The sequence below is a fragment of the Muntiacus reevesi genome, chromosome 6, assembly GCF_963930625.1.
Source record: "Muntiacus reevesi chromosome 6, mMunRee1.1, whole genome shotgun sequence".
NCBI classification, from domain to species: Eukaryota; Metazoa; Chordata; class Mammalia; order Artiodactyla; family Cervidae; genus Muntiacus; species Muntiacus reevesi.
The window spans coordinates 5,196,328-5,340,506 of record NC_089254.1 but is presented as its reverse complement, the minus strand read 5'-3'; the positions used below and the strand labels follow the sequence as shown (position 1 = coordinate 5,340,506).

The following is a 144,179-nucleotide window of genomic DNA, read 5'->3' as shown; positions in this document are numbered from 1 at the left end:
TGAACTCTCTGCCTCTAGGGGGCAATCATGCATGTATGCTCAGTCACTTCAGTCGTGTCTGACACTGTGATCTTATGGACTGTGTAAGATGTGATCCTATGGACCAGGCATGGGATTCTTCGGTCAAGAATACTAGAGTGGGCTGCCATTTCCTCCTCCAGGGAATCTTCCAGACTCAGGGGTCGAACCGGCGTTTCTTATGTCTCCTGCACGGGCAGGTGCATTCTTTACCAGCAGCACCACCGGGGCAACCCCTAGAGTACAGTATTTGAGGTTAAAAGGAAATGCAGGCATCTTATGGTTCAGATCTTAAATGCGATAAAAGGAGAAATGAAAGCCCAGACAGATTAACCAAGGGTGTTGAAGATGCTTCATCCATTTTTTAAATTATGCATTTATATGTTTGTGTTTGGCTGTGCCGAGTCCCCGTCGCTGTGTGGGTTTTGCTCTCGCTGCAGCACTCGGGCTCCTCGCGCAGTGGCTTCCCCTGCTGTGCAGCATCGGCTCCGGGGCGCGGCAGGCTCTGCAGTGCGGTGCGAGGACTCGGGGTTACGGCTCCCAGGCCCTGAGCACAGGCTCGGAAGCTGGGGCACGTGGGTTTGCCTGCCCCTTTCATGTGGGATTTTCCTGGACCAGGGATCAAACCCGTGTCTCCTGCGTTGGCAGGCAGGTTCTTTACCACTGTACCACCAGGGAAGCCCATGTCACCCATTATTATCAGTCTTAATTCCAAATCTATCACTACTTCAGTCCGTCATATGTTCACAGCAGAGAGGCCTTGGAGACTCAGCGATGTTCCAAACATGGCCACTGTCTGCAAGCAGAAAATACACATGAAATTCATGAGACAGGCAAACATTTGTGGTAGGAATTTTGTCTTACTCTTTTCATCCTGAATTTGGCCTTACTCTTTTCATCCTGAATTTGGCATTGCAAAAAATATGCTTTGAGTGACTGTATACTGGTAGCACAGAAGGGCACAAGGAAGGGTTATGTGTGCTGGTGACTCCAAAATGACGTCAGAAATGCTTCACAGGAGTTGTTTTAGCAAAACAGTGGGCTTCCCTGGTGCCTCAGATGGTAAACGATCTGCCTGCAATGTGGGAGACCCAGGTTCAATCCCTGGGACAGGAAGATCTGGAGAAGGGAATGGCAACCCACTCCAGTATTCTTGCCTGGAGAATTCCATGGACTACAGAGGAGCCTGGTGGACCACAGTCCATGGGATCACAGAGTCAGATATGACTGAGAGGCTAACACTTTCACTTTCTTTTCAAAAGAGGAGAGAAAGCTTCCAGATAGACAAGGCAGGGAATGGTGTGTCAGAAAGAAGAGTTAATATGTGCATAAAACTAAAAGAATTGTCAAGGTGCCTCACAGAAGAGGGGTGTTAGGTATAGGAGTCTAGAAGATGTTGGAAGAAACACCAAGATCAGATCATGAAGGATTTGGGGTAAAGGCTTTGGACTTTATCATGTAGCACCGGGCTTCTTGAACCATCTATGGTGAAGAGGCAGTTGCTGGTTTTAATTTCCCGATATGTCACAGGCCAAAAGGAGGATGGGGTTTGTGATACAGACGACTCATCATGTGGGTTCAGCAGCACCCTGTATTTACTCTTCACTGACACAAGCTCACTCATCATGTGCTCAGGTATCACGGCAATGTCAAATGTTCATAAAGTGTCCAAATGCCCGCTCTCCAGTTCTGCGCTTACCTTATCATGGACAGGCTGGCTGCCCCGGCCTCTGGACCGCAGTTTGAACGGCACAGTTGAGGATGAGAAACCACCAGGAATGATGTCAGCAGGGAAATGCTTCAATCACATGTGTGTCCTGGGAATGTCACACTGGGAGCAGGGTGGAGAAAGACTTACTGAGTCAGGAGATGATGCAGATAAGAGATGGTAAGGATCCGAGCTGGGGTCATGCCTATCCTAAGAGGGAACAGATCGTTTGCTTAAGAACCATTTCCGAGACAAAAATGCCGGGACTTGATGTTGGAAATATGTGAGGAGGCAGAGGGAGGTTTAGAGATTTCTGAAAAATCTCAGGGTGTTGAGATCCAGTTAAGAGTTTTGAGCTTTAAACGTTGAAAGGGGATCCTGAAGACTGTCCCAGTGAAGAGGATGTGTGCCTTCAGTGGTGTGTGACTCTTGGACAACCCATGGACTGGAGCCCGCCAGGCTCCTGTCCGTGGGATTTTCCAAGTGAGAATATTCCAAGTGAGAGTGGGTTGCCATTTCCTCCTCCAGGGGTTCTTCCTGACCCAGGGATCAAACTCATGACTCCTTTATTGCAGTATGATTTTTTTACCACTAAGCCTCCTGGGAAGAAGACAGCATCACTAAACAAGGGAACAGGGTTTTTCTTAGGCTAAAACAAAGATAACACTCAAACTTTAAGAATAAGAACCAGCACTAAGCAGTCAAATTGGCCTAAACATACATACACACACACACACACACACACACACACACACACACACACACACACACAATCACACACACACATATAAAATTTTAGACTTTGTTGCAGCAATGCTGCTTCTCAGCAGAACATTCCTCTGCTCTAAAGTCATGAACAAAATTACAGATTTCTCAGTGTAACCAGATCCCAACTTCCTGTTTGCAAGCTTCCTATCTTTCCACAGACTCAAAAACAAGCTCCAGCTGGCCTGATAAAATTAAAATTGCTCTTTAGGTGCAAAGAGTCACCGTTTCTGCTGTGCTGCTCAGATGTAGTTTTGCTGCTGTGATTCATTGGGCAGTTTCCTGGGAACATGGGGTTGGGGGGACTTGTAACCTGGGACACTCGCTTTGTGTCTCCTATTTGTTACCTCTTGATGGGGAGAAAGAATTCTGGTCTTGTCCAGAAGCCCAGTTGTCTGGGCTTCCCTGGTGGCTCAGACAGTGAAAAATCTGCCTGCAATACGAAAGACCTGGGTTTGATCTCTGGTTTGGGAAGATCCCCTGCAGAAGGAAATGGCAACCCCCTCCGGCACTCTTGCCTGGAAAATCTCTAGGACAGAGAAGCCGGTGGGCTACAGTCCATAGGATCACAAAGAGCTGGACACAACTGAGCGACTAACGCACACTTCCAGTTTGCTAGTACGTGCTCAAATCTCCCACCCATTTATACCTCTGTACTTCACACAACTCAGATGTTCTACCCACTTGCTACTTTCCAAATGCATGTGTGTTTCTTTCCTGTGATAACTCCCAGACTCCCAACCCTATTGCCAATATAAGGCCTGTTTTATTTTATTTTATTTTTTGTTGTTGTTGTTGTAACAAAATTCAACATTTAATTTTTCAAAACTTAACTATAGTAAAGAAAATAAATTATATTTAGACCACTTTCAATATTTGTACATCATCTTTATACAACTGTACCAGTACTTTGAAGGGACATTTTAGAGAACATTAATTTCACAATTAAAATGTGTTTTAAAAATGGGGGAACATGAAAGACATTAAATAGTCTGAAATATATCTCATAATGCTGAGAAGTATGCTCTTCTTTAACAAATTAACTCTATTTGTATTCAAAATAACACAGTCTTTAACTTATAGACCATTATTTCCTGTCCGTTTCAGTGATTTCCTGGATCCAAAACAAAATCTGTGTATTTATTTCTTTGAAAACATCATTTGTTGACCGTCCTTTCACTGCCATGGAATGATTTGCCTTCTCAATCCAGTGGATTTTATGAGGAGCTTGCATTTTCTGTGCCACTTTCTCCAACAAGTTCTTTTCACACATTTCGTCTGCTGAGCCTGACACAAACAGTACAGGATCTTTTATACGAAAGAGATCTTCATCTCTAAGTTTATGCTGCTGTTTTGGATGGTGCAGTGGATAGGAAATACAAATGAGACCTCGAACAAAGTCATCAGCATCATCAGGCTCAATATGACACAGAACAGAAGCAGCTGCTCTTGAGCCCATTGAACGACCTCCAAGAAAAACACCTGCAAGTTTGTATTCTCCCGAGGTCTTTAAGTAATTCAAAACTGATTTATATGCCTTAATTCTATGTACAATATTAAGGCCTTTACAGGTAAATCTCAGACAAAAAAACCCATGAGAGGCAAGATGGGATGCCAGTGACGTCAAATGAGGGAGATTCATATCTCCTGATGCTCCATGTGTAAGAATGACTCCATATGTTAAGTTCTTGTTAGGTACCAAACAAACAGCATCTAGCAATTTATTTCCAAAAGGTACTTTTAATTTTACCTCTGTATGACTCATTTTCACTGTTGAATAACAAATTTAAAGTGCATTACATCTGAGAAGCAAAGGACATCTCCCTTCAGCCCCAAGAAAAGTACACTCCACGTATTTTTGCTTTTTCAGCCCGGGTTCCACAATGAAGATACATGGAGCAGATCTGAACTCAAAACTGAAGTCTGGAGTCCAGCCTAGTCCAATCAACATCTAAACCACTGAAGAACCATGAAATGTCTACCAGAGACGGGGAAGTGGCCGGCAGCACCTAACCGTCCTCACTCCCTTCAGGGAGCGAACTACCACACTCGAAGGGACCGCCTCGCCGCGCCCCTAAGGCCTGTTTTAGACAGAGTGAGTAGGGCTAGCTTGAACATCCAGTGCTATGATGAATAAGAATGGTGAGAATAGGTATCTTTGCCTTGTTCCTGATGTTAACGGTAAAAGTATTCAGTCTTTCACTTTTAAAATAATGATATTAGTGACAGGGTTTTTTGTGTATTTTCTTTATCAAATTAAAATAATTCTCCTCTATTCCTAATTTGCTGAGAATTTTTATCATAAATAAGTATTGGATTTTGTCAAATGATTTTTCTGCATCAATTGATAAGATCATATGATTTTCTTGTTTAGTCTATTGACATAGATTAGATTACATTAATTGATGTTTGAATATTGAACCAGGTCTTGCATACCCAGAATACATTGTAGTTGGTCGTGACATGTAATTCTTTTTATACATTGCTGGATTTGGTTTACCACATTTCACTAAAGATTTTTGTAGCTCAATTTATGAGAAATATTGGCATGCAGTTTTCCTTTTCTTGTACAGTCCTTTATCTGGTTTAATATTTATCATAGTAATACCAGATAAAAACACGTTGAGAAGGGTTTCTTTCTATTCTGTTTTTCTGGAAGGGATTATGTAAAGTTAGTATTAATTCTTCTTTAAATGTTTGGCAAATTTCTTTCCTGAAACTGTCTGGGCATGGAGATTTCTTTGGGGGGAGCCTTATATTACAAATTGGAGCTTCCCAGGTGGCGTGAGTGGTAAAGAACCTGCCTGCCAATGCAGGAGACTTAAGAGATATGGGTTCGATCCCTGTGTTGGGAATAACCCCTGGAGGAGGGCATGGCAACCCACGCCAGTATTCTTGCCTGGAGAATCCCATGGACAGAGGAGCCTGGCGGGCTACAGTCCCTAGAGTCTCAAAGAGTCAGACACAACTGAAGCGACTTAGCACACACATATTACAAATTAAAAATCTTTAGTGGTTATAGGAACCCTCAGCAGCCTATTAAATCTTGACTGAATGGTGGTAGTTTGTGGGTTTTAAGGAGATAGTCCATTTCTTCAATGTTGTCAAACTTATAAGCACAAAGTTGTATTATTCTCCTACTATCCTTTTAATGGCTGCAGGACCTGTAGTAACATCCTCTGTTTTATGCCTGAAGTTGGTGATTTATGTGTTCTCATCTTGTATCTTTGTCAGTCCTGATAAAGGTTTTATAGCTTTATTGAAGAAACCAGCTTTTTGTTTCACTGATTTTCCTGTATTGTCTTCCTGTTTTCAATTGTATTTATTTCTGCTCTTATCTTTGATACTTTATTTTTCCCTCTTGCTTTGTGTTTATATTACTCTTGTTTTTCTAGGTTTTTTTTTTTTTTTTGTAAGAATCAGATTATTGATATCTATTATTGTCTCTGATGTTTTAGGGGCCATAAATTATCCTTTCAGCATGGCTTAAGATATGCCTCACATATTTGGATATGTTGTGTTTTTATTCAGTTCTGTGTATTCTTAAAAGAATTTTCCTTTGAGACTTCCTTTTTAATCCATGCAGTATTTAAAAGAGTGTGTCTTAATTTCTAAGTGTTTTGAGATTTTCCTACTGTCATTTTCTGTTGCTGAGTTTCAGTTTGACTCCATAATGATTAAGTAATACACCCTGTATGATTTCAGTCTTTGACGTTTGTTGAGACTTGTTTCATGGCCCAATTGCCGTATATATACGTGTGTTGGTGCTAGGTCACTTCAGTCATGTCCCACTCTGTGACCCCATAGACTGTAGCATGTCAGGCTGCTCTGTCCATGGGATTCTCCAGCAAGAATACTGGAGTGGATGGCCATGCCCTCCTCCGGGGATCTTCCTGACCCAGGGACCAAACCCACGTCTCTCATGTCTCCTGCATGGGTTCTTTTACCGTTAGCGACACCTAGGATGCCTATATACATATACATATATATGTATATATATATCAATATTAATAAAATCAAAAGCAACCAGATAAACTATATATGATACTCTGTTTTCATTCACGATACTATTATTATCAATGTTTCAGTTGATAAATGTCAGCATAGCTGGGTGTTTTTTTTAAATGCTTTTGGTTGCAAGAGTTAACACACTGGGTGGACACTAACTAAGCGGCAAAGTCCGAGTCACCAAGTCTCCGTGACTGAGAAGGTTAAGAACGGACCTTCTACTCTGGGACACAGCCGAATTCAAAGGAGAGAAAAGTCATTCTCCCTTGCTCTTTCTCATTCGTCCCAACTCTGTTTTCTGTATTGACTTTATTCTCACTCATACTCTTTCCACACAGTGTCTAAGATTACTACCCACATTTCTTCACATGATGTTAGCTATTTCAGATAATCTAGATAGTCTCCCCCCTCCCCACCCACAATGGCTTCGGGAAAACATATGAGGGTGACTTTGATTTGTTGGGGCCTGTGTCATGCCATCTTACCTCAGTCAGTCACTGTGGCCGGGGAAATGAGATATTCTAATTGAGCAAACTGGACCATGGTCTGACTCTATGAGCCATATGATTGACCAGCTCAGAAAGAGTCGAGTGGTGGTGGTGGAAAAAACTGGTGGGTAAAGAGCAACCCAAATCTTCTACAGTATCCTGAAGTCAAATGATAGTGTCACCCAAAATATATCTCCCCTCCCCTTTTGTATACTTCAAGTAGAAATGATTTGAGTATGTGATGAGGCAATAACCATGCAAAACCAAAATGAATCCCCTTTTATACAGGCATCTTTAACAACCATATTTATTATCTTGTGCATTGTTAAGCAAGCAGAAATTAGTGGATGCAAAAATCCTTGCCCCATGTGTTGAAAGATAAGTGAAAAATGTTAGTTGCTCAGTTGTGTCTGACTCTTTGAGACCCACTGGACTGTAGCCTGCCAGACTCTTCTGCCATAGAATTCTCCAGGCAAAAATACTAGAGTGGGTTGCCATTTCCTTCTCCAGGGGATCTTCCTAACCCAGGGATTGAACCTGAGTCTCCTGCATTACAGGCAAAGTCTTTACCATCTGAGACACCAGGCAAGCCCAAACAAGCAGAAATTAGTGGATGCAAAAGTCCTTGTGCCATGTGTTGAAAGGTAAGGATTATTTAAAAATATTTATTTATTAATTTGGCTGCACTGGGTCCTAGTTGTGGCATGTGGAACCTTAGGTTGGGACTCTTGAACTCCTAGTTGTGGCCTATGGGGTCCAGTTCCCTGACCAGGGATCGAACCCAGGCCCCTTGCCTTGGGGGTGCAGAGTCTTAGCCACTGAATCACCAGGGAGGTCCCAAAAGATAAATTTTAAAACAGGGAGTATCAGGAAGATAGGACTTCAATGATGGGTGCATGAATATACTGAAAGTGCTGGAGAGAGCGTACCGCATGTCAGGAATGAAGTAGGTACACGTGTGAATAGGCAGGAAGCCTATCGTAAGATGGAGTAAATTGGAAATGGAATTGTTGAGAAGAAAAAAAAAAGTTGGAGAACATTCAGAAAAGGGACAGAATACCAATTAACATTTATATAAGAAGTGGTGAAGGACCACACAAGTACAAATGCACAAAAACTGTGGCAAGGAGACCTCTGTGCATCCGGGCAGCCTGATCTTGCTTTTTCCATTGCCACCACGAACCTCCCCTTCTTCTTTATTCTGCATATTCAGCCCTGATCTCACCTCTCCTCTCTCCAGCGTCTGTTCACAAACCTCCTCTGTAGCACATATGCCCCTATATCGAAATCACCTGTTTACGCGGCACTCTCCGCCTTGTTACTGTTGAATTCCTCGAGGTCAGTGACTGTACCTTATTTGTCTTGTGAATGTGGTATAAAAAGGCCTTTGGAGCTGATCAGTGCATCATGACAGTTGAGTTTCAGTCTCATTAATTGTAATAGTAGAGGCGGTCATTTCTCCTGGCCAGCTATTCCTTTTGATTAACAAATGTCTTCGTTTCAGAGGGAACTAAACTTTCCCTTTGAAGGATAGTTTCTTTTAATTGGCTGATGTATGCAAATATGATCATGAAATCCTAGAGACATGAAGCCCTCCAAATTCAGTGGGAAATATGTGAGCATTGGGGGCACTTTGACTATTGGGGAGATATGGGTGGTTGAGGGGACCTCTGTGCCTGTGGGCTGAATCGCTTCAGTGATGTCCGACTCTTTGTGACCCTGTGGACCATTGCCTACCAGGGTCCTCTGTCCATGGGATTCTCCAGGCAAGAACACTGGAGTGGGTTGCCATGCCTTCCTCCAGGGGATCTTCCTAACCCAGGGATCGAACCCATGTCTCTTATGTCTCCTGCATTGGCAGGCAGGTTCTTTACCACTAGCGCCACCTGGGAAGCCCACAAAGTGCTTATCTCTTTGCTTTGCTTTTGGAAAGAGGCTCTGTTTGTTGTGGGATATCGTGCCTGTGGTGCAGGCAGCCAGGATGAGAACTGCTAGCTTTGTTGGAATGGCATTCTCCCCCAGAACCCATGATTGACAGACTCAACAGCTGTACCACACTGCTGCCCGCATCTTTCAAGACTTTAATGACTGCTTCCAGGTTTCCCTGGCCCATGAATTGTCCCTCTCCTGTTACTCTTGTCTCATGAACGATACTGCCATTGTTTGAGTCCAGGCAATCCGGATCAGAAAGTGTTCCCGATCCCAGACTCCCCCTCGGCTGGTCTGCTGGGAATTGGAAATCTTCTCCTATCTCATTCCGCACAGGAAGTGATTTTCTCCCGGGAGCACTAGTCCTGGCCACCTTGGCTGCTGATAACAAGCCTCTCTGTCGTCCAGGGGGCAGGACCCCTTCTGCCTCCTTTCTCAGTTTTAGCAGCAGCAGCAGCTGTTCAAGTCACACAATTTCTCCTTGTTGTTCTTGATCTCTTTCTTTCTTCAAAAAATAACTTTTTTTTTAAATAGAGTCTTTACCTTCCTCAAACTGCTTTCCCAATGTGAGGTCACCAGATTAAATCGCCTCGGGGTAACTCACCCACCAGCTGTTGCTGCTGGCTTCCCGTGATTGTCAGTGACTTCATTGAAAACGTATGTGTGATCTTTCAACATGTCCACAAGTGGAGGGGGGGAAAAGTCGCTGCTGGAAAAAGGTTTCCTGGTATGTCACTAAGTGCCTGCACATGATGAAGTGGGATCTCAGGACAATCATTTCAAATGACTCCCTGGCCCCTCTGCCTTCTCCCTTCTTTTGACTTTAGCAGCCAGAGCCCAAAGCTTTGCCACACAGAGTTGGGTCATTTAGCTGTGCAAGTGTGGGGTGCTGGGGGCCGGCAGGAAGTGTGAGCAAGGCCTGGCCACCCCCTCAAGGCTCATGGCAGTGCTCGGCAGCTCAGTTACTGAGTTTCTAGCCACTCTGTGTCTAAGAGTAACCCCAGCCTCTTCAGGCATTCTTTTAGCAAGCAGATGGAGTCTTAGTTGCAGCACCGGGATCTTCGATGTGGCGCGTGGGCTCTCAAGTTAACACACAGGCTCAGCAGTAGTAGTGTGGGGGCTTAGTTGCCTGAGGCGTATGGGATCCCAATTCTTTGACAGGGATCGAGCCCACATTTCCTGCTTTGGAAGGCAGATTCTTAACCACTGGTGGGCAGTCAGCTAGTCATATCCAACTCCTTGTGACCCAATAGACTGTAGCCTGCCAGTCTCCACTGTCCATGGAGTTTTCCAGGCAAGAATACTGGAGTGGATTGCCATTTCATCCTCCACCTTAACCACTGGACTGCCAGGAAAATCCCCAGAAGTGCTCTTTGAGGAGAAGCTGACTCTGAAGTTCAATGGGGAGCACTCCTTTATTTACTCAGCATTATTAAGTTTTTACGAAGCAAGTCTCTATATTATGTCTTATGAATACAAAAGAAGTGTGACAAGGCACTTCCCTCCTCGCCTCTCAATGGGGTACAGATATGTAAATATTCGATTAAAATATATTTCACGTTCCTGTGTTAGAAATAAACCAGAGTCTGTGAACACACATGAAAAGAGGCAATTCCTGCAGTCTCCCCAGACCTCCCAAGGTGATATTAACTGTTCTTCTTAAGTGTGTTCATAGCCCCTGGTTTATCTCTACCACAGGACCGTGACAGTAATAACAGCTAACACTTACTGAGGCCTTGCACGTGTCAGAGAGAGTTCCATTTGCTTTCCGTGTTTTATCTCATTTAGTCATGGCAACCCCTCTACAATATAGCTGCTATTGTTAGCCTCCTTGAACAGGTGGTGAAATTGTGACCTTGAGAGATTAAATAATCCGTCCAGGTCATGATAGAGATAAAGGGTGGATGGTGCCATATTCTAATCCAGGTTCTAACTGTTCTGTTCAGTTGTCTTTCTGGAGTTAACCAGGAAAAGGAGAAGTGTTCCAGATACTGGGATCAGCCCAGCAGCAAAGGTGCAGGAGAGGGCATGGCCATTCCAGGAGCTACCGGAGTTTGGAGTTTCTGAAACCCATGGTGCTTCTTGGTATGTGGGAGAGAGTAAGGATGAGGAGTAGCCGCGTGATAGATTTTGATGAACCTCTTTTCCTGGAGTCTTATTCATGATCATGGCTGATCTTCTAAAAACAAAGTCGGGATAAAAAGAAATAAAAAAATTCCATGCATTAAGACAAAGCAAGAAAAGAGTGAAAAACAAAATTGCATGGATCAGACAAAAGGGAGTTTAGCATAATGTGGGGGATAAGCTCATGCAAAAATGGGAGTTCTATAATGGTTACATAATAATAATACTTGATGAGGATGAGATAGATAGCATCACTGACTCGATGGGCATGATTTTGAGCAAACTTTGGGAGATAGTGAAGGACACAGGAGTCTGGCATGCTGTAGTCCATAGAGTTGCAAAGGAGTCAGACACAACTTGGCTACTGAACAAAAGCAATAATGCAAAATTATTTTGTATTAGTTTGAAAACAAAATTATTGAATAATTTCCTATTATTATTACCATTTTGGCCTATTTTAATCACTGATGCCTAGAAAGGTGGAACAATGCCCAGATTATAGTGAGTACTCAAATATTTGATTGACTAGATGAATGAATGAGACTGATAGGGTGAGTTAGACCCAAATCACTGAGGTGTTTATGTTCTATCTTAGTAAAGATTTTAAATTTCTTTTTTTTTTTCTCTGAAGTTTGATTGGAATAATGATATATGTGAATTTAAGAAGAATCTATTTGGTTGCCATGGGCACTATGGATTATGGTCAATTTTGGCAAGATACCAGAAATGGACCATTATTTAAGGGGTCTTTGCAGAAGTGTCACAGAGTGCAATGGAAGTTGTGTATTCCTCTTGAGATGTTTTTGAGGAGCCATTTATATGGAGGTATCCAGTAACAGAAGGAAGAAGAGACAGCAGATTTCTGGGCGATGCTTTCATAGATGGTCAGAAGACCTGAATCCAGGGAAGAAGCTGTCAGAAATGCTTCAGAAAGTGCTCAGAATAAAATGATGAAGGGGCAGTGATATTTCAAGCAGGTGGGGAGTCACCAGGGCTAAATGCTTCAGAAAGGAAAGAGAAGTAACGTGAGAACTGAGGAAGGATCCTTGAACTTGTCATTGATGGTCACTAGCGACCTTGGAGGAGGCTATCCGTCTGAGGGGCTTATGTTCCTCTGAGTTCCAGGAGTGAGTGGGAGAGTGTTTGGGAAAGTGTTAGATATGTTTGGGATATTTAAAAAGAAGAGGGAAAAGAAGATTGAGAGAGAGCAAAAAATAAATAGTAATGCTTGTTTGCTTTTTGAATGCAAACTTTCAAAATGATTGAAGAGTAAAGGATTAGCCAAAGGGGAAAAGGAAGAAATGTGAAACTGGATATCAAAGGAAAATGATGCGACTGGAAAAGAATACAGATGAATGAACTAGACTTGCAAAGCAATGAAAAGCTTTTCTTTCTTAGACAGTGTATTGAGTTAGGGAGAAAATTTGGAGGAAGAAGAGAGAAATGTAATAAAGATCTGGGTGTTCTGATAAGATCATTTTGAATGAATGAATGAAGAGTTGAGCCTGACTTCCCTTAGTGGGAGTAGGCTCTTTGGAAACTGTTAATCTAGCTTGTGGTAGAGACTGAGTAAATATTTATTGATTGAGTAAATTAGGACTCATATGAAGAAAAGAATTCATTCATGCTGAGACAGCAGGGTTGGCATAACAGCTTTGTGTGTGAAAGTGGGAACCTTACTGTGGAAAGTGGGAACTAGATGTGAATAACAGAGGTACCTCTCAGCGTTTGAAATCCAGCTGGGGTGGGCAGTTTGTGGTTTTGCTGATTAGCACTATAAGCATTTTTCTCCTATCTACACTCAAAAACCTGGAAGTAGAGGGTGGAAATTGGGAAGGCAGATGATGACATGGAAGGTCAAGAAGAGGCAGGAGGGGACTTGCCTGAGTGTAGCTGAAACAGCTACCTTGTGGTCTCTAGCTAGTAGAGGACTCAAGAAAGATAGATCTGGGAGAGTGGGGAGGGACTTAGGGATAGAGTTGGAAACAGGGCAAAGAGAAATTTTAGTGGAGATGAAGAAGTGGAATGTGAAGAATAAAAGCTTGCTTGCCTTTTGAAAGCATAGCATTTACCCACTGTTTCCATCCCAGGATGTCTTGTATTTACTTCCTACTCTCATAAAGAGATAAATGACAAGAGCATCCCTAATACTGCAGATGAGGAAACTGAGGTTATAGAAGTCATTGTTCAATGCCACACAGCTTGTAAACTTCAGACTAGGAAACCTCAGCCACCCAATTCCTAAACTGGATTGAATTTTTGGCCTCAACATTGTAACGGCACCACAGGTTGTATTAATAATACATGCATTTCAGAATCTGATATATTAGAATTGGATTAGCTTTTGGTGCTGGTGTTATCTAAGAGACAGGTCTGTATGTTCAGTGACTGAAGGGCAGTGAAGGTGAAAGCTAAAGAGTTTATTCTAGATATTAGGTCAACAGTAGGAACATTATAATTTCCCTGGTCAATTGCTAGAAAAACCTTGGCATACAGAGTTCTCTGAGATAAGCTTCTTTCCCCTTGTAACCATGTGTGTGCATACACAGATTGGTTTAAATTTTCAGAAGCTGAATTAGCATCTGTGTTTGAGAAAGTTGCATAAGATGCTATGAAGTTCATTTTCCTTGCCTTCTGGGTTCTCAGTGGGTTCCCCAAAGAGGGGATCAGTTGTATTTCAATAGGATGAAAAGATTTAGTTTTACTCACTGAAACTGTTTCAGAAAAAAATAATAAGGACCAATGTAATTCTGTCTGATTTTTAAGTCAACTGCTTAATTGGGAGTTGACCGCTTACTGGCAATTAACCTGGAGTTGAATGGACCTTGTTTGTCCTTATCATTATCTCAGCCACACTTTGATAGATCTGTCTTCTCACTGAATGTGACATATCCTGGTGAGACACCTATTACCAAAAGATAGCCAGGTTTTGCAGATCATTGTGAAGACACTTAGAGTCTCAGAATTGGAAAAAATGTTCTCTGCACAATCGGCCTGTGTTGAATAGGTTTTAAAAAGAGATGAGATGGATGATACCTCAGTAATCTCATCTTCATTTTACAGTTGGAGAAACCAAGGCTCAGAGAGGCAGAAGTTTTTCTTCCCAAGCTTAGAAAACTTAAAAGTTTTTTTTTTTTTTTTTTGCTAACACATTATCAGCAATTATCTGTAGCAGAGTTCATAATCCAGTCTCCCTTTTCATTTAGCAACGGGTCCAAATATTTACATGAACGTATCACTGGCCAAATTTCCCACCTTTCCTTACAACAAGATGTGATCATGTGACTGAATTTTGACCAATGTTATATAAGCAGTAGTGGCATTGGCATCTTCCAGAAGTTTTCTTTAAAAGAGAAGAGGTATGTTCTTAACTGTTTAATTCCCTTTAGTTCCTAGAATACAAATTCCTAGAATTGCTAATTTCAGAAGGAAACTTGGATCATGAGGGTATTTTGGGAATTGAAGGACCAAATACAGAAGAGTCCTGGTTGCTGATAATGGGAAGCCAGTGTGAAGTGAATTCGCTCAGTCGTGTCTGACTCTTTGCGACCCCATGGACTGTAGCCTACCAGGCTCCTCCCTCCATGGGTTTCTGCAGGCAAGAGGACTAGAGTGGGTTGCCATTTCCTTCTCCAGGGGATCTTCCTGACTCAGGGATCGAACCCAGGTCTCCTGCATTGCAGGCAGACACTTTAACCTCTGAGCCACCAGGGAAGCCAGTGTATCAGCTGTGAAATGCTTACCTTAAGGCTTTCAAATTTGAGAATGAAATTAACTTTTTCTTTACTTAAGCAATAATTTTCTAGGTCTCTTTTACTCACAGCAGAACTTAGTCCAAATGAACGCAAATATGTATGATTTTTTTTTTTTTTAATCTTGGAAATGCTATTCCTGGGTGACTTGGACCTCTGGCATTTGAGTCAACACCAAAGAACTTAGTGTTGCCACCGACTTACTGATAGGTGTCAGTAACCTTGGGGCCCTGCAGAGTTGGTAGGTTGACATATTTCCTGCTCCTAAATCATTCATTGTGATGTTTGAGCCTCTCCTGCTTCTGAGGAATTAAAAAAAACCTGGATTCTTTGTGACCAGGTAGATACTGAAAACCAAGCTTCCTGTGATCTGGGGCCTCCTGTTCTATTCCAGGAATATTAACAATTAGCATTTCCCTGGGTCTCTGGGCATTTATGACTTGTCCAAGCTTCAGTGGTGCCTCCGGAAACCCCAAGACTTGTTGATGACCAAATTCAATCTAATCTTGACCAAAGGAGGCATTTTCCAGGAATGACACATCTTCGCATATGGCTCTAGGCTGGACTACTTGCAGTAAGGAGTGTGAGAAGGAATTTTGCCATGTTCTAGATTCTTAATCTGCACATATCCCAATAACCATAAATTATGTGAGAGGAGGGACTATGGCAGTGTTGTTCTGTCATGTTTGGCACTGGGGGCACCCTTTGACGAGTGAGTAAACGAGAGAGTGGGAAAAGAAAGAAAGAAGGAGTGAGGACGAAAGGAAGAATATATTAAAAAATAAAGAGAATTTTATGCATAGCATGAATGTCAAAATGACATGTACAGTGTGTGTGTGTGTGTGTGTGTGTGTTTAGGTTAGTTTTAGGTAAAATTCTTTGTACATGACTCTTGCGTTCCTCATCCAGTTTCTCTCAATCATTAGTGTGTTTTGCTAATAAGAATGTTCTCTTGGATATAAAAGTGTGAATGCCTTTCACTGAATCTCCCAACTAGGAGTTAACTCCGCTGCTAGTTTTAAGAGACCTCAGGCCATTGAGCAAACACAATCCCCAGAGTAATTAGCTTTAACCTCTCCAACCTTTTTTTTCTCATTTGCTGCCCTCACACGTTGAAGTTTTCTGCAGCTTCCTTGAACTCTGCTGTAGGGAGTCTTCTAGAGGAAATAGTTTTCATGAGGAGCCTTGGGAGATTTGTGAGTTTCTGTGAACACTTGGAGACTCCAAAGCAGCTGGTCCATGACATCAAGATTCCTCTCTTGTAAAATCTCTCATTGCAAAGATCTTTGTTGAAGATAGACAGGAAGGCTCTATCTAGGCCCCTGGGCTCCTGTGAAGTATTGAAGGTGATGAGCTCATGGAACTGAAAAGGAGGTGATGGGAGGTCACCAGCTGTTCCATGAGCAGGAAGGAACAAGGTAATTGTAGATTTACGTGTCTCCAACTCTTCACTTATGGCTCAGCTGGTAAAGAATCTGCCTGCAATGTGGGAGACCTGGGTTTGATCCCTGCGTTGGGGAGATCTCCTGGAGAAGGGAAAGGCTACCCACTCCAGTATTCTGGCCTGGAGAATTCCATGGACCGTATAGTACATGGGGTTGCACAGTGTCAGACAAGTGTTTCACTTTCAACTTAACTGCAACCTATAGGCAGTTAAGTATAAGCTACTCCTCTGAGCCTTCCAGCAACTATCCAAGTGGTAACATTATGTACCAGAAAAACCAATGAGCGCATGCGTGCATGCTCAGTTCCTTTAGTCATGTCTGGCTCTTTGCGACCCTATGGACTGGAGCCCTCTAGTTTCCTCTGTCCATGAGATTCTCCAGGCAATAATATTGGAGTGGGTTTGCCACGCCCTCCTCTAGGGGATTTTCCCAACCCAGGGATCAAACCTGTGTCCCCTGCATCTTCTGCATTACAGGCAGATTCTTTATCCACTGAGTCACCTCAAAAGCCCAAACCAATGAGATTACACTTTAAAAATCATGTTATTGAGATATAATTCCCACTAAATGATACACTAATAAATGATACACTAATAAGTGTATCATTCCATGTATTTTTGTATATCAGAACCAAATCATTCGAGGAACTGCTGATCAGAGTTAAAGATCTCATCCAGGTGAACCCTGATATTCAGAGGGCATGCCATTGCTCAAAACATGTTTGGACATTCCTCAGAACTGCCTTCAGGGCTTATAGCACATTCTTTTGAGAATGTTCTTTCTTCCCTATGGTGCTGAATCTTTATCCTCTGAGGGTGGAGTCGATTCTTTGGTAAAAGACAAGTGTCATGTAGAGCCAATTCTGTTGAATAAAGGTTCTGATCAAGCTGTGTAATAATGTTTGGGGTCAAAACCCAAAGGGGGATTTAAAGTCTTTATTTACTTTCTTGTGTGGCTTAGAAGCAGGTCCTAAATGGAGTGAAGAAAGTATTTGACTTTAATCTCTCTCACTAGCATTGTTGGATTAAGTAGCAAAATTTCGTTTCAAAGGGATAAATTAATTTCTTTCCCTTACAGTCACACCTGTGTGTGAAAATGGTACCTACACTAGAAAGATAGGGGTGAGCAGACACTGGACCAGGAAATAGAAGATGAGAGGAAAAATTCAGGTCCCATCGCATACACCCAAGTATGCCACTTAAGTTCACCAGGTTTCCATTTCTGCCCTGGAATTGAGGCTAATACCGTCTACCTTGTATATTCAGCAGTAAGTTTAAAACTGCTGTAATATGTGAAAGGGAGAGTATCTAGTCTAAAAATTCTCACTGTTGCAACTTCAAGAAAAAATACCTTCCAGAACTGAAGTCATGGGTATTAAGGATTGGGTGGAGATTTTGCTGGGAGGCATCAAGTTTGTAGCAGGGCCAGGCCTGGGAGAGAGTAAATCTGAGTCTCTTTTTGTGACTCAATGATCTTAATCAACTTGTCCTTAAGGAACCTTTAAAGTTTACTTAAGATAGATGTTTCTGTGTCTTTCTTTCTTCCCTACTTTCAACCTAGTCACCTGCTATTCAGCCTTCACATTTCAGTTTAAATATCACTTTCTCATGTATTTTTTCCTGATTCCTCTTCCTACAACTAGGTAATGTCCCTCTGACATCTGGTTCCATAAGCTATATGCTTTTTTTCTATGCAAAACTTTTTCTGTTTACAGTTATTTATCAGTATTTGCTAATCTCTCTCTTTGGGTCAGCTCTGTATTCCCATTACTTAGCATAGTACCTGGCATGAGTCAGGTGCATAGCAAATATTGACTGAGTGTTTACAACCAGATTCTTCTTTCCTTAAATCTTTAAGCTCAACAGGATATTTCACACAGGAGCTCATGCTGTATTTTTCTAAAAATCATCATGGACTAATAAATTTGTTTTGTTCAGTCACTCAGTCGTGGCCAACTCTTTGCGACCCCATGGACTGCAGCAGGCCAGGCTTCCCTGTCCTTCACCATCTCCTGGAGCTTGCTCAAACTCATGTCCATTGAGTTGGTGAGTGAATTTGTAGAGGAGATATTTTTTTAATGCCCATTTCCTGCTGAGGGGCAAACAAAGGCTTTAGAAAGGAAGTGGTTTATTGAATGTCAACAAGCTAAGTAGGGATAGAAGCTGGACCAGAGCTCATGCTCATTATTGCCACGAGTAAAGTTATACTTTACTCTGTCCAGTAACCATTTTCTAGCCCTGTGTTCATTTTCTGTGAGCACATTGTAATGAATAGCATTTCCAAAATTTCCAAGTGTCAATTCTATGTAAGTCAGGATTTGTTTTGACTTTGTGGGAAAGAAAACACCAAAATCTGGTTTTTGTTTTTCAAATTGAGGTTTATTTCTCTTTGAGGTGAAAGCCTTAAGGGACCCATATTAGGGACCACCTTCTTATCTTTAACCTTTTACACAAGTCTTCATTCCCAAGTTCATCTCAGTCATCAAGATGGTTATTTTTTCAGCTGGCACTTCTGAGGGAAGAGAAAAGGCAAGGACAGCTTCCTTTGGTTAAGGACGTTTCCAGTAAGTGGCCATCACCACTTCTGCTCACATTCTGTTGGGCAGAACTTATCACATGACCATAGCTAGTTGAAATGGAGGTGGGAAAATGTAGTGTTTGTCCCATGTAGGCACATGTCCAAACTGAAAAAACAGGGCTCTGTTACTGAGGAGGAAGGTGTGAATGGATAGTGGGGCTAACTCCCGCAAATGCTTAGATTTCAGAGGATGGTCTGTCTATCTGTCTATCTATAACCCCAGAGTAGAATTTGCCAGGGCTAGAAGAAAAATGAGGCTTCCATGGGTGGCTCAGATAGTAAAGAACCTATCTTCAATGCAGAAGACCCAGATTTGATCCCTGGACTGGGAAGATCCCCTGGAGAAGAAAATGGCAACCCACTCCAGTATTCTTGCCTGGAGAATCCCATGGACAGAGGAGTTTGGTGGGCTACAGTCCATGGGGTCACAGAGAGTTGAACATGACTAACACTTTCACTTTCAGAAGAAAAATGAGTTTACAAAATACTTTGAGCATTCTCTTGTGGTTATGCATGTAGAAATGTATGGGAATAAAATATTCTGGACTTTTCCCTTCAGATAGACCAATCTGGGGATTGGGTATATATGTGGAAATGGAAAATTCCCAGAGGTGGTCTTATGAAATAGTCCATGACTGTTTTTTTTTTCCCCCATTTGTACACTAATCCACTAACTCATCTATTGATTCACTGAACACTTATTGAAGGCCTGCTAGCCTTCAGGCACAAAGTCAATTCCCAAATGTTGTCATGACTAGGGTAAGGAAATCCTGACTCCTCAGCTTTGCAAGCATATTTAAACAGGACTGATGGAGTCATGCAGCTACCATCTGATATGTTCCAAAGATCTCAGTGATTTACCTCAAATCTTAAGAATAAGACAGTATTTCCCGAGAGGATCATTTTCTTTTCACGCTGCCCCTACAGAAATGCTGTCTTCCTCTCATGGACCTTGTTGCAGGACAGAGGGCTTTAGGGTGATGTGTATTTCACCTGGAGCTGACACAGAGCAGACTCACGTTCAAAACCAGCATGCTGTTTAATTTCTTCGCACACACGCCAGGCACTTAGGCATAGAGAATCACACTGAAGTGTCCCAGCGGCTCTGTGAATAATGACTGTGCTGTCGGGTAACTTGATGAAGCCTGAGTCCCACCGCCTCATATCACCTACACCCGCGCTCTCACTCTAGACGCCTCAAGTAGATAAACACTCTAAACACATGCCCTGCGCTCGTGCTTGCTAACTTCAGAATCACGGGTTCAAGGCAAGTCCCTCAGGCCATCTTCCAATCAGATCAATAATATAGTCATAAAATTTCTAGACTCACCACTGCTTTAAAGTGTACCATTATGACAAATTTACAGGCGAAGTAGAGAGGCTCAGAGAGGTCACCTGGCTTCCTCAAGGTCACACAGTGTGTGAGAAGCACAGCCAGGCTACAAGCCCTCTGCTACACATCCACTTCTGTTCATGGTAAGAGCCCCATGCAGACTGTCTGGATGAACAAATGCGCTGTCCGGAGAGAATGTGAACGTTCAGGTCCTACTGTGGGAACCCTCTTGAAGAGCTGTATCCTCATCCCTACAGAGCTAAGTGCTCTTGGGATGGATACAGGTTGCTAACACCTGGGCCCAGGCAAGTATCTCTGGAACCAGGCAGCTGACTCCTTGGAACTTTCCTATTTCTTTCTTTGGCTGCACTGGGGCTTACCGGCAGCACATGTGGTATCTTTAATTGTGGCGTGTGAGGTCTAGCTCCCTAACCAGGGATTGAACCTGGGCCCCCTGCATTGGGAGAGTCTTAGCCTCTGAGCCACCAAGGAGGTTCCCGCCTTAGAACTTCAGAGCAAGACCTTCTTTCAAGAATTTTCAGATCCAAGTCCTGAATCTAGCAGTTGAAGAAAAGGAGGTTCAGAAAGGTCTGATTTCCTATGGTCACACAGTGAATTAATGAGAGGAGTGAGATAAGAGTCCAGGTCCAATCCCCCGCTGCTACTGAAGACCTTGTTTATACCTCACTACCTGGGGAATGAGCAGAAGAGGAGGTGGAGGCAAAGGATGTGTAATCCTGGAGTAAGTATAATGATCTTCTGTTCATGGTACTTAGAGCTTAATGTTTGAGAGCTGCAGGAGGACTGAATTAAGACTAACTGGTAAATGATGGCGGGGGAGTTTGAGTTAGAGTGCCAGGCTTGAGATAAAAATAGTGTCTACTTTATAAGGTTGTTTGGATTCAATAAGAACATTTGTATATAGTTTAAGCACTGTGATTGGTGGTCCATGAAACCTGTTTTGTTGCTATTGATGATGATGCTATTCCCAGCAAGGATAATAGTAGGTACGGCATTACAGTTATGCTCTCCTGAGGTCCACCAATCAGAAGGAGAGTTTAGAAAGTGGTAAATCAATGTTACTCTTGGGCTTATTTAGTAGTTTTTCATTATTCATGCTCTTTATTCTGTAACTAGAAACCTGTCCCCCTGTGAACTTTGGACTAAGACTGTACATTACTTTGACTATTAGGATACTAGCAAGCATGCCACAAGTAGAAGCTTGAAGAGCCCTTGAGTGTCTCCTCTGCTCTTGCATGATTGAGTTTTCTTGAATATGGAATCCTACCAACTGCATGGGACCAAACCTGGATTGGCTAGCTGGAGAATGAGAAATCAGATACAGCTGAGTTGTCACAAAGTCATCTTGGACCCATCAACCCTCAAACATGTGACACAGAAGCTCAGCCAGAATTAGCTGAGCTGCCTACCCAACTCAGCTGACCACAAATGCTTGAGTGAGCCCAGTCAAGATCAACCAGATCAGCCCAGATCAGCAAAACTTCCCTATTCATCTATAAAGATGAATACACGGCTTTACATGAATACATGGGAAGAAAGAATACATGGCTTTCATTTTAAAGCTGCTAAATTATGGAGTGACTTGTTAGACGGCAATAATTAACTGGTAGAGAGAGTATAGAATATTTACTCATTACTAGTAAATGATTGGTTCATCAAAGAAGTGGAAGAATGAAATGTTCTGGGATCATCAGAGGCTTTCTTACTCTCTACAAATGGTGGTGGTCTGGAAGCCCAAAAATGAAAATCGTGCTCAAATTATCCCCAATTCCCTTTGTTAAAATACCAACCCAGGCTGTAGAAATGGTTAATAAATAAATAACATAATCGCTGAGGATGCATTCTGAAATATTTCCCACTGCTTGCAGAAAGGAAGTCTCCTGGAAAGATACACACCTAATTCAGGTTAAAAATAGCACAACTAAATTTCTGAGAAAGAGGACAGGAGTTTGGAGGGAAAAAAAATTATCAAAAAAGCATATTATTCTATAGACATAATGGTTTTCCTGAATTTCTATGTCAGCTTGTTCATGATAAGGGAGGCTGGTGAGAAACAAGAAGAGACAGAATTGGTTTATAAAGGGAGAACAGAAAAGCATAAAAGAGAAGATTGTGGGTAGAGGAATGCTACCAACCAACTCTGATGCAGTTCTTAGTGGATGATCTGGCTCTGGGTGATAGGGTTGAACAGTTCTGCAGCATCTTGGACAAATTTAAATGTCATCAGCATTGGAAGATCAAAGCAGTGAGGAAGAGCTACAAGTGTAGTGCAACTGTAGGCCTGCAGCAAAATTGTGAAGTTAGATTACCCAAGCTGGTAGGCAACTTGTGATAAGGAATCAGAGCTAATTATGGAAGCTATGAAAGTAAATGTCATTCAATCATTCATTCACTTATGCAATTCTGTTATAAGATATATTATAAGCCATGTGTGTGTATAAAGTTTTCATTCATCCATGCATTCACTGAAGATATTCGTTGAACCAGATAATAGGACAGACACTGGGGATACAAGAATGTAATAGAACGTCTTTTTCTTCAGGAATTTACAGGCTGAAGTGAAGAGACAGAGAAAGAGACTGGTATTGGCCATACGGAAAACCATCATGGAGGAGGTTTGAGGTACTTCTTGTTTTCTCTGTCAAGTTCTCAGTCAGTCGAGAGGCACAGGGGAGAAACACATGGGCAGCAGCATGTCGGCTCTATGAGTGATGAAAAGTGAATTAGAGACTGTGATCCCGCATCTGTCACCCAGAGGTCTCACTAATAACACTCCAGACCAAAATTGAACTTACCCCTCTAGCTTCTGGTATAATAGTCTAAGAGCCAAAGCTTCCCCATAGAGAGAGGTCATTACTACTGACAGGAGAGCAGACCAAAATGTATGCTAAGCTTCAGGGGACAGAGAAACAGGGAGAGAGAGAGAAGAGGAGGTCAGGATAAACTTGCTCCGTCCCTTCTCGGAAGTCCAGAAATCAGATACCTCATTCTTCCCTCAACAAGAAGAAGTGGGTGAGGAATGGAAACAGAGAAAATAACTATGTCTCTTTCCCAATGGTGTCTGTTTATGGAAGGAGGGGCCAGAGATAGAAGAGTTCTTCCCTAAAACTTTGAGATAGCACAGAAGGAATGCTCAAGCTAACCTGGTCTTAAGGATCAAAGAAAGTTTCTTCAAGGAGCTGGCTCCTTCGTACGGCTGAAGAGGAGTTGTATAGGTGAGGAAAGTGTAGTCCTGGGTTTCAGACACTGTTCAAGAAACTGTTGACAAAGCCGTAGTATCTAAAATGGTTGGTGAGTATACTGCAGACAGTGGAGTGACTTGTCAGGCTCATTCGAGACAGAAAAAATAAGACCTCAGCTGCTACACAGGGACAGGAAAGCCCATATTCAAGGAGAATGAGCTGCGGACCTAAGGAAGTCTGTAAAGGATGAATAGGAAGGCAGGAGATCAGATGCAAACTCTGTTTGGGGCCAAGTACTGGGTCATCTAAGATGCCAGAATACCAAGATGGAATTCTCTTTATACTCGATATACCCATTCTCTTTGTACTCCATCACAGTTACCTGATTTCATGCCCCAGTTAGAAGTAGTGAGGTCCTGTAGGAAGCCAGGCAGGGACAGAGAGACTAAGAGATGAGGATAAGGTTCCATGGAGACCAAGAAGACAGAATCTGTGGGAATCAACATGGCCAGGACTGGTGAGTAAAGACTCAAATATGTTTGAAGAAAGCATGATGTGAATAGAAATTAGAAAGTCAATGCCATGGGGACCATTCAGTTCTCTGAATGTCCAGTTTTGAAGAACTAGCTTTCTCCCAAGGCAGAAATACCCAAAAACAGTTGGGAAAATGGGTGAGATAAGGAGAAAATGTTGAGTCTAGATTGAAAGAGTCTGGCTAAATGCTGAAAGTAGATGAACTCACATAAAAAAAAGTAGTGAAGAGAAAAAAATAAGGCAATCAAGGAACTAAGTTTGGAAAGACACCTCTGTTTTAAGGATCAACAGCAAGAAGTTCAGTTCAGTTCAGTCACTCAGTCGTGTCGAAATCTTTGCAACCCCATGAACTGCAGCACTCCAGGCTTCCCTTGTCCATCACCAACTCCCAGAGCTTGCTCAAACTCATGTCTATCGAGTTGCTGATGCCACCCAACCATCTCATCCTCTGTCGTCCCCTTCTCCTCCTGCTTTCAATCTTTCCCAGCATTAGGGTCTTTTCCAGTGATTCAGTTCTTCGCATCAGGGGTCCAAAGTATTAGAGTTTCAGCTTTAGCATCAGTCCTTCAAATGAATATTCAGGACCGGTTTCCTTTAGGATGGGCTGGTTTTATCTCTTTGCAGCCAAAGGAACTCTCAAGAGTCTTCTCCAACACCACAGTTCAAAAGCATCAATTCTTCAACCCTCAGCTTTCTTTATAGTCCAACTCTCACATCCATACATGACTACTGGAAAAACCTTGGCTTTGACTAGGTGGACCTTTGCTAGTAAAGTAATGTCTCTGCTTTTTTAACATGCTGTCTAGGTTGGTCATAGCTTTTCTTCCAAGGAGCAAGTGTCTTTTAATTTCATGGCAGCAGTCACCATGTGCAGTGATTTGAGAGCCCCCAAAATAAAGTTTCTCACTGTTTCCATTGTTTCCCCATCTATTTGCCATGAAGTGTTGGAACCAGATGCCATGATCTTAGTTTTCTGAATGTTGACTTGCAAGTCAGTTTTTTCACTCACTTCTTTCACTTTCATCAAGAGGCTCTTTAGTTCTTTGCTTTCTGCCATAATGGTGGTGTCAATGATTCAATGGTAAGAAGAGCATCCCTCAAAGAGAAAAGCATGAGATACAATTATGCTGGAAAATTGCCAAAGTCTAGTGTTACTAGAGAGATGGATATTTATTGTGAGGTTAATTTTTTTTTTAATTTTATTTTATTAGTTGGAGGCCAATTACTTCACAACATTTCAGTGGGTTTTGTCATACATTGACACGAATCAGCCATTGAGTTACACGTATTCCCCATCCCGATCCCCCCTCCCACCTCCCTCTCCACCCGACTCCTCTGGGTCCTCCCAGTGCACCAGGCCTGAGCACTCGTCTCATGCATCCCACCTGGGCTAGTGATCTGATTCACCATAGATAATATACATGCTGTTCTTTTGAAACATCCCACCCTCACCTTCTCCCACGGAGTTCAAAAGTATGTTCTGTACTTCTGTATTTCTTTTTCTGTTTTGCATATAGGGTTATCGTTACCATCTTTCTAAATTCCGTATATATGTGTTAGTATGCTGTAATGTTCTTTATCTTTCTGGCTTACTTCACTCTGTATAATGGGCTCCAGTTTCGTCCATCTCATTAGAACTGATTCAAATGAATTCTTTTTAACGGCTGAGTAATATTCCATGGTGTATATGTACCACAGCTTCCTTATCCATTCATCTGCGGATGGGCATCTAGGTTGCTTCCATGTCCTGGCTATTATAAACAGTGCTGCGATGAACATTGGGGTGCACGTGTCTCTTTCAGATCTGGTTTCCTCGGTGTGTATGCCCAGAAGTGGTATTGCTGGGTCATATGGCAGTTCTATTTCCAGTTTTTTAAGAAATCTCCACACTGTTTTCCATAGTGGCTGTACTAGTTTGCATTCCCACCAACAGTGTAAGAGGGTTCCCTTTTCTCCACACCCTCTCCAGCATTTATTGCTTGTAGACTTTTTTTTTTTTTTTTTTGCTTGTAGACTTTGGATTAGCAGCCATCCTGACTGGCGTGTAATGGTATCTCATTGTGGTTTTGATTTGCATTTCTCTGATAATGAGTGATGTTGAGCATCTTTTCGTGTGTTTGTTAGCCATCTGTATGTCTTCTTTGGAGAAATGTCTGTTTAGTTCTTTGGCCCATTTTTTGATTGGGTCATTTATTTTTCTGGAATTGAGCTTCAGGAGTTGCTTGTATATTTTTGAGATTAATCCTTTGTCTGTTTCTTCATTTGCTATTATTTTCTCCCAATCTGAGGGCTGTCTTTTCACCTTACTTATAGTTTCCTTTGTAGTGCAAAAGCTTTTAAGTTTCATTAGGTCCCATTTGTTTAGTTTTGCTTTTATTTCCAATATTCTGGGAGGTGGGTCATAGAGGATCCTGCTGAGATTTATGTCAGAGAGTGTTTTGCCTATGTTCTCCTCTAGGAGTTTTATAGTTTCTGGTCTTACATTTAGATCTTTAATGCATTTTGAGTTTATTTTTGTGTATGGTGTTAGAAAGTGTTCTAGTTTCATTCTTTTACAAGTGGTTGACCAGTTTTCCCAGCACCACTTGTTAAAGAGGTTGTCTTTTTTCCATTGTATATCCTTGCCTCCTTTGTCAAAGATAAGGTGTCCATAGGTTCGTGGATTTATCTCTGGGCTTTCTATTCTGTTCCATTGATCTATATTTCTGTCTTTGTGCCAGTACCATACTGTCTTGATGACTGTGGCTTTGTAGTAGAGTCTGAAGTCAGGGAGGGTGATTCCTCCAGTTCCATTCTTCTTTCTCAAGATTACTTTGGCTATTCGTGGTTTTCTGTATTTCCATACAAATTGTGAAATTATTTGTTCTAGTTCTGTGAAAAATACCGTTGGTAGCTTGATAGGGATTGCATTGAATCTATAGATTGCTTTGGGTAGAATAGCCATTTTGACAATATTGATTCTTCCAATCCATGAACACGGTATGTTTCTCCATCTGTTTGTGTCCTCTTTGATTTCTTTCATCAGTGTTTTATAGTTTTCTATGTACAGGTCTTTTGTTTCTTTAGGTAGATATACTCCTAAGTATTTTATTCTTTTTGTTGCAATGGTGAATGGTATTGTTTCCTTAATTTCTCTTTCTGTTTTCTCATTGTTAGTGTATAGAAATGCAAGGGATTTCTGTGTATTAATTTTATATCCTGCAACTTTACTATATTCGTTGATTAGCTCTAGTAATTTTCTGGTAGAGTCTTTAGGGTTTGCTATGTAGAGGATCATGTCATTTGCAAACAGCGAGAGTTTCACTTCTTCTTTTCCTATCTGGATTCCTTTTACTTCTTTTTCTGCTCTGATTGTGAGGTTAATTTTATTTTGGACTTTCTTTATTTTAATCTTATTATCTATCAAATGAGAAGCAAAAATAATTGCTAATCTAAGCATTTGATGACTGAGACTCTGGATATTTAAGGATAAAAAGAATGTTACTTTAGGTATATATTAACTGACTTTAATATTTCTGCTTCCCCATGTCCTGCTTGCCGGTTACCACCCAGGGAATGGGGGGAAGATTGAATGCCCTTGGGATGCAAGGGAAAGTCTCTCTCTCCTTCTGAACCTAGAGAACGAAGAAGAAAGTCAGGAATGTGAGAGAATGGCAACCAGGGATGTAACCCTGCCTCCCGCTCTGGAAGGGAGAAAGACATGTGTTGTCTAGGTTGGGGATTATTTAGGGCAGAGGGCTCTGGTCCATCCTCTTGTTGAGGACTGAAGGAGGACACTGTAAAATGTAGGGCAGGCACAAGCCAATAAGAGAAGTCCCAGATGGTTTAAGAGGTTGGCCTGGTATAGACAGAGGATTTTGTTGTCAATCTTGAGATTTCCTTAATTTCGGTACAACAAAAAAGACACTCAGTTTAGAGCCCTTGATCTTGCAGTGGTGCCACCTAGAGTGGGGTTGAGGAGACCCTTCAGCAGAAGCCAAGGGATGACTTCCTGTGCCAGGACTGGAGAGAAGGGATAGCCCAGACTCAGGAAGCGCTGTAAGGTCAGTAAGAACTAAGAAGGTTCTTAGTGGGAACTTACAGGGTAGAGGCATCTGATTCAAGTAGGCATCTGAGAAAAGTTTATAGAAGAGTTCATTCTTCATTGATGTCAGCATTCAGGGATGAAGAAAATCAAAGGTACTTTGATGAAATGTGGCCCAGCATACGCTCTTATATCCAACCTTAGGAATGACATTCCACACATTTTCTTAGGGTCATGTCAGCCATCCTTTTACATGAGCAGGGGTGATGAGGACCAAGAAAAACAGTAGTTATTTCAAAGAGATGGCCTTAAACAGAAGTAAATGATTTCACTACTGACTCATTTCTTAACTTGTATGGACTAAATTTTTAAATATAATTTCCTTAAGTATTTAGTAAATTGCAGTTCATGTGAAGAGAAGTTAGAGGAATAAAAGAGTCATATGCCCTTCATATATCAAAATCTAATTCTGCTGTAAATCTTCAATCTCTCATGATTTATTGACTGTTTGCCTCGCCCACCACAATCTTGTGACTAGGGTGGTGAGCCCTGATGAAGGTGGGTGCATTTTGTATTAGACGCTGCTTGACTTGTCTTGGGAATAGTAGGGAATTGATAAACATGAAAAATGAATGTTTCCTTCTGTTGTTGCTGTTTAGTCACTAAGTTGTGTCCAACTCTTTTGAGACCCCACGGACTGCAGCCTGTCAGGCTCCTCTGTCCATGGGATTTCCCAGGCAAGAATACTGCAGTGGGCTGCCATTTCCTTCTTCAAGGGACCTTCCCAACCCAGGGATGGAACGCATGTTTCTTGCATCTCTTGCATTGGAAGGTGGATTCTCTACCACTGAGTCACCAAGGAAGTCCTTCGACTATTTAGTATATCCAGATTGTAATCGAGGGTCTTTACAGAATTGTGAAAGGGTTGATATTTGGGGTCATTACTTCACTCCCTCCATCTCCCTCTCTCAGAATGTATTTCTCAGTCTTCTCCAACTAACAAAGAAAGGATCAGAACCTCATTAAAGCACATGACCAATGACAATGAATTTAATGTGTTATATCTCTTTTCTAAATTAGTTAATTAATCTATTTAGCTTTGGCTGTGCTGGGTCTTTGCTGCTGTGCATGGTCTTTCTCTAGTTGTGGCAAGTGGGGCTACTCTTCTTGCAGTACATGGGCTTCTCATTGCAGTGGCTTCTCTTGTTGTGGAGCACAAGCTCTAGGGCTTGTGGGCTTCAGTAGTTGCGGTACATAGGCTTAGTTGCTAAGCATGTGGGATCTTCTGGGACCAAGGATCGAACCTGTGTCCTCTGCATTGACATGCAGATTCACAACCCCTGGACCACGGGGAAAGTTGTATGTCATATTTCATACAGACATTGTTTCATTAACTGATTCTGATCCTTGGCCTGGACTTCCCTGGAGCTTCAGTGGTTAAAAAAAAAAAACAAAAAAAAAACTGTCTGCTAAGACAGGAGACATGGGTTCCATCCCTGGGTTAGGATGATCCCCTTGAGTAGGAAATGGCAACCTGCTCCAGTATTCTTGCTTGGGAAATTCCACGGACAGAGGAGCCTGGCATTGCTACAGCTCATGGGGTGGCAAAGAGTTGGATGCAACTTAGTGACTAAACAACAGCAACAGCAATTCTTGGCCTTGGGATGGCATTTCCACAGTGGGGTGTGACTTATAGAAACAGTTGAAAGAGGTCTTAGGTTGAAAATCTCTTCACATTACAGTTTTGGGTTATTCTGCTTAAGTGAATGCCCCTGCTGCAAGAGGAAGCTTTGCCTGTAATAACTAAACAGTAAAGCAAAGGTTTTCATGGGGAACAGAGACAACGCTCTGTCTTACTCCCCAAAAGGGAAAGAAAATCTAGACTTGGAATTTTAAAAATCCACCCAAAATGAACTCTTAAAGGTTTTTTTTTTCCCCCTTCCTTTTTTTAAGTCCAATTTCATTGCTTCCTCCTTGTGAATGAAATATGAAACAGGCATGGGTATCTGAAGGTTATCTATAGCTTTGCCTAAATTGGTTATAATTGGAGAAATGAAATAGTGCTAACTGCAAAGCCTGAATAACATTATAACATTATGCAAAATGAAGGCACTTTAGAAGAATAAAGGAATGATGACAATGCAAATCAGAGCCAGTGAAGGTCAGACGTTTTTGCATAAAGTGCCTTGCAATCTAATTCATGTGAACTTAGCCGGAGGAGAGAAAAGTGACTTATTAAAACACAATACTTTTTCAAAGAGCATCACTGCAGAGCTCTGGATCTGCTTACAAGTCTCACAGGCTGTCGTAAGGATTCGGCGAGGAGTTGGGTATAGACATAGCCAAGCTGAAATTATAGAAGCTTTGTTCAGAAATAAAATATCTCAACCTTGTGATTACACTCAAGCTGGCTTTCTTAACCATTTGATGGCTGAACTGAAGGGGTGTTTCATAGACAACAGAACTAGATACTTGTTTTTATTTATTTATAGGCTATTATGTTTTTCAGAAAACTGAAAGGAAACAAGCATGGCTTCTCCACTTGCCTTCAAAATCACCGAGGATATGGTGACAACTGAAAGCAGTCATCTGTTTGTTGAAAAAAACTTTCCCTAAATATGCTCCCCAGAATATTAAGCTTTCCCATGTTCAAACAGGTTTAGGGTAAAACTGTTGAAAGGTATGTACAGGGCAAAATTTCTCAAACCTTAGTGTATCCATGAAAACCATAAATCTGTCCCAAGAACTGGAATATACTGCATTTTCCCAACGTGTTTGAGTACAGGGCTCTTTTATGGTCCTGTGTCTCCTGGGACTAGAGCTTTGGAGGCACTCAAGCTGCAACCTAAAGAATGTTCTTCCCTCTTCCTGGAGCTCTCCCCACATGCTCACTCCCAAGCCTGTCCAGTAACTACTTAGCCATCATGCCGCAGCTTAAATATTATTTTTCTCCAGAAAGTCTTTAACAGAACCGCTACTGTCACCTCCCTCCAAATGCCAGGAGATGGTTATTTATACTTGTTTGTTCTCTTAAACTTCATACTTCCTCTTTGACAGTATTTAACACGGAGAGTTAGTATTTTTGAGCCCTTTCACACTTAGAATGCATGGAGACCATTCTACACTATGGCCCCCAGTGTCCCTCAGCTACACAAGCACAAAATACATAAATAAAAGACAAACAGAAATACGTCCGCATGTCAGCTGTACTTACTCTTGAATGACAAGTACTTTCTAGAAATTTCCAAATGTTCTAAAATTAACATGTGTTATAATCAGAAAAGATAACATTATTTTCAAATTTCTACCCATAATAATAGCTCCTTTTTTTTTTTTTAACATCTTCTACATCCTCACATTTTTATGAACTAAGGATATTATCCTCATTTTTACAGAGGAAAAGCTGAGACTCAGAGAAGTGCAGTAACCTTCCCGACCACACATACCTCTTAAGTGGCCGAGTCATGATTTGAGTCCATCATCTGTTTGACTCCAAAAGTTAAGGCCTGACAGAGTACCCAGTGCTGCTGAAGAACCTGAAAGTCATTGGAAAAGGTTTCAAGCATCCCAGAGACAACCGGAGATGTCAGAGGAGCAGGTTAACTTTGGAACCTGGAGTTAGAGAGGAAATTCCTCATTGGAAATGTGGATTCAGGAGCTATCTCCACAACAATGGGAAGAGAAAACCATCCAGGGATAATGTACACTCAGAGAAGACTAAGAAAATGCCCTAAAGAGATGAGAAGTAGTAGGATAGACATGGGAAGCTTGGAAGGGGGATTCTGGTGAGTTTAGAGTGTCACACGGAATAGAATGGCTTGGGGCTGGAGTCTTGAGATGAGCTTGACAGAGAACATCCTATAGTATAAGCCAGACTATACCAGGTAAAGGTGGGAAGGAGAGAAAGTCCATTCAAGAAAGCTGTTGACTAGGGCTTCCTTGGTGGCTCAGTGGTGAAGAATCTGCCTGCCAATGCAGGGGACATGGGTTCAATCCATGGTCTGGGAAGACTTCACATGACATGAAGCAACTAAGGAATACATTTCAAAGTCTCAGAAGTTTCTTTCTTAGAATAGTGTGATTTTTAACTTCTACTACTTATCTGTATATTTTGTTTGCATCTTACATATTGATGATATATTAGAAGCATTTTTTAATGAAGCCATTCTCAGAGGAGCTTGATCAGCCCTTGGACTTGACCTTTTTCAGGACAAGTCCAGGGGTGGCATTGGCTGGGTGGAAACAGAAACCAAACATCTGCCAGGCACGTACCAAGGGTTGCATACTTGGCACCACCTTGTCTGAGAGATGAGATTCCCACACCGTGGGGTTGAATCAGACCTCACGCCAGGCAGAGGAACTGACACTGGCTGAGAAGGTCGTGGAGATGCCACATCACAGGGGGGGATGAGGAGACCCCAGGTGTCACTGAGCATCACACCTTGGCATTGAGTGCACAGAACTGTAACTAAATGCCCAAGGGCAAAAATCTTGCTTGCCTTTCTTGACATAACAAACTTGATGCTGGTTGAAGGTCCTTTCTACCTTCTGAAACTCCTCCAAGATGTTCATAAACCAACTCATACTTTAAACACGGTAAGTGCATCTTAGAAGCACAGAAGCCTCTCCCCTGAGATCACACCCCAGCCTATAAAGATTTAAAGCAGGGTTTTATTCGTGGAAAGCTAAAGGTCATCATTTTAATGCAAGTTGAAAATTTTAATTAGTAGGTCTTGAATTTGCTTTCAAGGAAACATAAAATGTAGGTTCAAATCCAGCTAACCCTTATTGAGAACAGTGTCTGGCACTGTGCCTGGTTGTTTGCCATAAAATGTGTATTTCTGTCTTCCCAGTAGTCACCCTGCCTTCCTCTGTCAACCCCAAACCAGGCAGGGCCAGACAGCGTTGTCTGAATTCAGCGGCCACGTTCACCCAGAATCCAGTCGACCTTGGTTGCACAGTGTATTGGGGTGAGGAGTCCGGAGACCAGCCTCTGCTTAGACGCTGTAACAGGAGGCGACAAGGCTAAGGAACGGGACCGGGTGTCTCCAAGACCCTTCCAACCCTACGTGTGCTTCTTCAAGTCACAGATACAAACCTGTCTCTTGCTACATCACAGACGCCCTTCATTTGTCATCTGACAGCTACACACCCACAAATTACTTCCCCAGGAGACACACAAACACACTTTCACACACACACGCTGAACCACACCCCTGCAGCCAGCAGCCCCACCCAGGTTCACCTACCAGGAGAAACCACCAGTGTCAGCAACCGACCCCAGCGGCTCCCAAGAGGTTGCTCCTCTCAGTTCTTCCAGGTAAAAGTGACGTATTCCCCTCCCTGAAAGGGAGGGTTGACGCCCCCTCTGCTCTCTGCCTCCTCCTTATCTGGAATTTAACCCTATTTATTTTAATTGCCTGTTTCCCTGCTTGTATGCTTCACCAGACTGTGAAGCCCATAAGGAAGAGCTGTGTGTCATTTTATTGAGTGTTTTGGCTCCAGTAACTGGCGTGGAGCTGGGTGTAGAGGAGTGCTTGCTGGGTGTTGTCATTACCTCTCCAGAGAGTGTTTGTGGCTCTGTCAGTCTTGTCTGACTCTTTGCGATCCCATGTACTACAGCCCCTCAGGTTCCTCTGTCCATGGAATTTTCCAGGCAAGGATACTGGAGTGGGTAGCCATGCCCTCCTCCAAGCGATCTTCCTGACCCAGGGATTGAACCTGGGTCTCCTGCATTGCAAACAGATTCTTTACCGTTTGGGCCACCAGGGACGCCCCCATCACCTCTCCGGGTCCACACTCCTTGTGGATGAAAGACGGCCCCAAGTTCTGAGACTTCTCCCATCATGAGGTGGGGTCTACATCCTCTTCCCTTCAGTCTGGACAGGCAGATGTCAATCTTGTTATTTCTGGAATATAGACAGGAAACTGGGGCTCAGAGATGTGAAGCAACTTGTTCAGGGCCACTCAGCTATCAGGTGGTAGAAAAAGGATTTGAGCCAAGTCTGTCTAACTCCAAAGTTCAAGTCCTCTGTAACCACTTGAGTTTCTCTCCTCCTAAACAAAGGTGTTGAGAGGGCATGTACATGCGACATCAAGGGAAGTACAGAAAAAATAAACACCTCCAACAGCAAGGGTTGACGAAGGACAGCCTCCGGGTCAAATCCAGCCCGTGTTTGTAGATAACATTTTATTGAGATGCAGTCAAGTTCATTTCTCGACATACTGTCTGTGGCTATTTTCACACGCCCACAGTCAAGTGGAGAGGTTGCAGCAGAGACCATGTGTTCACAAAATCCAAAGTATTCATTAGCTGACCCTTTACTGAAGGTTTGCTGTTGCCTGTTCTCAAGGACCAGGGAAAAGCATCACTGACATCCCAGACTCAAGGGTACTACAGGCCTTGTTCACCAAAGATCACCCTGTGCATGGTTTGTTTTTAGTTTTTATTTATTTGGCTGCACTGGGTCATTGTTGCTTCACGCCAGGCTTTCTCGGGGGTTACTCTTTGTTTCGGTGAGGAGACTTCTCACTGCAGTGGCTTCTCTTGTTGCAGAGCACAGGCTCTAGGGCTCGTGGGCTTCAGAAGATGAGGGGCATGGGCTCAGTAGATGTGGCCCCCCAGCTCTAGAGCGCTGGCTCAGTAGTGCGGCACATGGAATCTTCCCAGACCAGGGAACCAACCCGTGGCCCCTGCATTGGCAGGCGCTTTCTTATCCACTGTACCACCAGGGAAGCCTAGTGCATCATCTAGTGTATCTAGTGATCACCTTGTCCTAGTTTGCCTGGAACTTCCTTGTTTTTCTCAGAGAACCCCCACCTCCAGCCCCGTCCTGGGCAAACCAGGACAGTCTAGATCATGTAGCACAGACTCCAGGCAAGGGCACAACCCTGTCCCAGCCGGAAAGGCCCTACACGCTGCTTCCTTACACGCTGACGGGGAGTCAATGCCCTGAGCCCAGGAAGGCATTTCCTCTTCTCCCCAAGTCCTGCCCCAGAGGTGACCCAAGGCAAGACTGCATTGTTAATGAACTTAATTAGATTGTGCCAGCAGGGCCATGAGTTCATTGTCCCTGTCAACGCTTTGCCTTCAAGAGCCAAGAAAAATTCCTGGAGGAATCAATGATGAGCAAACCCTGAGCCCTGCCTTCTCTTTCCCTCCCCAACTGGCGCCTTCACATAGCCTGGGACCATAGGAGTGGTTGTCACTGGTGCAAACTTCTTAAGGAGCTGCATCTGAATAAACAAGGACCTACTGTATAGCACAGGGAGCTATATTCAATATCTTGTAAAAGCCTATAATGGAAAATAATCTGAAAGATATAAATGCATGTCTAACTGGATCACTTAAATTTAACTTAATACTAAAATAAAGTTTGGGGTTTTCCTTGTTTTTTAACTATGGAACTATTTTTTTTAAGATTTTTTTCAATTTTAATGGGGACCATTTTTAAAGGCTTTATTGAATTTGTTACAATATTGCTTCTGCTTTATGCTTTGGTTTTGGCCATGAAGCATGTGGAACGGAACCCGCACTCCCTATATTGCATGGTGAAGTTTTAACCACTGGACTGTCAGGGAAATCCTTTAACCATGTGACTTTCAGGTTATTGGGGTGTGTCTGATAGGATCAGAGTAGGTGGATGTGATCTGAGTGATGTGTATATGCACTGTCTATGCAGATTTGCTTTCAGAAGCATAAATTTTGTAGGCTGAAAGCCTCGGGGACTGCTCACCTTTGAGATTTGCTTCTTAATGTGCAGGGATCGATATAAATGAAGTTGTATGGACAAGCCACTGGTTAGTGTAATGGAACTGAGGTTTTCGCTAAGGCAACAGCTTCAAACACATAGTTTAGTTACCTTCTTGTGCTTGCCTGATAAATTTTGTGCTCGGCCCCATAGGATTCCCCGCTCCAAAGATGCAAATGAAATTGCTGCTGTCGGAATTTGAGCAGTTCCTACAAAGTGAAACCTGCTGACGTTTCTGGAGCATTTCTGGACACAGAGGATATTCCTCTGGGGTCCTTGTACCCCATTTAGAGAAGAACAAATGGGTATATCCTCTTCTCTATATTATTTCCCTAAGAGAGTCCATCTATCAATATCTCGGTTCCCGAACCAACTACATGCCAATGACTGGCAAATTTCTATCACTAGCATAGAATGTACCTCTGAATCCTAGACTTACACCTGACTCAGGAGCACACCCACTTAGTATCTCAAATGTGGCAAAAGCAAGACCTTTCACTTTCCTTGATCAGCACATTTGAACACGGCCACCTTCAAACTCCTCTTACAGTGAATGGCACCACCCCCCATCTAGTTTGCAAGTCAGAAGCCTGGCCCTGCCCTCACTGAGGCCTCCTTCACCCCCTACAATCAACCCATCCATCACCAAGTCCAATCAAATCTAACTTCCTACCTTTTCCTGAGCTTACCTGCTTTTCTCCATCTTCACTACCACTATCTAGACCAAGCTACTAACAGGCCTTCCAAAGACTCCTCAGAGTCTACCCTTGCTGTGGTCTAATCTACTGTCCCTGCTGCAAAGCAGATAACTATTTTAGAATGCAAACCCAATTATGTCACATAGCTGCTTAAAAACCTTGGGTAGCTTCCCACTGCTTTGGAGAAAATGTTAACATTTCTTAGCCAAATTCTCCTTTAAAATCTCCTGTAATCCATTCCTTGCCTACTTCTGCAGATGCATTACCCATCAAAAACCACCCCCTACAGCCCTGTTCCTGGCACGTTGGCCTTCTCTGATTTTCTCTGCAGAAATAAGACACGTTCCCACATCCTCTGTGACTGCTTCTGAGCTCTAGTGGCAGAGCTGAGGGCCTGAGAGAAACTGCATGGCTTACAAAGACCAAAATATTTTGTCTCACCCTTTATGGAAAAAAAAAAAATTGCCAACCCCTGAACTACAGTGTAGTCATTCAAGCGACTGATTCTTTTCTGGGAATTTAACTTGTGCCTGATGGTAGCCACTGAATTATGTCATTGGGAAACAACAGCTAATGACAGGAAACGGATGTTTGACAGACAGCTACTGTCCTCCTTAAACCCAGTGAACTTGAAATCAAAACCGAGCTTTTCCCTTTTACTGTAGACACTTCCCAGATGTTTTTATCCTCTTACACTCTCTGTGCAGGATGCCAGTTGTCTTTTACATCATTTCAAACTCCAGACTGCTTTATTAACAGAAATAAAATCTGCCTTGGAACTTCTGGGGACTCTGGACATCAACAAACCTGCTGGAGTGTGTGTGCATGCTAAGTTGCTTCAGTCTGTCTGACTCTTTGAGACCCTGTGGACTGTAGACTGCTAGTCTCCTCTGTCCATGGGATTTCTCAGGCAAGAATACTGGAGTGGGCTGCCATTCCTCCACCAGCGGATCTTCCCGACCCAGGAATCAGACTCCTGTCTCTTGTGTCTCCTCTATTTACAGGTGAATTCTTTACCACTGTGCCACCTAGGAAGTTAGAGTAAGAGGAAAGAGGAAAAGAAAGAAAAGAATAAAAGAGGGAGAGAGGATGAGAATTACAGAACAGACTAAACCTGGAGACTGGACGGCCACTTCTTGACTAAAGGGCATGTGTTTTAGAATTAGGCAGCTCTAGGGTTTGGTTCAATGTTAAACCTTATAGACCTCAGATAAGGATATGACTGACAAACTTTAATAAAAAAAAAAGAACAGCATGTATATTATCTATGGTGAAACAGACCACCAGCCCAGGTGGGATGCATGAGTCAAGTGCTCGGGCCTGGTGCACTGGGAGGACCCTGAGGAGTCGGGTGGAGAGGGAGGTGGGAGGGGGGATCGGGATGGGGAATACGTGTAACTATATGGCTGATTCATGTCAATGTATGACAAAACCCACTGAAATGTTGTGAAGTGATTGGCCTCCAACTCATAAAATAATATTTAAAAATAATAATAATAATAATAATAATAATAATAAAGAAAAGATTGAATTTAGTCACCAATAGTAGCTTGATCAGGAAATTCACTTACCGTCCATGAACCTCAGTGCCCTTTTCTATAAGATGGAGATAATAATAAAAATACATTTAGTGATGGATTGGAAGAATCAATATTGTCAAAATGGCTATTCTACCCAAAGCAATCTATAGATTCAATGCAATCCCTATCAAGCTACCAACGGTATTTTTCACAGAACTAGAACAAATAATTTCACAATTTGTATGGAAATACAAAAAACCTCAAATAGCCAAAGTAATCTTGAGAAAGAAGAATGGAACTGGAGGAATCAACCTGCCTGACTTCAGACTCTACTACAAAGCCACAGTCATCAAGACAGTATGGTACTGGCACAAAGACAGAAATATAGATCAATGGAACAGAATAGAAAGCCCAGAGATAAATCCACGAACCTATGGACACCTTATCTTTGACAAAGGAGGCAAGGATATACAATGGAAAAAAGACAATCTCTTTAACAAGTGGTGCTGGAAAAACTGGTCAACCACTTGTAAAAGAATGAAACTAGAACACTTCCTAACACCATACACAAAAATAAACTCAAAATGGATTAAAGATCTAAATGTAACACCAGAAACTATAAAACTCCTAGAGGAGAACATAGGCAAAACACTCTCCGACATAAATCTCAGCAGGGTCCTCTATGACCCACCTCCCAGAATATTGGAAATAAAAGCAAAAATAAACAAATGGGACCTAATGAAAATTAAAAGCTTTTGCACAACAAAGGAAACTATAAGTAAGGTGAAAAGACAACCCTCAGATTGGGAGAAAATAATAGCAAATGAGGAAACAGACAAAGAATTAATCTCAAAAATATACAAGCAACTCCTGAAGCTCAATTCCAGAAAAATAAATGACCCAATCAAAAAATGGGCCAAAGAACTAAACAGACATTTCTCCAAAGAAGACATACAGATGGCTAACAAACACATGAAAAGATGCTCCACATCACTCATTATCAGAGAAATGCAAATCAAAACCACAATGAGTGGTTACACGCCAGTCAGGATGGCTGCTATCCAAAAGTCTATAAGCAATAAATGCTGGAGAGGGTGTGGAGAAAAGGGAACCCTCTTACACTGTTGGTGGGAATGCAAACTAGTACAGCCACTATGGAAAACAGTGTGGAGATTTCTTAAAAAACTGGAAATAGAACTGCCATATGACCCAGCAATACCACTTCTGGGCATACACACTGAGGAATCCAGATCTGAAAGAGACACGTGCACCCCAATGTTCATCGCAGCACTGTTTATAATAGCCAGGACATGGAAGCAACCTAGATGCCCATCCGCAGATGAATGGATAAGGAAGCTGTGGTACATATACACCATGGAATATTACTCAGCCGTTAAAAAGAATTCATTTGAATCAGTTCTAATGAGATGGATGAAACTGGAGCCCATTATACAGAGTGAAGTAAGCCAGAAAGATAAAGAACATTACAGTATACTTACACATATATATGGAATTTAGATAGATGGTAGCGATAACCCTATATGCAAAACAGAAAAAGAGACACAGAAGTACAGAACAGACTTTTGAACTCTGGGGGAGAACGTGAGGGTGGGATGTTTTGAAAGAACAGCATGTATATTATCTCTGGTGAAACAGACCACCAGACCAGGTGGGATGCATGAGTCAAGTACTCGGGCCTGGTGCACTGGGAGGACCCAGAGGAGTCGGGTGGAGAGGGAGGTGGGAGGGGGGATCGGGATGGGGAATACGTGTACCTCTATGGCTGATTCATGTCAATGTATGACAAAACCCACTGAAATGTTGTGAAGTGATTGACCTCCAACTAATAAAGTAATATTTAAAAATAAAAAAAATTAAAAAAAAATACATTTAGTGATAATGTGTGTACATGCCACCTGTGTGTTAGCTATAAATATAGCTTAAAGTCAATACTTGTGTATAAGAAGTTAAGTATATAGGTAAATATTATATAACTATTATAAAGTATATTATGTCATTAAAAGTATATATTAAAATTAATTTTTATATAATATGATTTTATATATTGTTGCCTTAATGTTAATTTATCCAGATAAATGTGAGCCATTTCTGGTTCATAATATGTGCTCCATATATACTAGCTGAATAAATGAGTGAATAAATAAATAAATGAAAATTACAGTGTAGTATAAAAAGTCTGCACCATACATTCATTTCTTCTGATCCTGTGCATGCCCTTAAGTCCCTGAGAATCCTGAAAGACAGGGAGTGTTGCACCAACATTTGGTAAGGGTTGAACATATTCCAAAATACTTGTATGATTTTTGAAGAAGTCAATAAATAAATATTCTTTCCTTTCAAAATCTATGGCTCTATTGACTTTCATTGGTTTCACTTTTAGGAGAGTGAAGTGAAAGTCACTGAATTGTTTCCAACTCTTTGCTACCCCATGGACTATACAGTCCATGGAATTCTCCAGGTCAGAATACTGGAGTGGGTATTTCCCTTCTCCAGGGTATCTTCCCAACCCAGGGATTGAACCGGGATCTCCTGCATTGCAGGTGGATTCTTTACCAGATGAGATATCAGGGAAGCCCAAGAATACTGGAGTGGGTAGACTAATCTTTCTCCAGGAGATCTTTCTGACCCAGGAATTGAACTGGGATCTCTTGCATTGCAGGAGAATTCTTTACCAACTCAATCATCAGGAAAGCACTTTAGGAGGGTTTTCTAGCCTAAAATTGAAAGTTTATCATCAGGGGTTTTACAAAGCAACTTGACTTTTCCAAAATAGACATAGTCTAAGGTTGTTTTCAGTCACCTTTGTTTTAATTTTGTCCTACCTCTTTGCTAATAACCTTGTGTTGGTGTTAAGAAATTATTTCCCTATTACTCATGGTGCCATCAACTATGCCCTGAAATTTAGACTGACTAGACACCTAAAGTCAAAAAGAAAAGCAAATTTCAGGTCAAATCATATGTCTATATAGACTCCCCTCCCTTTGCTGCCCTACCACATCACCTGCTCCTTCACTTGTGCGTGTGTGCTCACTCAGTCATGTCTGACAATTGAGCTCATATAAATCAAAAGCAATGTTCATTGAATAAAAACAAATTGAGCTCATTGTACACGTGTGCTTGACTGAAAACTTACAGCATTGTAATCAGATGTGATGCTATAATTCCACAGATGCACATGCCCAGATCATACCTGAACAGTGAGAAACAAATAACCAGAAATCATTGTAATGCCCTTCAAAGCAAGAAGCCCCAGTGTTCCCAGGGTATTCTAAAATAGAATCCAGGCAAATCTATTAGACACAAACGTGAAATGTCAAGTTCAAGAGTTGACCGGATAGAACATTTCCTGATGATTTTCTATTTTCTTTAAACTCATTGTTCTTTCAGCATACTCTGTATTATGTGAATCTATGACTCTGCTGGTGGTCTCTACTTGTTCTTGTTGAGCTGCATTTCAACTGTCTCGTCCACTAGATGTCTTCATTGTCATGCTTGCTAGACCGTGAGTGAAAATAATCTGTACAGTTTAGCAGCTGGAATTAGATAGCTCTGTATTCAAGGTCTGGCTTTGTCACTTCGTGGCTATGTGATGCAGTAGGTAGTCAGGACTGTTTAATAAAGCTCTTAGGATACAAAGAGCTAAGTTAAAAAAAAAAAAAAGTTGTTTTTTTTTTCCCCTCCACTTTTTAAATAGAAAAACTGAGATGATAATGAATGACTTCCTCCAGGCCATGCAGTGACTGATGATGAACTAACACTTTTTTGTTAATCATTGAGGATTCCAGGGAGACTTCTTTTCAAACCTCCGATTGTCTGACTACCATGACAAATTCAGGTACTGAGTACGAAAAGACAATATAAATATGACTCATTCCCAGTGAGGTTTCTACACAAGAGATTAACTCTTGCCCAAGAGCATAGCTTCTAGACAACAATGCCTGCCACCCCCTCTCTTATCATCCGAATCAGTACTAACTGAGCATATGCAATGGCTGGTGTTGGACCACGGAGGGAAAAAAAGATGAGGTTCTGCTCTCCTGGAGCTCAAAGCCTATAGGGAGACTGACAGAAAAACAAAAATTGCAGTCAAATACGGCAAGTGCTGTAACAGACAACTCTACAAGAACAGCACTGGCACCAAAGACGGGCGAGGACTCTGTGGCCCTGTGGTCTGATGAGGTCCAAAGGCTTCACTGCAGGAAGACTTGCGAGTGGGTGTTGAAAGACAGTTAGGAATTCTCTAGGGAAACTGTAGTGGGTTTAATGATGACCTCCCAGAAGATCTGTCTATGCCTCAAACCTTGGAACAGTTAAATATGAGCAAAACACAGAATATCATGCTTTGGTCCTTCATCTGCTCCTTTTCCTTACATTCTGAGCTCAGTAGCTGGCACCATCATCCAACTACTCAAGCCAGAAAACTGGAACATAAAACTGGCATCTCCTTCTCCCTGGGCCTTACCTCCAATTAATTATCAGGTTGAATCTATTTCTCTCGAATCACTCCTCTTCTCCCCATTCCACCAACTTAATCCAAGCCATCTTGTTCCTTTAACAATAGCTGCCTAACTAGACCCCCCCACACACACAGTTTCTCTAGCCTTCCTCCAGTCTACTCTCCAGACTAGTTATAATGATAAAAAATTCTAAATCTGATATTTTAAAAAATGTAACTTCTTCCTTAAAATACTTTCATGTCTCTTCAACACTCTTAAGAATAAAGATAAAAATTCACACAGCCTGCAACAGCCCTTCATGATCTGACATCAACCTAACTCGCCACTGTAACTGGGTACATCTCCTCCTCCATCTCAGGTTTGATCCCTGGGTCAGGAAGAACCCACTCCAGTTTTTTTGTCTGGAAAATCCCATGGATGGAGGAGCCTGGTGGGCTACAGTCCATGGGGTCGCAGAGTCGGACACAACCAGGCAACTTCACTTTCACTTTCACTATCTTTCCTCCTCCATCTCTAGACTCCAGCTATTTTAAAGTCACTTTCTAAAAAATGCCACACTCCTTTCCTTCTGCAGGGTGTGGTTGCACTTCTAATAAAGTCTTCTTAACCTTCAAGTCTCCTTGGGGAGGACTCCTCTAATCCTAGTGTCTCTCACTATACACTTGGAGATGGAAATGGCAACCCACTCCAGTACTCTTGCCTGGAAAATCGCATGGACTGAATAGTCTGGGAGGTTGCAGTTCATAGGGGTCGCAAAGAGTCAGACATGACTCAGCGACTTTACTTTCCTCACTATACACTATTAAATAATCTCTATTACAGTGCAAGTGAATGTCGCTCAGTTGTGTCTGACTCTTTGTGACCCCATGGACTATACATGCAGGGATCGAACCCAGGTCTTCCGCATTGCAGGTGGACACTTTACCAGCTGAGCCACAAGAAGGAGAAAAGTTAAAGATCAAAGCCTGACTAGTCCAGAGAAGAGGCAGGAGGATGGGGCCAATGCCAGGGACCAGGACCTGGGGCCATTTTTAATTGTGAATTAATGGTCATGAGAACCTTCAACATGGAAGTGACGCTTAAGAGCCAGGCCACAAAGTGACTTGGCTGGTTAACATTGACCAGTCTCTGTGACTGATATGAAAAGAGAAAGTGCATTTAATCTCCAGATAAGCTGTTTCTCAACTTAAGTCAACCCCTATAGTGCCTGATATCTATATTCCAATTTGCAATCTTCCAGGCCCTGCTCCCATTAATTTCTCACTACAAAAAGTAGAAGCCAACAAACTCCATCTCTCATATTTAGAACACAGTATGATCTTTTAAAAGAAACAGTTGGAGCTTTGAAGCCAGGCAGAAGACCTATCCTTTGTTCCTTTATTTCTAAATTATAATATATAGGCTTGAACAATTGGTTTACCTCTTTGAAACAGATAATGCCTAGGGATAAGGGCATAATGAAATACTGTTTTTAGAAGGTTTAGTGCAATGTCTGCCACATGACTAATACTGATTAACTATAAGGGTTAGATGTTGTCCCCTATAGTCAGAACTCGCAGCCAGATTTCTCTGAACCCTCATTTTCCTCCTACACCTCTCCTTCTCACCTTTAACCAACCTCCAAGATGTCTTTTTAAAATGATGCTATACCTAGGATGGATGATAATGAGACTTTATCTTGCTTCAATCCCCTCGTGACTACTATCAGAGACCAGTTTTACATCCCACAACTTCGATTTCCTCTTCGTTTTAGTCTATGACTCCCCAAAGCACCTCTAAAGTTCCCTAGAGTAATGGCAATTTGAAATCTCCTGGCCTATAGCAATTGTCATAAGCATGTGACAAAGGGGACATACTTAATGAAAGGTCTAAGAGACGCACATAACTGAACAAGGCAATTAAACACGTTACCCACGACTGCGCCACCTGGGTTCCTGTGGCCTACACCAGCAAAGACTAAAAGCATCATTTCAGTTGCGCAGCCAGAGTCAGCCCCAGATGTGGGTCAGTAAACAATTGCTAATACAAGAAAGACGATATGAACTCGGAGAGAATTATAATGGCAGATTAACATATGCAAGCTAACCAACTGTACATTCCGCAAATTAATAAAACAAGCAATAGCTTATTGTTAGCGCTATCCCAACAGCATTGACTTATTTGAAGAATCCAAAAAGTGGGGAAACAAACAAGAATATAAAAATGGACCAAAAAATAAGGGGAGAGGCATGAGCTGGATTCTAGCTTTAACTCTGCTGCTAATAGTGAATCTAAATAAAAATATTCTCACAATAAGAAACAAAATGTAAAAACTATCTTCTTCTCTTCTGACTAGCTCTTTCACTAGACTCTGGACAAATCAACCTCTTTTCTAAGTTTCTATCTCATTTTAAAGATTGGAAAAAGGACAAAAGAGAGAGACTTGGGAATAGGAAGAGTGTTAATTTCTAAAAGCCACTCTCAAAATCACCGTTTATTGACGCAAATGTAGAAACAAACATAAACTCAAAACAAAGCCAAGTGAGCAGTTGGCAAGTGGAGCAGGTTTCACATAAGCTGTGAATCAACAAATATGATGAAGGATTTGTTATTTGGGCCCAGAACAATACTATCTACTGCTGCTGCTGCTGCTAAGTCGCCTACTAAGGGGACACAAAAGAGTCCTTGCTAAATTAATTGAGCACTTATTCCCAAATAATCCTCACAAAAGGCCTGTGAGATGAATGCTTAGAAATGAGTGAGCATAGTTTCCAGGATACTTAACCATCCACTAAAATGCTTTGGCCACAACTATCAGAAACCCCTGATCAACAGGGAAATGCATCGCTGCCTGCAACTGAGAGTACAGTGGCCAGAAGTCTTCTGGAGTCATACAAGGACCTGTTTTCTCTGTTCTCAGTGTCAGCTCTGTCCTTACCTGTACCACCTGATGTTCACATAAGATGTGTCAGTGACAATTTGAGCAACACGTTTCCTTGTTTCTCAGCATGAGAGACAACCCTTCTCTTTCCTGGTGTAGTCTGTCTGTTTTCTCCTCAAGCTGATGGGGACAACTCAGGTCATATGGTAACTAATGAATCAATATCTGTTCCTAAGGAATGTCATGTACTAGAATGCTAAAAGTAATAAAGACCATTCCTAGAGCTGGGGATGGTGCCAGTTTTTTCTGAAGACAATTATGAGAGGTGTATATGTGAACAAAAGTAAAGTGCTTATAAGAGGGAAGTAGAGAGATGGGGTGAAATAGACAGCCAGTGGGTCCACTCCATTTGCTCTAAGTTCAATGCATGGCAAATGGCGAAGCCAGCACTGCATAGTTAAAACATTCGGAGAACCTCGGACTGATTTCTGCAACTTAGAAAACCACATTACCAGGCAATTCTTCATTACAACCCAACAAATCAGTTTTGACAACTATACCCCCAGAGATGCACAATAACTATATCTACCTGACAGAAAGGTCAGGTTACTTCACCAAAAGAATAGTGAACTTGTCAAGACAACTGAAAACAGCATTTGAAATTCAGAAATTCATGGAATAGCCAAGCATATGAATGCCATGCCAATAGAAGCCATTGCTTTGAATGAGAATCAACTGTGTTATAAACATATAACAATATCTGCACAATAATAAATATTCATGTGCCATTTAACCCATCTTAGTATTATTAATATTGTTTATGGCAAAGCAACACTGGTGTATCTAAAAATTGCAAAAGGTATAGAAAGTTTTTAAGCAATTATGATTTTTTTAATGACTAGTTATAAACAAAGCACCTCAGCCTGATAAGCCTTCTCTAATTTCTTCTGGCTGCTACTGATAATGGTCTGTAAATAATGCTGCCCTGGTGTCTGGTGTCTCTGAAATATTAAAGCTGAGACAGATGAGCTGGCAAGGGGCTGGCCTCTTTTTAGCTGAGACCTAGATCCCCAAATATTCCCTCTTCATCTAGGGTTATACCAGTTCCATGAAAATAAATATTTGGTTTTCACAAAGGATTTCTGTCCTGTGAGGAAGAAAGACAGATAGTGGCAGCCCAGGACAGCAAATCTGCTTAGAGAACTAGTTCCAGGTTGCTATGCAGAGGGAAATAGGCCAGGTGATTCAACTTTTGGACCATTTCCCAATCTTTCCCCTTACTTAGGGCCATTACTATATACCTGTACTCCAAGCTGGACCAATAAACCCGTTCAGATCCTCTCCACTGCTGGGTAAATGGAAGTCCTTGCCACCAAGATACTCCTGAAAGGCTGAGCAACATTTTGTTCACTGAATGTGCCAAGTGTCCTTCCACCTCAGCTTTTTTGATGATGTAATTCTTTCTGTCCAGCTTCTAAGACTCAGGTAAAATGCTTCCTAATGGTCTCAGCATGAAATAAACTCTATCTTTGATAATACCAATCTCTGCCTAGTTCTGTATAAGCAATTTACGTACATTATGCCCTTTAACCCTGAGACAATGAGGTAAGTGTTGCTAGACCAGTTTATTAAAGACAAATAGGGGGTTGAGATGCAGCATGATTATATTCAAGGAGATCAAACCAGTCCATCCTACAGGAAATCAACCCAGAATATTCACTGGAAGGACTGAAGTTAAAGCTGAAGCTCCAATACTTTGGCCACCTGATGGGAAGAGACAACTCATTGGGAAAGACTGATGCTGGGAAAGATTGAGGGCAGGAGGAAAAGGGGGCAGCAGAGGATGAGATGGTTGGATGGCATCACTGATTCAATGGACATGAGTTTTAGCAAACTCCAGGAGATGGTGAAGGACAGGGAAGCCTGGTATGCTGCCGTCTGCAGGGTCACAAAGAGTCAGACACAGCTTAGCAGCTGAACACCAACCTAGCCAATGTCACAATAAACGACCAAGGCGAGAGACTACACAGGTATTTTAGATCCCAAAGCCCACAGGCTGCTTTTTAAATTCCAAGTACACCACAAACACTAGCATTTTATGTGGGCTTCTTTTATAATGCAGATATCATTTCTACCCACTATTAGAGCTATTTATGTGAATTTCTTTATCTTCTTTTCTAAAAACTGGAATTCTTGAAGGCACACTCTATGTCTTATTCATATTTGTATTCTCTAAGGGATTTGCAAAGAATAGATGCTTAAGACATCTTTGTTGAAAGAATGGGCAACATTCAATACATACTTATACCAACAAATTGTTATTATTAACTTTCAGATTTGATTTCCTGAAATCATTACCCTTGATGGCAGAGAATGAACCTTTTTTTTTTTTTTCTCTTTTCTAGGAAGCAAACCCAGAGACAAACAGAAAATCAAAACTGGTTTCCATCAGCGTATGTGGAAAGATTTCGTTTAAGCTCAAGTATAAACTAGACTGATACAAATATAAAATGCACTTGGCCATTTGTTTTGAATTTTAGCACTTTCTTTCATGAAAAGAAAGAAAGCCCAGAACCGCTGGTGTGTTAATGAGTTCCATTAGCATGTGAGCACCAGGGTTGGCATGACATTCCCTGGTTTCATAGACCTTTTCACATCAACCATGACTGGCACTGTTTGTTGGTCATTCGGCAGGCACAGAACTTCCTCCCAGCCTTGCTTATGACAGAGTCATCCTCTGTTTCAGTTGGACACATGGGTCCTTTAGAATGGAGCTTCAGTCTGGCCGTGGTATTTGACAACAATGACAAAGAGAGCAATCAACAACTGCCACCCCACTCACTATTCACTTGCCAAAGCTAAAAAGTGACTGATTTCCGTGCCTTCTGAGGTCAAGTGTGATAGATCCTTTCTTCCTTTGGATGTAATGGGTGTCTGGTGATGAAGTTCAGAACTTAATGCAGTGAAGAATAGCAAGTCTTCATGGCACAGGCTCCGGGTGCTGGATTCAAGAACTTCCATTCACCTCTATGTGTTGCTTTCTATGTTCCATGTGATTTATCTGATTTTTGTTTCTATATTGGAGAAAAAAATAATATCCTCATTGCAGTTGTTCAGTTGTCCAGTCATGTCCAACTCTTTGTGACCCCATGGACTGTAGCATGCCAGGCCTCCCTGTGCCTCATCATCTCCTGGAGTTTGCCCAAGTTCATGTTCATTGCATCAGTGATGCTGTCCAGCCATTTCATCCTCTGACACCCTCCTTTCCTCATTAGAGAATTTTAAATGAAGGAATCAGCATTTACACCATCCCTTGGACTGTGTCTGTGACATAGTAGGTACTTAATTGCTCTAAATGCTGTCAGTCCCTTCTTATTTCTGTCTTCAGATATTATTTTTGGAAACAAGGACTAACATCAGTTTATAAATTAGTTGTAAGTCAATAGTTGTGTTGTGTTGTTTTGCTTTGCATTGCTTAGTGGCTGTCTCAGAAATATTATTGAAATTTGACTGTATTTAATTGCAAATTAGGTCACAAGTAGAACCTATTTTAAATGAGTATTAAGCCTAAAACTTAGGACCCCCAGGTTTAAACTTGATGTTTTGAAAGCAGAGAATAAGTTCCACTCTAGGTGTACTAAAAGTCTCTGACTGACAAATCCAAGCCCTGGAAGGGAGATGGGACCACTGCATGCACCGCCGTGCCACGGCTCAATGACTCAGGTGCCACTGCTGTAAAGCAGACATTTGCTTCCAGCTAACCATGCCCTAGTGATGAGCGTGGAAACCTATTCCCTAGAAAGACTTTCCTGCCACAACCTCCTCTCTTCTTTCCCATCAAGACAAATCACCCAAGTCATACTATTCCCTTGTTCCTCTCCACTTCTCACTTCTAGTCATAGCTAAGTTAATACCATCCTAGGTCATTCTTTTAAAATTTCCAAACTATATACATTCCCCTTAGCTAAGTTTATTTTCTCCTCTCTCCATAACATATTCAGTTATTTCAAGAACCTCTATCTCTTTATCACCTTGCAACTTTTCTGAATATCCACACAATCCTAATTTCTTGGGCTTTCTGTAAGAGTAGGTCTATTAACACAGAGGAAAAAAAAATCTCTCTCCCATTTTAAGGGACATAATTCATTTGTATGATCATTTCTACTTGGATACAAGCTATTAGTGTAGCTGATTTAGAAAATTCTTAGTTCACTTGATGTTGCATAAATCATATGATTCATTGTTTTACTTCTTTCTTGGAAAATATTTGTAATTTTATCATATATTTACTTTTATGGGAATTTAACTTCTTGAAATTCTAAATGACCACGAAGAAGATACCTTCATTGGCATTAGCCAATGTGGTTGTTGACAATTAACAATTAGACATGAGTGACTTCCATGGTTGGAGTCTGCAGTGATGGGTATACTCCTTGACAGTTTTTCTACCAACTGGCATATTCACACAAAAGCTAATCTCTGAGCAAATTTGATCAGGTATTCAAGTGTTTACTAATTTAGCAGTAACCAGAGTAATCAGAGTCTTCTCCAGAAGACTCTTGAGAATCTGTTGAGCAGTAACGAGATCAAACCAGCCAACTAAAAAGGAAATCAACCCTGACTATTCATTGGAAGGACTAACGCTAAAACTGAAGCTCCAATACTTTGTCCACCTGATGCAAAGAAGCTGACTCATTTGGAAAAGACCCTGATGTTGGGAGAGATTGAGAGCAGGAGGAGAAGGGGGTGACAGAGCATGAGAGGTTTGGATGGCATCACTGACTCAATGAACATGAGCTTGAGCTAACTCTGGGAGATAGTGTAGGACAGCGAAGCCTGGTATGCTGCAGTCCATGTGACTGCAAAAAGTTGGACATGACTTAGTGACTAAACAACAACAAACCAGAGTCATATAACAAGTTGGGCAAGCTTGATAATATCTCTGCTCTCTTATCTTTTCCATACTCTGACTCATGCATTTGATGAAAGGCTTTCTTGAGACAAGTACACAATAGTCTAGTGGGAGGATTCAGCTGTCCCTCCAGAAGAGAGGAGGTGATGGAATCCCTCATTGGAAGCTACACACAGACCCGGATAGAATCCCAAGGACAAAGCTTTATCTCAAAGTGAAGCAATTTTATCAGTAGTTTAGAAGGCCTTGTAAGCCATCTAGCCAATCTATGTATCTTGGACCCGGACATTTCACCAATTTAGAAATCACGCCTAACATCAATTGTACTAATTAACAGACTCTCTGGTGCTGATCAAAGAAAATTGAATCCTTCCAACAGAACTGCTAATCTGTGGGCTTCTGATTAGTGTTTCAAAGGCTAACTAATTTAGAGCTTATATTGACAATTAAGATGCTTCAAACATTCAACTAATTAGAATGGGATTAAAACACTTGCACATACACATACATACACCACCACCACCAATAAGTTACACATAATGTAAAACTCTTGAAAATTCCAAAAATTGTGTAGTTCTTGTCTTTGCACACAAGAGGTCTCATACAGGTTTAGAGGTGAGATATGGGGGTAAAGTGCCTATAGTAAACACAGTATATGAGCCACGCCCTAGGAAACCAACTATAGACTTTATTGTCATTTGGTGTAGGAAAATGCTCAAGCTTTTCAATTGGGAGGAACTCAAAATGCTTAAGACTTGGTGTTTCTATAAGTGTACGAAATAAGGGGCCAGAGATTTAGGGCCATTGCAAGTATAGGAAAAGAAGAAAGTTTAAGTAATTTGAAAACTAAGAAAAAAATATGAGTAAATGACCTATCTTCCTAACAATGTAATATACTTCTAAAATTGAGTGTTGCCTATCCATTAAGAAAATCAAATATGGAAAAGAATGGCTATTGAGAACACACAACACAGATTGATATATTTGTTATTATTTTGCCAGTGTATTTTATATCTCTGAATTTCAAGAGGCCTGTTTAAGACTGGGTTATGCACTTAAGGTAAAATACCACTGGGGGTAAGTAATGCCTGTGTCAGGATCATGTGGCCCAAAAGATTGGGTTTAAGATGGTATGAGCTACCTGAAATGAGCCAGCACAACTTAATTTTTTAATTATTAAAAAAAGATTTGATTAGTGAAATTATTTAATCATTTAATAGTTGACATGTATTAAAATAAATTATAAATATTTAATCATTGCTAATTATTTCTAAATCCAATCAAAAAAGCAATTAGGTATCTTTCTGTTAGCAGCACAATCTGAGATCTGGACAAGAGGAGCACTGCTCTTTTATTAATAAAATATGTTACTAATTAGCCTTCATCTAATTAGAAACTAAACACAGTGAGTGCTTCAAAAGAACAAAACACTTAATTAGCACTTAATTCTCAATACTCTCTACAATGTCACTGCCAAGGTTTGTCCAGTCTAAGCTCGAAGTCCTCCAATGATAGTGTTCTCACTTTATCCCAAAGCTCTCATATAGCCTTTCAAAAGCTCTGTCAGAGCATCTATTCTCATGTGTTTTCATCTAACAAATGTGAACTGAGCATCTCCCATCGACAGGTATTGTCACTGGCTCTGGGACCCAGCATTAAAAAAATTACACATATATCTTTGCCCTCGTGGCACTACATTCCAGTTGGGAAAGACAGACAATAAAGAGAGTTATGGGAACTGTCTGGTCTGGGTTGGAAGAGATGTGCTTTACAGAGGTAAAAACAGAGGAGGGCAACCCGAAGACCTGCAGTGCTGAGTAAGTTCCAAGAGGTGAGTCTGGCGGCAGGTACCTGGGGAAGAGGGAGGTTACTGCGAACACCAGGATGCTAAGGAGGAGATGTTCCTGGAGTGCGTCAGGAGCAAGAGGCGCCCGTGTGGCCAGGGCAGGGTGAGTGATGAACCAGAGAGGCCAGAGAGGCAGCAGTGTGCGCTGTGCACACGAAACACGGGGAGGGCTGTGGGAAGATCAGCCTCCCAGGAACCGCTGTACGTGAGGATGGGGACTAGGACCCAAACCAGGAAACTTTCAAACGAAGGACCTTCGGATAATGAAAACCTGCCCTCACATGTCCAGAATCTTATCTTCCTCAGGTTCAACAAATCTCCTTAATCCATGTCCTTGCTCTTCATGTCACCCAGTTCTGCAATCCTTCACCATCCTGCTGATTCTCCTTTGAATATGTTGAGGGTGCCAGGTCTCTCTCTCTGCCTATAATTTGACAGAACAATTAGTGAACAAAGGGCAGCCTTTACAACTGAGTAGTGATATGCTTCCACACCGCTCTGAATCTCCCCCCACGGGGGTCTTATTATTGATCATAATGGCTGCCTGTTTGCTTGTGCATATCACCAACAGAAGGGGAACTCCCCAAAAGCAAAGACTTGATCCCATCACAGTTATAACCCAGAGTCTCACATATCATTGGTTCACATGCAGTTAAACAGTCTCAGAGTCAGTGTTGGTTGAATATTTATAGATGATAAACCTGAAGTATAGAAAGGTTAAGCAATTTGCCCAAGGTGACAAAGCTAGAAAATAGAGATAGGATATGTCCCAAAGCAAGCAGTCTATCTAAAATGAAAAGACAACCCACAGAATGGGAGGAAACATTTGCAAACAAAGCAATCAACAAAGGATTAATCTCTACAATTTACAAACTGCTCATGCAGCTCAATATCAAAAAATCAACAACCCAATCAAAAAATAGGTGGAAGATTTAAATACACATTTCTCCAAAGAAGTCATATAGATGGACAAAAAGCACATGAAAAGATGCTCAACATCACTAATTATTAGGGAAATGCAAATCAAAACAACGAGATATCACATTACACTGGTCAGAATGGCCATCATCAAAATGTCTACAAATGGTAAATGCTGGAGAGGTAAATGTGGAGAGGTAAATGTGGAGAAAAGGGAACCTCTATAATTGTTGCTGAGAATGTAAATTGGTACAACCATTATGGAGAACAGTATGCAGGCTCCTTAAACTAAAAGTAGAGATACCGTGTGATCCTCCAATTCCTCTACTGGGCATATACCTGGAGAAAACCATAACTTGAAAAGATACACGAACCCCAATGCTCATTGCAGCACTATTTACAATAGCCGGGACACAGAAGCAACCATAATGTCTATAGACAGAGGAAAGGATAAAGATCATGTGGTACATATATACAATGGAATATGACTCTGCCATAAAAATAACTTTTAATAATGTTATTTGCAACAACATGGATGGCCCTAGGGATCGTTATACTGAATGAAGTAAGTCAGACAGAAAAACAAATAACATGTGATATTGCTTATATATGGAATCTAAAAAAAATGTACAAATGACCTTATTTATAAAACAGAAATAGAATCACAGATGTAGAAAACAAGTTCATGGCTACCAGTAAGGAAAAAGGGAGATTGGGATTGACACATACTACTATATATAAAATAGATAACTAATGAGGACCTACTGTATAGCACAAGGAACTCGACTCAATACTATACAATGGTCTATATGGGAAAAAATATTTTTAAAAAGTATATGTATATGCATACACACTTTGGCCACCAGATGTGAAGAGCCAACTCATTGGAAAAGACCCTAATGTGGGGAAAGATTGAGGGCAAGAGGCGAAGGGAACAACAGAGAATGAGGTAGTTGGATGGCGTCACTGGCTCAATGGACATGACTTTGGGGAAACTCTGGAAAATAGTCAAGGACAGGGAAGCCTGGCAAGCTGCTTGGGGGTCTCAAAGAGTTGGACATGCAAGTCGCAAGTCCATGGAGTCACAAAGAGTTGGACATGACTAAGTGACTGAACAACATATAAGTGTATGTATGTATATATATGAGGAGGGCAGGGCTATCCGCTCCAGTATTCTTGCCTGGAGAAGCCCCATGAACAGAGGAGGTTGATGGGCTACTGTCCATGGGGTCCCAAAGAGCTGGACACAGCTGAGAGGCTAAGCACATATACGCATGTGTATGTACACCTGATTCACCTGCTGTGGAGCAGAAACGAATACATTTTACATCAACTGTACGCCAATAAAAATCAGACTAAACAGATAAATGACCCATCTGTCCAGCCGACTCAGCTATAGCACACCCCACTGAGATTTTACTTGACTCTCTTGCCTATCCTCGCCACAAGACCCTGAACTTCCTCGGCCAGCAGCTCTGCTGTGCTCATTACTGCATCTCACATATCGAGCATTATATCTAGTAAAATGGCTGGCCGTTTGTTGGACAGGTTAAAGTTTGAGAAAGTTGGTTTGCAGTTTGCTCTTGCTGAAGTCATCGAGCTGAGACCATAACTGGTAGCATCTAAGGAAAGACTAGACTTTGTGTCTACTGGTGACGATTAGAGCAGACGTGACACATTCAGTGCATCATTCCGGGGGACAGAGTCACGCCCCACTCTGTAGGAGGCATGGAAGCACAAACACACCCAGGCTACTACGCAGAGCTTTTCTGAGTCTACAAGATCAAAGCTGCAGGCTCTATTCCCTGAGGAGCTGGTTTGCTCCAAGGTCATCAGTGCAAACAGGGCAGATGAGCCTGTTCAAACTAAGCCCCCAGACAGGATGTAAATATATGTCAAAGGACATACGTTTAATGGATGTGAGCAGAGAGAGTCCACAGAGCATAATGTCAGTTTTATTTTTAGAGGAGAGAACTATAGATTTTTGGTTGATCCCATCACTCTATATTAAACAGCAAAGTCAATGTGGCAAAGTGGGAAAAAATCAAATTTTAAAGGCAGAGGGCCAAATTGAAATATCTGGGTCATACTTCCATTGCCATGTGAGCTTAGGAATGTCTTTTCAACTCTTAGCTATACTGGTTTCCTTGTTTGTAAAGTCGTTCCTGTCTCCATTAGTTACTAGGAGAATTCAGCGGGGTAATAGGCACAGCATCGACATATGAAACAAACCTACCTTACAGGATGCAAGCAGAATGTAATTTTATTCTTGTTTTCTACCACTTTGTTAGTCTTAGAGGGCTGGTTGTTCTATCTCTGCATGAAAACTTGATTGATCTCATGACACTCCTGTTTACTTCAAGCCAAAAATACAGTGTCAGTTCAATCACTCAGCATCTAGTTTGTCTAATAAGCGGAGCTTCGACCTTCATTCACAAGCAAAACTTCCCTCTATTTCCATACCCAGGACCTGATCGGGAGGTCCCCAAGACCCTCTCTGATTCAATGATTTCCTAGAATCGATCACAGAATTTGCATATAGTTGTGCTGTACCCAAAAGGATACAAAGGAAAATCAGCAAAGGGAAAGGCACACAGAGCAAAAATCTGGGGCAAATTAGACACAAGCTTCCACATCCTCTCCTGGTGGAATCACACAGCATGGAATTAATTCTCCAAAAGTGAGCTGTGATGACATATGTGAAAGGTTGCCAACTGAGGAAGTTCATTAGAGACACACTATTCAGGATTTTGCCTCATGGGTACCCTGGCCTCGCATGTAGCAAAATTCAGGGGTCCCAGGGAGGAAAGCAGGAGTTCAGCATAAAGCGTACTCTTTGCACAAACAGACCAGGCCCCGTGAGCTACTCCAGGGAGATGGAGGCACGGGAACCCTCCTGAAATCCAAGCTCCCAGACACCTAGCCAAAGACCAGCTTTATAAGCAGGTTCTCTAAGGATAAATAGTCAGATTTGCTATGGTCACTCTGAATGCTAGCTGCCCTGAATGTGGAAAGAAATGTGTCTTCCTCTTTCTTTCTTCCTTAACTCCTTCCCAACTATTAGCTGACCTTGAATATAGAGGAATTGGGGAGAAGAAGGGGAGGGAGGGGAACAGGACAATTTTTACTTAACTGGCACCATTTTACCCTTGCTGCACACATCTGGGACTGGCTGGTGTTCAAAGATTGTGTGTCTTAGTTGGTATGCCTTTGGGGGTCTCTCCTCTTTGGAGGGCTTCCCAGGTGGTGCTACAGGTAACGAATCTATCTGTCAATGCAGGAGACACAGGTTCAATCCCTGGGTTAGGAAGATTTCCTGGAGGAGAAAATGGCAATCCACTCCAGTATTCTTGTCAGCAGAATTCCATGGACAGAAGAGTCTGGCAGGCTATAGTCCATGGGGCTGAAATGAGCTGTCCATGACTGATTGTCTGAGCACCCTTAGGGAGCTTCAGATTTCTCCCCTGGGAACACTTAGCTGGACTTCCTGTGATGCACTGCCACATTTTCCTTGGCCAGAAGTGGCCCCTCAGCCCCTGATTCTTCCATAGATCACTCCACATGGACTCTGTCCGTGGAGTTCCATCATTCTCTACAGTGACCTGGGCAGGATTTGAGAGAGCTGCACTTGGTCTGTCTCTGACTCCTGGAAAATGCTGGGGCATTTTTACCCCTAATAAGCTCTGTGAGTGTAAATGGATCAATGCAGTCACCCCTCCTTGGCTGCAGTTGCCTGAACAGCTAGCTACCTGACTCTCCCTTTTAGGTTCCAGCCTAGAGACAAGTGGGCTTCCCTGGTAGCTTAGGAGTAAAGAATGCCTGCCAGTGCAGGAGACGCAAGAGACATAGATTCAGCCCTGAATCTCAAATTTAGAAAGAATATTTAACTCCTAATTGAGAGTATAGCTGTTTCCTCTCAAGTTTTTATTTTGAAAAAACTTTTAACTACAGAAATGTTGAAAGGATTATATCATGAATATTCATCTGTATATCCTTAATCTAGATATGACCATTTTAAACATTTTTCATATTTGCAATTTTCTGTCTCAATACACACACACACACATATATACACTTAGACTTTATTTTTTCCTGAATAATTTGAAAGCAAAGTATTTTAACACTTTACCCCTAAACACTTCAGTGTGTATCTCCTAAGAACAAGGACTTCTTGTGTATCAGTGATTTCTTATGTAGCACAGCGTTTCAATACTTTGTGACTTAGAGCTGTAGCCTCTATTTTGTTTTGTGATTCTGCGCAGTGGTTGGGTGGTTCCTTGTCTAAGAAAGTTCCTTGGGCTTTCTTATGCCGCGGAATCCGTCTGGTGGGAGGAACTGGGCTGAGCCCAGCTGGGATCAGAAATGTTCCTTCTTAAATTTTGACTCCTTCTTTTGATTGGATTTCTTCTGTGGTGATCTTGTTTTTCTAAAACCTTACCAGAGCATGTGGTCATAGTGTGTGCTGACTCCTCGTCTGTGATACTTTTCAGGAATGTCATAATGAACGAAGGCAGCTGGGGCATCTCTCACACACATGTGCCGACCGAGTATCGGCCTGGGCACGTGGCCATGATTGCAGGGTTTTATGAAGATGTCAGCGCAGTTGCCAAAGGTACTATCTCTTTAGATGATTTTATCACATGAAGAGATTGATTGCATAAATATTGCTTCTTTAATACTGAATCATAGCACAAAGCGAAGTACGTTTTGAGATCCTTTTGACAAGTCATTTAGCTTACCTAAGTCACTTAAACACTCACTGGGACTGACTGAAGAATAAAACTTTAATCTTGTATCATCCTGTCCTGTTGATAGAATATGATTGGGTAGATCTCTGGTTTTCCTAGATGTTAACTCTCAAAAGCTCAAAAGTGATTCTGTATTTTAGTAAGAAGTCAATTAACTGTTGTAAGCCTTTTTAAAAAAAAAAAAATTTGTAGTATAATACAGATAACAAAATCTATTGTTAGTTTTGCATTTGTTCTGCAGTTAATCCTCTTTGTTGTTATTTGAAAAATACTTCTTCAGGAGCCATACCTGAATTGTCATTGTTTGTTTTTTTTCTCAATTACATGAAGGATGGAAGGAAAATCCTGTAGAATTTGATTCTCTTCTTAATGAAACCAGGTACACATGGTCCTGGGGAAGCCCAGACATCGTGGCTATGTTTACCAAAGGTAGGAGTCACTGATTGTATTTCCCCAGATATTAAGTAGACAATAAATCAATATGGTAATTTAAAATATATACATTTTACTTATTATGAGATACATGTTTTGACATATTTAACATCTCTGAAACGAGTGTATATTATAATAGATGTGTGAGTTTGATTTTTTTTTTATCTTAGTTGTACTTAAAATGTTGGATTATACAGTTTAAATACCTTGGATTCAGTGAAATGGTATATGATTCTAACATCTAACAGCTTTTTAATCTTGGGTAAGTTAGATAACTTCTCTAAATTTCAGTTTTCTTTTTTGTAAAATGTGATAATAATAATTTCTATCTTACAGGTTTGTTTTGGGCATTAAATAAGTTAATTCATGTGAAATATTGACCAGAACACTTATTAGAATGATCTCATTGTGATGATGTTCACTTACTTTGATTATTAAGAAGTTAGTATATAATCACATAAAGATTTAAAACTTTAAACTTTATATTTATAACTTCTATTTTCATGTATTCAAGATCATGCCATTGAGATTTGTTGTATTTATTGTGTTTCTGTGCATGAATCTGCAAGTATGAGAACATCTCTTGATGAGAAAATTTATTTGCATCATTTTCTAGAATCAGCTGGATTCCACTTGAATTTTAGGTTATTAAGTGCTTTTTAGTGGGAGCATTATAGTCATTTCACCTAATGAAAAGGTTTGGACCTTTAGCCATGGGTATAATTATACTATAAATTATAACAATTGGATCATTAAAGATTATTCTATATCTCAAAAGCAAAACAGATACTCAGAATTTTCTGTATGATAGTCACAGAACATTATTATTTAGAGCAGGTCCAAAAACTCAATACTGCTTGTCATTTACATACTCCCTTAGTTCAGTTCAGTCGCTCAGTCGTGTCGGACTCTTTGCGACCCCATGGACTGCAGCATGCCAGGCCTCCCTATCCATCACCAATTCCCAGAGTTTACGCAAACTCATGTCCATTGAGTCGGTGATGCCATCCAACCATCTCATCCTCTGTCGTCCCCTCTCCTCCCGCCTTCAGTCTTTCCCAGCATCAGGGTCTTTTCCAATGAGTCAGTTCTTTGCATCTGGTGGCCAAAGTATTGATGCTTCAGCTTCAGCATCAGTCCTTCCAATGAATATTCAGGACTGATCTCCCTTAGGATGGACTGGTTGGATCTCCTTGCTGTCCAAGGGACTCTCAAGAATCTTCTCCAACACCACAGTTCAAAAGCATCAATTCTTTGGTGCTCAGCTCTCTTTATAGTCCGACTCTCACATCCACACATGACTCCTGGAAGAAACATAGCTTTGACTAGATGGACCTTTGTTGGCAACGTAATGTCTCTGCTTTTTAATATGCTGTCTAGGTTGGTTATAGCTTTTCTTCCAAGCAGCAAGGAGTTAAGCTTTTTTTGGTAGTGGTGAGGATGAAGTTGCTATGGCTTACCAAATTCACCTCCCTACTTCTGACTACAGTTCATAGGACAGGATCAAAGCCTTAACTGGAGACAATCCAATAGAAGTGTTCTATTTCTTATAGTAACTTGGAGTCTCACTCAGACCTTTACTTGGGATTTGAAGAGTAGAATGGTTGAGGAGTGGAACCAGTATCATTAGAGCTTAGCTTGTCATTATTATAAGAGATTGTCATTATTTTATCTCTTCCTTATGACCTTTAAGAGGCTATCTAACTCAGAAATTCACTAAGTTGATTAGATCCTTAATCAATCATACAAGTATATAAGATTAATATATTTGTTGACCCTTTCAAACTCTTTGGCAATTATCAATATTTTTTCTTGTATATTGAGAAAAATGCATGTGTTTTATGAATAAAGAATTGAAATATTTGAATTTTCTTCTTGGTTAGGGAATTTTGTAAAACAGGTGATTTAATCTGTTTTAGATTGTACCATCCCTAGATGCCCAAATTCTTTGATTAGTTTCATCCTTACTTGAAGACAAACTCTGTTGTTTACTTTTGCGCTATTACTAACTAGTGTTGTGATTTTTTCTCTTAGCATTTTAAATCACAACTCACTTGTATCTGTAAAATTGGAAAATGTTACTGTGAGAACAAAAGCAGCAGCATATGTTCAAGCATACACCATGGTCCATGGCATGTCATTAAAATTTCCGCCCCCCCCCCCCCAATTTCCTCTTCAGGTGACCTTGGAAACCGTATTTTTGCACACACTTACGATGCTTTCAGTGAGGATTTTGGTGCCCACGATGTAACACAACTGGACACGTGGATTTTTGATCATGTGAAGGTATGTGCTATTGAGTGGCTAACCTGTAACACACTAGATGTAGGTGTTTGTCTAATGTGCACTAGTTGTCTAGTACCTGTACCTGATGTGCTAGAAACTGATTTGTTAGTACATGCATCTTAGTTTTTTCTGCTTGGATGAATTTGAAAAGACTGTAGCATACTATTTTGAAAAGACTGGATTCTAAGAAATTGCACATTCTACAATAACCATACAGGTTTTTAAAAAATAATTTGAAAATGTGAACCCTTTTCACTTCCACACTTCTGACAGTGAAGTGAGCTGTCTCACTGTAGCATACTATTTTGAAAAGACTGGATTCTAAGAAATTGCACATTCTACAATAACCATACAGGTTTTTAAAAAATAATTTGAAAATGTAAACCCTTTTCACTTCCACACTTCTGACAGTGAAGTGAGCCCTGGATGGGATTCAGGAACCCCACATTTCATTCCTCGTTTGCTGAATCACCCCAGAATGACCTTCCTGGTCTTTTGTTGACCACAGAACCAGTCTCTTAGAAGCAGTGATGATGTATGTGAAAGTCTTTTGAATGTTCAAATCTAAAGCATTTATTATTAAATAAGGTAGATAGTTTAAATATTTGTAAAGAAAAATTAGATAAGCAAAAAACAAGTTCATAAGTTAATCATAATAAAACATTTGAGTCTCTTTAAGAAATAGAGAGAGTTTTTTTTGGACTATTTGTTAGTGACAATCCTCACAGTTTCACCAGGAATCCAATAGAGTTTATGTTTTCAAAAGTTGTGAGAGAATCTCAGCTCTGGATATTGACTGACTCCTATCTATCATTCTCTTCTTGCTCATCTCCAAATTAGAACTCATGATTCATCTATTGTAAGAGGCCTTCACTGACCGACCTTTAGTGGTTCTGCTTACCAGTAGTGTCTCTCGACTGACATCGTGGGCTTCTCCACAACACAGTCATTTTTTATTGTTTGTTTGAAAACAGTCAGTAGGTGTCTGCATATTTATCAGAAATTAAGTGCTCAATATGTTCTTTGATAAACCCTATTTCTTTTCTTAGAAGTTTTTTTCCTTAAGATTTTCTTGTATTACTCAAACTGAAAGTGAAAAGCTTCAAGTTAAATAAAATCTCTTTACAAAAATAGCAAATGATTTTGCTAAGTATCACTTCTTAATATAATCAACTTACGTTAGTATTTGTTTCAAGGCCCTTGGCTTCTAACTTCCTAAACATAGCTAAAGATGTTCAACATTGTGGATTTGATTCATTGTGGATAGGCAGATATAGTTAGTGGCTGGCTTGATTCCATGCCTTTTTTACCTTATTTCAACACTGCTATTGACCAGAAAAAAAAAAATTCCCTGTAATTTTGTAAGATATAATAGAGTATGTACATTAATCAGGTAACAACAAAAATATGAAATCATCCACAATAAAGAGTGGTGAGAAGGAATAATATAGGGACTAAGAATATATCTTTAGAAAAGTTCAATCTAAGCTGAACAGTTAGAGGAAGACTTTCCTCTGAGTTTTGAGATAATCTCTGGCGAAGCCTAGGAAACAAAGAAATGGTTGGACCTGGATTGCATATAGAGAAGAGTATCTCAGGCCAACAGCATAATGATAACTTGGGCTCCAAAGGAACTCTGTAATAGAGTAAAAATATTGCTTTAAAGTTTGTTTGTGTCTCAACAAATAATAATGCCAGAAGTAGGCAGCCGAGGATTGATGTAGTCCAAGATTGCCATGGTGGTTCCCCAGTGTCATTAAGGCCCGGTCTCTTAAGTGTGTCTTCTGTCCTCAGAGCATGACCTTAGCTTCTGAGTTGTCTTACGACAGGAGATGCTGGCGTTCCAGCCATTGTTTCAGTGTTTTAGGTCAACCATACAAGGAATTGAAAAGGACCTTCTCTTCTACTAAATTAAATTTATTTCAAAAAAGACTTTAACAAAGTTAAATTTATTTCAGAAGGCACATCGTCTTTTAACTGACGTGTTTGATTTCTGTCTCCTTGGCCATAACCAAAAAAGCACAGATAGGTAGCTGTGGAAGACAATAACAAATATGTAGGTTTTAAGTTTGAAGCACTGACATGTTCCCATAAAATCAGAAGTTTTACTTAGAGAAAAAGGGAGAATGCATGCACTCTCCCACAATGCATAGTAAATATTTAAGTACAAAAAGGAACGAGTGCCTTTGAGCTCAGGAAAAAAATGGGAGTTGGTGGGCATAATTATACTAAATATCGGGAGTGGAGAGGAAGCTAGGAGTGTATTTCACCTCTTGTGTGAAAAAGACCAACGTTTTAAAAGGCCATGGGAATCTATCAGGTTGAGCTCTGCAAGGTTAATGTTTCATGGTTTCCCAGATTGCGTGTCCACGTTCGAATGAACGGCACTTTTTACAAAGCCGAATAGTATCAGTCATGAAACAGATTGTAAATTCGACTCCACTCAGCTGCTAAGGTTTTTCGTTTCTCGTCAGCTTTTCAGTTACATCTTTAGAATATAAGTCCTTTCTCTTGAAAAACTTCCCATTTCTATCTGGATTTAAGGTATCTTAGGGGCTAATTAGAATGTATATGAAAGCTAAGGGGTCATTTTATGCTTTTAAGGATGATTCTGTTTGTTTATATTTAGTTTATATTTATTTACATTTAATTTCATTTGTATTCCTTTTTTTTTTTCTATTCGGAAATAGGTGGTTTCTCTAATGGCACCATTTGTATGTTTCCGATGTTTGTAATAATGAAAAGTTAGTTGAAGGAATACTTCAGGCTTTTATTGGAAAGTTAAATACCTTGTTAAAATTAACGTCTTACATAGTTAAAGACATTTATGTGAATAACAATTATATATCTTGGCAGTCAGGTGACTTATTGAAAATAATTTAAAAGTACTTTCCATAGGTACTTGCTTACATGTTCATGAGTATGTAAGTACAGGATGAACCCTTTTCTTAGAGGGCTTTATGAATTCAGTTTATCATTGTGAAACTAATCATTTTTGATCTGTATTTCCATTTGTCATGTGGACATTTTTCTATCATACCTTGTGAAGCACAGATTCGAGTCTTGGGACGATAGAAATAGGCTATTTACAATGTTCCGAGTGAGAGATTATGGTTGAACTCGGGTGCTGACACAGGACAAGAAGCAGGAAAACATTTTAAACTCATAAAGCGTTCCTAAATTGTTGCCATTAGTGCTATTTTATTGTTGGCTCGTGTCAAAATAGTTCTCCAGTATGATTAGAACTTCATGAAATCGAGATCCCCTTTCTATCATCTTTTTTCAGCTTAATTATAACACGGAAAATAGCTCACTTGTTTTTTGAATGTAGATGCCTGAACTGACAAGTACTTTGTGTTGGTAGGTCCTGAGGACAAATTTAAACAAAATAGGACAATTTAATTTTTTAGTTCTGTATAAGCTTAATTAAATGTTTTCATTGGAATTACTTTTTAAATAAAATTAATGAACTAAAAATTTTTAACCGATTTGTTACATATAGGAATTCTTTCATGCCGCCAGAAACAATCAATCTTTGTTTTCTAAAGTAAATGAAGACAAAATAGTTTTTTTCTAGTTTTTTTCTTACATTTATTAGGAATAGACACAAATGGATATGCTCATCGACCATCATCAAGGTAATTTTAACGCTGTGTTCAATTTCATGGTTTTGAGGGAAATTTATCTGTTCTGTTTGAACTTTTAAAGGACTGTGATATTTTCTTTGTAATGATCACAACAGAACTTATATTTTGAATAACTCTAAACTAGAATACATTCTAATTTATATGATACGTAGTATGATATTGTGGCTAAAATCACATGTGCTGTGACCACACTACACATTATTATAAGTAAATTGTGTTCTGTATGTGTCTTCCATATTACTCATTTATCAAAGCAGAGAGAGAAAGATTATATTTTAGAAGGATTTTAATAAATTTTGAAACAAAAAGCATTTTTATGGTGCTAGTATTTATATCACAAAAAGATGTAACTAGCTGTTCCTTACGTTCCATTTAATCAGTGCTATATCTACCAGATAATAGTATAAGGTTTTGTATACTATATTTCAGTTGCACTCCTTATATAAAACAGCAACTGTTTTTCTCACTTCTGCAGAGCATAAGATAGGAAGAATTCATATTATACTTTTATTTTTCATTTTGGATTAGACTTAGATTAGCCTAGCTAACAGTAAAGTCTATTAACTTCCAGTAATGAATACCTCGTGCTTCTCTTCTTTAACACAATGCATTGTCTTAAGTAGTAAAACTTATACTAAATCACCCCCTTGTTTAATTGTATGGAAAGCTTAAATATAGTTTGTTCAAAATGTATTATATCATATCACAAACACACTAAAGCATGAAAATATTCTATAGTTGAAACAGTGATACTTAACCTGTTTGATAAATGTGGCAAGAGCAACATAGTTTACATTATTAGAGACATGAATTTAAAAGTCATCATTGTTGCATTTGAGATTTAAAAAGCATTCATGAAAATCTATTTGCTAATCAATACTTTTAAAAAACAATATTTTTTAAAATGATTTCAGATTGTTTTACTCCTTTAAGAGAGGAAAAATTGTTTTTAACAATCTACAGAGCTCTGATTTAAAAACACTAAGGTTGAAATCTAAAAGTATTTTAGGAGTTATGGACTTTATCATAAATTTGTGTTGAATAAATTTGATTTTGCCAAATTAATGTAATTAATATAATTTAATTTGCTCTTCTGAAACAGGGAATATCCAGACAATATTAAATTAGTTGATAAGGAATTGAAAGAAATTGAGTCTACTGTTAAAGATGTTTATGGAAATGATGGGAAAACAGCATTTATCTTTACCGCTGACCATGGAATGACAGACTGCGGCTAGTCTGTCTCTAAGTGATACATACTTTATGATTGAAGTAGCGGTAAATGTAGCTTGCAAATATTTTAGGGTATTGAGGAGGATTAGGTGTCTTAGTATATGCAAAGTGTCTAGCACATTATAATCGTAAAATGTTAGCGTAAAAAGAACTAATCTTATATACTCTTTCTTCTAACTATGAAAGGAATATATTCTCATTTGACTTCCCAGGTGGCACAGTTGATAAGGAACCCGCCTGCCAGTGCAGGAGACAGGAGACACGGGTTCGGTCCCTGGGTTGGGAAGATCCCCTGGAGTAGGAAATGGCAACCCACTCCAGTGTACTTGCCGGGAAAGTTCCATGGACAGAGCCTGGAGGGCTACAGTTCACAGGGTTGCAGAGTCAGACACAGCTGTGTGTGTGCATGTGTGTGCACACACCCCCCCACACACGCACAGAAGAACCCTCCCCCCTAAACCCACATTTATCTGCCTAGAAGTAGCTGTATGTGATGGCATAGTGTGTGAGTTTAAGGTGGTGTTGCCTGGGGAGCTAGGGCTACTGACTTTGTCCACTAGAGGAGACTGTCCACTCTGCCAGACTCCCAAGGCAGACACAGTGTGTGCCCAGAGAGCAAATCAAGGCAAAGCTGAGACTTGGGTCCCCGAATCACAGTGTAGAATTCTGATGAAGGGGTCCCACTTTATCAGGGGGTTTTGGCTACACCAGCCAGAGTGGCTGGGAAGAAAAGCAGACCGAGACTCTGCTTCCTCTTCAGAGCAGAGCTAGCCTCCACCGCCCACCCCAAACCTGGCAGTTACTCCCCAGAGGAGCCTTCCCTGTGGTTTCTCCCTTTGGTGCCACTCTGGTAGCATCTCCTCCAAGCCTTAGTCGTTATGATTCTTAATCTTCTTTCAGCCAGAGTCACTCCACGGATGTTCTGGTTTTTCTTTTTGCCTGTTTTGTTGTTGCTGCTCTGACTTGCCTTGAGAATATTTTAAAACTAATTGTTAAATAGAGATGCAACCTTTCGGGAGTGTGGTGGCAGAAATTAGCTCTTTATGGGTCAACTCTTTTTTTTTTTTTTTTTTTTTAATTTTTTATTTTTTATTTTTCAGTGGGTTTTGTCATACATTGATATGAATCAGCCATATATGGGTCAACTCTTTACAACTAAGTATTAAAAAATATTTAGGTATAGGTTAATCAGATATAGGTTCATCTTTATATACTTACGTTGCTCTTTGTGCCTTATTTATAGGCTCCCTTGGAGCTGGTCATCCTTTAGAGACTTGTACTCCTTTTATCGCTTGGGGAGCTGGAATCAGGCTTCCCCAAAAAGTGTCAGCTCGGAAATTTGATGACTCATATTTGCAAGGTAGGAATACTTATGTTTATTGTTTTTATGAATGTGACATTTTAAAAATCAGAGTTTAATTTTTAAAAATGACTTTTCAAATTATAGCTTTCATTTTGTTATTTGTGACATTACTATTTCTGTGTATTACTTTTGTATCTTTTATATTATTTCATTTATGATATTCAGCATAAAATACACATTATTATTTGCCTTATGAAAGTTCAAGTGTACTATTCTTTTTTACAAACCTTATTACTCTAGGACTCATATTAAACCCTTGGCTTAGATCTTACCTGCAAAGACTATCAATCAGATAAGCCACATTTATGCCACAATTTACATTTCAAAACTGAACAGATTTTGCCCTGTCTCTAGTACTTGGGCTCAGCTGGTAAAGAATCTGCCCGCAGTGCCGGAGACCTGGGTTTGACCCCTGGGTTGGGAAGGTCCCCTGGAGAAGGGAAAGGCTACCCGCTCCAGTATTCTGGCCTGGAGAAGTCCATGGACTACACAGTCTATGGGGTCGCAAAGAGTCGGACACGACTGAGCAACTTTCACTTCACTGTCACTAGTACTGCTGAAGGCCTTCTCTGTTGCGCATGCCCCCTTGTTTCTCAATCCATGATAAAAAGGAATTTCTTTTTCCTTGGAGCTCTGGTTCTCTTGTAAGGTAAGAGTCTTTTTAGAATTTCAGAGCTTTTACTAGTCGGACAAAATAAATTCCTCCGAATGTCCTCCTCCGGCTTAGTTGTGTCAACTCATTCAAAGTACTAGTTAAGAATACAGATTTTTTTTAAATTACAGATTTCTAGACCTTATCACTAGATATTTCAATTCCATGAGTCTGGGTAAGGCCTGGAAATTTTCTTTTTAAAACCTTCTCCAGGGATGTGAACTCACAGCTGTATTAGGTATTTCTGCTAGAAGACCTTTGGGTTTGTATAATAAAGTTTTCTTACATATTCTTTCTTTTCTTGAATTTTTTGGACATGTACTTCTCATACTATAAAATTCATGTTTTAAAAGTGTGTAATTGAATATTTTTTTAGCATATTCACATGATTTTGCCTCTACTATGCAATTTCATTGCTCTCCCCCACCCCACAAAAACCCTTATCCATTAGCAGTCACTCCTTACTCCTCTGTCCATTGTATGTATATACCATATTTTGTTCAATCATCTTATGGACATTTGGGTTGTTTCCCACATTTGGGCTATTATTACAATGATGCAGTGAACCTTTGTATAAAATTGTTTGTGTGGATATGTGTTTTTATTTCTCTTGGGTAGATTCCTAGGTGAGTAATAACAGGTCATATGTTCCTTATGTTTTATTTTTTGCAAACTGCCAATCTGTTTTCCTGCATCATTTTGTATTCCTATACTCTGTGTTAATAGATTGTTTTTGTTGTTTAGTCGCTCAATCGTGCCTGACTCTTTGTGACCCTATGGACTATAGCCTAACAGGCTCATTTGTCCATGGAATTTCCCAGGCAAGAATACTGCAGTGGGTTGCCATTTCCTTCTCCAGGGATCTTCCTGACCCAGGGATCAAATCCACATCCCCTACATCGGGAGGCAGGTTCTTTACCACTAAACCACCAGGGAAGCCCATGTTAGTACCATATCACCTTGATTATTACAGTTTTGCATTAAGTTCTGAAATTGAGAAGTCTGAGCCCTCCAACTTTGTTCTTTTTTTAGATTGTTCTGGCTATCCTGGGTCCTTTATATTTCTATATGAACGTTAGGTTCAGCTTGTCAATTTCTGCATAGAAGTTAGGGTTTTGATAGGCATTGTGTTGAGTCTGCAGATCAATTTGCTGTCATGTGAGTAATACTAAGTTTTGTGATCCATCAATATATGATGTATTTTCATTTATTTAGTAGGTCTTCTTTAATGACTTTAAAACTTTCCTATGGTTTTATACTTTTCATTTTTAAAACTCTTCCCTCTATGATAAACTGCTTTTGAACTTTAAACTCATTTAACATGGGTCTGTTTCTGTATTCTAATTGTACTCCATGACTCATGTCTATTTTGAGTCTACTCATGTCTACTCAGAACGCACTGATGCTGCTCTATTTTACTGATGACAGCTTTGCAGGACCCTTTGACATCAGATAAGGGAAGGCTTTCTATACTTCCAATAATTTGCTTTTCTCAAAATCTCTTGTCCTTACTCATTCTCCCATATAAATGTCAAAATTATCTTACGTTCTGAAAAAAAGAACTCTAAAGCACTCTGAATGGGAAATACCTGTTTCAGTTCATTTAATGGAATAGGCTCCATTACAGCACTGAGAGTACCTTTACTTGTTCAACTTTTCTGTTATTTATGTTTCAACAAAGTGTTATATTTTCTTTATGGGTCCTGTGAGGGTTAATTTTATGCATCACTTCTCACCCATACCTGATCAGGTGACATTTTAATGAGACTTTAGACTTGGAATCAATGTTGGAGTGGTTTAAGACATCTAGGGATATTGAGATTAGTATATTTTAATAGCACACGAGGATGGACATGAATTGGGGGAAACAAAAGGCAAAATGCTATAGACGAAACTGTTTTCCCTCAAAATGTAAATACTGAAGCCCTAAGCACCAGTGTGACTCTATTTGGAGATAGGCTTTATAAGGAGGTTAGTGGTTAAATGAGGCCAAAGGGTGGGGCCTTAATCCAATACGAAGTGTCCTTATAAAAAGAGGAAGAGACATCAGAACACTCTCTTTTTGTGTGCACACAGAGAAGAGGTTATGTGAGGATGTAGACAGAGGAGTCTGGTGGGCTACAGTCCTGTCCATGGGGTTGCAGAAGAGTTGGACATGACTTAGCAACTAAACAACAACAACAATAGAAGGCGGCTGTGTACAAGCCAGTGAGAGAAGTCTGATCCAAACCAACCCTGACAAAATCCTGATTCTGGACTTCAACCCTCTAGAACTGTGAAAAATATAAATCTCTGCCGTTTGAGGCACACAGCGTGTGCTTTCCTGATATGGCACCCTGCAGGCTATTAGGGCTCGCTAGGTGGCGCTAGCGGTAAAGAACCCACCTGCCAAGGCAGGAGACAGGAGAGGTGCTGGTTCAATTCCTGGGCTGGGAAGATCCCCTGGAGCAGGGCATGGCAAGCTACTCCAGTATTCTTGCCTGCAGAATCCCATGGATAGAGGAACCTGGCGGGCTGTATAGTCTAGAGGGTTACACAGAGTTGGACATGACTGAAGTGACTTAGCACCTCTGCACACAGACTATTACTAATACAGGGTCTACACATTTCATAAAAAATTTTACTGGATGTTTTTTACTATATTATTCAAGGTGGTATCTGCAATACGGGTTCTGAGACCTTACTATTGCTAGCGTTAGCTATTGTAGCGCAGAACTTCGACACCCTTCAGCATCGCTCGCGGTGAGCGCATGCGCAGAACTTCGACACCCTTCAGCATCGCTCGCGGTGAGCGCATGCGCAGAACTTCGACACCCTTCAGGATCGCTGGCGGTTGGGAGACACTGGCCGTTAGGTACATGCGCTGGAGTTAGACATCCTTCGAGGTGGAAAAGCATTCAAGGAGAGCTTTCCGGGAGGAACACATTTCAGCAAGAGAGAAGAGCCAGGTTACAGAAAGCAGAGAGCGTTGGCATGTAAGAAAAACGCTTTCCCAGGAGGGCGGATTCTGCAAAGAGGCCTAATATGATTGAAGATAAAAGCTAACAGGCTTAGAAAAGAGAAATGTACCTTTTTTTTGTTGTTGTTTGTTTGTGTGTTTTTTAATGTATTCCATATTATTTTGTTAATCCCCTAGGCAGATGGAAATCCTCAAGATTTTGGAGCAGTATGGGATACAAACGGAGAAATGTGCTTTCCAGACGGTTCTTTGGCCAACTCTAGGAAGAACAGGTGAGTCGATTGGTTCAGGGCAGGGAAGAGACTGTAAGAACATAGTGAAGCTCTTCAACTAAGACGAGTTCATTTTCTCCTTGGTTTGAATTAGAAGTAGGCTCTGGTGTTTGGAAGGGGCCTTAAAGGTCACTTGGTGCAGCCGTGCACCCTGTGTAGACAGTCATGGGAGGGTCACTGGGACCCAGAAATGACCCAAGGTGTGAGTGAAGAGCTCAGCCCCGCAGCAGACAGGTGCAGGGGAAAGACCTCGGGCCCGGGCACCAGTCCCTGCTGCCCAGGGAGCAGAGCAACTCTCTGGGTCTTGGTGCCCTTCTCTGTGAATATTATCTTTCAGTGGACAGAGACGCAGTGATACAAAAGTATATCTCCTACCCACTGTAGCCTGGGCTTCCTAGGTGGCGCTGGTAGTAAGGAACCCACCTGCCAACGCACGAGACATAGGAGACATGGATTTGATCCTTCGGTCAGGAAGATACCCTAGAGGAGGGCATGGCAACCCACTCTACTGTTCCTGCATGGAGAATCCCATGGACAGAGGAGCCTGGAAGGCTACCCACTGTGGCCTAGCATGAGAGAGACACACTGCACCTCTTGGTCACAGCCAAAATCTTCCTCCTCTCTTCACTCATTCATAGGACCAGATTTCATCTCCTGAAAACACATAGGACATATTCGCTACCAATTTCCTAAGACAGACATTAGGAGATAGAAACCATGTTGCCACAAGTCTTGTCTCTGCTAAAGAACATTTAACATCACCTCCCTCAGATAACACCTTTTCCAAAGCACTTGTCTTTGCAATTCCTAATACATGCACTGTGATGATGTCTAAAATGGTCTTTAAAATAAAATCATACTCCTGTGTACAGTGAGGGTTAGGCTTTCTCTAATACAGTTCTGAGTATCTCACTCCTTCTACAGAGTATGAGTTCATTTGGCTAAGAGGAAGAGAAGGGGCTCCGTTGCTGACCTCTAAAGACTTCTGAACCCTTTTTCATTCCTCCACACTCTAGTCTGACAAATCCTCAAGTATATTCTGGGACAAGGCATTGGGAGAGAAAAAATGAGAACGGTTGGGGGGGGGGGGAGGGGCCCAGTCCGAGCGCTGCGCGCGGGGCTGGGGGGGGCAGGGGCGGGGCCTGGGCGGTGAGGGCGGGGCGCACTGGGGCGGGGCTTGGGCGGGGCTGAGGGCTGGCGTGGGCGCGGCGGTGTGGGCGGGGCGGGCGGTGTGGGCGGGGCCGGGCCCCGCAGGAAGGGGGGCGCGGCGGCGCGTGCGCAGAGCACTTCTTTGTTTGTCCCCTTGACTGTCGCAGCAGCGCCGCCCGCCCGCCTGCCGCCAGCCCGCTCGCGGGAGCGTGTGTTCAGTCAGTCGGTGTCCGCGCTGCCGCCTGTCAGTGCGTGTGAGCAGGCAGCGCCGGCCCGTCGCGACCTGCCCGGCCCTTGACGCCCCTTCCCCGCCCCCCGCGAAGCATCCCCTCCCCCGTGGCCGGGCATGAGCAGAGGGAGGCGGGGACAAACAAGGAAGTGCTCTGCGCACGCGCCGCCGCGCCCCCCTCCCTGCTGGGCCCGGCTCCGCCCACACCACGCCGCCCCGCCCATCACTTGGCCCGCGGGGTAGGCTGGAGGAAGTCCCGCAGTGGGGGTGTGGCTCCCCCAGGCCCCTTACATCCCCTTCCTCCCCGCCTCGGAAACGACCTGCCCGGCCCCTGACGCCCCCTCCCCGCCCCCGCGAAGCATCCCCTACTCCGTGGCCGGGCATGAGCAGAGGGAGGCGGGCAGCTGAGAGCTCCCAGCCTCGCGCGCCGCTCGGAGTTTGAAGGGCCCCGTGCCGATCGCTGATCGCCGCCGCCGCCGCCGCCGCCTCCTCCTTCTCCTCTCTCGCCCGCCGGAGCTTCCTCGCGCCGCCGCCGGGATCGTAGCCGCGCCAGACCGGGTGGCGGGGGGCGGGCTGCGTGCGGGGAGCGTTCATGAGCCGCCGGCCGGCCCGCGGCCGGGAGCCTGCGCCATGACTCACCCCCCCGCCCTCGCTTGTGTCTCGGCCCCTCCCCCGCCAGGATGCCGGACCAGATCTCCGTCTCCGAGTTCATCGCCGAGACCACCGAAGACCCATGTCGAGCTTCACTGCGCGGCTGCACAAACTGCAGAAGCTGGAGGAGGTAGGTCGGGGCCGGTGCCCTCCGCGCGCAGCCCTCCGAGGACCCCGGCCCGCCCGCCGGCACGCCTCGCTGCCTCGGCTCGCGGCCGCTGCCTCGCAGTTGGATTGCGTCGATTTTCCAGCTGGCGAGGAAGGGGATGTAAGGGGCCTGGGGGAGCCACACCCCCACTGCGGGACTTCCTGCAGCCCACCCCGCGGCCAGGTGATGGACGGGGGACATAGAATGCGCAGCCCCCAGCTCCGTTTTCCCCTCGAGGCTAGAGGTGGGGAGAGGGTTGAACAGGCTGTGGACAGCCCTAAGAGGAGGGAAGTCCTCTCCCTGGCTTGAGCCCTTCTGGGCGCTTTCCACATCATCCTGACCCTCTCGTAACCCGCCGAGTAGATGGTGTCAGGCCCCCGAGGGCAAAGGGAGGCAAAGCAACGTGGCCAGGGTCACCAGCAAGGGACTGGGAGATGGTCAATTAATGGACCTCTCCACGGCCCGGCTTGGCCAGGCAGGCTGAGCTGCTTCGGCTACGACTGGTGGAAAAACCCCAGAGGACTGAGAGGGAGCTCTGGCCGGGACTGCCTCCACCCCGGGATTCCTCCTCCTCTCTTGTCCTAAAGCCCTGGATGGAAAGAGCCATCTATGCAGACTGGTCCCCACCCGGCTCCTCTGGCTGGCTGGTTTGGTAGAGTCAGGCTGCTGCGCCAGCAGGACCTGCCCACAGGGCACTCCTAGGCTGTGAATGGATCTCCGAGGCCGATGCTGCCCCAAGGAGCTGGCCAGACAGGAAGAAGGGAGGCCTGAGATGCAGAAAGAATCGCTCCTCCTATCTAGGTCTCCAGGGAAAGCTACTGGGAGCCTCCGACAGCGTCAAGAGCTTAGCAGTTTCCTTTAAAATTTTAGGTGCACTAGTGATAGGACCGAGTAGGTACATAAGGAGGAATCTGCAAGCCTGGGAGCTGGGAAGCCTCTGAACCTCCTCAAAAACGGGCTGTTTGCCCTGGAACTCTGCCCCATATGTAAGTGCCCTAAAGTGCCGCTCCCTTCTCAACCCAAAAAAAGATAGCACTGGAGGAAGTTAGGAAGGCAGATCGTCTTCCCTGGGTGGATTCTTCTGTGGTTGGTTTATTTGAGGTTTGGGGAGCTCTTTCTGATCTAAGCTCCCCGCGGCTCCTCCTCAGTAATGCTAAGAAGCTTAACCCTAACCCTAACCCTAACCCTAACCCTAACCCTAACCCTAACCCTGCAGTTAACCTATGGCCGGTTTGTATGAGGGGAGGGCTTCCCTGGTGGCTCAGATGGTAAAGAATCCACCTGCAATGCAGGAGACCCAGATCTGATCCCTGGGTTGGGGTGAACCCCTGGAGAAGGAGATGGTAACCCACTCCAGTGTTCTTGCCTGGAGAATTCCAGGGACGGCAGAGCCTGTTGGGCTGCCGTCTATGGGGTCTCACAGAGTCGGACACGACTGAAGCGACTTAGCAGCAGCAGCAGCAGGATGCATAGCCTTTTTTCCCGCCAAATCTAATTTCCCCACGAGTGTCCATACTCTGATCGGTAACTCTTCTACCAAATCAGTAATTGGTTTTGATATTTTAGCTTGAATGCCATGGTTGATGTACACAGGACAGGATATTTTTTTCTTATTTAATCTACCCTACGTGGCTTTTGCAGCACCTCAAATCCTCGCTACACTAATGCGATCATACACAGGTTCCATGCAATACATCTCAGCATCTCTGGGACGAGGCAGAGCAAAGAGCCTTGGAGGGTGAGCCCTAGTTAGAGAGAAAGAGGGGGAGGGATGTGTCTTTTTTCTAGCCTTTAAGCATTGGTTGTGGCATCAGCTTCCACAGCAAGTTCCCTGGTTCAATTTAGATGTATCGCTGTTGGATTTATTGAGCACTTCATTTTCTGTCTATGGACTTCTTAAGGTCAGGGAGTGTGCTTACTTATTTTTTCTCTTCTTAGCACCTAAAACAAGACAGACAACTAAGGAAATATTTGGTAAAGGGAGCATATGTGAATGTGTTTCATTTTTTCCCAACTTGTTTGTAGGTCTTTATTGCCTCTTTCTATAAGTTCTCATGCGGTCCCTTTTGGGAGTAGGCTTTTTTCTCTTTGATAACCATTTGTATTACAGAAAATGGAAAGACACTTGAAGTATTTAGCCTTTCAATTTGCCAAGTAGGGATCTTATTAAGTGTTCATATAATTACATTCACAAGTCAGGATTGATAATGGATATCCATGAAGCATGCCTAAGACACCAGTTTTATTGCACTGGATAAACCTTAAGCAGTTTCTGATGAGATTTTTTAAAGATTTTAATTCTGTTGTTTTTGCAAGTAGACTGAAAATAATTAAGCCATTTTTTCAAAAAGGAAGGATTAATATACAAATACAAATGAAACGTATAGTTTTGACTAACATACCTAAAAATTATGGAGTCACAATATCCTTTTGTTTGTGTTTCTCCTTTTTCCCCTATTTGGTGAATTAAGTAAAGAAATGATTATTTGTCAGATACATTATTGAATCCCTGGAACACCGTAATTGCAGGGTCTCAGATACTTTGACAGATGATCAAATCAGATTGGATTGTAAATAAACTATATTGCAAAATGTAGAACACACACGTGTGGTGCAGAATGAGTTGATGTTTGCCAGGACTGTGTATCTTGATTGCTGGGTTCCCTACCTATCATCATACAGTTGTGTCTCAGAACAGAATCAATTAAGTTGCTTTAAAAAAAAAAAACAAAACCACTCTACATCTTCCAGCCTGAAAAACTAAACCAGTATATTGGTGGTAGATCCATAGTCACCACCCCAAGATAGAAGCCCCTCTTCTCAGAAGGGTCTGACATAATTAAGAAATCAAGAACCAGACAAGTTCCCAACCCTGTAGTAAATTTTTTAATTCAGTTAGTAAGCATATATGTGTCTTTCTTTGAGGGGGGGGGGGGGGGGCGGGGCGGGAAACAACCCATAAACAGTGATGGTATTGACCATAAAGAGATTTCTAAAAACTTGAAGCAGGGAGAAAAGCCATAATTAGTAGAGAAATGCTGTTTCTGTTGACCTGTAGACCCCTAAGACTGGCTGCTTCCTTTTATTGAGTGATCGGTTTACTTATGTGACCTCCTGAGGTACATCTCATTTCTGGTTTTACAAATGAGGTAATTGAGTCCATTAAGGTGAATTAACCTAGACAAAATCTTACAGACCCAGATTGTCTGACCCTAAATCTCTGTTCTCTTCTACTGTCCAACACTGCCACCAAATATGAGGTATTTTCATATATGTATGTATATACACACACACACACACACACACAGACATAGTCTAAACCTTTTTGTTATTTAAAAAAGTAACGTGTTGTTTTATGTTGGGAAGATCCCCTGGGCAAGGAAATGGCAACCCACTCCAATATTCTTGCCTGGGAAATGCCATAGACAGAGGAGCCTGTTGGACTACAGTCCATGGGGTTGCAGGAGTCGGACTTAACTTAGCAGCAAAACCGCCACCATATGGTACTTGGAAAAAGTGATTCTCTAAATGCAATTGTTCATTCACTCATTCTTAGACACACCAGTGACTGTTAGAGCACTGGGCGACTTTAAATGGAACGATGCTGTTAACACCCAGCAGCAGGGGACTGACTGACAAACCCGAATTTCCTCGTTTCTTTCTTTTTTTTTTTTTTCATTTCTTTTTTTAAAATTTTTTATTTTTCAGTGTCCTCGTTTCTTTCTAAATCTCAGTGGAAATCGAAATGTCGTTGACTTCTAATGTAGAAAGTTATATACACTTTTGGTACTCTTCCCAGCTCTGAATAAATAACCCTTCTGAATGTTAAGTAACTGAATCATTTCTGTTATTTTATTACAAATTTTTATTCTCAAGCAGAATCTCTGATGAGTATTAATGTACCTCTTCTCTCGCTTTTCTGCTGCCTTTTATTGGCTTGGATAAATATCTCTGGCCCAAAGCTGGACAAGTTTATTGGTGTGACAGAATTACATTGCGTGGATCATGCTCTGAGAAAAGTTTCAGTCCAGATACTGAAAGTGCTGGCATGGTTGATTCCCGTCTGTCATGGTTGACATGTTTCATAACTTGTTGCTCTGCTGGCCTTTCACCTGCAACGGCATTACTGTTGCTTTTGCATTTTTCTCCAGATTTTGCAAATCACCTTTAGCTTAAAGAATGGTGATACATTTTAGCAAAACAAACTTTTGACTTGTTTTAATCTCAATAACCTCAGATATGCAGATGACACCACCCTTATGGCAGAAAGTGAAGAGGAACTAAAGAGCATCTTGATGAAAATGAAAGAGAAGAGTGAAAAAGTTGACTTAAAGCTCAACATTCAGAAAACTAAGATCATGGCATCTGGTCCCATCACTTCATGGCAAATAGATGGGGAGACAGTGGAAACAGTGTCAGACTTTATTTTTTTGGGCTCCAAAATCACTGCAGATGGTGATCGCAGCCATGAAATGAAAAAACGCTTACCCCTTGGAAGGAAAATTATGACCAACCTAGACAACATATTAAAAAGCAGAGACATTATTTTGCCAACAAAGGTCCGTCTAGTGAAGGCTATGGTTTTTCTGGTGGTCATGTATGGATGTGAGAGTTGGACTGTGAAGAAAGCTGAGTGCCGAAGAATTGATGCTTTTGAACTGTGGTGTTGGAGAAGACTCTTGAGAGTCCCTTGCACTGCAAGGAGATCCAACCAGTCCATCCTAAAGGAAATCAGTCCTGAATATTCATTGGAAGGACTGATGCTGAAGCTGAAACTCCAATACTTTGGCCACCTTATACGACGAGTTGACTCATTGGAAAAGACCCTGATGCTGGGAGGGATTGGGGGCATGAGGAGAAGGGGACGACAGAGGATGAGATGGGTGGATGGCATCGCTGACTGGATGGACATGAGTTTGAGTAAACACTGGGAGTTGGTGATGGACAAGGAGGCCTGGCGTGCTGCGATTCATGGGATCGCAAAGAGTTGGACATGACTGAGCGACTGAACTGAACTGAATCTCAAATTTAGAAAGAATATTTAACTCCTAATTGAGAGTATAGCTGTTTCCTCTCAAGTTTTTATTTTGAAAAAACTTTTAACTACAGAAATGTTGAAAGGATTATATCATGAATATTCATCTGTATATCCTTAATCTAGATATGACCATTTTAAACATTTTTCATATTTGCAATTTTCTGTCTCAATACACACACACACACATATATACACTTAGACTTTATTTTTTCCTGAATAATTTGAAAGCAAAGTATTTTAACACTTTACCCCTAAACACTTCAGTGTGTATCTCCTAAGAACAAGGACTTCTTGTGTATCAGTGATTTCTTATGTAGCACAGCGTTTCAATACTTTGTGACTTAGAGCTGTAGCCTCTATTTTGTTTTGTGATTCTGCGCAGTGGTTGGGTGGTTCCTTGTCTAAGAAAGTTCCTTGGGCTTTCTTATGCCGCGGAATCCGTCTGGTGGGAGGAACTGGGCTGAGCCCAGCTGGGATCAGAAATGTTCCTTCTTAAATTTTGACTCCTTCTTTTGATTGGATTTCTTCTGTGGTGATCTTGTTTTTCTAAAACCTTACCAGAGCATGTGGTCATAGTGTGTGCTGACTCCTCGTCTGTGATACTTTTCAGGAATGTCATAATGAACGAAGGCAGCTGGGGCATCTCTCACACACATGTGCCGACCGAGTATCGGCCTGGGCACGTGGCCATGATTGCAGGGTTTTATGAAGATGTCAGCGCAGTTGCCAAAGGTACTATCTCTTTAGATGATTTTATCACATGAAGAGATTGATTGCATAAATATTGCTTCTTTAATACTGAATCATAGCACAAAGCGAAGTACGTTTTGAGATCCTTTTGACAAGTCATTTAGCTTACCTAAGTCACTTAAACACTCACTGGGACTGACTGAAGAATAAAACTTTAATCTTGTATCATCCTGTCCTGTTGATAGAATATGATTGGGTAGATCTCTGGTTTTCCTAGATGTTAACTCTCAAAAGCTCAAAAGTGATTCTGTATTTTAGTAAGAAGTCAATTAACTGTTGTAAGCCTTTTTAAAAAAAAAAAATTTGTAGTATAATACAGATAACAAAATCTATTGTTAGTTTTGCATTTGTTCTGCAGTTAATCCTCTTTGTTGTTATTTGAAAAATACTTCTTCAGGAGCCATACCTGAATTGTCATTGTTTGTTTTTTTTCTCAATTACATGAAGGATGGAAGGAAAATCCTGTAGAATTTGATTCTCTTCTTAATGAAACCAGGTACACATGGTCCTGGGGAAGCCCAGACATCGTGGCTATGTTTACCAAAGGTAGGAGTCACTGATTGTATTTCCCCAGATATTAAGTAGACAATAAATCAATATGGTAATTTAAAATATATACATTTTACTTATTATGAGATACATGTTTTGACATATTTAACATCTCTGAAACGAGTGTATATTATAATAGATGTGTGAGTTTGATTTTTTTTTCATCTTAGTTGTACTTAAAATGTTGGATTATACAGTTTAAATACCTTGGATTCAGTGAAATGGTATATGATTCTAACATCTAACAGCTTTTTAATCTTGGGTAAGTTAGATAACTTCTCTAAATTTCAGTTTTCTTTTTTGTAAAATGTGATAATAATAATTTCTATCTTACAGGTTTGTTTTGGGCATTAAATAAGTTAATTCATGTGAAATATTGACCAGAACACTTATTAGAATGATCTCATTGTGATGATGTTCACTTACTTTGATTATTAAGAAGTTAGTATATAATCACATAAAGATTTAAAACTTTAAACTTTATATTTATAACTTCTATTTTCATGTATTCAAGATCATGCCATTGAGATTTGTTGTATTTATTGTGTTTCTGTGCATGAATCTGCAAGTATGAGAACATCTCTTGATGAGAAAATTTATTTGCATCATTTTCTAGAATCAGCTGGATTCCACTTGAATTTTAGGTTATTAAGTGCTTTTTAGTGGGAGCATTATAGTCATTTCACCTAATGAAAAGGTTTGGACCTTTAGCCATGGGTATAATTATACTATAAATTATAACAATTGGATCATTAAAGATTATTCTATATCTCAAAAGCAAAACAGATACTCAGAATTTTCTGTATGATAGTCACAGAACATTATTATTTAGAGCAGGTCCAAAAACTCAATACTGCTTGTCATTTACATACTCCCTTAGTTCAGTTCAGTCGCTCAGTCGTGTCGGACTCTTTGCGACCCCATGGACTGCAGCATGCCAGGCCTCCCTATCCATCACCAATTCCCAGAGTTTACGCAAACTCATGTCCATTGAGTCGGTGATGCCATCCAACCATCTCATCCTCTGTCGTCCCCTCTCCTCCCGCCTTCAGTCTTTCCCAGCATCAGGGTCTTTTCCAATGAGTCAGTTCTTTGCATCTGGTGGCCAAAGTATTGATGCTTCAGCTTCAGCATCAGTCCTTCCAATGAATATTCAGGACTGATCTCCCTTAGGATGGACTGGTTGGATCTCCTTGCTGTCCAAGGGACTCTCAAGAATCTTCTCCAACACCACAGTTCAAAAGCATCAATTCTTTGGTGCTCAGCTCTCTTTATAGTCCGACTCTCACATCCACACATGACTCCTGGAAGAAACATAGCTTTGACTAGATGGACCTTTGTTGGCAACGTAATGTCTCTGCTTTTTAATATGCTGTCTAGGTTGGTTATAGCTTTTCTTCCAAGCAGCAAGGAGTTAAGCTTTTTTTGGTAGTGGTGAGGATGAAGTTGCTATGGCTTACCAAATTCACCTCCCTACTTCTGACTACAGTTCATAGGACAGGATCAAAGCCTTAACTGGAGACAATCCAATAGAAGTGTTCTATTTCTTATAGTAACTTGGAGTCTCACTCAGACCTTTACTTGGGATTTGAAGAGTAGAATGGTTGAGGAGTGGAACCAGTATCATTAGAGCTTAGCTTGTCATTATTATAAGAGATTGTCATTATTTTATCTCTTCCTTATGACCTTTAAGAGGCTATCTAACTCAGAAATTCACTAAGTTGATTAGATCCTTAATCAATCATACAAGTATATAAGATTAATATATTTGTTGACCCTTTCAAACTCTTTGGCAATTATCAATATTTTTTCTTGTATATTGAGAAAAATGCATGTGTTTTATGAATAAAGAATTGAAATATTTGAATTTTCTTCTTGGTTAGGGAATTTTGTAAAACAGGTGATTGAATCTGTTTTAGATTGTACCATCCCTAGATGCCCAAATTCTTTGATTAGTTTCATCCTTACTTGAAGACAAACTCTGTTGTTTACTTTTGCGCTATTACTAACTAGTGTTGTGATTTTTTCTCTTAGCATTTTAAATCACAACTCACTTGTATCTGTAAAATTGGAAAATGTTACTGTGAGAACAAAAGCAGCAGCATATGTTCAAGCATACACCATGGTCCATGGCATGTCATTAAAATTTCCGCCCCCCCCCCCCCCCAATTTCCTCTTCAGGTGACCTTGGAAACCGTATTTTTGCACACACTTACGATGCTTTCAGTGAGGATTTTGGTGCCCACGATGTAACACAACTGGACACGTGGATTTTTGATCATGTGAAGGTATGTGCTATTGAGTGGCTAACCTGTAACACACTAGATGTAGGTGTTTGTCTAATGTGCACTAGTTGTCTAGTACCTGTACCTGATGTGCTAGAAACTGATTTGTTAGTACATGCATCTTAGTTTTTTCTGCTTGGATGAATTTGAAAAGACTGTAGCATACTATTTTGAAAAGACTGGATTCTAAGAAATTGCACATTCTACAATAACCATACAGGTTTTTAAAAAATAATTTGAAAATGTGAACCCTTTTCACTTCCACACTTCTGACAGTGAAGTGAGCTGTCTCACTGTAGCATACTATTTTGAAAAGACTGGATTCTAAGAAATTGCACATTCTACAATAACCATACAGGTTTTTAAAAAATAATTTGAAAATGTAAACCCTTTTCACTTCCACACTTCTGACAGTGAAGTGAGCCCTGGATGGGATTCAGGAACCCCACATTTCATTCCTCGTTTGCTGAATCACCCCAGAATGACCTTCCTGGTCTTTTGTTGACCACAGAACCAGTCTCTTAGAAGCAGTGATGATGTATGTGAAAGTCTTTTGAATGTTCAAATCTAAAGCATTTATTATTAAATAAGGTAGATAGTTTAAATATTTGTAAAGAAAAATTAGATAAGCAAAAAACAAGTTCATAAGTTAATCATAATAAAACATTTGAGTCTCTTTAAGAAATAGAGAGAGTTTTTTTTGGACTATTTGTTAGTGACAATCCTCACAGTTTCACCAGGAATCCAATAGAGTTTATGTTTTCAAAAGTTGTGAGAGAATCTCAGCTCTGGATATTGACTGACTCCTATCTATCATTCTCTTCTTGCTCATCTCCAAATTAGAACTCATGATTCATCTATTGTAAGAGGCCTTCACTGACCGACCTTTAGTGGTTCTGCTTACCAGTAGTGTCTCTCGACTGACATCGTGGGCTTCTCCACAACACAGTCATTTTTTATTGTTTGTTTGAAAACAGTCAGTAGGTGTCTGCATATTTATCAGAAATTAAGTGCTCAATATGTTCTTTGATAAACCCTATTTCTTTTCTTAGAAGTTTTTTTCCTTAAGATTTTCTTGTATTACTCAAACTGAAAGTGAAAAGCTTCAAGTTAAATAAAATCTCTTTACAAAAATAGCAAATGATTTTGCTAAGTATCACTTCTTAATATAATCAACTTACGTTAGTATTTGTTTCAAGGCCCTTGGCTTCTAACTTCCTAAACATAGCTAAAGATGTTCAACATTGTGGATTTGATTCATTGTGGATAGGCAGATATAGTTAGTGGCTGGCTTGATTCCATGCCTTTTTTACCTTATTTCAACACTGCTATTGACCAGAAAAAAAAAAATTCCCTGTAATTTTGTAAGATATAATAGAGTATGTACATTAATCAGGTAACAACAAAAATATGAAATCATCCACAATAAAGAGTGGTGAGAAGGAATAATATAGGGACTAAGAATATATCTTTAGAAAAGTTCAATCTAAGCTGAACAGTTAGAGGAAGACTTTCCTCTGAGTTTTGAGATAATCTCTGGCGAAGCCTAGGAAACAAAGAAATGGTTGGACCTGGATTGCATATAGAGAAGAGTATCTCAGGCCAACAGCATAATGATAACTTGGGCTCCAAAGGAACTCTGTAATAGAGTAAAAATATTGCTTTAAAGTTTGTTTGTGTCTCAACAAATAATAATGCCAGAAGTAGGCAGCCGAGGATTGATGTAGTCCAAGATTGCCATGGTGGTTCCCCAGTGTCATTAAGGCCCGGTCTCTTAAGTGTGTCTTCTGTCCTCAGAGCATGACCTTAGCTTCTGAGTTGTCTTACGACAGGAGATGCTGGCGTTCCAGCCATTGTTTCAGTGTTTTAGGTCAACCATACAAGGAATTGAAAAGGACCTTCTCTTCTACTAAATTAAATTTATTTCAAAAAAGACTTTAACAAAGTTAAATTTATTTCAGAAGGCACATCGTCTTTTAACTGACGTGTTTGATTTCTGTCTCCTTGGCCATAACCAAAAAAGCACAGATAGGTAGCTGTGGAAGACAATAACAAATATGTAGGTTTTAAGTTTGAAGCACTGACATGTTCCCATAAAATCAGAAGTTTTACTTAGAGAAAAAGGGAGAATGCATGCACTCTCCCACAATGCATAGTAAATATTTAAGTACAAAAAGGAACGAGTGCCTTTGAGCTCAGGAAAAAAATGGGAGTTGGTGGGCATAATTATACTAAATATCGGGAGTGGAGAGGAAGCTAGGAGTGTATTTCACCTCTTGTGTGAAAAAGACCAACGTTTTAAAAGGCCATGGGAATCTATCAGGTTGAGCTCTGCAAGGTTAATGTTTCATGGTTTCCCAGATTGCGTGTCCACGTTCGAATGAACGGCACTTTTTACAAAGCCGAATAGTATCAGTCATGAAACAGATTGTAAATTCGACTCCACTCAGCTGCTAAGGTTTTTCGTTTCTCGTCAGCTTTTCAGTTACATCTTTAGAATATAAGTCCTTTCTCTTGAAAAACTTCCCATTTCTATCTGGATTTAAGGTATCTTAGGGGCTAATTAGAATGTATATGAAAGCTAAGGGGTCATTTTATGCTTTTAAGGATGATTCTGTTTGTTTATATTTAGTTTATATTTATTTACATTTAATTTCATTTGTATTCCTTTTTTTTTTTCTATTCGGAAATAGGTGGTTTCTCTAATGGCACCATTTGTATGTTTCCGATGTTTGTAATAATGAAAAGTTAGTTGAAGGAATACTTCAGGCTTTTATTGGAAAGTTAAATACCTTGTTAAAATTAACGTCTTACATAGTTAAAGACATTTATGTGAATAACAATTATATATCTTGGCAGTCAGGTGACTTATTGAAAATAATTTAAAAGTACTTTCCATAGGTACTTGCTTACATGTTCATGAGTATGTAAGTACAGGATGAACCCTTTTCTTAGAGGGCTTTATGAATTCAGTTTATCATTGTGAAACTAATCATTTTTGATCTGTATTTCCATTTGTCATGTGGACATTTTTCTATCATACCTTGTGAAGCACAGATTCGAGTCTTGGGACGATAGAAATAGGCTATTTACAATGTTCCGAGTGAGAGATTATGGTTGAACTCGGGTGCTGACACAGGACAAGAAGCAGGAAAACATTTTAAACTCATAAAGCGTTCCTAAATTGTTGCCATTAGTGCTATTTTATTGTTGGCTCGTGTCAAAATAGTTCTCCAGTATGATTAGAACTTCATGAAATCGAGATCCCCTTTCTATCATCTTTTTTCAGCTTAATTATAACACGGAAAATAGCTCACTTGTTTTTTGAATGTAGATGCCTGAACTGACAAGTACTTTGTGTTGGTAGGTCCTGAGGACAAATTTAAACAAAATAGGACAATTTAATTTTTTAGTTCTGTATAAGCTTAATTAAATGTTTTCATTGGAATTACTTTTTAAATAAAATTAATGAACTAAAAATTTTTAACCGATTTGTTACATATAGGAATTCTTTCATGCCGCCAGAAACAATCAATCTTTGTTTTCTAAAGTAAATGAAGACAAAATAGTTTTTTTCTAGTTTTTTTCTTACATTTATTAGGAATAGACACAAATGGATATGCTCATCGACCATCATCAAGGTAATTTTAACGCTGTGTTCAATTTCATGGTTTTGAGGGAAATTTATCTGTTCTGTTTGAACTTTTAAAGGACTGTGATATTTTCTTTGTAATGATCACAACAGAACTTATATTTTGAATAACTCTAAACTAGAATACATTCTAATTTATATGATACGTAGTATGATATTGTGGCTAAAATCACATGTGCTGTGACCACACTACACATTATTATAAGTAAATTGTGTTCTGTATGTGTCTTCCATATTACTCATTTATCAAAGCAGAGAGAGAAAGATTATATTTTAGAAGGATTTTAATAAATTTTGAAACAAAAAGCATTTTTATGGTGCTAGTATTTATATCACAAAAAGATGTAACTAGCTGTTCCTTACGTTCCATTTAATCAGTGCTATATCTACCAGATAATAGTATAAGGTTTTGTATACTATATTTCAGTTGCACTCCTTATATAAAACAGCAACTGTTTTTCTCACTTCTGCAGAGCATAAGATAGGAAGAATTCATATTATACTTTTATTTTTCATTTTGGATTAGACTTAGATTAGCCTAGCTAACAGTAAAGTCTATTAACTTCCAGTAATGAATACCTCGTGCTTCTCTTCTTTAACACAATGCATTGTCTTAAGTAGTAAAACTTATACTAAATCACCCCCTTGTTTAATTGTATGGAAAGCTTAAATATAGTTTGTTCAAAATGTATTATATCATATCACAAACACACTAAAGCATGAAAATATTCTATAGTTGAAACAGTGATACTTAACCTGTTTGATAAATGTGGCAAGAGCTAGAGACATGAATTTAAAAGTCATCATTGTTGCATTTGAGATTTAAAAAGCATTCATGAAAATCTATTTGCTAATCAATACTTTTAAAAAACAATATTTTTTAAAATGATTTCAGATTGTTTTACTCCTTTAAGAGAGGAAAAATTGTTTTTAACAATCTACAGAGCTCTGATTTAAAAACACTAAGGTTGAAATCTAAAAGTATTTTAGGAGTTATGGACTTTATCATAAATTTGTGTTGAATAAATTTGATTTTGCCAAATTAATGTAATTAATATAATTTAATTTGCTCTTCTGAAACAGGGAATATTCAGACAATATTAAATTAGTTGATAAGGAATTGAAAGAAATTGAGTCTACTGTTAAAGATGTTTATGGAAATGATGGGAAAACAGCATTTATCTTTACCGCTGACCATGGAATGACAGACTGCGGCTAGTCTGTCTCTAAGTGATACATACTTTATGATTGAAGTAGCGGTAAATGTAGCTTGCAAATATTTTAGGGTATTGAGGAGGATTAGGTGTCTTAGTATATGCAAAGTGTCTAGCACATTATAATCGTAAAATGTTAGCGTAAAAAGAACTAATCTTATATACTCTTTCTTCTAACTATGAAAGGAATATATTCTCATTTGACTTCCCAGGTGGCACAGTTGATAAGGAACCCGCCTGCCAGTGCAGGAGACAGGAGACACGGGTTCGGTCCCTGGGTTGGGAAGATCCCCTGGAGTAGGAAATGGCAACCCACTCCAGTGTACTTGCCGGGAAAGTTCCATGGACAGAGCCTGGAGGGCTACAGTTCACAGGGTTGCAGAGTCAGACACAGCTGTGTGTGTGCATGTGTGTGCACACACCCCCCCACACACGCACAGAAGAACCCTCCCCCCTAAACCCACATTTATCTGCCTAGAAGTAGCTGTATGTGATGGCATAGTGTGTGAGTTTAAGGTGGTGTTGCCTGGGGAGCTAGGGCTACTGACTTTGTCCACTAGAGGAGACTGTCCACTCTGCCAGACTCCCAAGGCAGACACAGTGTGTGCCCAGAGAGCAAATCAAGGCAAAGCTGAGACTTGGGTCCCCGAATCACAGTGTAGAATTCTGATGAAGGGGTCCCACTTTATCAGGGGGTTTTGGCTACACCAGCCAGAGTGGCTGGGAAGAAAAGCAGACCGAGACTCTGCTTCCTCTTCAGAGCAGAGCTAGCCTCCACCGCCCACCCCAAACCTGGCAGTTACTCCCCAGAGGAGCCTTCCCTGTGGTTTCTCCCTTTGGTGCCACTCTGGTAGCATCTCCTCCAAGCCTTAGTCGTTATGATTCTTAATCTTCTTTCAGCCAGAGTCACTCCACGGATGTTCTGGTTTTTCTTTTTGCCTGTTTTGTTGTTGCTGCTCTGACTTGCCTTGAGAATATTTTAAAACTAATTGTTAAATAGAGATGCAACCTTTCGGGAGTGTGGTGGCAGAAATTAGCTCTTTATGGGTCAACTCTTTTTTTTTTTTTTTTTTTTTAAATTTTTTATTTTTTATCTTTCAGTGGGTTTTGTCATACATTGATATGAATCAGCCATATATGGGTCAACTCTTTACAACTAAGTATTAAAAAATATTTAGGTATAGGTTAATCAGATATAGGTTCATCTTTATATACTTAACGTTGCTCTTTGTGCCTTATTTATAGGCTCCCTTGGAGCTGGTCATCCTTTAGAGACTTGTACTCCTTTTATCGCTTGGGGAGCTGGAATCAGGCTTCCCCAAAAAGTGTCAGCTCGGAAATTTGATGACTCATATTTGCAAGGTAGGAATACTTATGTTTATTGTTTTTATGAATGTGACATTTTAAAAATCAGAGTTTAATTTTTAAAAATGACTTTTCAAATTATAGCTTTCATTTTGTTATTTGTGACATTACTATTTCTGTGTATTACTTTTGTATCTTTTATATTATTTCATTTATGATATTCAGCATAAAATACACATTATTATTTGCCTTATGAAAGTTCAAGTGTACTATTCTTTTTTACAAACCTTATTACTCTAGGACTCATATTAAACCCTTGGCTTAGATCTTACCTGCAAAGACTATCAATCAGATAAGCCACATTTATGCCACAATTTACATTTCAAAACTGAACAGATTTTGCCCTGTCTCTAGTACTTGGGCTCAGCTGGTAAAGAATCTGCCCGCAGTGCCGGAGACCTGGGTTTGACCCCTGGGTTGGGAAGATCCCCTGGAGAAGGGAAAGGCTACCCGCTCCAGTATTCTGGCCTGGAGAAGTCCATGGACTACACAGTCTATGGGGTCGCAAAGAGTCGGACACGACTGAGCAACTTTCACTTCACTGTCACTAGTACTTCTGAAGGCCTTCTCTGTTGCGCATGCCCCCTTGTTTCTCAATCCATGATAAAAAGGAATTTCTTTTTCCTTGGAGCTCTGGTTCTCTTGTAAGGTAAGAGTCTTTTTAGAATTTCAGAGCTTTTACTAGTCGGACAAAATAAATTCCTCCGAATGTCCTCCTCCGGCTTAGTTGTGTCAACTCATTCAAAGTACTAGTTAAGAATACAGATTTTTTTTAAATTACAGATTTCTAGACCTTATCACTAGATATTTCAATTCCATGAGTCTGGGTAAGGCCTGGAAATTTTCTTTTTAAAACCTTCTCCAGGGATGTGAACTCACAGCTGTATTAGGTATTTCTGCTAGAAGACCTTTGGGTTTGTATAATAAAGTTTTCTTACATATTCTTTCTTTTCTTGAATTTTTTGGACATGTACTTCTCATACTATAAAATTCATGTTTTAAAAGTGTGTAATTGAATATTTTTTTAGCATATTCACATGATTTTGCCTCTACTATGCAATTTCATTGCTCTCCCCCACCCCACAAAAACCCTTATCCATTAGCAGTCACTCCTTACTCCTCTGTCCATTGTATGTATATACCATATTTTGTTCAATCATCTTATGGACATTTGGGTTGTTTCCCACATTTGGGCTATTATTACAATGATGCAGTGAACCTTTGTATAAAATTGTTTGTGTGGATATGTGTTTTTATTTCTCTTGGGTAGATTCCTAGGTGAGTAATAACAGGTCATATGTTCCTTATGTTTTATTTTTTGCAAACTGCCAATCTGTTTTCCTGCATCATTTTGTATTCCTATACTCTGTGTTAATAGATTGTTTTTGTTGTTTAGTCGCTCAATCGTGCCTGACTCTTTGTGACCCTATGGACTATAGCCTAACAGGCTCATTTGTCCATGGAATTTCCCAGGCAAGAATACTGCAGTGGGTTGCCATTTCCTTCTCCAGGGATCTTCCTGACCCAGGGATCAAATCCACATCCCCTACATCGGGAGGCAGGTTCTTTACCACTAAACCACCAGGGAAGCCCATGTTAGTACCATATCACCTTGATTATTACAGTTTTGCATTAAGTTCTGAAATTGAGAAGTCTGAGCCCTCCAACTTTGTTCTTTTTTTAGATTGTTCTGGCTATCCTGGGTCCTTTATATTTCTATATGAACGTTAGGTTCAGCTTGTCAATTTCTGCATAGAAGTTAGGGTTTTGATAGGCATTGTGTTGAGTCTGCAGATCAATTTGCTGTCATGTGAGTAATACTAAGTTTTGTGATCCATCAATATATGATGTATTTTCATTTATTTAGTAGGTCTTCTTTAATGACTTTAAAACTTTCCTATGGTTTTATACTTTTCATTTTTAAAACTCTTCCCTCTATGATAAACTGCTTTTGAACTTTAAACTCATTTAACATGGGTCTGTTTCTGTATTCTAATTGTACTCCATGACTCATGTCTATTTTGAGTCTACTCATGTCTACTCAGAACGCACTGATGCTGCTCTATTTTACTGATGACAGCTTTGCAGGACCCTTTGACATCAGATAAGGGAAGGCTTTCTATACTTCCAATAATTTGCTTTTCTCAAAATCTCTTGTCCTTACTCATTCTCCCATATAAATGTCAAAATTATCTTACGTTCTGAAAAAAAGAACTCTAAAGCACTCTGAATGGGAAATACCTGTTTCAGTTCATTTAATGGAATAGGCTCCATTACAGCACTGAGAGTACCTTTACTTGTTCAACTTTTCTGTTATTTATGTTTCAACAAAGTGTTATATTTTCTTTATGGGTCCTGTGAGGGTTAATTTTATGCATCACTTCTCACCCATACCTGATCAGGTGACATTTTAATGAGACTTTAGACTTGGAATCAATGTTGGAGTGGTTTAAGACATCTAGGGATATTGAGATTAGTATATTTTAATAGCACACGAGGATGGACATGAATTGGGGGAAACAAAAGGCAAAATGCTATAGACGAAACTGTTTTCCCTCAAAATGTAAATACTGAAGCCCTAAGCACCAGTGTGACTCTATTTGGAGATAGGCTTTATAAGGAGGTTAGTGGTTAAATGAGGCCAAAGGGTGGGGCCTTAATCCAATACGAAGTGTCCTTATAAAAAGAGGAAGAGACATCAGAACACTCTCTTTTTGTGTGCACACAGAGAAGAGGTTATGTGAGGATGTAGACAGAGGAGTCTGGTGGGCTACAGTCCTGTCCATGGGGTTGCAGAAGAGTTGGACATGACTTAGCAACTAAACAACAACAACAATAGAAGGCGGCTGTGTACAAGCCAGTGAGAGAAGTCTGATCCAAACCAACCCTGACAAAATCCTGATTCTGGACTTCAACCCTCTAGAACTGTGAAAAATATAAATCTCTGCCGTTTGAGGCACACAGCGTGTGCTTTCCTGATATGGTACCCTGCAGGCTATTAGGGCTCGCTAGGTGGCGCTAGCGGTAAAGAACCCACCTGCCAAGGCAGGAGACAGGAGAGGTGCTGGTTCAATTCCTGGGCTGGGAAGATCCCCTGGAGCAGGGCATGGCAAGCTACTCCAGTATTCTTGCCTGCAGAATCCCATGGATAGAGGAACCTGGCGGGCTGTATAGTCTAGAGGGTTACACAGAGTTGGACATGACTGAAGTGACTTAGCACCTCTGCACACAGACTATTACTAATACAGGGTCTACACATTTCATAAAAAATTTTACTGGATGTTTTTTACTATATTATTCAAGGTGGTATCTGCAATACGGGTTCTGAGACCTTACTATTGCTAGCGTTAGCTATTGTAGCGCAGAACTTCGACACCCTTCAGCATCGCTCGCGGTGAGCGCATGCGCAGAACTTCGACACCCTTCAGCATCGCTCGCGGTGAGCGCATGCGCAGAACTTCGACACCCTTCAGCATCGCTCGCGGTGAGCGCATGCGCAGAACTTCGACACCCTTCAGCATCGCTCGCGGTGAGCGCATGCGCAGAACTTCGACACCCTTCAGCATCGCTCGCGGTGAGCGCATGCGCAGAACTTCGACACCCTTCAGCATCGCTGGCGGTGAGCGCATGCGCAGAACTTCGACACCCTTCAGCATCGCTGGCGGTGAGCGCATGCGCAGAACTTCGACACCCTTCAGCATCGCTCGCGGTGAGCGCATGCGCAGAACTTCGACACCCTTCAGCATCGCTCGCGGTGAGCGCATGCGCAGAACTTCGACACCTTTCAGCATCGCTCGCGGTGAGCGCATGCGCAGAACTTCGACACCCTTCAGCATCGCTCGCGGTGAGCGCATGCGCAGAACTTCGACACCCTTCAGGATCGCTGGCGGTTGGGAGACACTGGCCGTTAGGTACATGCGCTGGAGTTAGACATCCTTCGAGGTGGAAAAGCATTCAAGGAGAGCTTTCCGGGAGGAACACATTTCAGCAAGAGAGAAGAGCCAGGTTACAGAAAGCAGAGAGCGTTGGCATGTAAGAAAAACGCTTTCCCAGGAGGGCGGATTCTGCAAAGAGGCCTAATATGATTGAAGATAAAAGCTAACAGGCTTAGAAAAGAGAAATGTACCTTTTTTTTGTTGTTGTTTGTTTGTGTGTTTTTTAATGTATTCCATATTATTTTGTTAATCCCCTAGGCAGATGGGGTTGGCTGGGAGAATCTGGAGAGGTGTCCTTCAACATCTTTGCTGTTGTCTGCCCAGCAAGAGAAGGAAAAATAAAGTGAGCCCAGAAACACCCAGTGGACTTAAACATCTTTTCTGTGGGCTGCCCAGGAAGAAGTGCAAAAATAAAGTGAGCCCAGAAACACCCAGTGGATGACCTGCCAAGCCCCCTGGGACCTGAGCATTCTTAAAGTTGACACTCAGATAATCCAGGAGACCTCCCTTGTATGGAAGGAGGCTTTACCAATAGCCCCTTCCATACTCGCATTGCTCCAAAAGAACAGGCTGGCTTTAGCGCTTATGAGAGGTTATATCAGAGGCCATGTGTTTATGTTGATGACCTCTTTTTAGATCCAGAGACTCAAACCCTTAGAAATTACACTATGGTCATTGGGAAATTCCAATAAGAAATGTGATTGTGGGGTGTCAACCAGGACCCAAAAGAATCTGAGGGACCTCCACTATATACCGCTACCTACTCATTAAGGTTTAGAAAGATGCGTCCCCAAAATCTCAACTCCAGCCCACACGGAAGGGCCCTTACCCCATAATACTCTCGACCTCCACAGGAGCCAAGGTGCCAAGGCATGACTCCTGCATTCACCACTCTCAAGTAAAGTCGTGGAATACAACAGGAGAAGATTCCCGATGGACCTGAGAGCCTCTGGAAGAACTCCGCTATCTATTAAGGACTACAGGTCAGTGTCATCCTGATGAATATCCAAAAGATTAAGCTTCTGGGGATAAGCTTTCTTGGGATGGCGCTTGCATTCAGTCTGGGCTACCTCGTTGCCTCTCTCTTGATTTGTGTTAGTCAGGGAGGTCCTATCTTTTTCACGTCTGTTATAGGTTCCCATAAGACCATATTCAGGACAACTCAATGTGGCTCATGTATCTCTGGGGCTGTCACTCTTATATACACTCCTGAAGTCCAGCCACCGCAGAAATCAGGAAAACGAACAATAAGACTAGCTGTGGTACGTTCTAACCCAATTCTTAAAAAGCTGACTTATATCAGTAGGTCAGGACTTAGCACCAAAAGCTTATTTGAAACTAATCAAATCCTAGACAAGGTCACCACAGCAACCTGGTTCCCGCCAGTCAAGGATGCGGCCCTACCGTGCACCTGACCTATAACTCTGCTGGCTCCCTCTTTCCTCAACCTACTTAGTTTACTTCTCAGGTCAGCAAGATACAGCAGAGATATCAACCCCTGGCCCCTCTGATGACTTCCCCAAGCCACACCTCCTTGGACAGACAGCTGCAGCCCCTCCTGGGCTCTCCCATTGACAGCTACCAAGTGATGGACGGCCAAGGCCCCTCACTGCCCCAACGCAGCAGGAAGCAGCCAGAATGAATAACACCCATTTCCCCAATGAATTGGGGTCCACACGACTTGAGGGGGGACTGTCAGGTAGGAAGTTAAACATGAGCAACGTGAAGGGAGGCCTGGCTGAAAAGGGATGTAAACTCATCTCTAAACTCCATCCCAGACTCACCCAGGAGAGCTCACACATATACTACAAAATAACCACAGAGACTTTTCAAGTCCTGCACATGGCCCTAGGCACACTGAGGATACTTCTAGTAACCTCAGGCAGTTAGGAGACCATTAAGGACTCATGAATATTCTACATCTAACAGAATTCTGGGAAGACATAAACAACACAGCCAGCTGTTAGACAATTTATAATTGTCAATCAGCCCTGGGCGTATGCCCATTTGCATTCCCTTTCATTGACTGGTGGTGGGCACAAGCCCTATTTGACCTGGGCATAATCAAAAGGAAGTGTAAAAAGGGGAAGCCGAGAGGGAGCGACAGAGACAGAAGTTGGCCTGGCACGTTCTGACCAGGGGAGTGCTAGCCATTAGGTCCTGAGAAAGACACATCAGAGGTTCTCCAGCCTCCGGGAACCATATCGAGAAGTTAACAGCATGAAACTGGTGAACCACCCGAACATGGTGAAACTCCTGGGAGCTACTGATACACGGGAGACCCTGCTTGTAGTAATGGAGTATCTCAGTGGGGGAGACTCATCCACCTACCGGGAGGCCCAAGGCTGCCTGACGGAGGCGGGGCCCGAGGCGCGTTCGGCCAGCTGGTCTCGGCTCTGCAGCACTGCCACCCGCGGGGCGTGGTGCACCGGGACGTGAAGCTGAGCAGCCTCCTCGTCAACGCCATCCATCAACAACGTCAGGATCTCAGACTTCGGCCTGAGCAACCCCTGGCACCCAGGAAAGAAGCTAGACCCTCTCTGCGGCAGCCCCGTGTTCACAGCCCCACAACTCTTCCTGGGGCTGCCTTACACAGGCCCAGAGGTGGATGTGTGGAGCCTCGGCATCGGCCTATACAACATGGTAACTGGATCCCTCCCCTTCAGGAGACGAGATTTCTGGGACCTGCGGTGTATCCTTAGAGGGCAATATCTATGTGCCCAAATATCTATCAGGTAAATCACAGCTTTAATAGAAAGCATTTTAACGCTCAACGCTACCAACAGAGGGAATTTAGATGATGTTTAGCAGCATCCATGGGCGAACATGGGCCAGGAGGAGCCACTCCCACCAGCCTGTGAAGAGCACCCTGGGGAGAGAGTGGGGATGTTACTGGGATGGTGGGGGGACCAGATCCAGGGCTGGCTTAGAAGCAGGTGCAGTGACACGAACGAACCCAAGGTTGCAGCCCGCACCATCATTGTGACGCCGGCCATTTCCTCCGACCTCAGCAGCCAAGAACATACGCTTCCTGCCAGCCCTGAAGTGTCCATGCTTATTCCCGACTGGCTTTGGGATACCATTCAGCAGCAGGAGAACCAGGAGTCAAGGAGAAGACCAGAGAGCCTGCCACTCCCTCACCCTGCCCGGAATCGAGGACCTTCACCCCCAGCTCAGCCCCCTCCACTCACGACACCCATGATGACAGCAGCTCCCAAGCCACCGATCACGCTGGTGACCGCCACGACACATGCGGGACCAGGCTCACCTGTGACACCTGCAGCAGGCGTGACAGCAACCACACCCGTGATACCACAGTGACGCGGGACACCAGAGACGCCTGCGACACCAGCAGCACCTGCAACAGCTGCGATACCAGTGGTATCAGCTTCACCTGTGACGCCTGCAGCACCCGTGACACCAGCTACACCTGTGATACCAGCCTCACCCATGATGCCCTAAGCACCCAAGACACCATTGGGGCCTGCGACATAGAAGACACCCGTGGTGCCATCGATACCTGCGGCGCCAGTGTCCCCAGGGACACCAGGGGCATCCACGGCACAGATGGCACCTCTGGCACCTGTGATGCCCAAGAGGCCGGGGGTGCCCATGGCACCAGGGTCACCTGTGGCTCCCACGTCGCCCACAACACTCAGAACCCACGGCACGCACGGCAACCATATCACCTGTGACACGTGCAACGCCAATGGCACCCATTACATCAGCGGTGAAGTCCTGAAGGAACCCACTGCCCCCCAGATGTTCCTGATGTGGGAAGCTACACACTTGTTGGGGAGCCCCAGAATATGTCCACAGTCACTCCCTCTGGCCTCACTCAGTAAAAGAAGGGGGTGTCTGGGAGAATCTGGAGATGTATATTTAAATATCTTTGCTGTGGGCTGCCCAGCAAGAGGGGTAAAAATAAAGTGAGCCCAGAAACACCCAGTGGATGACCAGCCAAGACCCCTGGGACCTGGGCATGTTCCCACCTGGATGATGGGGCTCAAACCCAGCACCTCCACCCCTTCAGGAAGCCTCTTGTCCAAAACCCTGGCCAGCACAGAGGATGCTCTGGAGGGGCCTGGGCGACCAGAAGAGGCACCACATTGGCCTGGCTGCCCCTCCTCCCCTGCTGGGTGAAACTTCAGAGACTGGACTGTCCCCGGGCATGTCCCCATCCCCCACACTTCTGTCTTCCATGTGGTGGGGGGAGGGGATAATTCTTGCCAACTCCTTTCTTGTTTCTTCATAGTCGTAATAAACTTCATGCTCCAGAAAGATGTATCACACTGTTTTGCATTCTCTCTGGTTAGAGCAGTGTGTAGTCACGTAGTACTTGGTGTTAATGACTTAAGAATTAGCACAATCATTCCCAAGGGCAACAACTGCTGCACTGCAGGGCAAACATGCAGAAAGAGTGTATTATCCCCCTGCACTGACATTACCTGATATTTTCAGAAGGGTCAAAGGGAACTTTGATCCCTGAAGCCAGTGTTAATAGAACCGGGACGTCTGGGATAGGCTAATAAGTCCTCTGAACAAGCCGGTGTGCGGTGTGGTCAGGTCCCCATGCAAATGAGTTTCTTGAATGTCCTGCAGGAGTTGGGTTCTCTCCTTCCCCCATTGGGAGGGGCCCTGATGCATCAGGTTGTTAACAATTTTTTGATGTGGATTATTTTTAAAGTCTATTGAACTTATTACAATATTGCTTCCATTTTATATTCTGGTTTTTTGGCCTGGAAGCATGTGGAATCTTTGCTCCGCAACCAGGGATTGAACCTGCAACCCCCTGCACTGGAAGGCAAAGTCTTAACTACTAGCCCAGCAGGGAAGTCCCTTTTGTATCTTAATTTTTTTGATGTGTGGGTTTGACTACACGGACTGGCTGGTTATCAGAAATACTAGATTTGTCAGCATGCCCTGGATCCCTGGTTCAAGGAGCCACTGAACACATGGGTGACTGGAACAGGGTCTTCTTCCCAGAGGCCTGTCTCTGGGGACACACACACTGGGGGCACACACTCTCAGAGGCACCAGCTGCACCGTTCCATTGGCTCTCGTGTGCTTCCATGTCACTTGCTGACTGCGCGTGTCTTCACCACAACATGCAGAGCACTCTGGCCATCGCTCGCGAGCTCCCTCCCGGGGCAGTCACAAAATGGTCCACAAGGTTCTAAGTCCATCAGGCTCTTTCTGCTTTCTCCCCAGCTCTTAGCTCTTTCTCTTGTATATCAACAGTGTCACTGACATTCTTTTTTTCTCTTCTCTTCACCTGGATTCTCTAGCAAAGCGGAGCCTAGGAACTGGCACAATATACAAGGATCCTTCCCCTTTCTTCTCATTTCTTCATTACTGTCTCTCAGTTCTGTATCAGAAAAAAAAAAAGAAATCCATAGGCCAAGTTAGTGAATACAGATCTCTCACTACAGAGGGGGAGGAGGAGAGACACTGACAGACCAAACAATTATTTTAAATGGGCAGGAAGAAGAGGAAGATTTGAATGGATTCTTCCTCTACTCTAACACAAATGTAATCAGAGAACAACAAACTCTGGACACAGGGTACATCCTAACGGCGGTCAGGAAGGAATAAAGCAATCTGAGGTGAGGAGACGGGCTGGGCTGCTGGTCAGCCCCCATCTGAGATGACATTCTCAGCTGACTTTTAGGTGAACCCTTCTCTCTCAAATGAGAGACTTTAAGATTCATTCACAGTATGACCACTTTCAGCCATCAATTTCTCTGATATACATCATGCATATGCAGAGAGTTAAATGTGTTCATTTTGGATATTTCCTGAAAACCAGCTCACTAATTTACAAAGCATTGGGAATATCTCCCTACAAGACACTTACTAATTACAAAGCTAAAATTTAAATCTACATTGGAGAAACCTCACAGACACCACCTTAAACACATGATCAAAGTCTACCTCACTAGTAATAAAATGTGTCAACCTCGTGTACCTTTTTGGCGCTTCCCTGGTAGCTCAGCCATAAAGAATCCTCCTGCCAATGCAGGAGACAGGGGTCTGAGTGTTCAAGGTCCCCTGGGTTCAAGGTCCCCTGGGGAAGGAAATGGCAACATACTCCAGTGTTCTTGCCTAGAAAATCTCATGGACAGAGAAGCCTGGCAGGCTACAGTCCATGGTGCTGCAAAGGAGTTGGACACGACTGAGCAAGTAAACAACAACCTCATGTACCTTTGGATTTGACGCACTGCGAAGGGGATACTATCATTTCTGTGCAGAGACCTTCCCAACCATCTCGCCCACACCCGTGTAGTGAGCACAGCACCAGTGCAGAGACCTTCCCAACCATCTCGCCCACACCCGTGTAGTGAGCATAGGGCCGTCTCCTCCGTATGCTGTCCTTTCTGTACACTTGATCACTCTCACTCCAAAGTCACAGCAACGATGCCTGTGGAGGTGGATGGTGGAACATCTTAAATTTAGCTGACTTTACCAACAACAATCATCAGACAATGGAATTGTGTTGATTCAAAATAAGCCCTCATTCTACTTGGGGAAAAATTCAATTAACAACAGGATCATGTAGAGCCACCAGGTGGTGATGGAGACTTAGCGACATATTGTAGTTGAAAACTGCCTGTAGTGGCCATGGGGGTATTTCCCCTTTATTCTTGCTTTGCCAGCCCCCAGCAACCATGCCTGGTTTCCACTCATCACAAATCAAATGAAACAAAAATCACCAGGGATTAAAAAGCCTACACTGGATTATAGTCACGCCATGTAGAACATAAAATTTTACTGGTAATTGCATTCTGCTGAATAAATATCCTGACATCAGCTTAAAGCACATTAGTATTCTGATGGTGACTATTTTCACTTAAACGTGTCTGCTTCTAAATAAAACAGGAAAGGGTGAAATGACATGAGGTTTGGAGATGGAGTGGATGGATAGTCTGTTCATTAAAGCAGAGGTTCTGGCACAGAGCTAGGATTGTGGGTGAAACAAATTACACAGAGATTTATTTCATATTATGTCTTTGCAAAGTTATCTATTAAAGCCATAAACTTACAGTTTTCAAACTCTTGTTGCATGTATATGGAGCCAGCGACCACAAGTACAGGTGCTGAGGCTCTTTCCCAGACATTCTGTATTAGAATCTTTAGGAGCAGGACTAAGGAATCTACATTCTTAACACAGTTCTCAAGTCTTCCAGTGGGCTACCAGTTTGAAGAATCCTGTTCTAAATGTTTACCAGTCTTATTCCAAGGTATCAATGCTGATTCAAGTATAAATTGATCTAAAAAGCACAACGTCTACCACTGGAAATAGACCAAGGAACAGCAAGTATGATTCATGGGTCAAATCTGACTCACCAACTGTTCTTACAGATAAAGTTTTATAGGAACACAGCCATGTTTATTTGTTTACAATTTATCTACAGTTACTATCTTTCTTTAATTCTTAAAAATTTTTGGCTACTTTCTTGTTAAAACTGCAAAGAGCAGTTGTGACAGAAACCATATAACCTATAAAGCCTAAAATATTCACTACCTGGCCTTTGTTGGAAAAAAGTTTGCCAACACCTGATGTAAACAGATATCAGGGACTGAGGGACTAGGAAAGTGAGTAAACTAAGAGAGATAGGCAGGTAGAGCAGTTTGCTCCTGCCAAATTGTCAAATCCCTTCTTTGCCTTCTTTTTTTTTTAAGTGGTGGATGCACTCTATTTTTTTCAGATTTACTGAAATATAATTGATATATAATATTGTGTAAGTTTAAGGCATACAATGTGAGTATTTGATACATGTATATACTAGAAACTTCCCAGATGGCTCAGTGGGAAAGAATCAGCCTGCCAATGCAGGCAACACAGGTTTGATCGTGGGTCAGTAAGATCCCCTGGAGAAGAAAATGGCAACCCACTCCAGTTGCCCGGAAAATCCCATGGGCAGAGGGGCCTGATGGGCGATATAGTCCATGGGGGTCTCAAAAGAGTCAGACACGACTGAGCAACTAAATAACAACAACAAAGTATGCTATAAAAGAATTTCCATAATAAGGTTAGTTAACACATCTTCCACCTCACATAATTACCCTTTCCTTTCTTTATGTGGTCAAAACATTTAAGATCTACTCTTTTAACAACTCTCAAGTATACATTACAATACCATAAGGTACTATAGTCACCATGGTATATATTAGGCCCTTAGAACTTAGTCATCTTATGTTTATGTCCTTTGAGCAATACCTCCCCAGTCCCCTCCCCACCCCAAGCAACAAACATTCCTCCAAGGTTTGGCACTTTCAGATTCCACATACAAGTGAGATCGTATAATACTTGTCTTTCTCTCTCTGAATTATCTCATTTAGCACATGCCCTCAAACTTCATCCATGTTGTTACAAATGGATGGATTTCCTTCTTTCTCGTGGCTGAATACTATGCCACCACACATATACGTATAGAACACATATGAATATATATATACACACATTTTGTTATCCATCTTTATTCATCTGTCAATTGACACAGATTCTTCTATTTCTTGGCCGTTTCAAATAATGCTGCACTGAACACTGCAGTACACAGAGTTCTTCAAAATACTGATTTCATTTCCTTTGGCTTATTTCCCAGAAGTGGGGATGCCAGATCATGTGGGAGTTTTTATCTTTCACTTTTTGAGTAGTCATCATAACTGTTTTCCATAATGGCTAGACCACTTTCCTTGGATTCTAATCTCAGCTCTGTCACATATTAGGAGGACTTAACCTTGCTGAACTTCACTTTTATTTATCTATAAAAATGAGAAGGATTAAATTAAATAAAATGACAGATAAAGGAAAGGCATTTTGGCAGTCCTTGTACTAGGTTTAAGGAAGACAGATGACTAAATCATAGTAGGTGTCCTCTCTCTTGCTTGAGCATGATCTCCAGGTTCTGTTTTATCTTCAGCTTAAGAAGCTCTGTGGTCCAGTTATTAAAATTGTAGGTTCTGGGGTCTAATCTAGGACACTGTTTAAAAACTGGTCCTGCCATTTACTTAGCAGAATAACCTTGAAAGACTTTCTCCTTTTAGCCATTCATGAAAGTAGAGATAGTATTTACTTCAAAGTGTCAAGGTGAGCTTAAATTAAGCAATGCAGGTAAGGTGCTTAAGACAGTATGGTATATAATAAATCACTGCTACTAGTATTATTCTTTTTCTAGCGTTTGTTTATCAATGGAGACACCACTGCTTGGGGCTGGATAATTCTTCTTCAGGCAAATCTTTCCAGAGTGTTCCTGCCCACTAAATACCAGTAATGTCCCCCAGGTCATTGGAACAAACCAAACCGCCCCCAGATATGCTCAAACAGGGAGACAGTACTCTTGTTCCTCCTGGTTGAGAACTACTTAGATAGCAAACTTCCTCTAAGGACTTGTTTGCTTTTGTGTTCTACGTGTAACACTGTGACTAGCACATAACTCAGTAAACACCTTTAATAGAAATGGGTAAAGAATGAATAAAACAATATGACTTCATAGAAATGCTTGAAATGCCACCATTATATATTTTATACCTTTTTTTTTTTTTGGTATATGCTTCTATTAAATGGCTAGAATCCCTTATTAATAAGCAGATAGTTCCAGGGGAAATACTCTCAGCTGTGAGTGACTAACGTCAGGGTGGGTGGACGCCAGCTCTGACGGAAGCCCTGCAGGAGGAGCTCACGGGGCAGGAAGCACGGAGACGTGCCAGTGCTCAAGGTAAATGCAGAATGAGAGGCTTCCCGTGGTCTCTGATGGTCTCTCTGCAAAAAATGTGCGCACAAACATAAGAGCACGTGTGACAGTGTGATCCCAGTGGGAGACACAGCTCTTACCTCTCGTTTTATTTTCAAAGAGATTGAAACCCAAGGTCCCTTTCCATCTATCAGCCTCTTGTCCTCTTGAGTTACATCACATCCCATATCTCTCTCCTCAGTAATCAGTCTTCCTGAGAAACTAAGCTGAAAATCTTTATTTAATACCTGTTTTCATTTAATTAGTCAAATTCTTGTCATAATTCTTTGAAAATTCATTCTCCCACCCAGGAACGTTCAATATTTTTGTCCTCAACTCTCAAAGTCAGGGGCCTAATGTGTATTTTGGTTTTCTTTCCAGCTCTCTCAAAGCACTTTACTCTGAAGAACATGTCTATTCTCATGGACTTAATTAACACTGACAACTTATCTTTATCTGAGTATTTACCATCAGAAACCCCAAATTCACAGTTTCATTCTGTAAAAAATATTCACTACACAACTGAAAATTTATAAAAATTAGTCTCCATTTCACATCCCTCCCTACTTTAACACAAAGATCTCCTAATGCATTGAGACAAGTGAGGTACCATTCACTGGTTAGTACATGTAAACAACTATTTTCACCATGAAATACAAGAGCAAATCTAGTTTAGGACAGAATTGCACTTCTTGCAAAAGATGTAGGATTTCATGATGTCAAAACACGGTTCAGACACTTAGAAAGGCACTCGTATGGAAAAGTTACTCTAGTGAACAAATGAAGATAAATTAACAAGGCGATGACAGAATAGTGACTTCAAAGACTTCAGAGAAAATGACTTGAATATCAAAAAATTAGGAGACTTAGAAAAAAAACGATGAATCCTCACACATGATTTGCAAATTTTTCCCTCTTTATAACTGTGCCATAACAGTAAAGCTGAGAGCTTCAATAGCCAAAACAATCTTGAAAAAGAACAAAGTTAAATGTCTCACACTTTCTGATTTCAAGCTTATCACAATACTATTGTAATCAAAACAGTGTGCTATTTGTATAAATACAGACAGAACAATGGGATAGAATAGACAGCCCAGAAATAAACCCTCACAATCATAGTCCGATGATTCCTGATAAGGAAGCCAACACTATTCAGTGGGAAAAAAAAAAAAAAAAACATTTTCAACAGATGGTTGTGGGAAAACTAGATATCCACATGCAAAGGAACAAGTTGTACCCTTAACTTACACCATACACAAAAAGGAACTGGAAATGGATCAAAGATCTAAATGCAAGACCTCAATCTATAAAAATCTTAGAAGAAAACACAAAATAAAAGTTTTATGACATATTGCAATTTCTTAGAAAGTGTAAGTTCTTAGAAATTTGGGGAAGACTTTATTTTTTATTCCACCTTCTTGGGATCCTTGACTAACTCTGAAAATTAAATTGACCAAGGCGGAGTAATAGGAGAAAGCATATAAATTTATTTAATATAAGTCTTAAGAAACATGGGATCCTTCATAAGAAAATCAAGATCTGAAGAAACAGTGAACCCTGAGTATTTTCACACCAGATTTGATGAAGAGTGGATAGTCATGAAGAAATATAACAGGCCAAGGAGCATGAGGTGAGTGTAGTATACTGGGAAAAATTTAGCAAAGGCCTATTTGGAGTCTTTCTGGCATCCTTTTGTCTTTGGAGATGAGGATGCGCCTTTGCTTCTACAGGGAAAGCACTTTTCACTTAAGAGCATCATTATGGCCTACTTCATGGAGGACCGTGTGATTAGGACGGCTCTGTTAGACCCGCCTCCATCGCATCCTCCCTAATTCCCAGTTCACTGACATGGAAGACAGAGGGTCTCATGGACAGGATCCCTCCCCAGAAAAGGACGGTAGAGGCCAGTCGTATGTGCGGTGTTTAAGAGTTTGGGGGCCCTAAAGAATGCCTTGTAAAAAAAAGTTAATTAGTTTGTTTCTTTCTGCAGAAATGTAGTGGTCATAATCCAAGATCTCAAAACACTGGAGCAATGAGAGTAGAAAAAGGAAAATTGGGCAAATAAGCATCCTGAAAATAGTCAGACTCCCCCAAATTGTATCTATAATTGGATTCAAGTGATTATACAGTAATTCAGTCCACAGGGCAAGAGGCTCCACTGAAGGCGAGAAACACAGAAACGGGAGCCAAATCTTCAGCAAAGGTGATGGGGCGCCCAAGAAAGATGTTAGGTAGGGTAAGATGAGCTGTATTGTATATTAATGTTGTTGTTCAGTCGCTAAATTGTGTCTGACTCTTTGCAACCCTATGGGCTGCAGCAGACCAGTCTCTTTCTGTCCTCCACTATCTCCTGGAGTTTCATCAAAAATTCATGTCCACTGAGTCGGTTGATGCTATCTAACCATCTTCATCCTCTGCTGCCCCCTTCTCCTTCTGCCTTCCATCTTTCACAGCATCGGGTCTTTTCCAATGAGTCAGCCTTTCGCAGCAGGTGGCTAATGTTATCTTATGCATTTTATGAAGAGCAATAAAGCGGAGGGGACAAGCCAAGGTGTAGCTGGGATCTATGAAGATAAGCATCACCTCTCAACAAGATGAACGGCTTCCTGTGGTTATGTCTGGGAACCAGCGACAATGAACCATGGTGACCCCATGAAGACTGAGAGTTAAGATGTGGTCCCTGGGAGGGAGGGAAGGAGGGAGGGAGGGAGGGATAACTGAGCAATGCAGCTCTAAGTATCTCAGCAACCACTGGCAGTGCATGACCGCTCTGCAAGGGAGAAGGCATCTTTCCTGGTGAATCCTCCCCCCATACAAAAGATGTGACCTTCTCGAAGGTACTGAAACTGATCAATCCTTTCTCCGCCCTCTACCCACCTGTCCTATGGGGGGGGGGCGGGGCGCTGCCCACAGAAACTGGGCCTAATGCTTGTGAGACAGAAACAGGAAAACCTCCCACCCCACACTCCACTCATCAAAGTACAGACCAGTCTCTAACAACGATGGTCCTAGTGGTTCCTTAACAGTTGAGTCTTTCTTGACTATAAGATTTGGAGGAGGTTACTTCAGGGAACACTCGATCTAAAAGAAAAGGAGGGTTTGGCGAGCCATACTCACTTTCCTACAAGAAGCATGATGGGAAAGGATTAGCAGAATAAATACTAGGACATACCATTAACGCCACTGAATAGCCTACCTTCCTTATGCAACTTTCAGAAACACAAACAGACAGAATACTCAGAATTTTGAACCACTAAGTCTTAAAAAAAAAAAAAAAAACTGTTTTGGTGCCAGCACTAGTGAGGACAGACTTTCATGAATGAAGAGAATTTTATATACATTGGCCCAACAAAATGATCTTATCACTAGAATCATGTTTGGTGGTCTAAATAAGATGACGGAAAATGTAATTATAATCATATCTGCCTATTCGAAAGTCATCTTCTAAAAAAATTTTTTTGTTTTAGTTGCTGAATCAGAGACAGTCATCGTGTGTGCAGCAGCTAAAATACCCAGCCAATCGCAACCCTGACATCCGTGGAAAACTAAACAAACACAACAGGTTGCCTTTGTTTTTCTGAAAGTTCTGGGAAGGCATCCATGATTAGTGTCACTCTGGCATTCAAATGCAGTTGGAATAAAGCTGATAGCAGTTTCTGTGTTCCATAGGCAACAGCCAGACTTTCTTTAAAAACATGAAATGTTAATGCGGATCACAGTGGAAGGCTTGCTGCCTTTAGCCTCTGCTGTAACTTTATGATGTTTTTCAGCCGTACAGTGATCTACATGTTGATTACAAATAAACAAAAACAAAACAGGCAGTCAAGGCCTTAGAGGCACAGATGTAATAATGAACTCAATAACTATTGGAAATTGGAAGATCACTGCCTGCTAACGACAGGATTCTGAAAATTCTGCTCTTTGTAGCCACCATTTCTGAGGACCTACTATGTGCCAAGCATGGACCTGGCAGGCGACGTCTGTTAACTCTCTGTATGCTCACAAGAAATCTGCCGGGTCAATTACCATCTTGACTTTCCAGAGGAGAAAAAATAAACTCAGAGAAGCACAGGTGTCATGTATCAAAGGGCAGAGCAGGCTCCTGAAACCAGGACACGCGAGGTACAGCACCCTACCTGTCCCAGGACACTAACCATGAGCTTTGGTGAAAATGGTTTTGTTCTTTTTTTCTCTATAAACTGAGGTACAGTTGAGTGAAAATGGGACAGTAATCAAAAGCTACTACAAAGCGGTTGACAAAGCTATTCTCAATTAACTAAAAACAAAGCTGGCTGAGGTTTCATTTCGCTGATGTCTATCTCACCGGGTATGTGAGATTCAATTTCTGTTCACAGTCCAAGTCCATCACTTTGTTTCATATTAAAAAAAAAAAAAGTAGCGTTCACAAAATCTGAGAGTCACGGCAGGCTTCCACATACTGATGGTGTCTGGAGGCCAGAATTCCTGAGGTTTTAATCCTGCTTGAACAAGACACTTATCGCAGCATGCTGCGTTTCCTTCCTCTGGAAAATGAAGCTTGCTGTGCGGACTTGAGTTAAAGCCCGTAGAGCACGAAGAAGGCTTGCTTGATACACAGTAAGTACGTGCACAGGTCAGCTTCAGGCTCCTATTTACACCTGGACTGAGCGGGTGATCGCATTGAGCGCATCCATCAGACTTTCTGAGCTTGCAAACCTGCTGAGAGCTATCTGAGCAAATGCACAAATGAGCAGACAGCCTTAACGTCTGCGTGCTCACTGTCAGGAAACAACTGGCACCAACGCAGGAGCAAGACGAGACAGACGGACAGAGGGAAGACACAGCTCAGGAGAGCATGGGCTTCAAGCTGAAGGCGTGGGCGACAGAGGAGGAAGGGCTGGGGGAGGTGAGCGGGGGAGAGGTGCAGCGTGAGACCGGAGGGAGCCCCTGACGGGCGCTGCTCGGAGAAGGGCCCCGAGTGCGTTCCTGGTGAGGGGAGCCCAGGGAATCAGACAGAAACAGAGACGAGTGTAACCTGAGGGAAATCAGAGGCTGATGAGCAGAATTATTTGATTCCAACTGAACAAAGCTGGATTGCATAGGCACTCAGAGGTCAGGGACTGACCCATAGATCTGTCCTTGTCTATTCCTTGCCTGAGGCCTAGTGCTTGGCAGGGAAATACTGGCTGGTGGATGAAAGTATAGAGAGATGGAATGACTAGTTAAAGGATGCTAGGGAATAATCGACAAGATGGGGCTGGTGAGGGCACTTCTGATGAGCAGGAGCTTGAACAAGCAGAATCAGTGCCAGCGGAGAGGGTGACATAAACCCACTCATTCAGGCAACCCTTCGATGAATCTTATCTAATCCACCTGTCCACCCATCTGTCTGCATATCTATCTTTGAGAAAGGAGGCCAAATGATCTGGCAGGGACGGCTCGTTGGGCTAACTCTCCCACCCCAGGAGAAACAGTCTGATGGGGATATAAACTCTGAGGACCAGAGACTGGCAGCCCAGATCTGTGGGCAAATCTCACTATCCAGATGGTTCCATCAACGCTAAATGGCTAATTAATGCAAATATAGGAAACCTACCTCCTCAACCAAGCTGGAAACTGTTTCAGACATTTCATTGGTAGCTTTTTCTCTGATTAAACTGGGACTTTTCATCTATTTCTAATCTTTCTGGTTCTAGTATCTGACCTCAAGAGCACCATTCCTTACCTTGGTTGCCTAGAACTGACTCCTCGGAAATAATGCCCTTCTATTGCAACAGTTGCTGTAGAAAAGCACCCCTCATTGAAACAGCTGTTAGTAAAAAGGGATGTTTTTAAGAGGCACGGAGCCTCTCCGACAGGTCTGACCTCCCTGCCCATGCTCAACAGGAAAGGCTGTGCCTGCAGCTGCAGTCTTACCTGGAGCCTGGCACTTAGCAGCTCGGCCGGCCCTTACACACTGGGCACCCCGATATGCTGAAGTCTGCTCTGAGCGTCAGCCGAACAGACACACATTAACCACCTTCATCTAGAGATCCCAGGTTGCCCTTCCATCCCAGGTTTTGTGGGATTTCATGGGAGGGCTGGAGAAGCCTTACTGGAAACAGGAGCTTGCCTGAATCTGGGCTGGGGAGGCCCTTGTAAAGCCTCATCCCCTACAGCGTGTGTGCCTGATTTCATAAAGAACCCCCTAGTCTCTCCAGACATTCCTCATTCCAATGAGGGTCCTTTCTCCCAGGCTACAGTAACGTGTACAAGACTTTTCAATCCTAAACCCCTTACTGGTCTGTGCCTTGGGACAATTTCCTCAAAGGTACTTTGAACCACAAAACTTTCATATGAACACACAGGACGTTACTTCTTCCTTTCCTTGTACCAGGAAGACGTGATCAATTTTAGTGGAATCAAATACACAGAGCTTCCCAGGTGGCTCAGTGGTAAAGAATCCGCCTGCCAATGCAGGAGACACAAGAGACGTGGATTTGATCCCTAGGTCGGGAAAATCCCCCGAAGGCAGAAATGGCAACCCACTCCAGTATTCCTGCCTGGAAAATCCCACCGAGAGAGGACCCTCGTGGTCTATAGTCCATGGGGCTGCTAAAGAGCTGGATATGATAAAGTGCGCACGCGCACACACATCAAACACACTATTCTCCCTCTGCGGTGATGCGCTTCTAGGCTGACGACATCTGGCCTGGGGCAAAGTGAGTAAAGACTACAAGGGCTCTGGACACACCCAGGGCACGCTTCTACAGAAGACCTTCACAAGGAGGAACCACTTATTAAAACCAGTGAACTGCTCTGCAGGCTGAGGAAGAGAAAAGAAGAGTTGCCAAGCTACCATTTCAGGAATCCCGTTATCCTGACTTTTCCCCTAGGGCTTGCTTCTGCCACAACTGAAAATGAACCTTGGGTTCTTGTACATATTCACACACCCTTCCAGCCAAAAAACGAGGCAGACTGGTGGCAACATTACAGAGCGCGCTTAGAATGTGAATGTCAAATTCTCCTGTTGGAAAAACTCAGGGATGAAACCAGGATTGACACTCAAAGACACATTCTGGAGCCAGAAACAGACAATTGCTAGAGTATATATTCCAAGTGGATGAATTCCAGAAAAAATAATTTCCTAAGACCTCAGCCGACAGTTTCTGGTTCATCGGCCCCCTCATCTCTGCCCCTGCCCGTCCCCACTGAGGGGCCGACAGTCCTCATTAAGAGAAAAGGGCTGCAGACAGCCACCTCCTGCCTCTTCCTCACAATGTCCTTGAGAAAGAAAACTGGATGAAGTGAGATGGCAACGCCCACAGGCCAAAAATGCTGATTAGCTTCCAGTTGCCCTCAGGCTCCCAGGGATTACAGAGATGAGGGGAGGAGGGAGCAGAAAAAGGGGAGAAAGGGGAGGTAAGGCTGACAAATGAGACAGACAGTGAAGGAATAAATAAATGAATGCTGTCAATCAGTGGAGTGAACAAATGAGTATGTTACATCCACTCTTTGAAAAAGCAGTCAGAGCCTCCCTCCTCCCAGCCATTTACTTCTCAGGAGGTAAAATTCACCCCGACTTATATTTTCAGACATGAGTTAATTCATTAGATCCCAAAGCACCATAGTCAGAGTCACCCAAATGGTGGAAAAGGCTGGTAACTCCTGAACTTCCCAGAATCACTTGTTATATTCCACTGCTTACAAGAGGACCCTGAGAAGACAGTGTGCAACCATTTCACGCAAGCGAGTGCAGCTGAAGTCCCTGCCTGTTTATTCACTGTAATGGACCAGATCACCCTCAAGCCCAAGTGAATCTCTCTCCCTTCCTTAAAATGCTTTCCCAAAAGCCATTGAAGAGGAGCCAAGCTACAAATTTGAGTTTTATCTCCCACCCATACACTTCCTGCCCCCAACCGTCAGATGCTCTTACAAATCCTTAAAAAGCAGACAATGGGGCTGGGCTGGAGTGGACAAAAACCGCATCTAGATCATGCACGCATGCACGCATTCACACATTCAACATGTGAAAAGTGTAGTGTTAGTTGCTCAGCCGTGTCCACCTCTTTGCGACCCTGTGGATTATCGCCTGCCAGGCTTCTCGGTTCACGGGATTTCCCAGGTAAGAAAACTGGAGTGGGTAGCCATGCCCTCCCTTCAGGGAATCTTCTTGACCCAGGGGTTGAATCCAGGTCTCCTCAATTGCAAATAGCTTCTTTGAGCCACCAAGGATGCATGGAGGGCCAACATAAGCCAGGTTCTGGGGCTGTAATGGTGAGCTGGGACTCTCTCTTGGTTCCTAAGGAGCTTATATAGGCTACCTGGGTGGGTGGGTAATGAGACAAGTCGTTAAGATGCAGTGACCCTTTTTGTAACAGAAGCACGAGTGAAACATGAACGGTGGTGGTGGTTTAGCTGCTAAGTCGTGTCAGATTCGTGTAAATCCATGGACTGTAGCCCTCCAGGCTCCTCTGTCCATGGGGTTCTCCAGGCAAGAATACTGGATTGGGTGGCCATTTCCTTCCCCAGGGGATCTTCCCAATCCAGGGATCGAACCTAGGTCTACCTGCATTGCAGGCAGATTCTTTACCAACTGAGCTATGAAGGAAGTCCAGAACAGTAATGCAGGAACCAGTGATCAGTCCCTCCCTAGAGGGAAGGTTCTACAGAGGACTCTCCTGAGCTGGGCTGTAGTGAAGAGTTGGAGGTGAATGGTAAGCCAAGGGGAGAGGGAAAGTTGTCTTACTGTTACCGGCTCTAAGCCAGGATGGTCACAAAACTTTCTAGAAGCCGACTCCTACAGAATTCCGTCCCTGGCCCAGACTGTTGTCCACTTAGAACTGTTTCACGCTCCTTCGGCATAAGTGCAGTTATGCAAAGTCATGGCCCTGATGGAGGATTTCTTGCATCTCACTATTAAAACATTAGATGATTTAAAAAAAATAGCAAGCTCGGAGCCTGTTGTTTTAAGACCACAGTTCAAACACTGCTACTGATTTTACTGTGTGACTCTGGGTATGTCACATAGCCTCTCTGTGCTTTCGGTTTTACCACCTACAAAGCAGGGATTTGACTATCACACAAGATCCCTGTGTGATCTGAGAAGAGGATGCACATAAATGGATTTTTAATGCTAAGATACTACTGTTTTAATCAGTAATTCATATTTATGCAGCTCAGTCTGGAATTCTGTTGCTTCAAATACTTGGCAAGTACTAAAAAGTGAGAAAGGTGGCCCCGACTGGCAGCCCTGCATGATGACTGATGTTCAGCAAACAACACGCTCATTCCTAGGCTTGCAGGCTATAGAATTGCTTCGTCTTTCCCAAAGTTTGCTTCCCAGACTGCACACAAACACCTGGAGATCTTATTAAAATCCAAACTCTGATTCACTAGGTCTAGAGTGGAGACTTGGGTTCAGCGTTTCTAAGAAGCTCCCCAGTCATGGTGACGCTGCTGGCCCCCAGATGCTTTAAAAATCAATGTGTGGCTGCCCCCCTGGCTAAGAGCGGATTCAGTCTCCCAGCTGAAGTAGCTCTTTAATTGATAGCTCTTTCCCAAATCTGAACACCCATTCCTGTCGTCATTCAGTCGCTAAGTTGCGTCTGACTCTCTGCAAGCCCATGGGCTGCAACACGCCAGGCTTCCCTGTCCTTCACAATCTCCTGGAGTGGCTCAAAGTCATGTCCATTGAGTTAGTGATGCCACCCAACCATCTCATCCTCTGTGTTTCCCTTTCTCCTGTTGCCGCCAATCTTTCCCAGCATCACTCTTTTCCAATGAGTCGGCTCTTGGCATCAGGTGGCCAAAGTCCCAATTCCTACGCTCCAGTAAACCATCACTTCCTGAAACCAAACGGCCTCATGACACAGTAAATCACCCTCCAGTCACAGTGGTGACAAGCTGTCCAATTCTGCAGCAGCACGAGGTCCAATTCTGACAGCAGAGTCTAAAGTGGTAAGGACCCCACCCCTACCCCGGCACAGTCAGCCACGGAGCTGGGAGGCTTTCCAAGTCAGCTCTGCACTCCGCTACCTCAGAGGTCACCTCCTGACCACCACTCACCACTGGGTCACTTTCTCTGGATGAGTTTTCTTCTTGGTAGAGGAGCATGTAGCTCCTGACACTATGAACACCCCGGGATGATAAATGCCTCACGTCTCCCCTCACCTGGCACAGGGCTAGGTGCTCCAACACCTGTGCAGTAAGTGAAGGGAGCATTTAGTGGACACGTACCACATCTGTGCCTTGAGTGGCCCAGGGGCTGAGGAGGGCACAGGAGACAGCTTCGCCCACCCACCCCTGAGACTGGAACTCCTGAGGAAGTGCCAGGTGCCCTGCTGATCACGCTGCCTGTCACCATCTCACATCTCAATCCTCATGAAAACCACACGAAGCACGTATGAACACCCACATGCTGCAGGTGAGGAAATAGGAGAAGCACAACACATGATACAATTCACAGAAAGAAATGCTGTGCTAGTCTGTCTATTCTTTCCTAACCTTAGGATGTGCGTGCATGCTCAGAGTTCAATGCTTTGCAACCCCAAGTACTGTAGCCCGCCAGGCTCTTCTGTCCATGGGATTCTCCAGGCAAGAACTCTGGAGTGGGTTGCTATGCCCTCCTCCAGGGGACCGTCCCAACCCAGAGATCGAACCCAAGTGTCTTGTCTCCTGCATCCTGCATTGGCAGGCAGATTTTTTACCAGCTGAGCCACCAGGGAAGCTCCCATCTTCCAAAGGACAGTAGCTTTCCTATGAAAGTGTATGGACTTCAGAGTGGAAGGGAGTGAGGACTCAGGAGCCACAGAGATAGACGACTGTGAGAAGGCAACAAGACAGAGAGACAATCGATGAGCTGTAAGTTCAAGCCCCACATCAGCCAGCTGGGATGAAAACTCTGGGAACTCCAGTGTCTACAAGGCAAAGAGCGATGAACCTAGTAGGTGGGGGGAGGATGTGTTCTCTCCAACTCTTCCCCAAGGCACCCCTGAGCAGAGACAGGGCACATCCTAAAGCAGTTACTCTAAGTACATAATCCTAATAAAGTCTCTCTTTGATCACCAAGACTCATGTGTGTTCTGCATTCCCTCTACATCTCCTCCATATCTCCATACACCTCTAGTTTAAATATGATAGTTTAAATATAAAATGACGATCAGTCATTTTAAATGGCCTGAGTTCATGCATTACCTGCCACAACCTGGTCTCTGAGTAAAACTGATGCTCCCAGAAGCTATACCACGGGTGTCCTGTAACCTCACCTCTCTCCTCCCAGGCCATCACATAAATCCCCAGAGAACACATTTCCTAGTATGAAATGCAAGGTTCTTAATAATCACAGAATTTTCTTCCTGTTATAATATTCCGCGATAAGATGCAATGATGTATGTGCAAGTGCCGAGTTCACAACAAACAGTCAAAAGACAGCAGCTACATCTGAATCTAACGGATCTGACTTCTTTATCAAACTAAACTTGCTTGAAAACATGCAGCCAAGTGTCCTCGCCCAGGAGACCCAAGTCACAAACTGTACTGAGGACGCTGCTGCTGACACGGTTCTTCACATCTCTAGTTTCTTGTTTAGAAAAATCAGCCGTGGAAAAGACAAGAGAAGCAGCAAGTGAAACAGAAAAACAACACTAACAAAAATTCAATAAGACAACTGATAAAGTAATACTTACTAGGTAGGTATGTGCAGTGACAAGTTAGTTGCAGAGGACCTGAGAGATAAAAATTCCTACTCAAGTTTAGCACCAAAAAGTCTTTCTGCAGATGAATGTTATGCTATTTGTGGTAAAAAAAAAAAAAAAAAAAAAAAATGCTCTATCTAGCCATGATTCCTTCTTGGTCTTAGATGCAAAAGATTATGGAGTTACTACAATCTGCTGAACTCAGGAGTCTGCTGCCTCCCACAGAAGTTTTCTAGTGAATCTTCTCCCAAACTGCCTTCTTTTAACCTTGCATTCTCATCTTGAGTCTGCCGTATCCTTCAGGCTACAGATGATATACCTGTCTTAACTAACTAACAAATATAGATCTGGGGGCAAGGGATTGGACAGGCAAAAGTAAATACTGACCTTTCTAAAAACAATTCCTTTTGTACTTGATGAGGACTCAGCTCAAAATAAATAATGCTATCTGGATTCAGTTCAATAAATATTTATTGAGTGCTTATTATGGTCAAAGCCTTATATTAGCGATTGTGAAGAATGCATAGAACACATGGTCCTTGCCAAGCTGAGTTTACAAACTGCGAGGAGAGATAGGACACACATATAAATAACTAATGAAGGGCAGGATGTGATCGGGCAAGAAGAGAGATACAAAGGCCAGTGTGTAGGGAAAGATCATTTCCACGCCGCGCAGACTGAGAAAGTTTCAGGGAGAACACAGCACACCCACAGGACCAGTTCCACCCAGACTTTGTGATACTGTGGGCACTTGTGGGGTCCAGCTGGACGAGAGAGACTCAGAGCAGAATGAGCAACGCAAAGAAAATATCAATGCATCTGCTGCAAAGAAGAGAGTGCCCCTGGCTGTCAAAGATGAGTACTGCACAGAGATGCAGGAGCCAGTGTCTCCTGAAACACTAGAGTCAACTACCCCTAGGCGAGGGCCTGGTAAGACCAGATGTTCTGGCTCATGTGCTTGGAGGGCAGGCCTCCCAAGGCTGAAGCAAACAGAAGCATGAGTACCACCCTTTAGACACTTCATTCAGGGATGTGGGTTGAGAAAGAGGGGTGGAGACGCTTGGGGTTTTTAAGTACTGGTCAGGAGAAGCAAGAGGAACATACCTCTCTTGTTCCACTTTCCAGAAAACAACTAATAAGCCTTTAGAAGCTATAACTAACCTACAAGACATGGGGAAAGGCAGTACTCATTTGTCCTCACTCTTGCAGATAAATACATGCCTTCTCAAGGCAGAGATTCCTACTTACTAGTCCATGTACTGCTGGGTAAGAAAGTAAACACATTCCAGTGCCGTTGCAGCAGATCGGAGATTCCTGCCTCACTGAAAATGCCATGTTTGACTCCTCCTTCCCTTTGCCATCCATGACCCCTTCCTGACTCCCCAGCTCCAGCCAGGACTTCCCTCCCTCCTCCACGTGCCCTCAGCCATTTGTAGACACCACCTGTGAACTTCATCTCTGTATCAGAAATATGTGGACAGGGACTGTCCTAGCGGGCCAGTGGTTAAGACTCTGCGCTTCCACTGCAGGGGGTGCAGGTTTGATCCCTGCTTGGGGAACTAAGATGCCTCACATATAGACGAGCTTCCCTGGTGACTCAGATAGTCAGGAACCTGCTTGCAGTGCAGGAGACCCAGGTTTGATCCCTGGGTGGGGAAGATCCCCTGGAGAAGGGAATGGCCACCTACTCCAGTATTCTTGCCTGGAGAATTCCATGGACAGAGAAGCCTGGCGGGCTACAGTCCATGGGGTGACAAAGAGTCAGACGTGACTGAGCGACTCACACACACACATATATATACATATATAATTCTTTTTTAAAAAAAGTATTATGTGGACATCCACAGGGTAAGCACAGCAGACGTTATAAGCACAGCAGACGTGTGATAAAGGGCAGTAGGTGTCTCCCCTCTAGTGTGTGACGCCCCTTAAGGGCACACTCTTGCCTTTATACCGCACAGCCTAACAGAGTACCAGGCATGAAGATGACTCAGCTGGATAAAAACCCAGAAGCACAGGGGATCAGATGCAGGAGAGCGCCTCCCTTCTTGCCTAGAGCTGCCTGTGGTTTCCTTGTAAGACTGCACCCCCACTCCCCCAAGGGCCATCCCCCTCCTGCCCTGCCAGCCAGCTCTTCTGGATACAAGCTAACAAAACGCTCTGGCTCCATCAGCAGGAGTAGAATCCAGCTTTGTGGAAAGAGCTGGGAGCTCTTCATCAGGAAGACCTGGCCCATGTGGGCGGGGCCCTCCTGATTCTGCAAAGATCATGACTCAGCCCCACTTCTCCTCCAGCTGTCTGTCAACTTCTGTGCTTCCTGAAACATTAGGCTGACTTCTCTTTTTCCAGAATGGAAGGCAAGTATCAGAGACCAGCAAGATTTTGGGCTGTCGCAGAAACAGGCAGGATGAAGAATGAAAGGATGAAGCCTTTACTCAACTGGGGAGCTGGCTCCATCTGAAGAAAAGTGATTTTTAAAAAGCTAAAGTGAGGACTTCCCTGATGGTCCAGTGGTTAAGACTTCGTCTTCCAACGCTGGGGGTGCTGGTTCGATTCTGGGCCAAGGAGCTAAGACCCCACACACCTCACATCCCCAAAAAATCACAACATAAAACAGAAGCAATACTGTAACAAATTCAAGAAGACTTTAAAAACAAGTCCACAACTAAAAAAAAAAACATTATCTTACAAAATAAAAAGCTGAAGGTCTTTAAAGATTAATCTAAGTTTGACCCCTCTGTCTGAGGAAGAGGAAACACAGGCAGGGTGAGATGTGACCTGGGGAGTCGCCTGGCTGGAGCACAGTCCTCAGATAACCAGGGGCACCTGTGCATGCACCCAGTGACTCGGGTGTGTCAAGAAGAGTTAATTACATCCTATTTAACTCTACAACAATTTAGGGAGCATAATTCATAAAATCAGTTAAAACACAGGCCTCAGATTTTATGCAGAGAAGGCAATGGCAACCCACTCCAGTACTCTTGCCTAGAAAATCCCATGGACGGAGGAGCCTGGTAGGCTGCAGTCCATGGGGTCACTAAGAGTTGGACACGACTGAGTGACTTCACTTTCACATTTCACTTTCATGCATTGGAGAAGGAAATGGCAACCCACTCCAGTGTTCTTGCCTGGAGAATCCCAGGGACGGGGGAGCCTGGTGGGCTGCTGTCTACGAGGTCACACAGAGTCAGACATGACTGAAGTGACTTAGCAGCAGCAGCAGATTTTATGGATACCCAAACAGGGTTATGAAATTTCAGTGGAACTTACAACCTCATCAGTTTTATCCAAATGCACAAAGATTCACGGAACAAATGTTTGCACGGCTAACATCTTAACTGCTGAATATCCTTTTGAAAAAACATAAAGCCCCTGGCTAGCGGCAACCTGCTTCCTTGACTGGTGACAGGAGAACATGGGCATCTAAGCAAGAAGCACGAACGGCCTCCAGACAGTCGGTTCGGTAACCTTGAGTTCTGCAAAAGCCAAGCAGAGGCGACTGAAACCTTGCAAGACATAGGTTAACAGCTGAGACCACAAGCCTCCAAAAGCCTGAGCCTCAGCTGCTGTCACTGGTGGCTCTGCTCTCAGGCCCTTCGGAGGTGAGGGCGTCTTTTCCTAACCCAGGCCTTCTCAGCATCTTAGGGACTGGAATTCCCCTGACACGCTGGGAATGGGGAGGGACGGAGGAGACCAGCAGCGCAGTGATGAATGTGCGGGCTTTCAACACTTCCTTTTCCAAAAACTCGGAGAAACTTACAGCCGGCTCTTTCTGGGGGGCGGCCCACAACTGGTGGTTTCTTTTTAACTGCGAGGAGAATTTGACACAAGAGAGAATTCTTTTCTTTCAAAGTATCTGAAGGCAAGCAGAAATGTCTAGACGTGACTCAGGGTATACAGGTTTCCAGTGCTGAGGACAACTTCACATTCACGGCGAGGAAAGGCCATCAAGGTACGATGCTCCTCTCGTGTAGATGCAGGTGGCTTCCCTGGTGGTTCAGGGGGAAAGAACGGCCTGCCCATGCAGGAGACACAAGAGACGCAGGTTCGGACCCTGGGTCGGGAAGATTCCCTGGAGTAGGGAACAGCAACTCACTCCACTATTCTTGCCTGGGGAATCCCAGGGACAGAGGAGCCTGAGGGCTTTACCGTCCATGCGGTCACAGAGCCGGACACAACTGAGCGACTAGGACAATCAACATGAGCACAGTGAGCGGACCCGGTTCTTAGTCCACGAGGTAAGCTCAAGCACGCCTTGTCTGAACGACCGTTCGCTGATTAATGGGCTGAGCATTTTGGGGGCAAAGATGAAAGCATAGCGTCTGCTTACAGGTTGGGGGCGGGGGGGGGGCGCAATTCATAAACAACTATAGACCACAGAGCAAATCAAACTGTTATAACTGCACTAACTACCGCATCCTGATACGCCAAGAGCCAGGACAAGTGCCAGGAGCTACGCCCATGCTTTTCCAGCACCGTCTCACCCACTCCTTACAAAACTGCTGTTGCTATCAATATTTCTGTCCTCATTTTGTAGGTGACACGACTGAGGCTCAGAGACATTTGACTCCAAATCATACAATTGGTAACAGGGACTTCCCTGCTTACGCTGGAGGTCCAGTGGGTTAAGACTCTACACTTGCAGTTAGGGGGCAAGGGTTCGAGTCCTGTTCTGGGAACTAAGATCCCACATGTGCTGGCATGGCCAATAAATAAATAAATAAAATTTAAATTTTTTGAAATAAATAAAATAAAAATTTGAGACAATCAGTAACAGTAATCATGGCTGTTACAGGGCACTAAAAATGTGGAAAACTGTGCTACATGAACACAGCTCACATGGAATTTTCTCATTCCAACTTCACAATAACCCTCTAAGTTAAGCAGTATCACTGACACCAACTCACCAATGAGGAAATGCACAGAATTTCTGTAAGGACCCTCAGCAAAGCTGGGTTAAGAGCCCAGGGCTTTGTGAGTCGGTAGCAAGTACCCGTCACCGCCACCCCCACGTCTATGAGGTGGGGCACCCTGTGGTATCAGGAGGCTTGAGGATGAGGTGGCATGTGACACCGATGCCGTGGTTCCCTGCCTACCTCCCGGGGCCCGTCCCTTCCTGCTGGGGACGAGCAGAGTCCTGGCACGCCCATGCATGACGGAAAACGCAAGGGGCTTGCTTTTACAGGTCAGCCATCATGACGGGAGGACTCCGGGCCTGCCTGCAAAACCTGAGACCTTGGCTGCCTGCAAGGGCCACGCTTCTCTCCTCCCATTCTCTCATTTTATAGAACAGCCAGCTGCAACAGGGCCCCCAATCTAAGCACAAAGAAGCTGGAGGCCTGCAGCCACTTCCCACCCCAGATTAACCCAGGTCTGACGCAAAGCAAGAACAGACCGGCATGTCTGAACGGTGGTCAGCGCGACCCTGCTGAGCTCCTGTGGCAGCCACCTCCGTCTATGCAGTAGAAGATGCAACTTTTGAGTAATCAACTCAACCCAAAGACAAGGGGTCTTCAAGTAGATCTGGTTTCGGGGAGAGAGCAACATATCCTATTCTTTACTCTCTTGACTTGGAGTCAAATAATTACTAGGAACAACATAAGGAACACTGTTTCCAGGTAGTGGCGGTTCAGGAGACGAGAGAGAATGGAAAAACGATTAAAGCGATAAACCAAGGTTGCAAGGGAGTCTTCTGGAGTCATGCAGTAGCCAGTGAACTAGAAACTCTGGATATTTAATAGATATCGACACCAATAGTGGAACCAGGAGCTGGTGCAAGTCCAGTCAAGAGGCAGGAGGAGGCAGGCCTGGAGGCAGGAGGAGGCAGGCCTGGAGGCAGGCCTGGAGCCAGCCTGGAGGCAGGCAGCGAGAGAACAGTCGCTGTCAGACCCTTTGGCCTCCACCGCAAAAGATCACCGCCCGACCCCCGCCCCAACCCTCTAGCTGAAATGCTCCCAGTACTCAGCACCGGCCCACAAGCACCCCCTCCCCACAATAACCCCCCACAACCCCAAAAGCCCAGCCGGAGGGACAGCGCCGTCGTTCACTTACTGAGCTGTCCTCCACCCGACGTCGTACTCCGTTCCCGACCTCCTGCGCCTTCCAGGCTGGTCGCCCCGGGGACCCCCGGCGCCCCCGTCCCAGGCGGGGTCCCGCTCTGCCTCTCGAAGTTGCCAGGATTGGAGAAGTAGTCGCGCAGCCGAGGGAGCTCGCGCCCGCTAACAGCTCGGTGTGCAGCTCCAAGGCGGTCAGCAGGTACTGATCGAGCAGCAGCTGGGCCGCGATCGCATCAATTGACAGGCGGGCTGGGATCTCCCCGAGGGTCCCACAGGGCCGCCGCCGCCGCCGCCTCCCCGGGGAGCCCAGCTCGGGCACTGCTCCCGAAGGCCACGGGGTGCTGAGGCGACAGCGAGTCCGCAGAGCCTGGATCTAGGCCGCCCCCGGCACCCAGCCGAAGTCCTGCCCGCAGCCCGTCGGTCACCGAGACCTCGTCCTCATCCTCGTCCGAATCGCTGAGGAAAGGGTTCACGCCGCCGCCGCCACCTCCAGGCGCCATCGCCGCCATCTTACACTGTCAGGAGTGTGGGCGCCTCCCTGTCTGGCTCTGACAGGCCGCGGCCTGAGTCTCCGCTCAGCCTCGGCAGGCACCGCTCGCTTCCACAGACCCGGCCTTGCCACGTCCGGCCTCCTCACCTGGAGACCAGGCGCAGGCTCGGAAGCGAACCGTCCGGAGGCTGAACCGTAGCAGGAGCCACTACCTCAGCCGCATCTGCACCAGCAGCCCGGCTCTGCGGGCGTCTTCCGGGTCCCCGGTCTCGCGAGAAATGGCGCGTGCCCCGCCCCTCTCCCCGCCCCGCCCCGCCTGCTCCCCACGCTGGCGAGCAAAGATTGAGGGGCCCCGCCCCCTGCTCAAAGACAAAGCCCCACCCCACTCCTTTTTGATTGGTCGCAGGAGGTAGGAGCGGGGATTGGAGTCACGGAGGATTGACCCGGGAATTATCGCGAGAGTAGCTTCTGGCCAGGTAAGTGTCAGGGTCGTTTCGTGGTTGAGGGGGCGTTTGTGATGGTGGCTTAGGAAGCTTCTCTTGGCCGGAGAGGAGCTCTGACTCGCAGCCGGGCTCCGCCTTCGCGCTGACGAGACCTCGTTCTCGAGGTCAGGCCTGACCTGCTCAAGCCCAGGTAGAGTCCGGGAGAAGTGGGGACAGGGACCGGCCCGACAGTGGCGCTCGCCGGGGTGCGCCGCCCCCTCTTCCTTCGCTCCTGCGGTGTGCGCTGCCCGCTGCTGACGTTTTCCCCGCGGGGGTGGCCGGTGCCGGGCAGCGCCGGTGATCAGAAAGGGGCTTGCTTCCTCTTTCTCGCCCTCCCAGCCTCGTGCCTGCGGGACCCGGGGGGCTGGGTGCGGCACTGGGACAGAGGCAATGGAACATGCAGCGGGGACGTTGGGATCTGCTTGGATCTGCAAATATCCCGATAGTCTCGACTTCGGTAACAAACTATTAGGAGCGCAGTAAGCACTTGTGATTTAATACACAGTTTGCACAATGGGGACGCTTCAAAACATCAGATGCTGTCCCTCAGAGAGTCCCTTGCAGAGCAAGGAGATCCAGCCAGTCCATCCTAAAGGAAATCAGCCCTGAATTCATTGGAGGGACTGATGCTGAAGCTGAAACTCCAATACTTTGGCCACCTCATGCGAAGAACTGACTCATTGGAGAAGACCCTGATGCTGGGAGGGATTGGGGGCAGGAGGAGAAGGGGATGACAGAGGATGAGATGGCTGGATGGCATCACCAACTCAATTGACATGAGTTTGAGCAAGCTCCGGGAGTTGGTGACGGACAGGGAAGCCTGGCATGATGCAGTCCATGGGGTTGCAAAGAGTCAGACACGACTGAGCCACTGAACTGAACTTGGGGTATCTGTTTTGTTTTCGGTAGAAGTTTTTTTGGTGCTTTTAATACTAAGAATTGGAAGCATTTTTTTTTTTTTAACAGAACATTACTCCTAGTGTTTAATTCTAAATGTATGTGTGTGTGTGTGTGTGTGTGTGTGTGCGCGCGCATGCCATGTATTGAAGAAAAGCATGGGAAAAAAATCCCAGATCTTAGGAAAATAGTATCAAAAGAGACACCAGTGTTGTTTCATAGTCCTTAGCTAAAAGGATTGCTGATCTTTATTGTAATTGAGTTGCCAGAGAGCTTGAAGATGGAACCACTTTCTGGAATGGAAAAATGGGAAGGATTAGGGAATGGCATGGAAAAGGCATGTTTAGAAATGGGTTATTTATATGCAGTATTTCCGCCTGTGTAATGGGAATTTTACACATCTGTTGTACTTAAGGTCCCCACACTTAGGGTCTTCCTCTCAAGGACTGTGCTTATTAGGTTGAAGAGCCTACAGTTCATATCCCCGTCCTGCCAATGATTTGCCTTGAGACTTTTTTAAAAAGTTACTTGACTCATCTCAGCCTCCTCTGTCAAGGAGATACTTAAAGTACACAGACTTAGGAATGTGCTTGTCACAGTACCTGGTACCTAGAACACAACAAATGTTACAATCATTTATCAATTAATGTACTACTCGTATATCTTGACAATATTTGACAGATTTTTAAAAGTAAAGCGAAACAAACCTGATGTCAGTCATTTAGTAGCGTTAGCCAGAAAAAGATAATTGCCCCAAAGTAGGCCCCAAAGGGAATATCTTTAGGGTCTGACTTCTAAAATGAAAATTGAAAATAGATTTAAAATATGTTTCCTCAGAGAGTTGTAAGAAGTTGGATATAGAAGTTCTTCCTTGATAAGCAGCTTCCTATGACACATCTGTAATTCCCTGGTTCTACCTCATATCCTGTAATCATGGACTTGTTAATGTGACCTTCCAAGCCCCTAACAAATCAACTGGCCAGTTGTCTCAGTAAGTACCTTTCTCTTCCACAGTGCATAGAGATTTCCTTATCAATTAAAAATGTTGAAGAAATATTAATAGTGCATACTAAGATATTATTAACAATTGCTGATTTATATTTAATAATAATTTGCCATTAATATTGTTGAGGAATTTTCCTTCTACTTACCAAGTTTTGCATTAATCTAGGTCTTTACAGCCAATGTTTCACTGAATAATCTGGATAGACATTGATGCTTGTATGTTAGTGATAAAAATATAAAAGATCACTTTTTTCCAAGCACTTCAATTGTTTTCTTGATTAAAAAATTATTTTTTTGTTTTAGTACTCTTAAAATAACCACAAGTAATATTTTCAGTGCAAGTTTTTCATTGATGTAAAGTTTTATAAATATCTAATTTTTTATACATTTTTACATATTCTAATTTTTGACATTGTTTTTCAGTGTGTGGTAAACATCCCAGAGGTATAAGTTAAATGACTTTTATTGATACATGGTTATGTGTATTTTAAACATTTTAGTAGTTATTCATTTTTTTAGGTGATTTCCAAATGATTCATCCGTGAAAAAGTTCTTTTTCACTAAATTTGAATAAAAAGTGATTTTAAAAAAAGAGAAATATTAAATGATAATAGTGCTTAATTATATGTGCATAGCTATAATTAAGTAGCATATGAAGGATGATATTTTGGAATCACTGAAATTTTATGTATGCCACCGCTGCTGCTGCTCAGTCGCTTCAGTCATGTCTGACTCTCTGCGACCCCATAGATGGCAGCCCATCAGGCTCCGCCGTCCCTGGGATTCTCCAGGCAAGAACACTGGAGTAAATAACAAATATGAAAGTTACTGTGGTTCTATTTATCTTGAATCTTCACTGCTCTTGTGTCTGTTCTTGGGGAATAAATAGAGAAGCAAGGCAGCCTCTAGTGGCTACAGTGCATATCACACATACCATTGAATGGACAGTCCTAGGTTATGTAATAGCCCTGACTAAGTGCCCAGCACTGGGCGGAGTACTGGAGAAAGCCTGTCTTGCTAGAATCAGCATGAAGTTACAGAGGCAGACATTACTACAAATAGTCAGAGTCATACCTGTGTAGTTATAAACTGAAGTAAAGTTTTGAGCTTCTGATTCGGACTGAGTAGTCCCTGAGGAAGTGATGCTCGAAAGTGCCGGGGAGGGACCGACTAAGATCCCACTGTTACTATGTGAGAGAGCTAGATTTTTGTGTTAGCTATTACAGCTTCAGGGTCGAAGTTCTCAAATGTTTGTTTTACTACTTCAGTAAGCTTTAGGGTAGTGGAAAATTTGTATTATCCTTTAACACACTTTGATACTTTTGACACTTTGATACTTTTTACAGAAAAGTTGTGTAACAACAGTGGGGAAAAGAAAGAACATAAGTCCAGGGAGTTTTATTTGTAAATACAAAATAAAGTGAGAAATGATAAAGATATTTCCTTATTAGTGAACATGATGAGGGTACTCAGGTTTCCATGGTAGAGAGGAGTATTTAAGTCAATGGGAGCTTCTCTACATCTAGGTAGATACCATATGTACTTTAGTTGTAAATCGAGTTTAAGATCTTACTGAAATGAATTAAAATGAGTTGAAAAATGAGTTACTTTGCATAACTAAATATGATACCTGATAGAAGAGTTCTGAGCTAGAGAACAGAAGAAAGAATAAGTGAACAGAATATTATGGACTGTTTTGTCATAATAAATTTGACAATTTGGATGAAATGGACAAAAGATACAAGTACCAAAACTTACTCAGCAACTAGTAAATAATCTTAGTATCTATCTCTCTGGCTATGAAGAAATTGAATTTATAGTTAAAAACCTTCCAACAAAGGAAACTCTGAGCCATTGATATCCTGTTACACAATAAAGGAAGAAATAGTACTAATTCTACACAAACTCTTCCAAAAAATAAAAGGTAATAACACTTCCTAATGCATTGTCTGACACCAAAACCAGAGAAAGACATTACAAAAAATATATATAGTCTAATATCACTAATAAATATTAATTTAAAATGCTAAATATTTTAGCAAATAAAACCCAAGAGTATATAAAAAGGATAATACTTAATGATTAAGTTCAGTTTATTCTGGGAACCCTAGTTGATTTAACATTTGAAACTCCATCATTGTAGTTCACCACATTAGAAGATACCACATTAGGAGACCCCACACCAGGAGAGGCCCCACACCAGGAGAGGCCAAAAGAGAAAAACCAGATAGCCATGGCCCTCTCACTGGACAGGATCTCATGTGATCCGCCCCTCTCACTTTTGCTTTTGTCAAAAGCACTTGACAAAATCTGGCATTTTTCATTCACAACTTTAAAACTGCATATTGAGAGTAAAAGAGAACTTCTTTAATGCAACAAAAGGAGTCTATGGAAAAAACCTGTCAACTTTCATCCTAAGACTGGAAACACGGCAGGATTTCTGTTGTTTCCACACCTACTCAACATTACACTAGAAGTCCTGGCCAGTACAAGCATGAGACATAAATTAAAAGTGTATAGATTGATAAGGAAGAAGTCCTTTTATTCACAGGTGACATAATTTTTCTCCTTGGAAAATCAAAAGGCATCTACATAAAAACTACTGTAACAGTTTTTCAGTGTTGCAGAATGCAAGGTGAATATATAAAAATCGGTGGTAATTTAAAAACTAACGAGGGGAAACTGAAATAAATGCCATTTACAATAACATCAAAAAGTGAAATATATAGGGATGAGCCACAGGGGCATGAGGAAACTTTTGAGGATATGAGCATGTACACTTAAATATGTACACGGCTTATTACAGGCCAGTTATGCCTTAATAAAGCTATAAAAATGCTGTGAAGATCATTACTGGGACACTTCAAAAAGTTGGAGTATAAATGGTAGATTAGGTAAAATACTGACGTTGAGTTTATTGAAGTTGGTAACCACCGTAGGTACGTAAGGCAGTATCATTATTGTCAGAAAATAAACACTGAAGTGTACGCCCGCCCCTCCCACACACACCCACACACAGGAGAGGGGTAAGTTAGAGAGACGAGGCAAGGACCAGAGAAAAGTGATAATGTCAGAGATACATGGCTAAGGGGTGTATGGGTGTTTGTACCTTTACTGCAGCTTTTCTCTGGACTTGACATTGTTTTAAAATAAAAATATTAAAAGTCTGTACTAAAGAAAGTGTTGTCATCTACAAAAATTCCCTAGGTGGAACACAACATACAATCACCAAAAGAAAAGTTAATTCATTAAACTTTCAGAATTTTTAAGTAAATTTGAAAAAATTTTGAAAAACACAGTTAAACACAGTGTTTAAAAACACAGTTAAAAAAATGAAAAGGGGATAAAAGAGGATTAAAAAATGTCCATTACATTCATGTAAAGTAGCTCAACATTATTGATCACCAGGGAAATGTACATTAAAACCACAATAAGTTAACAGACTGTACAAAATTAACCAGATTACAGTAACAGGTTTTGGCCAATGTAATGGTTATGGCATTGAGGACATAATGCTCAGTGAAACAAGTCAGTCACAGGAGGACAAATATGCACATTTCTCCTTGTCTGAGATAATCCAGAAGAGTCAAACTCATGATGGGTGGGGGTGGGGGGGTGATGTTCCATGACTGTAAAATCTCACTTTTGCAAAGTGAATAAGTTGTCAAGATGTATAACAGTGCCTATAGTTTGAAATACTGTATTTTACACGTAAAAATTTAAGAGGGTAGATAACTCTCTTCTCTCTTTTTAAGTCGCTTAGTCGTGTCCAACTCTTCATGACCCCATGGACTAGAGCCCGCCAGGCTCCTCTGTCCATAGAATTCTCCAGGCCAGAATACTAGAGTGGGTTGCCATTCCACATCTCCAGGGGATCGTCCCAAGCCAGGGACCGAACCCAGGTCTCCCGCTTTGCCAGGGTATTCTTTACGGTTTGAGCCACTAGGGAAGCCCTCTTAGCCACAACTTGAAAACAATTACCCATGTAGATAAGGCAAGTAGCCGCAGAACAATGAAGCTTATTGAAAGACGGAGGAAATAAAAAGTGTCCACCAACCTAAGAAGTTTTTTGAGACTGAAAAATGAGGCAGGCAGCTCTAGTCATCAAATAAGTTGAAAACATACTTGTTTGCACTAAGGCTTACCCAGATTTGATTTTGCTCCCTCTTTCCAGTTTCTCTTGGAGATTAGTTCCTCTGGATATGCTGCTGTACGTTACTTTGGGCTTGCTCGTGCACTTCGTGTTCTTCGCCTCCATCTTCGACATGTATTTTACCTCTCCTTTGGTTCATGGAGTAACTCTCCTCAGTTTACACCCCTGCCTCCCCCAGCAAAACGATTAGTGCTGTTTGTCGCTGATGGCCTGCGAGCAGATAAACTTTATGAATTAGATGAAGATGGAAATTCTAGGGCACCATTTGTTAGTAAGCATGTCAGCAGGTACAAAGACATCTCTGGAAATTGTTACGCTGATACTGTTTATCTCACATTGGGTAGAGAGGTGATGATGAAAAAGAGAGTAGGGCACATATGCCTCTGCCTTTGTCATAGAAATTAGCAAGTGTGTTCCCTTCTACAGTTACTTCTGTTATTGTGGAAGTTGATACCAGGTAGTCAAAATGCATGACCTTAGCTGCTTGGCCTCACTTGTCCTGATTTCTGAATCCTGGCTTACAACTCAGTATATTATCTTTTTTTCTGTTTTCTAAAGTAAGACTGTTCAATTTTTAAGTAATGACAAGCATAAATTTCAGTGAATTGCCAATTACAAAGGTATTTAGCTAAAAAATATAAATTTCTATTCAAAATATGTTTTCTATAAAATAAAGCCTTCCAAATTTATATCACTATGTAATATGATAATTTTGAATTCTGTTAAGTGGCTTTGAAAAGAAATATTTAATTTTTTGGACCTGTGGGGTTCTTGCAATCAACTATTCTTTATTTTTTTTCATTCATAGCAAGCCCCTCAAAAGCCCTTCCTAATGCTACTGTGGAGAGATTAAAACTCAAATTCAAGGGAAGTTTATCTGAAATTGTCTGTCTTTCCCCTGTCCCTACCTGTCACCATTGCTTCCTATGCCTCTACCCTGTTTTGATTTTCTTTATAGTACTACTTAGCATGTACAGCTTCCTCTAAGGCAGGGACTTTGTTTTGTACACTACATTATCTCTGGTGCCTAAAACATACTAGGCAGTTAATCAACATTTGTTGACTGCTAGAAGAATGAATGAACCTGAATTCTATGTCAGATTTCCAGGAATAAATTTATGGTACGTCAAAGAAATGCAGAATATATTAAAGGACACAAAGAAACAAGCAACCCAGGGCAATAGGAAAATAGCAGTAGGAAAATAAGGTTGTCAGGGTTAGGTTCAGTACACAAAAATATGTAACATATATTTCTATGACTAGTTTAAAAATTGGGGTGATATTTCTTAGTTGTCATAGAGAGGAGAGAAATGTAGTTCATTGCAAAGTTAATGACATTAAAATATACTGGTTATTCAGGCAAAGATGAGTGTTTCTGACAGCGCCTGTTTCTCCCCGGGGTGTTCTTCGTTTTTTTAAAAATACGATCTGATCAAAATGTTTCTCAAGAGAAGTATCCACATTGCTTTATACCTCCCTGTTTTTGCTTGAGTTCAGTTTCCATTATAGAACTGAAGAAGTTAGAAAATATTTCTTTCTTAACATGTGGTTTAATGGTTTTTCAAGTCTTTTACCTTTTATGTATGTATTTTACCAAAATAAGTCAATTAAAAGTATCTAAATCAGCACTTTTAGGTACTTCTCTCCAGAACATTTTGAGAGTTCAGCTTGAAAACTGTTACAAATGAATTCATGTTTCATAACTTGTTGCTCTGCTGGCCTTTCACCTGCAACGGCATTACTGTTGCTTTTGCATTTTTCTCCAGATTTTGCAAATCACCTTTAGCTTAAAGAATGGTGATACATTTTAGCAAAACAAACTTTTGACTTGTTTTAATCTCAATAACCTCAGATATGCAGATGACACCACCCTTATGGCAGAAAGTGAAGAGGAACTAAAGAGCATCTTGATGAAAATGAAAGAGAAGAGTGAAAAAGTTGACTTAAAGCTCAACATTCAGAAAACTAAGATCATGGCATCTGGTCCCATCACTTCATGGCAAATAGATGGGGAGACAGTGGAAACAGTGTCAGACTTTATTTTTTTGGGCTCCAAAATCACTGCAGATGGTGATCGCAGCCATGAAATGAAAAAACGCTTACCCCTTGGAAGGAAAATTATGACCAACCTAGACAACATATTAAAAAGCAGAGACATTATTTTGCCAACAAAGGTCCGTCTAGTGAAGGCTATGGTTTTTCTGGTGGTCATGTATGGATGTGAGAGTTGGACTGTGAAGAAAGCTGAGTGCCGAAGAATTGATGCTTTTGAACTGTGGTGTTGGAGAAGACTCTTGAGAGTCCCTTGCACTGCAAGGAGATCCAACCAGTCCATCCTAAAGGAAATCAGTCCTGAACATTCATTGATGCTGAAGCTGAAACTCCAATACTTTGGCCACCTTATACGACGAGTTGACTCATTGGAAAAGACCCTGATGCTGGGAGGGATTGCGGGCATGAGGAGAAGGGGACGACAGAGGATGAGATGGGTGGATGGCATCGCTGACTGGATGGACATGAGTTTGAGTAAACACTGGGAGTTGGTGATGGACAAGGAGGCCTGGCGTGCTGCGATTCATGGGATCGCAAAGAGTTGGACATGACTGAGCGACTGAACTGAACTGAATCTCAAATTTAGAAAGAATATTTAACTCCTAATTGAGAGTATAGCTGTTTCCTCTCAATTTTTTATTTTGAAAAAACTTTTAACTACAGAAATGTTGAAAGGATTATATCATGAATATTCATCTGTATATCCTTAATCTAGATATGACCATTTTAAACATTTTTCATATTTGCAATTTTCTGTCTCAATACACACACACACACATATATACACTTAGACTTTATTTTTTCCTGAATAATTTGAAAGCAAAGTATTTTAACACTTTACCCCTAAACACTTCAGTGTGTATCTCCTAAGAACAAGGACTTCTTGTGTATCAGTGATTTCTTATGTAGCACAGCGTTTCAATACTTTGTGACTTAGAGCTGTAGCCTCTATTTTGTTTTGTGATTCTGCGCAGTGGTTGGGTGGTTCCTTGTCTAAGAAAGTTCCTTGGGCTTTCTTATGCCGCGGAATCCGTCTGGTGGGAGGAACTGGGCTGAGCCCAGCTGGGATCAGAAATGTTCCTTCTTAAATTTTGACTCCTTCTTTTGATTGGATTTCTTCTGTGGTGATCTTGTTTTTCTAAAACCTTACCAGAGCATGTGGTCATAGTGTGTGCTGACTCCTCGTCTGTGATACTTTTCAGGAATGTCATAATGAACGAAGGCAGCTGGGGCATCTCTCACACACATGTGCCGACCGAGTATCGGCCTGGGCACGTGGCCATGATTGCAGGGTTTTATGAAGATGTCAGCGCAGTTGCCAAAGGTACTATCTCTTTAGATGATTTTATCACATGAAGAGATTGATTGCATAAATATTGCTTCTTTAATACTGAATCATAGCACAAAGCGAAGTACGTTTTGAGATCCTTTTGACAAGTCATTTAGCTTACCTAAGTCACTTAAACACTCACTGGGACTGACTGAAGAATAAAACTTTAATCTTGTATCATCCTGTCCTGTTGATAGAATATGATTGGGTAGATCTCTGGTTTTCCTAGATGTTAACTCTCAAAAGCTCAAAAGTGATTCTGTATTTTAGTAAGAAGTCAATTAACTGTTGTAAGCCTTTTTAAAAAAAAAAAATTTGTAGTATAATACAGATAACAAAATCTATTGTTAGTTTTGCATTTGTTCTGCAGTTAATCCTCTTTGTTGTTATTTGAAAAATACTTCTTCAGGAGCCATACCTGAATTGTCATTGTTTGTTTTTTTTCTCAATTACATGAAGGATGGAAGGAAAATCCTGTAGAATTTGATTCTCTTCTTAATGAAACCAGGTACACATGGTCCTGGGGAAGCCCAGACATCGTGGCTATGTTTACCAAAGGTAGGAGTCACTGATTGTATTTCCCCAGATATTAAGTAGACAATAAATCAATATGGTAATTTAAAATATATACATTTTACTTATTATGAGATACATGTTTTGACATATTTAACATCTCTGAAACGAGTGTATATTATAATAGATGTGTGAGTTTGATTTTTTTTTCATCTTAGTTGTACTTAAAATGTTGGATTATACAGTTTAAATACCTTGGATTCAGTGAAATGGTATATGATTCTAACATCTAACAGCTTTTTAATCTTGGGTAAGTTAGATAACTTCTCTAAATTTCAGTTTTCTTTTTTGTAAAATGTGATAATAATAATTTCTATCTTACAGGTTTGTTTTGGGCATTAAATAAGTTAATTCATGTGAAATATTGACCAGAACACTTATTAGAATGATCTCATTGTGATGATGTTCACTTACTTTGATTATTAAGAAGTTAGTATATAATCACATAAAGATTTAAAACTTTAAACTTTATATTTATAACTTCTATTTTCATGTATTCAAGATCATGCCATTGAGATTTGTTGTATTTATTGTGTTTCTGTGCATGAATCTGCAAGTATGAGAACATCTCTTGATGAGAAAATTTATTTGCATCATTTTCTAGAATCAGCTGGATTCCACTTGAATTTTAGGTTATTAAGTGCTTTTTAGTGGGAGCATTATAGTCATTTCACCTAATGAAAAGGTTTGGACCTTTAGCCATGGGTATAATTATACTATAAATTATAACAATTGGATCATTAAAGATTATTCTATATCTCAAAAGCAAAACAGATACTCAGAATTTTCTGTATGATAGTCACAGAACATTATTATTTAGAGCAGGTCCAAAAACTCAATACTGCTTGTCATTTACATACTCCCTTAGTTCAGTTCAGTCGCTCAGTCGTGTCGGACTCTTTGCGACCCCATGGACTGCAGCATGCCAGGCCTCCCTATCCATCACCAATTCCCAGAGTTTACGCAAACTCATGTCCATTGAGTCGGTGATGCCATCCAACCATCTCATCCTCTGTCGTCCCCTCTCCTCCCGCCTTCAGTCTTTCCCAGCATCAGGGTCTTTTCCAATGAGTCAGTTCTTTGCATCTGGTGGCCAAAGTATTGATGCTTCAGCTTCAGCATCAGTCCTTCCAATGAATATTCAGGACTGATCTCCCTTAGGATGGACTGGTTGGATCTCCTTGCTGTCCAAGGGACTCTCAAGAATCTTCTCCAACACCACAGTTCAAAAGCATCAATTCTTTGGTGCTCAGCTCTCTTTATAGTCCGACTCTCACATCCACACATGACTCCTGGAAGAAACATAGCTTTGACTAGATGGACCTTTGTTGGCAACGTAATGTCTCTGCTTTTTAATATGCTGTCTAGGTTGGTTATAGCTTTTCTTCCAAGCAGCAAGGAGTTAAGCTTTTTTTGGTAGTGGTGAGGATGAAGTTGCTATGGCTTACCAAATTCACCTCCCTACTTCTGACTACAGTTCATAGGACAGGATCAAAGCCTTAACTGGAGACAATCCAATAGAAGTGTTCTATTTCTTATAGTAACTTGCAGTCTCACTCAGACCTTTACTTGGGATTTGAAGAGTAGAATGGTTGAGGAGTGGAACCAGTATCATTAGAGCTTAGCTTGTCATTATTATAAGAGATTGTCATTATTTTATCTCTTCCTTATGACCTTTAAGAGGCTATCTAACTCAGAAATTCACTAAGTTGATTAGATCCTTAATCAATCATACAAGTATATAAGATTAATATATTTGTTGACCCTTTCAAACTCTTTGGCAATTATCAATATTTTTTCTTGTATATTGAGAAAAATGCATGTGTTTTATGAATAAAGAATTGAAATATTTGAATTTTCTTCTTGGTTAGGGAATTTTGTAAAACAGGTGATTGAATCTGTTTTAGATTGTACCATCCCTAGATGCCCAAATTCTTTGATTAGTTTCATCCTTACTTGAAGACAAACTCTGTTGTTTACTTTTGCGCTATTACTAACTAGTGTTGTGATTTTTTCTCTTAGCATTTTAAATCACAACTCACTTGTATCTGTAAAATTGGAAAATGTTACTGTGAGAACAAAAGCAGCAGCATATGTTCAAGCATACACCATGGTCCATGGCATGTCATTAAAATTTCCGCCCCCCCCCCCCCCCCCAATTTCCTCTTCAGGTGACCTTGGAAACCGTATTTTTGCACACACTTACGATGCTTTCAGTGAGGATTTTGGTGCCCACGATGTAACACAACTGGACACGTGGATTTTTGATCATGTGAAGGTATGTGCTATTGAGTGGCTAACCTGTAACACACTAGATGTAGGTGTTTGTCTAATGTGCACTAGTTGTCTAGTACCTGTACCTGATGTGCTAGAAACTGATTTGTTAGTACATGCATCTTAGTTTTTTCTGCTTGGATGAATTTGAAAAGACTGTAGCATACTATTTTGAAAAGACTGGATTCTAAGAAATTGCACATTCTACAATAACCATACAGGTTTTTAAAAAATAATTTGAAAATGTGAACCCTTTTCACTTCCACACTTCTGACAGTGAAGTGAGCTGTCTCACTGTAGCATACTATTTTGAAAAGACTGGATTCTAAGAAATTGCACATTCTACAATAACCATACAGGTTTTTAAAAAATAATTTGAAAATGTAAACCCTTTTCACTTCCACACTTCTGACAGTGAAGTGAGCCCTGGATGGGATTCAGGAACCCCACATTTCATTCCTCGTTTGCTGAATCACCCCAGAATGACCTTCCTGGTCTTTTGTTGACCACAGAACCAGTCTCTTAGAAGCAGTGATGATGTATGTGAAAGTCTTTTGAATGTTCAAATCTAAAGCATTTATTATTAAATAAGGTAGATAGTTTAAATATTTGTAAAGAAAAATTAGATAAGCAAAAAACAAGTTCATAAGTTAATCATAATAAAACATTTGAGTCTCTTTAAGAAATAGAGAGAGTTTTTTTTGGACTATTTGTTAGTGACAATCCTCACAGTTTCACCAGGAATCCAATAGAGTTTATGTTTTCAAAAGTTGTGAGAGAATCTCAGCTCTGGATATTGACTGACTCCTATCTATCATTCTCTTCTTGCTCATCTCCAAATTAGAACTCATGATTCATCTATTGTAAGAGGCCTTCACTGACCGACCTTTAGTGGTTCTGCTTACCAGTAGTGTCTCTCGACTGACATCGTGGGCTTCTCCACAACACAGTCATTTTTTATTGTTTGTTTGAAAACAGTCAGTAGGTGTCTGCATATTTATCAGAAATTAAGTGCTCAATATGTTCTTTGATAAACCCTATTTCTTTTCTTAGAAGTTTTTTTCCTTAAGATTTTCTTGTATTACTCAAACTGAAAGTGAAAACCTTCAAGTTAAATAAAATCTCTTTACAAAAATAGCAAATGATTTTGCTAAGTATCACTTCTTAATATAATCAACTTACGTTAGTATTTGTTTCAAGGCCCTTGGCTTCTAACTTCCTAAACATAGCTAAAGATGTTCAACATTGTGGATTTGATTCATTGTGGATAGGCAGATATAGTTAGTGGCTGGCTTGATTCCATGCCTTTTTTACCTTATTTCAACACTGCTATTGACCAGAAAAAAAAAAAATTCCCTATAATTTTGTAAGATATAATAGAGTATGTACATTAATCAGGTAACAACAAAAATATGAAATCATCCACAATAAAGAGTGGTGAGAAGGAATAATATAGGGACTAAGAATATATCTTTAGAAAAGTTCAATCTAAGCTGAACAGTTAGAGGAAGACTTTCCTCTGAGTTTTGAGATAATCTCTGGCGAAGCCTAGGAAACAAAGAAATGGTTGGACCTGGATTGCATATAGAGAAGAGTATCTCAGGCCAACAGCATAATGATAACTTGGGCTCCAAAGGAACTCTGTAATAGAGTAAAAATATTGCTTTAAAGTTTGTTTGTGTCTCAATAAATAATAATGCCAGAAGTAGGCAGCCGAGGATTGATGTAGTCCAAGATTGCCATGGTGGTTCCCCAGTGTCATTAAGGCCCGGTCTCTTAAGTGTGTCTTCTGTCCTCAGAGCATGACCTTAGCTTCTGAGTTGTCTTACGACAGGAGATGCTGGCGTTCCAGCCATTGTTTCAGTGTTTTAGGTCAACCATACAAGGAATTGAAAAGGACCTTCTCTTCTACTAAATTAAATTTATTTCAAAAAAGACTTTAACAAATAGTTAAATTTATTTCAGAAGGCACATCGTCTTTTAACTGACGTGTTTGATTTCTGTCTCCTTGGCCATAACCAAAAAAGCACAGATAGGTAGCTGTGGAAGACAATAACAAATATGTAGGTTTTAAGTTTGAAGCACTGACATGTTCCCATAAAATCAGAAGTTTTACTTAGAGAAAAAGGGAGAATGCATGCACTCTCCCACAATGCATAGTAAATATTTAAGTACAAAAAGGAACGAGTGCCTTTGAGCTCAGGAAAAAAATGGGAGTTGGTGGGCATAATTATACTAAATATCGGGAGTGGAGAGGAAGCTAGGAGTGTATTTCACCTCTTGTGTGAAAAAGACCAACGTTTTAAAAGGCCATGGGAATCTATCAGGTTGAGCTCTGCAAGGTTAATGTTTCATGGTTTCCCAGATTGCGTGTCCACGTTCGAATGAACGGCACTTTTTACAAAGCCGAATAGTATCAGTCATGAAACAGATTGTAAATTCGACTCCACTCAGCTGCTAAGGTTTTTCGTTTCTCGTCAGCTTTTCAGTTACATCTTTAGAATATAAGTCCTTTCTCTTGAAAAACTTCCCATTTCTATCTGGATTTAAGGTATCTTAGGGGCTAATTAGAATGTATATGAAAGCTAAGGGGTCATTTTATGCTTTTAAGGATGATTCTGTTTGTTTATATTTAGTTTATATTTATTTACATTTAATTTCATTTGTATTCCTTTTTTTTTTTCTATTCGGAAATAGGTGGTTTCTCTAATGGCACCATTTGCTTGGATGGCATCACTGACTCAATGAACATGAATTTGAGCAAACTCAGGGAGATAGTGAAGGACAGAGAAGCCTGGCATGCTATAGTTCATGGGGTTAAAGAGTCAGACATGACTTAGCGACTGAACAACGACAATAACATAGTACTAGTGTAATAGTCATGAACTAGAAGCTTTTACCCTCTAAAGCATGTAATTATGATTCACTGTGGCAGCCTGCTTCTGTGTGTGTGTGTAGGAGAGCAAGAACAAAGCAAAATTAGGAGGCTGCAAGTCAAAATTAATTATATAATATAATAATATATGTAATAATGTTAATGAAATATTATATTAATTATATACGTCAAAGGTAGAATTATCATTTGAATAGTGTCCCTAGTTGTAAGGTTATCACATATGCGTATAGAGAGTATAAGCCAAGTCTTTATCAATTAGAATTAGTTAGACTTCTAATCCTCCAATTAGAATGTGTCCTATATTATATCATTTAGATATCATATGCATGTTTATTAATAGCATAGTAATATAGTCAGACCCTAACAAAATAAAGAAATAAATGAATAAGAAATATTTTATCAATTCTTGGTATGAAGAAGATACACAGGCTGTTGAAAATAACAGTCACCTAGGATCAGCAACTTTATCAGGGAGATGCTCTTCTGCAGGAGGCTCAAGCGCACGTTGCCTGTCTTCTTCCCCTCAGCCGGGAGCTGACCGTGACCCTGCCCTGCTCTGAAGCTCAACACCTGCCTGGGAGCCGCTGCTACCTTTGTGCCAGCTGGGGTCCCGACAGAAGGGCTGATTCTCATCCATTGGCTCACCCGTCCTGCCTGCAAACTTGTCTGACTGAAAAGTAGCATTTGTCGAAAGCCTGCAGCATGATCAAAAAAGCCCCAAGATAAAATAAAAAATTAACTTATGAGGAAATAGGTAGTTGAAGGAATAGCAAAGGACTAAAAATATTAAAATCCTGAAATCCTCAGAAGTATCTGAGAAGCTGTTTTACCTATAAAACAAAAAGTGGCACAAACTTTACAAAAGGAGGAGTACAGGGTGCATTGTTTAAAAATGGGAAATGTGTCTAAAACCTCATGGAACGATCAGTTGTATAGGAATGAGCCAAAGGGGAGGCCAGTCTTCCAAATTAGAAGAGCAAGTAGACCTCAAATGAGGTGAAATGAGTTTTCAGTAATATACGGATTGATGAGGAGCTAAGGAAACCCTGGAAGGCATCATTTCTTCACCCCCCTTGCGGAGGAAACTTTAGGAAAAGGAAACGTTTCAAACTGTACAAGAAAGCACCCTTGCAGCGTGCAGCAACGGAAGATGTGATGCGATTTGGAACATTTGAGGCAGACAGCTTGATCAGAGCAGACACAGGGAGGGGTTCATTTCTGTAATGGCAAGCTGAGAGTTGAGAACAGTGGGGCAGGGATTTACTGGTTGTCATTATGCCCCTCTGTACTGTTTATTATTACTCAAAATTATATCTGTCTGTGTGTGTGTGTGTGTAAGGCACTTTCAGTTCAGTCCAGTCACTCAGTCATGTCCGATTCTTTGCGACCCCGTGGACTGCAGCATGCCACGCCTCCCTGTCCATCTCCAACTCCCGGAGCTTACTCAAACTCATATCCATTGAGTCAGTGATGCCATCCAACCATCTCATCCTCTGTCATCCCCTTCTCCTCCTGCATTCAATCTTTCCCAGCATCAGGGGCTTTTCCAGTGAGTCAGTTCTTCGCATCAGGTGGCCAAAGTATTGGAGTTTCAGCTTCAGCATCAGTCCTTCCAGTGAATATTCAGTACTGATTTCCTTTAGGATGGACTGGTTGGATCTCCTTGCAGTCCAAGGGACTCTGAAGAGTCTTCTCCAATACCACAGTTCAAAACCATCAATTCTTCGGTGCTCAGTTTTCTTTATAGTCCAACTCTCACATCCATACATGACCACTAGTAAAACCATAGCTTTGACTTGATGGACCTTTGTTGGCAAAGCAATGTCTCTGCTTTCTTCTTTTAAACAGCTTTTTATTTATACCCAATATATAAGACAAAAGACATGTAAGGGAGAGAGTTTCTTTTTTTTTTTCATTTATTTTTATTAGTTGGAGGCTAATTACAATATTGTAGTGATTTTTGCCATGCATTGACATGAATCAGCCATGGATTTACATGTGTTCCCCATCCCGATCCCCCCTCCCACGTCCCTCCCCATCCCATCCCTCTGGGTCTTCCCAGTGCACCAGCCCTGAGCACTTGTCTCATGCATCCAACCTGGGCTGGCAATCTGTTTCACACTTGATAATATACATGTTTCAATGCTATTCTCTCAGAACATCCCACCCTCGCCTTCTCCCGCAGAGTCCAAAAGTCTGTTCTATACATCTGTGTCTCTTTTTCTGTCCTGCATATAGGGTTATCGTTACCATCTTTTTAAATTCCATATATATGCGTTAGTATACTGTATTGTTTTTTTAATATGCTGTCTAGGTTGGTCATAGCTTTTCTTCCAAGGAGCAGGCATCTTTTAATCTCATGGCTGCGGTCACCATCTGCAGTGACGTTGGAGCCCCCAAAATAAAGCCTCTCAGTGTTTCCATTGTTTCCCCGTCTGTTTGCCATGAAGTGATGGGACCGGATGCCATGATCTTAAGTTTCCTGTATGTTGAGTTTTGAGCCAACTTTTTCACTCTCCTCTTTCACTTTTATCAAGAGGCTCTTTAGTTCTCCCTTTCTGCCATAAGGGTAGCAGAGAAGGCAGTGACAACCCACTCCAGTCCTCTTGCCTGGAAAATCCCATGGACGGAGGAGCCTGTTAGGCTGCAGTCCATGGGATCGCTAAGAGTCAGACACGACTGAGCGACTTCACTTTCCGTTTTCACTTTCATGCATTGGTGAAGGAAATGGCAACCCACTCCAGTGTTCTTGCCTGGAGAATCCCAGGACGGGGGAGCCTGGTGGGCCGCCATCTATGGGGTCGCACAGAGTCGGACATGACTGAGGCGACTTAGCAGCAGCAGCAGCAGCCATAAGGGTGGTGTCATCTGCATATCTGAGGTTATTGATATTTCTCCCGGCAATCTTGATTCCAGCTTGTGCTTCCTCCAGCCCAGTGTTTCTCATGATGTACTCTGCATGTAAGTTAAATAAGCAGCATGACCCATGTAGAGCCTTGAAGTACTCCTTTCCGGATTTGTAACCTGTCTGTTGTTCCATGTCTGGTTCTGTTGCTTCTTGACCTGCATCCAGATTTCTCAGGAAGCAGGTCAGGTGGTCTGGTGTTTCCGTCTCTTTCAGAATTTTCTTTAGTCCTGTTCAACTCTTTGTGACCCCATGGACTGTAGCCCGCCAGGCGCCTCTGTCCATAGGATTCTCCAGGCAAGAATTCTGGAGTAGGTGGCCATTTCCTTCTCCAGAGGATGTTCCCAACCCAGGGATTGAACCAGTGTCTCTCACGTCTTCTGCATTGGCTGTTGGCTTCTTTACCACTAATGCCACCTGGGAAGCCCAAATATATATTAATATATATAACTTTTATAAAATATAATTTAAAAAGAAATAAAAAATAGAAAATTTCCTGGTGGTACAGTGGTTGGGACCTGGTGTTTTCACTGATGTGGGCCCAGGGTCCATCCCTGGTTGGGAAACTAAAAGTGTACAAGCTGTGCAATGCAGCAAAAAATAAGTTAAAAAAATAAAATTTTTAAATTAAAATAACTTAAAAGATATTTTAATCATTGGCATGAATCATAATATCATGCAAGCTATGGGCACAAATAAAGAAATTTATTCTTTCATATAAATAATAGAATCATCATGTTGAGTTATATATAAAATTCTTTAGTTATTTTAATATATTTAGGAAGCAGTTGGAGAGAGTTGACATTTTTTACAATATTGAACATTGTTTATTTACCTCTTCTGTCATATCCCTAAGTAAAATTTTATCATCCTTCACGCAATATACATTTCTCATTATTTTATTCCTAGATATTTTATTTCCAAATATTATGAGCAGTATCCTGTTTTTCCTATCACATATGCTCAGTATACCAGGAAAAACAGTTATCATCATTTATCATTTGAGTACAATGGGTTCTTTAATTTTCTCTATCCCAGTAAGTTCTTGTCATTTCTACACATCTCTTTTCTTTCAGTCACCTTTATATATTCACCTAATGTCAGCATTGTTCACTTTGAAACTACAATGTCAAGTAATTATTGGCACATAAACATTATAAAAGATGAAAGTATACTGTGGTTACATATTCTTTTTGTACAACAGAGCTTCCCTGGTGACTCAGATGGTAAAGAAACTGCCTGCAATGTGGGAGACCCGGGTTCAATCCCTGGGTTGGGAAGATCCCATGGAGAAGGAAATGTCAACCCACTCCAGTATTCTTGCCTGGAGAATTCCATGGACGGAGGAGCCTGACAGGCTACAGTCCATGGGGTTGCAAAGAATCCGACACACCTGAGCGACTATCACTTACTCAGGTTCTTGTTGCAAGTAATTGTTCAATGAAGTCCTTCCTTCTTGAATAAGTACTGTATTTCTTTTTTCTTCTTATAAATATATTGTTCACTCATTGGTGCGTAAGTGTGAGAAAATTTATCTCTGAGGTATTGAGAACTGAAAATTCAGTCTTGAGATTTTGCTCATGTGATCAGTTTCACCAGCATCACTAGATTTTGGTTTGTTAATGTCTCTTTACCATTCGTCCGTTGTCTTATCTAGTCACTTTTAGCGTGAGTAATTGGTCTGTCCAGCACCATTTCCCCAACCCCACACCATGGTGCCTTGGTTTAAGGTGTAGATGTGCAACCTGTGCTGTGGGATTTGCAGTTATCACTCAGTAACACTGTAGCATTGAGCTAAAAGTCACACCTCTCAGAGCCAAGATGGATTGGTTATTGGAACTGCTAATTGTATTAGGTGGGACATTGGCAGTTTGTAAGAAAATGTGGTTTTTTTCTTTGACTTGTAAATGGAGGTGTTTGGGGAGCAGGAAATGATGTGGTGCTTGGAATTTGTCTTTAAAGGCACTCCAGGCCAAAAAAGGGAGTGTTACTGCAGTGGTAGAGGAGAAGACAGGTGGTTGCTGAAGCAAGGCGAGGGCTACATAGAGCGGGGTGGGGTTTTCTGTGCCCTCCAGAGTTGGGTGTATGTTTGAAACTTTTCACTAAGAGTGAGAGAGCCAAAAACAAACAATAAGGATTTCCGGAGTGCGTGTACATTTCATAATTGCAATTTATTTGATTTTCCAGATAGATTCCAGCTCTCATCCTATCCATTAGCTTCCCTAGACATTAGCAGGGATATTCCCTTTGACAAGACTTGCCAGGTCCAATGCTAGTGAGCACACTGGTCTGGATTCTGTCCGTTCACTTCAGTCGCTCAGTTGTGTCTGACTCTTTGTGATCCCACAAAGGCTTCCCTGTCAATCACCAACTACCAGAGCTTGCTCAAATTCAAGTCCATTGAGTCAGTGATGCCATCCAACCATCTTATCTTCTGAAGTCAACTTCTCCTCCTGCCTTCAATCTTTCCCAACATTAGGGTCTTTTCAATTGAGTCAGTTCTTTGCATCAGGTGGCCAAAGGATTGGAGTTTCAGCTTCAGCATCAGTCCTTCCAGTGAATATTCAGGATGCTTTCCTTTAGGATTGACTGGTTTGATCTCCCTGCAGTCTAAGGGACTCTCAAGAGTCTTCTTCAACAGCACAGTTCAAAAGTATCAATTCTTCAGCACTCAGCCTTCTTTACAGGCCAACTCTCACATCCATACATGACTACTGGAGAAATCATAGCTTTGACTATATCAGTCTTTGTTGGTAAAGTAATGTCTCTATTTTTTAATATGCTGTCTATGTTGCTAAAGCTTTTCTTCCAAGGAGCAAGCATCTTTACATTTCATGACTGCAGTCATCATTTGGAGTGATTTTGGAGCCAAAAATAAATAAATAAATAAAGCCCGTCACTGTTTCCGTTGTTTCCTCATCTATTTGCTATGAAGTGATGGGACCGGATGCCATGATCTTAGTTTTTTGAATGTTGAGTTTTAAGCTAACTTTTTCACTCTCCTCTTTTACTTTCATCAAGAGGCTTTATAGTTCCTCTTCACTTTCTGCCATAAGGGTGGTGTCATCTGCATATCTGAGGTTACTGATATTTCTCCCGGCCATCTTGATTCCAGCTTGTGCTTCTTCTAGCCCAGCGTTTCTTGTGATGTACACTGCATATTACTTAAATAAGCTGGGTGACAGTATACAGCCTTGACGTACTCCTTTGCCGATTTGGAACCAGTCTGTTGTTCCATGTCCAGTTCTAACTGTTGCTTCCTGACCTGCATACAGATTTCTCAAGAAGCAGGTCAGGTGGTCTGGTATTCCCATCTCTTTCAAAATTTTCCACAGTTTATTGTGATCCACACAGTCAAAGGCTTTGGCATAGTCAATATTGCAGAAATAGATTTTTTTTTCTGGAACTCTTACTTTTTCGATGATCCAGAGGATGTTGGCAATTTGATCTTTGGTTCCTCTGCCTTTTCTAACACCAGCTTGAACATCTGGAAGTTCACGGTTCATGCATTGCTGAAGCCTGGCTTGGAGAATTTTGAGCATTAATTTACTAGCGTGTGAGATGAGTGCAATTGTGTAGTAGTCTGAGCATTCTTTGCCATTGCCTTTCTTAGGGATTGGAATGAAAACTGACCTTTTCCAGTCCTGTGGCCACTGCTGAGTTTTCCGAATTTGCTGACATATTGAGTGCAGCACTTTCACAGCATCATCTTTCAGGATTTGAAATAGCTCAACTGGAATCCCATCACCTCCACTAGCTTTGTTTGTAGTGATGCTTCCTAAGGCCCACTTGACTTTGCATTCCAGGATGTCTGGCTCTAGGTGAGTGATCACACCATCGTGATTATCTGGGTCGTGAAGATCTTTTTTGTATAGTTCTGTGTATTCTTGCCACCTCTTCTTAATATCTTCTGCATCTGTTAGGTCCATACTATTTCTGTCCTTCGTTGTACCCATCGTTGCATGAAATGTTCTCTTGGTATCTCTAATTTTCTTCAAGAGATCTCTAGTCTTTCCCATTATATTGTTTTCCTCTATTTCTTTGCCTTGATCACTAAGGAAGGCTTTCTTTTCTTTGAACTGATCACTGAGGAAGGAGATATGGAATAGTTTCTGCCATATCAATAAACAAAGGATATCACAGTCGTCAGCAATTGCAGCCACCATGGAAGGTGAGCTAGTGAGCCCTGAGGGTATTCAGGATGGAAATAGTGCCTGCCATCTAGTAGCCATCAAACTGCAGCCATTCCCTATGGTGAGCCCTGAGGAAGCTTAGGATGTGAAAACAGACTACTGGCCCCAGATAGTTTAGGGGCATATCAAAGGAATAATTTCAGTAAGCCTAGTCTCTTGCATCTTCCCTTACATAGAAAAGCACTAAATTTCTCAACTTGGGCTATCTGGTTTTCTTTCAGTTACAAAAAATTTTTGACGTTCAGACTACCTACACTTTGTTGCAAAACTTCTATATAACCTGTCCCCCACCTCCTTGCCTCCTCAGAGCAGTTCTCTCAGGGTCACTTGAGCTGCTGTCTCCCAGACTTGAAGTCCCAAAAATTCTCACCAAATAAAACATAACTCTCAACTTCTAGGTTGTGAATGGTTTCTAAGGAGATTACAAATAAATATGTATGCACATGTATTTGTGTGCTATGTTCTGACTAGCTAGGTAATGAGGTGCTCTTTAAGAAGAATGAAGACCAAAGTTACTCAAAGGCACTCACTTAAGAAGAGTGAAGACCCAAGGTTATTCCGACCTCCCACCTGGATCTGAGCCAGACCCTGGAGCAAGATCAGGGAGGAGATCCTGGAAGAATGCTGCAGGTAGATTTTTCCCAGTGGAAACGGTGGCTGGAGAGGAAGCCCCAGACTCCTCCAGCCAGTGCTCTTCAGCCTCAGACCTACCTCACTGGGAGCCAGACTGCCCAACCCAGCTTGCCTGAGCTGCAATGCCGCCCTCCGCCGCACGGAGGCAGCATGACCTACAGCGCGGTGGCAGCGGCGATCCTCCCACCCCTCTTGGCGGCGGCGGGCGGAGGCCGTGCGGCGGAAGCCAGCCCGCGGAGCTCTCGCTGATTGGCCGCGGTGCGGCCGCTGCCACGTTGGCCGAAGTGGCGCTGTCTGCCGGGGCAACTGGCTCTGGCTGCGGCTTCCAGGTCCTTATGCACAGGGTCTTCCTTCTTCCCCTCGCCCGCGGTTGGCGCTGAGAGGCGGCGATCGGCGGGATGGAGGAAAGTAGGATGAACCTGCCCAAGGGGCCGGACACGCTGTGCTTTGACAAGGACGAGTTCATGAAGGTGCGCCCGGGGGGCTGTGCTCCCCGAGCCGAGGCGGGTGGCCTGTCTATCTTTCCCTCCGGGGCCTCCTCCAGCTGCTGGGCCCCGCACGCCCCGTATCAGCCCCCGGCGGGACCTCGCTGCCTTCGCAGTGAGTCTTTGGCCTCAGGTGGGGCCGGGGCAGCCTGCTGTGAGAAGGCACTTCTGTGAAATGGTTGCATGGTGACGAAAAGGCCTGAAGTTGTGGGCAAGTGGTTTTGAGCTAGGTGTAAAAGCTCCTGTTATTACCCGAGCCCATTACCATGCAGTGCAGTCGGAATTGCCAGATCCTGGGCAGACAGAAGTTTGTCGATCGCTGCCTTGCACCTAGAAGCTCAGTACGAATGTATTGACCAAATTTCTGGACCCACGTCTCCACCCAGGGATTAGGTGGGTGGAAAAGGCACTCAATCGAAAGTTTGTCCTTAACGTTCGCCTTAAGTTTCTGAATGGGATATTTAAAAGATTAGAATCTTATTACTGATTTTGTTGCAGTACACCAAAGCATACCATTTTGCTTCTCTAAAGTTGCTCTACTTTTTATAAAGTGAACTTGAGGTTGGTCTGAAGGTAAATATCAGCTTACATGAAAAGTTGAAATATGATGAATATTCAAGGTTTATCCGGCACAGCCTTGAAAGTGTCCAAGATCTGAATCAGAGCTGGGAGGAACTTTGCTTATTCTTTTGGGGTAATGCTCTGGAACTGTACATATACCATCAAGAAATACAGTTATGCTTTATTTCTAAGGATTGGGGATTTTGATACCACTTAGTTACTGCTTTCAGTGTTAAAAAGTTAAATGTTTTGGCTTAGTAGACACTTAAATTTTTGAGCAACTGAATTTAAGTCTTACTTTTTTTTTTTTTTGATGACTTCAAGTCTTAGTATGTTTTTTGCTTTTTAGCTTCATTAG

At 42.1% G+C, this 144,179-nt stretch overlaps 5 protein-coding genes across 15 annotated transcripts; 3 read left to right on the top strand and 2 right to left on the bottom strand.

Annotated features, from left to right (window-relative positions):
• Positions 1-3,311: 3,311 nt before the first annotated feature.
• LOC136170565 (testis-expressed protein 30) lies at positions 3,312-4,565 on the bottom strand. 2 transcript variants are annotated; one of them, XM_065938870.1, is made up of 2 exons: positions 4,474-4,565; positions 3,312-4,315 (listed from the first exon to the last, which is right to left on the bottom strand). In XM_065938870.1, exon 2 carries the CDS (start codon positions 4,254-4,256, stop codon positions 3,579-3,581), a length of 678 nt encoding a protein of 225 aa, XP_065794942.1. In that variant the 5' UTR covers positions 4,257-4,315; positions 4,474-4,565; the 3' UTR covers positions 3,312-3,578. The 2 variants fall into 2 exon arrangements, with proteins under 2 accessions (XP_065794942.1, XP_065794943.1); XM_065938871.1 differs by having other exon boundaries at positions 3,314-4,241; positions 4,474-4,562.
• A 28,320-nt stretch (positions 4,566-32,885) lies between these two features.
• LOC136171110 (GPI ethanolamine phosphate transferase 1-like) lies at positions 32,886-66,597 on the top strand. 2 transcript variants are annotated; one of them, XM_065939807.1, is made up of 5 exons: positions 32,886-33,228; positions 57,382-57,503; positions 57,970-58,068; positions 60,251-60,357; positions 66,481-66,597. In XM_065939807.1, exons 2-5 carry the CDS (start codon positions 57,392-57,394, stop codon positions 66,505-66,507), a joined length of 345 nt encoding a protein of 114 aa, XP_065795879.1. In that variant the 5' UTR covers positions 32,886-33,228; positions 57,382-57,391; the 3' UTR covers positions 66,508-66,597. The 2 variants fall into 2 exon arrangements, with proteins under 2 accessions (XP_065795879.1, XP_065795880.1); XM_065939808.1 differs by lacking the exon at positions 66,481-66,597 and adding an exon at positions 61,198-61,385 and having other exon boundaries at positions 32,891-33,228.
• A 3,809-nt stretch (positions 66,598-70,406) lies between these two features.
• Positions 70,407-94,499, top strand: LOC136170714 (GPI ethanolamine phosphate transferase 1-like). Of its 3 annotated transcripts, none has more exons than XM_065939143.1 (9): positions 70,407-70,483; positions 72,541-72,642; positions 78,309-78,430; positions 78,896-78,994; positions 81,179-81,285; positions 87,394-87,510; positions 91,707-91,791; positions 92,303-92,431; positions 92,583-94,499. In XM_065939143.1, exons 1-6 carry the CDS (start codon positions 70,440-70,442, stop codon positions 87,418-87,420), a joined length of 501 nt encoding a protein of 166 aa, XP_065795215.1. In that variant the 5' UTR covers positions 70,407-70,439; the 3' UTR covers positions 87,421-87,510; positions 91,707-91,791; positions 92,303-92,431; positions 92,583-94,499. The 3 variants fall into 3 exon arrangements, with proteins under 3 accessions (XP_065795215.1, XP_065795214.1, XP_065795216.1); XM_065939142.1 differs by having other exon boundaries at positions 91,707-91,863; XM_065939144.1 differs by lacking the exons at positions 87,394-87,510; positions 91,707-91,791; positions 92,303-92,431; positions 92,583-94,499 and adding an exon at positions 82,126-82,313.
• A 1,470-nt stretch (positions 94,500-95,969) lies between these two features.
• LOC136171103 (RAB11-binding protein RELCH-like) lies at positions 95,970-119,619 on the bottom strand. Its single transcript, XM_065939794.1, has 2 exons — positions 118,888-119,619; positions 95,970-96,816 (listed from the first exon to the last, which is right to left on the bottom strand). Exon 1 carries the CDS (start codon positions 119,399-119,401, stop codon positions 119,126-119,128), a length of 276 nt encoding a protein of 91 aa, XP_065795866.1. The 5' UTR covers positions 119,402-119,619; the 3' UTR covers positions 95,970-96,816; positions 118,888-119,125.
• A 179-nt stretch (positions 119,620-119,798) lies between these two features.
• Positions 119,799-139,451, top strand: LOC136171121 (GPI ethanolamine phosphate transferase 1-like). 7 transcript variants are annotated; one of them, XR_010663752.1, is made up of 6 exons: positions 119,837-119,858; positions 121,599-121,752; positions 129,174-129,295; positions 129,761-129,859; positions 132,046-132,152; positions 134,846-135,562. XR_010663752.1 is itself a non-coding variant. In XM_065939825.1 (6 exons), the coding sequence occupies exons 3-6, from the start codon at positions 129,184-129,186 to the stop codon at positions 135,602-135,604; spliced, it is 351 nt and encodes a 116-aa protein (XP_065795897.1). In that variant the 5' UTR covers positions 119,871-120,015; positions 121,599-121,752; positions 129,174-129,183; the 3' UTR covers positions 135,605-135,867. The 7 variants fall into 7 exon arrangements, 1 of the variants encoding a protein (XP_065795897.1); XR_010663754.1 differs by lacking the exons at positions 119,837-119,858; positions 134,846-135,562 and adding exons at positions 119,871-120,015; positions 139,154-139,451; XR_010663751.1 differs by lacking the exon at positions 119,837-119,858 and adding an exon at positions 119,871-120,015.
• Positions 139,452-144,179: the final 4,728 nt, after the last annotated feature.

Bases quoted from the DNA above. Each gene is read 5' to 3' on its own strand.
- LOC136171121 (XM_065939825.1), top strand. From the start codon at position 129,184: ATGAACGAAGGCAGCTGGGGCATCTCTCACACACATGTGCCGACCGAG. The intron at 129,860-132,045 runs GTAGGAGTCACT...TTTCCTCTTCAG, and splicing joins CGTGGCTATGTTTACCAAAG to GTGACCTTGGAAACCGTATT. The intron at 132,153-135,571 runs GTATGTGCTATT...TCTTCCCCTCAG, and splicing joins GGATTTTTGATCATGTGAAG to CCGGGAGCTGACCGTGACCC.
- LOC136171110 (XM_065939807.1), top strand. From the start codon at position 57,392: ATGAACGAAGGCAGCTGGGGCATCTCTCACACACATGTGCCGACCGAG. The intron at 58,069-60,250 runs GTAGGAGTCACT...TTTCCTCTTCAG, and splicing joins CGTGGCTATGTTTACCAAAG to GTGACCTTGGAAACCGTATT. The intron at 60,358-66,480 runs GTATGTGCTATT...CCTTATTTATAG, and splicing joins GGATTTTTGATCATGTGAAG to GCTCCCTTGGAGCTGGTCAT.
- LOC136170565 (XM_065938870.1), bottom strand. From the start codon at position 4,256: ATGAGTCATACAGAGGTAAAATTAAAAGTACCTTTTGGAAATAAATTG.
- LOC136170714 (XM_065939143.1), top strand. From the start codon at position 70,440: ATGTGCTTTCCAGACGGTTCTTTGGCCAACTCTAGGAAGAACAG. The intron at 70,484-72,540 runs GTGAGTCGATTG...CTCCCCCGCCAG, and splicing joins GCCAACTCTAGGAAGAACAG to GATGCCGGACCAGATCTCCG. The intron at 78,995-81,178 runs GTAGGAGTCACT...TTTCCTCTTCAG, and splicing joins CGTGGCTATGTTTACCAAAG to GTGACCTTGGAAACCGTATT.
- LOC136171103 (XM_065939794.1), bottom strand. From the start codon at position 119,401: ATGGCGGCGATGGCGCCTGGAGGTGGCGGCGGCGGCGTGAACCCTTTC.